General features: G+C 40.0%; 7 protein-coding genes and 1 long non-coding RNA gene across 10 annotated transcripts; 3 read left to right on the top strand and 5 right to left on the bottom strand.

Moving 5' to 3' along the window:
* Window positions 1–2,086: 2,086 nt before the first annotated feature.
* Window positions 2,087–19,965, bottom strand: LOC117476298 (AP2-associated protein kinase 1-like). 2 transcript variants are annotated; one of them, XM_034122706.1, is made up of 20 exons: window positions 18,946–19,965; window positions 17,504–17,622; window positions 15,834–15,942; window positions 15,536–15,678; window positions 14,981–15,102; window positions 14,549–14,630; window positions 13,992–14,124; window positions 13,757–13,860; window positions 13,409–13,491; window positions 13,090–13,250; window positions 12,653–12,774; window positions 11,847–12,179; window positions 11,093–11,253; window positions 10,798–10,994; window positions 10,623–10,709; window positions 10,359–10,454; window positions 9,826–9,933; window positions 9,413–9,583; window positions 7,834–7,947; window positions 2,087–2,880 (listed from the first exon to the last, which is right to left on the bottom strand). In XM_034122706.1, the coding sequence occupies exons 1-20, from the start codon at window positions 19,103–19,105 to the stop codon at window positions 2,198–2,200; spliced, it is 3,288 nt and encodes a 1,095-aa protein (XP_033978597.1). In that variant the 5' UTR covers window positions 19,106–19,965; the 3' UTR covers window positions 2,087–2,197. The 2 variants fall into 2 exon arrangements, with proteins under 2 accessions (XP_033978597.1, XP_033978598.1); XM_034122707.1 differs by lacking the exon at window positions 2,087–2,880 and adding an exon at window positions 7,382–7,496.
* A 1,829-nt stretch (window positions 19,966–21,794) lies between these two features.
* On the top strand, window positions 21,795–29,993 carry anxa4 (annexin A4). Its single transcript, XM_034123347.1, has 13 exons — window positions 21,795–21,931; window positions 23,133–23,182; window positions 24,054–24,141; window positions 24,789–24,883; window positions 25,702–25,815; window positions 26,789–26,879; window positions 27,382–27,461; window positions 27,738–27,794; window positions 27,869–27,962; window positions 28,211–28,306; window positions 29,143–29,201; window positions 29,355–29,477; window positions 29,763–29,993. The coding sequence occupies exons 2-13, from the start codon at window positions 23,174–23,176 to the stop codon at window positions 29,817–29,819; spliced, it is 963 nt and encodes a 320-aa protein (XP_033979238.1). The 5' UTR covers window positions 21,795–21,931; window positions 23,133–23,173; the 3' UTR covers window positions 29,820–29,993.
* Window positions 29,994–37,699: 7,706 nt separating this feature from the next.
* LOC117476640 (prolactin-releasing peptide receptor-like) lies at window positions 37,700–47,560 on the top strand. Its single transcript, XM_034123320.1, has 4 exons — window positions 37,700–37,708; window positions 39,829–39,866; window positions 43,872–44,303; window positions 46,481–47,560. The coding sequence occupies exons 1-4, from the start codon at window positions 37,700–37,702 to the stop codon at window positions 47,109–47,111; spliced, it is 1,110 nt and encodes a 369-aa protein (XP_033979211.1). The 3' UTR covers window positions 47,112–47,560.
* A 3,275-nt stretch (window positions 47,561–50,835) lies between these two features.
* On the bottom strand, window positions 50,836–57,140 carry brf2 (BRF2 RNA polymerase III transcription initiation factor subunit). Its single transcript, XM_034123599.1, has 4 exons — window positions 56,852–57,140; window positions 53,277–53,336; window positions 52,839–53,160; window positions 50,836–51,848 (listed from the first exon to the last, which is right to left on the bottom strand). Exons 1-4 carry the CDS (start codon window positions 56,997–56,999, stop codon window positions 51,017–51,019), a joined length of 1,362 nt encoding a protein of 453 aa, XP_033979490.1. The 5' UTR covers window positions 57,000–57,140; the 3' UTR covers window positions 50,836–51,016.
* Window positions 57,141–58,363: 1,223 nt separating this feature from the next.
* On the bottom strand, window positions 58,364–73,919 carry LOC117476598 (trichohyalin-like). The gene is given in 7 exon segments (XM_034123254.1): window positions 58,364–59,245; window positions 59,420–59,534; window positions 59,927–60,784; window positions 62,381–63,651; window positions 63,653–64,665; window positions 65,585–66,006; window positions 73,398–73,919. Coding segments are annotated over 7 exon segments (4,230 nt in total). The 5' UTR covers window positions 73,742–73,919; the 3' UTR covers window positions 58,364–59,038.
* Window positions 73,920–74,893: 974 nt separating this feature from the next.
* On the bottom strand, window positions 74,894–81,853 carry LOC117476652 (glycerol-3-phosphate acyltransferase 4-like). The gene is made up of 13 exons (XM_034123333.1): window positions 81,714–81,853; window positions 80,647–80,901; window positions 78,903–78,972; window positions 78,519–78,816; window positions 78,123–78,197; window positions 77,879–77,968; window positions 77,676–77,769; window positions 77,433–77,548; window positions 76,785–76,840; window positions 76,593–76,678; window positions 76,389–76,517; window positions 75,944–76,023; window positions 74,894–75,458 (listed from the first exon to the last, which is right to left on the bottom strand). Exons 2-13 carry the CDS (start codon window positions 80,812–80,814, stop codon window positions 75,281–75,283), a joined length of 1,440 nt encoding a protein of 479 aa, XP_033979224.1. The 5' UTR covers window positions 80,815–80,901; window positions 81,714–81,853; the 3' UTR covers window positions 74,894–75,280.
* A 1,952-nt stretch (window positions 81,854–83,805) lies between these two features.
* On the top strand, window positions 83,806–86,263 carry LOC117476327. The gene is made up of 2 exons (XR_004555267.1): window positions 83,806–85,082; window positions 85,219–86,263. It is a non-coding gene; the product is annotated as an uncharacterized LOC117476327 (long non-coding RNA).
* Window positions 86,264–86,322: 59 nt separating this feature from the next.
* On the bottom strand, window positions 86,323–100,381 carry cabp1b (calcium binding protein 1b). 2 transcript variants are annotated; one of them, XM_034122763.1, is made up of 8 exons: window positions 99,746–100,332; window positions 89,980–90,147; window positions 89,114–89,144; window positions 88,868–89,011; window positions 88,154–88,263; window positions 87,666–87,740; window positions 87,500–87,572; window positions 86,323–86,509 (listed from the first exon to the last, which is right to left on the bottom strand). In XM_034122763.1, exons 2-8 carry the CDS (start codon window positions 90,043–90,045, stop codon window positions 86,484–86,486), a joined length of 525 nt encoding a protein of 174 aa, XP_033978654.1. In that variant the 5' UTR covers window positions 90,046–90,147; window positions 99,746–100,332; the 3' UTR covers window positions 86,323–86,483. The 2 variants fall into 2 exon arrangements, with proteins under 2 accessions (XP_033978654.1, XP_033978653.1); XM_034122762.1 differs by lacking the exon at window positions 89,980–90,147 and having other exon boundaries at window positions 99,746–100,381.
* Window positions 100,382–108,405: the final 8,024 nt, after the last annotated feature.

The raw sequence follows: 108,405 nt of genomic DNA, 5'->3' as shown, positions 1-108,405 counted from the left end.
AACCCCACTTTGTATTTAATGTTTTTTCCATTTTACCTCAGCAGACTTATTCTTTTTAGGAAAGCTTCTTCATTTCACGTTATGCAGATATAAAGAAATGCTGAGGTAAAATGGAAAAAACATTAAATACAAATGTGTTAGTTATTTCACAAGCCATTTTTATGTCAAACCCTTTGGCCTCACATTCAAAGATAAGCCTGCAAGGAGCAAACACATCTTGCTTCATCGAAGACACAGAGGGAAAGGGATGTTTTCATCCTATTAAAGTAACCCTATCTCAAGTCTATCAACACAACAGAGATGAAACACAATCTTTGAAACTATGTGGGTTCTGACTGTTGTCTCCTTAAAAGAGGCTGACATTTGAACAGGTTTACCCTCTAAAATGAGTTGGCAAAAAGGCATGGGTAGAAACAGTACGATGCAATTATGTTAACAAACCTTTAATAAAGTACAGGTTTCATTTTCACTGACAACGTATGCAGTATTATATAGAAATACACAAACACCGTCAGCATGGCAAGGCACCATAGTTTACAAAAACTCGTCCATCTGTAACAAAGAATAAGGCAAACTTAGAAGCATTATTTAAAATATGATAAACTTACTAAAACGTCTGCTTGGTAGAGATGGAGTTTTGTTTTCTTCTTGAGAATCCCTTCTGACCTGTCACCTCATGCTGTAAGACATCAGTGAATATTGAACTACAGACAGGATATGTTTCATTTAAAAAGTCCAACATTATGAGGCTAAAATTCGGAGAAACTGGAGTAGTTTGTTGGAAAAGGCAGCATCAACCTGCAAACATTATTAAGCAGTAATGCAGGTAAATGGCGCTCAATATGATCAAAGTCTTCCAAGTGTAACATCATATGGTTTCCAGTAAAGCTCTCCAATGACCAGCCTTTTCAGATTTTCTGTAAATTGTCTTTCTTTTCTTACATTTTTAGGAGTATTTTAGTGCTGTAACTGCAAGAATATGTGTTGTCCCTTAACTGTGTGACAAAGGTCTCACATCATTACATTTCATGTCTATACTTCTTTGGTTTGCAGTAAAATATTTGGTATCTTCAGTTCTTCAGGCCTGCAACCATTTTGGAAACATAATCTGTAATTGAAATGTAAACAAAGCATTACCAACTAAAGTTTAGGAACATACAATCACTGCCAAACTGATTGACCTGTTTTTAACTCAAACTAAAACATCTACTATATCTCTAAGCTTTTGTTTATATTGAAATACAATTATATTAAATATTACAGCACACAGAAAAAGGTCAGAGTAAAACAGAACCAAATATTTGAATTAACGATAAACACACTATGTTTTTTTGAAATGATTTGAATAAACCATTATTAGCATGATCAAAACGACAGATTAGGTGAACCCTTTTTGATATCCTAAATTCAGTTTAAAATGATTCCCAGATCACTCCTTCAAGTTCTTCTTAAGAATTCCTCAGTCCAGCTTCTCAATTGTGCTAAAATGAAGCACTCATAATAAAGTAAAGTGAGGTAGACCATAAGTTTAAACAGCTACATAACCAGTGAACATATAATATACTAGTTTTAATACTGCAGTAATGGTAATAAATGTAAAACTACATTAGAAATGTGAGTGATACTGTGACTGAAGCTCCTTCTTTAAAGGTCCCCTATTATACTGTTTTTCATCAATATATTATAGGTCTCAGATATATACAAACATGTCTCTGAAGTGTTTTCCTCGAAATACCAAACAGATCATTGTAGCATCCCATAATCCCCTCTGTTTCAGCCCTGTTTCAAAAGTGCTGATTCTCTGTCTGTTACGTTTAGATGAAAATAAGGAGCCACTCCCCACGCCCCTCTGAGAGATATTTGGTTAAAAAGAAAACACTGGTGCTCTAGGAGGAGATTCAGGTGATAAGGTGGGGGGGGGGTTACCTTGGTTGGTGATTGGCTAATGGTTACACAAGCCAAAAAATCGTTATGACATCATAAAGTGGCCAAAATCTGATCAGCTCATTTTCAGACAGGTTCTTATATAAATGGATCAGGACAAAAAGTGAGCAAATCTTTTTTCCTGAAACGTTCAGAATCTCTTTCCACAGAGGGGACACATGTTTATGTATAAAAGACATGAACAAGTGGATTTTGCATAATAGGTGACCTTTAAGTTACAGAATTAAGCTGTGACTTGGCCTCAGAGATATGATCAAGGTTTCCCCTGAGAGCATCTGGGGTGGAAAGGTGCAGCGGTGAACGGGTCTTCCAGGGGTCTCCCCCCGATGGTCCAGGAATGCAGGGGCCCCACTGCCACGGAGCCCACCGCGGCCTGCTGCCCGATCCTGGAGACGACCCGGTGCACGGCCACCGGCTGCTGGAGCTGAGGGGTGGCCCAGACACGGGGACACTGGGGACCGGGAGGGGACGACTCTCGGACCGGGGGACACTGTTTGCTGGTTTCAATCTGCGGTTCAGATATGTGAGTGCTAGCTTGGGTGGTTTCCTGCCTCTTTCCAAACGGTGCCTGGAGGAAGATATCGGATGCGTCAGCAGGTTTGTGCGACTCGCAGAAGGAGGGGCTGCTGAAGGGCATCTTGCTCTCTTTTGCTGGCGTTTTGAAAGGAGCCAGCTGGAAGACATCAGAGGAGACCGGGCTGTTTGGAGGCTGCAACTGGGACACTGGGTTGACAGGAATAAAAGGCAGGCTGGTGGAAGTAGCTGGTATTGTGTGGGGTGTTGTGCTGCTGTCATCTGATGGCAACATGTGTTTATCATAGACGCATGCAGCATTGTTTGGCTGGATCTCCGGCCTATGATTCTCCTCAGAGAGCTGCACAGGAGCCTCAGTCTGAGCATCTCTCTGTGCATTACTGCTGAGCTCCCTCTGCAGGTCTGTGAGAGAGGAGATGGAGAAGGGTCAGATATGAAGACACATGCATCAAAGATCTGCTGACCTCTTACAGGTTATCTACAATTTAATATATACAGCTATATCTATGACATAAACATTAAGGAAAGGAGTGTTACCTGTATTCTGTTCATGTGTTTTACTGCCATATCTGTTCAATATGTTACACTTTCTTGTGCAAATGTTGGGTTATGTTAGCTGAAGACATTTTTCCACTCTGGTGGACAATACATTGGTATTCTAGTTTAATCTTTCCAAAGTGGATCAAAACCCAAAACCATACTTGTCAAAGATTGGGTTTGTATTCCAGTTCTTTAAATCATACATCTTGCATCTGGAAGCTTAAAAGAGTGATTGGAAAAATAGCCCCACCTATAAAGGATTTTAGTGTTCAATAGAGATTTCTATCAGCGGGCAGATATATATTTTTTACAGAAAAACATGATAAAATGTTGTGTCAGTGCTCCAGTGTTGAGCAAGATATGAATTGCACATTTTACAGTTCAAATGTAAACGTGTTAGTGTTCTCTATATTACATTACATGTCATTTTTTTATATATCTATATAGAAAACATCTGTAATATCTGTCATTAGTCTATAATTGTCGGCCAGGCTCCAGAAATAATCCTAATCCACTAAAATGCGGTATATCCCTGACTTGTGACTCCACTTAATGTAGTGGGAAATGGTAGCCTCTTTGAAGTTAAAGCAATAGTAAAAAAACTAAAGTGAAAAAACCCAAAATGTATTGACAAATATAATAGAGCATGAAGGTCTTACCTGAATAAGACTTAACCTGCTATCTGAGCAGAATACATTTGGATTAGTGCATTACACAGTGTGATGACTTCTAATATATTATTAAACACATTTACAAATAAATTACCAGATCATTTAAGCCGGACTCAATGAACTTCATGCAGATATCTATACACGAAAGTCTTTACCCCGTTTCAATAGCATTTTACTCCTTTGATGTTATTAGCCGAACAAATGATTTAGTCTCATGACAAACATTAGAGCCTACATTACCCATAATGCAACTTAACTGGGGACACTTCGATCATTATGAAAACAGTTAACACCTTTTTTTAAATAATAATAAAAATAATTAGTTCTTCGGTTGAGTAACTTCAACCAATATCCTGGACATTAAGAACATCTTGCAATCAATACTCAACACATTGACATTGACATTTGTATTTTATTTGCCATCCCTTTATAATTCTTTAATTATCTCACAAAAATAGAAGGAGCACACGATACCACAGCTCTGACGCAGGTTTGGGCCATCAAGACAAGAGTAGTCTCAAAACACTCAGAAGAATCAGATAATCAACAGGTTTCATTTTTTGGCAAAAACAGAGAAAATGAGGGGCTTCTGTTTCACATCAAGGAGTAACCTCACTACCTGCTGGGCTTTTAACACCAGAACACCGGCGGCTACAGGGAGAGAGCTCGGGGGTTGCATAGGTTCAAACAGTAACTGTGAGTTGTTCAGAGGAAGGGTCATTAAGAGAAAGATGGAAACAACAAGAGCCTTCAGTTCACATGCAGTACCAACAGGAAATACCTCAGAGACGTGCCTCTCCTTTAAGGTTCGCCAAATATAAAAGGATGTAATTCAATAGTTTACATCAGGAGCTCTACTCAAAATACTCTCAATCTTAGGTGGTAAATGAATACAATTGAAATTAGACAGGAATACAGATGTTTTCTCTGTTTATCATGATATTTATCATCAAAGAACATGTGAAGAAGTCACTGCTCCATGTTTTAAGTGCCATTCTCAGATTTGAGGTGATTTATTTGACACTGCTGCCTTACAAGGTAACTATTGTATTTCATTTAAAAGGTTTAGAAAGAGGTTTTAAGCTAAAAGCACGTCAAAACTGTTGTTCGTCGTCTTATTACTCTGTGCAATAAAGTTGCAGTAATGTTGAATCTAATCTAATAAAAAAAACATTAAGATCCATGCACTTTATCAGCATTTAACCAAACGTTTCTTTCAAAAAGAGACCTTTTAATACCAAATAACATCCAGATTGTTGATGAATCTAAATGACTGTGCCACCTGAAGACGAGACTATTTTAAGTAGATTTCTCCAGACCGATCGCTCTCCAGCGTAGTGTAATCATGCATGAGAAGATAACCTTGTTTGACCTTACAGAAACGTTTCTATTGCTGATTTCTTTTCAAACCCTGGACTTAATGCTGAGTAGTTGTACCTCCACTGTTGGCATATGAACCTTTTCACACTTCACAGAGCCCCTCACACATGAGCCTATCAGACAGATTCAGTAACATGGAGTGCAGACTTCCAGAGGAGATGTGAGGCCAAAACAAATCCAACTCTCAGTTGTAGCTCGGACTTCCTGAGAGAATTTAGGGGTGGGGGGGGGGGGGGGGGGGGGGGGGGGGGGGGCTGTGCTTTCAGAAGAGATTTTTAACGACAACGTGACTGTCGCCGTATTTGCAGAGAACATCAACACAAGTAGGCTACTGGAAAACACATCCAACAATTCTGACTCCACACACACACACACACACATACTTATCATAACACTGTATACCAACACACACATAACATTCAACAACACTGCCATGCTTTTTGATATGAACTCTGTGATCACTAAAGTCCGTAAAGCCAGTAGCGATGAAATGAAACAGAATTCGAAGAAGTTAAACTCCCACTTTCCGTACAACTGTCAACTGTTTTTGAATAAAAATATAATCCTTCATCAGTCCGTGTGAACACAGGCTCACTTTCTTTTCACAAAGGGGAGGAGGAGGAGTAAAACATGGGATTCAGACTCATTTCCAACAAAGTCTAGGAATATCATCTATACATTTTAATGTACCGACAATAATTGAATAAGATATAACCAAGAAAAACTTTCTCAACCCACAATTTCACAAAGAGGAATGAAATATTTATATAGAGTATTCTTCAATATTATTCAGTGATTATGGTGTCAGAATCATAGATATTTTATTATTATAGACTACTATTTATTTCTTACATTCATTCTCTAACACTCTATTCATATTAACATTTATTAACAGGAAAACAATGTCATTTTTCAGTCATATATCTATCACATATATATGTACATATATATATGGATGGATATGTGATATTTCACAAGTAAAGCAATATGTTTTCCACAAGTAAAGCTTTATGACAATGACTTAATATATACACGGGAAGATAACAGCCTGCAGGGGATGCAGATATCTATTTACATCAATTAGGAGTGAACACATGACAGGAATGTAGGGAGGATTGCACGATGCGGAATGAGTGCTCATGTTGATATTCAAACAAAAAGTGCAAGTGGGTGGAAATTACTTTTTTTAAAATGCCATTTTAGTGCAAAAAACACCTGAATGGCCTTAAATGTTTGCTCTATAGACAAAAGCTACTGTTTATTTTTTCTACTCATCTATTACTACTGATTAATCAAATTATTGTCATGATTTCATGCATTTTCTATAGATATGGCAAACTGCTATGAACAATGTTAAATGACCCTGGTTTGTCATTTAATTGCAAATCAACATATTGCTTGCTTAGAGTATACACTTTAAAAAAAAAGATCATAATAAAAGCCAACTGATTCTCATTTGAAAATGTATTAATATGTCATTTATTTATTTTGCTATTATATTGATAGTTTAGCTGATACTTTCTCCAGTCTGTCTGCAGTTTGTTTACAGATTGTTTTATGGCACTTTCACGGTAAAGTCTGATCAGGAAAACTGTTAAGGTCCTGTTATTCTCCTCATTACAATAACTCATAATATAGGACATCTGTTTATGGCTATTTCCAGATTGTAATTTTCAGTCTAATCTATATCTATATATATTAAATTGTTTGTCGATATTCCACGCAACAGCCCTGACAGAGGTAACATTAATGATACTGTGCAAATCAGGCTACATGACTAAGTTTCCCTTTAAAAAGAAATAAACTGACCTCTCTTAAACAAATGGTCACTTTCCTATGGGTTTAACTAGTACTCTAAAATGTGCAAATAAATCTGGGGAGGAGAATTGAAAAAGGCAAACAACGACAATATCACTTGTGCACGATAATAACTACAACCACTTATAACTGTGCCTATTGTACAATACAACAATGATCTCCTATTGTTTGCTATTAGACATAATGCAATATTGCTCAAACAAACTGGATAGCAGAAGTATATCCTGATTGACAGAAAGATGGTTAGTCTTTAGGAAGGATGGTGTTAGTGTTACTGGCCGAAAGAGAGAGTGTGAGTGAGGGGGTGAGAGATGGGGGGTGAAGAGGAGCCAGACAATGATTGAGAGGTATGAAGAAGCGCAGAAAGGCGAGAGACGTTTCTACTGTAGGGGGTGGGGGGGGGTGCAGGAAGCGAGCGATGACAACAGTGTTGATTGCCGTTATGCTATGCCAGTCTATAATCCGGTGTTACAGCGTCTACGGGGGGGGGGGGGGGGGGAGCCGCCTACAAGTCGATGAGCTGGTCCACCAGCTGCAGAGAGCGGGCCAAGCTGGGGGGCAGGCTGGATTCAGAGCCGCCACTGTTACTGCGCGAGTGGCCTCCTGAAACTGGCCGGAGAGAGGGGGGGGGGGGAGACGAATACAGGCAAACAGAAGAGGAGGGGAGGGGAGGGGGAGCAGAAGAGCGGGAGTCACAACAAGCACGGCAGTAAAGGAGAGGGGAGAGAGGTCGAGAGAGAAAGAGAGAGGGCAGAATTTACCCATTTACATCTAAAACACTCTGAGGACGTTAAATAGATCCTGTAATGATCCTGTTAGCACTACGTTTGACTATTATGTTAATTATTTAGCATATCAGCATGCAACTGAGGGAAGACCCAATAAACACTTTGTATTTATTCCTAAAAAGCAACTTGACCCACTGGTGGAGGAGGTAAAGACTAACCTTGGGAGTTCTTCCGGCCAGTGACGGGGATCGGATCAAACTCGTCCTCCTGGTCCTCCTGGTCCTCCGCTGGGGCCGGCTGCAGCTCGAAGTCTGAGATCAGGAGAGACGAGTCTGCAGAGGACGAAGAAAGGTGGGTTGTTGATGTATAAGTCTTAAAGGGGCCCTATTATGCTTTTTTGGGTTTTCCATTTTTTTTAATATAGTGTGTTATATAGGTTTTTGTGCTTGTAAATGGTCTGCAAAGGCTTGAATCCAAAAGTTCCCCCCAGAGGGAGTTACTCTCCCACACACTCCCACCCTGTCTGAACACCTTATAGGACTCTTGTTTATTACCGTAACAGTGACATAACTACATAACACCCGTGATTCTATTGGCTAGCGCTCCAACACATTGTACGTGATAGGCTAAGAGGCGGGACATCTCTAAAAAGTTGAACAATCTCTACAGAGCTGGTTAGCTAACCAATCAGAGCAGACTGGGCTCTGGTTTCAGACAGAGGGTGAAAAGAGGTGCTGAAGCACAGGCCGTATGAGAAAAATAAAGAGCTTTTTGAACATTAAAGCACAATTTCACAGTAGAGGCACAAAATACGAATATAACCTTAAAAATGAGCATCATATGTCCTCTTTAAGAGCCCAGAAGGTTTTAGATTGGGAGTGAAACGTTTAGAATAAGGATCATTGTGGCGGATTCAAAAGAACATTGTAGAATAGATGATTCATCCAAACGTAGTTCAGGCTTACAATAAAATAACTCAATACCTTAGTCAGCATGAGAAACACTTTCATAAAATCAGCAGTGAGTGCACGAACACATCGGAAGCTCTTCAGTAGTTCAAAGATAAAACAATAAGATGCATCAGTAATAATTGGCATCATGCCAGGCTGTGATACAGAAAGTCAGAAGCCTTCATTCACCAGTCAAGAGCCAACAACTACGACACAGCTATGAAGAGCTCAATGTTGGACATCGAAAAAACACATATATGAAATATGCTTTTGAATTGTTTTTACCTGGCTTTAATGTTGAAACTGTATGAAGTTATGACAGATTGGATTATACATCTTTTTAAATCTGTGATGAAAATGCTTTTGCTGCCCCTTAGTGGTTTAAAATGTAATGAACAGAATTGTTGTCGTCTACTGTAGCATACAATTTAGCTCAGTAAACAACATGTGCTGTGTTCATCTTTGGGAATAAAATAATAACCCTAAGAAACCGAAGCATTTCTGATATTTCTCCAAAAGAAAGCAATATAATGGGAATAAACCAAAGTAAGTATGTTAGCCAAAATGTTGCAGAATTTCGTCCATAAATGCTTATACAATTATTTGTACTGAGTAACTTGCTTGTTCACGCGCTTAGTTTTTATGTCCTTAAATGCATTTTAATGTTTTATTAATGTCCTATGTGAAATGTTCTGAAATGCCTTCTGTTTTACATTTTTAAAAGCCTTGTTTCTGAATGATGCTCTATAAATTCAACTGTCTTGCTTCTGTGGAGAAACAGTTCTTGAGAATCATCGGGGCTCTTTACCCGTGTGTATAAACAAGTCTTCAGATGTGTACAGCTTACCTGCTACAGGCGGTGCAAAGTCCCCAGACAACAGACTGAAATCATCCAGAGCAGAGGCAGCGGAGGAGGGAGCGGAGGAGAGGGAGGAGGTGGTGCTGCTCGCTGCCGGGGGGGCGGAGGAACCGGAGATCAGAGAGCAGCCCAGGAGAGAGTCGTCTGTGGTGAGAGGGTCTGGAGGGGGCCGGAGGACATGAAGGTGAAGGAAGAAGAGGGAAAAGGTTTAGATATGGTTCAAGTGTAAAGAGAACAAGGAGAGATGACTTACAGAGATCCTGAGATGCATGCACTGACCCTTGGACTTATGTTACTTTTACAAATGAAAAGCTTTTATATTTCCAGACCTTTTAAACTCTTAGAAACAAAATATATGCCTGCAACGGAGTGCACACACACACACACTCATGCACACACACCTTTTTCAGCCACTTCCACAGAGCCGCCGAAGGGATCAGACAATGACAAGAGGTCCTGAAGCAGGAGTGAAGATGGTTCTGGAGAATTGAGTCCTTCTATCAGCTTTTCTGGAGGCCAATGAATAATAAGAGACGATAAATGAGACATATTTGAGCAAAGTGCAATACAAATATCAGTTACAGCTACACATTTAAAAACCCATTTGAAATACTACCGGTATAGCAAACAAACAAACAACTGCTAAGAGTGTGTACTATACAGACGGATATTTAGTCTAGAGCCAGACTTGCTGCTGATCATGCACTTATAATTAAATATTTATTCAACGTTAATTCACTTTGCTAAGGACTATCAACAAATGCTTTTTCAGGTATTGAAGATTTTGGAAGTAACATATCAGGATTTTGTTTTCTGGCTTGTCATGAATGAATACTTATGTATATGGACAATATTTGTACACAATACCAACAAAGAAAAAGACTACAAAGGGGTGAGGTTGTGTGTGTACCATAAATCCACAGAGAGATGTTACCTGGTGTATCTGACAGATCGAGGATACTGAAAGGATCTGGGACAACCGGCTGATAGGCTCCTGAATCCACATCAACAAGGTTTGATGGTCTTTCAACTAGGAAACAGAAGAAGTGTTTTACAGCAAAGACTTTTAATCCATTACGAATCCTAACAGCATTATGGGAGGAAGCAGATTTCTTTGTTGGTGTCTTTCAATAAAAAGGGTCCAAACTTCTGGTTTTAAGTCATAAATAACTGAGGGCAACAATTGAATGTGACATACCATTATCTTGGGGTGTATCCACAGTTAAGTCCAGCAGGCCTGGTATCAACTCCTCTGTGGATGGAGGCTTAGTTTCTAAAAGTAAATCTGAAAAAAGGAAATTCCCAGTTATGAATCAACAACACATTTAAAAAAAAACACACACATGCACACACAGTAGCACTGATGATAGTACCTGTAGGCTTTTTGTCCTCAGTTTTGAAACCATCTGCAGAGAGGTTGGAAAATGTATCATCGTCAAATGGGTTCCATGCAGGTTGTGAGGCGGAGTCGGTGGTCTCAGCAGGGGGTCCAGATTTGTTCTGGTCCTGGCCCCCATCAACAACACCAAAGTCAACAAGCTGGGCGGTACTGGGTGGAGATGCAAGTGATCTACAGGTAAAGAAGGGTCATAAGATAAGATCATAAGTAAAGGAAAAAGGCTTGATTTGAGGTTTCTCTTCAGGTGTATTCCAGTAGGGTCAACGCACTGGTTGGGGGCAGCGTCTGCATTAGCTCCCTGCGGCTGCTGCGAGGAGTCGCTCACAGGAACTCCAGCGACGCCGCTCACTGTGACATCACTCGGTTTGGCGTCACTCGGTGTGCGTTGGTGGCCTCGCTCTTCAGTTGTCTTTGGAGAGGAAGGAGGAGTCTGATCACAAGAAGCAAAACACAGGAGATCAGGAAACAGTCTATAGAGGGTCTCACACGTAACTTAAAGTGTCACAGACAAATGGGTTTCAATGTTTGACAGAAATGTGTGGAAAATTATTGGAATCAAGTTTTTCAGTTTGTGTGTACAGACAGAGGGATGTAACGTTTCCCAGAATTCCTGAGGAATACAAAATAAAATATGTATACAAATATGTATACACATGTGTTATTCTCTGTCAAAGCGTCTTTGAGTGTTTAGAAAAGCGCTATATAAGTGTCATGTATTTTTATTATTACACATATATATATATATATATATATATATATATATATATATATATATATATTTGTAATCTTTTTTCTCAACTTTTTTTTTATTGTATTGAGACATATTAAAATATTAAGATTTTTGAAAGAGAAAAGAAAGAGAAAGAAGAAGAAATGGAAACAATTGATGGATATAAGAATAACCAGAACACTAGGCCATGCTGCTAAAACATTGCACACATAAAGTTAAACTTCTTTGATTCTGACTGCTCTTCGCTCTTCGATGTTCGACCATGTTGAAGCTGGATAGTGTGCAGAACTCACCGTCTCAGCTGTTTTCGGGCTGCTCTCAGAGGAGGCGGGCTGAGCCTGGGCAGCTGATGGCGGAGTTATCTGCTGCTGCTGAGAGACCAGCGGCTGACCTGGGGCCTGTTTGACGGGGGAAGCCTGAGCCGCTGGCTGCTGAGCCTGCTTACGCCGAGCGGGACGCTGAGGAGCGGCCGGGCTCGATGGAGCGGCCTGCTGGGAGGGAGTGCTGGCTGAGGGGGGGGGGGTGGTCTGCTGCTGAACTATGGGCTGTGCTTGGGGTTCAGCCTTGGTCACTGGAGACACCACTGCTGCTGCTGCTGCTGCTGTGATCTCTGCGGCTGGCTGCACCTGCATCACACACAGATACACTCTCACACACTGCAAACCATCTTAACTGAGATGGTGCCCAAGGTCCCACAGCAACTGTACATTTATATTTGTGTAGGGCTGACATTTATGATCATTTTTTCTATATATATAATTTTTATCAATTTATGATTGATGCCCATCACAATTTCCCAGAGAACAAGGCTACTTTTTGAGCTCATTTTACAGTCCAAACTCTAACTAGATAAATGACTTTAACAATTACCAACATTGTAGCACTTTATTTTGTATCAATCTACTTATGTATGAATTAACAGCACTTGTGTGAAGAAGATCATTGCTTAAGAATCCAAACACAAAAAGCCAGACATGCATTATACGTCGCTGGCGATGCTTGTTCCTGTTTGTTTTTTTCCACATTTGTCTACGGATAATTTTCCATAGTTATTAATAGACCCCTGTAAACTCCTCTGTCAGTGTAATTCAGTATGTACCTGCTTCTGTGGAGCTGCAGCCTGATTTGAATTGTTTTGCGGCTGGACGATTGGCAGGACTGAAGTCTGAGCCTTCTGTGACTGCAGAGCTGCAACCGGCTGAGAGAGGTTCAGACTGACTCCTGGGGGGTGTTGAAAAGAGCAGAGACTACAGATTACTCAACAGCATGGCAACATGTATCAATTTCAATAATTATAATATATAAAATTAGAGGAAAACGGTATGAACTCAAAGTGTGTGGAAAATCATTCCATAATCACTTTGGGCCTGTGGTCACTTTAACCTGCCTACTTGATCTGTTCCTGTTGAGGTTGCAGTATCAATGTGTGCACAAAGGATTCGAGAGATTTCTGTCTGTATGCACATCTTTATTCATCAAAAGTTCAGCTTCGTTTACCCATGACAGAGAGGAGAAAGGACAGAGTGCAGTACGTACCCACAGGCTGAGCTGCACCAGCAGGGAGATTAGCCCGCTTGCGAGGGGTGAGAGCAGCCGGCTGGATGGGGAGGATGCCAGCGGCGGACTGCGTATGGGCGGCTTTGGGCCTCTGGCGGGGGGTGATGGAGGTCTCAGTGGTGGGAATAGGATCCGTCAATCTGGCAACAAAAGGAGCATGTTGGCCTTCTTGTTAATCATGGCAAATAGTGTTAGTATAATTATTTAATGAGTATCAGAATACTGACTGAACCTATTTACTTCAACAAAATGTCCTGTTACTACAGCTTTAATGGTGGTACAGTGTGAGCATGCTTGCCTGGGTTTAGCCTGGTTCTTCTTTGCTGCTGCAGCCTCACTCGCTTTGATTGGCTCAGGAAGTTTACAGGGAATTGGAGAATTCTGGATAATGGAAAGAAAAACAAAAACATTTGAATTGTTTGTTGAATTTCCACAAGAGAACTGTAGTAGTGACAAAGGAAAATATACAATTAGACAATAAAAACCTCCCAATTCAGCAGTAACAATAAAGACTATTTCTACTGTTTGCAACGGATGAATTAGTGCAGATTTTCCTCCCTCACTGCGACAACAAAGTCAATTCCTGATGAGAGCAAGACAAGCATTTCCAAATATTTCAGCTGACGCGGTGCTGAGAGAGACTGACCTTCACATTCTGGACAGGGCAGGTCCGCTGAGCTAGTTTAAAAGCAAAGAAGGAGACCTGGTAGATGTCAGGTCTTTTCTCTTGGTCTGGCTCCAGCATGTACCCTGAAAAACAACCACGAGGAAGCAACTCAAAAAGCTTCACTTGATATTCCTATTTAAACAAAAAATGCATGCCTTTTTTAAACTGAATTAGTTGTTTTTGAAAACATTAAAAACACTTGAGAAGGACTAACGAATGAGGCAGTGCAGATCATAAGAGTAGCGGGAGTTGTCTGGAATGGTGAAACTGCCATCACAGATGGCCACCTGGCTTTCACCAAAGGGCAGAGTGAAGAAGCACACTTTGTACAGCAAACAGCCCAGAGCCTGGAGAAACAACCACATGCCCCGTCACACCACACAAAGACAGGAGGAGAGGAGAGGGAAATACTTAATAATACAATTAATACACAATAAGGTACAAAAGAAAACCTTTGTCTCTCTAAATACCAGCTGTTAACATTTAAAAAAAACTGTGATTTCAGTCAAACATGTTAACAACATGACTGAATCTAAAACATCTGCGCCCTGCTGTAACAAGCCTACAGGTTTAATATGTTATCGTTATGTCAAACTAAGGTTCTACTGTAAAAACTACAGCATGAATGATTGGTATTATTTTCTCGGAGTATAATAAAATCAATACTTTGATCCTGTTTTACATGAATGGAGGCTACGGTGTTTATTTTAAAAGATACTGTATGTGCGTGCGTTCTTATCATGGATATCACAATGGTGTGCCCTTACTCACCCAGACATCTGATTTTGTAGTGATAATCTGGTTATTGTAGAGGTTCACCATCTCAGGAGCACGATATGATAAAGTTGTGTACCTGAAGGAATACATTAACAACAAAACAAAATAAACTACCGGTTTAATGTGTCAGTGAAGAAGAATTACATAGTTCCATCTGCTCATAGATGCACTTTAATGCAAATAAAGTTAATTATTATATCCATTACTAATTACATTTACATCACACTAAGCTTGTTTTGCACAAATGTGAAAATATAAACTGTGCCATGCAGAACCCTGCAGTCCATAGTTGAAATTCAATTATGAATCTTTAACAAAACTGCTCATGATTGAAAAACTGCTGACCGTTTCTGTGAGGCTAGACCTAAAAGGAATGCTAATGAATGAAAGCTGCAGGGGCAAAACTAGATGAAAAGACGCACTAACTTTTTGATCTCTTCCTCCACGACGGCCACTCCTTCAGTCTGAGGGCTCTGGAACTTGTTGGTGGCGCTGCCAAAGTCACACAGCACATAGTGACCCTTGTCATGCAGGAGGATGTTCTCCACCTGACAATCAAATGAGGAAAAGGGATGGAAAACACTGTTAGGAGGCAGAGCCGTTATGCTCCAATACAGTCGGACACACAAACTACTCAACTTTTCAGGTTTTTTTATGTAATTCTAAAAGACACCACTGCAATAAAAAGTAGTCTTGCCATATGGATTAAATCCGCTGAGTGACAGTAACCTAAAATGACTGCGACAGACACGCTGCAGTTGACAGCGCTCAGCAGAAACGGAAAGGTTTTGGGAGCATTTTGACAAGTGACAATCTCCTCTCCCCTCCTGTTAGAGCTCTGCATAATTAAACACAGCTTCAACTCACATATATCAATCATATTGCTTCAAATACTCAGCATGGTGATCTTCAGTAGGTGTTGCCTTGGTTTTAACGCCGGGGCAACACACTGCGAAGAATAAAAATGGCAAAATGTATCACCTTAAGGTCTCTGTGGATGATGGGTGTCTTGCGCTGGTGCAGGCGAGAAACAGCATCACACGTGTCACAGAAGATCTGCAGCACCTCAGCCTCAGTGAAGCCGGTCTGCAGCCTCTGATTCATCAAATTCACCACCTGTCCCCCTGCGAAACAATATCACATTATACAGCGTCAAAAACACAATCACTGGTATATAATTGAACCTCAACTTGTGTTTTTTATTCTGTGTAATTACTGATAATGGACCCAAACTCAAATTCTTTCAGTATTCTTAAAGAATTCCCCCCTCAGCACTCACCCTTGCAGAAGTCCATAAGAATGAAAACCTCCCACACATCCCTTGATCCCATAGCAGTAATGCTGGAGTCCAGATAACCAACAATATTCTTGTGACCAACAAGGTCTTTCTGCAAGGACACAAATAGGCATTAAAGAGCATTAATAAACCGCGGTTCATAAAGGTTTTACCAAAAAGCACAACTACTGCTAACCTGCATCAAATGTGACTACTAGTGAATGAAAGCATTTCACAAGGGCTTGATTCATTCTTCAGAAAGGTTGCCACAAAAATGACTAAATGATACGCAATACAACAAAACGATGGACGAGGAAGGAATACTTCAATATTGTTTTTCTGCATAGAGGTAAATAAGAAGCCGTCACACATTTAGTTTAATCTGGCCAGTGTTTTACGATGCAGTGTGAGGCCATCACCTGCAGAGGGAGTTGCAATGGAGAGCAACATCAGGGACCTATTAGGTAATGAAAAAATGTCAAGTACTGCAGATGGGGTCTGTCTGTCAACGAGTGTGAGCATGCGTCTGTGTAAGTGAGAAAGCGAGTGAGGAGAATGAGAGGTAAAGAATGTCATGTGAAGAAGATAAATGACATCAGATATCACTTTAGAACATTTTTTTAGGGTCTTTTAGTTTGATTTAATAAGAAAAACTAGGACCTACAATAAGTTGCTAGGAAGAATTGCATGTAATACTGATGAATGTTTACACAATCAGCCATTTGTATGTAATCGGAGCATCCATTTCTTCCTTCCTTCCTGTGTGGTCCTTCAGATTTAAAAGAACACATTATGTGTTTGAACTAAATTAATGTAGAAGTACAGTCACAAAAAAATGCTTCGAAAATAGAAAATAACCGTTTTAAATTGCTTATAGATAATGTAAATGTTGTAGTAGGGTACCATGATATACGTTAGTCACTATAAATCCTGAATCTGCTGCTCTTGCTCTTTTACCAGGTCAAGAGGTCAGGCTATATGGGACTACTCTTCTTTTATTACCTGCGTGTTGTCCATGTTTTGTACATGAAATGTATAGAAGGGACAGCTTTATGTTATTTTATACAAGTAACCCGGCAGCATGCCTTAAAGACCCTGTGTAGGGTAACAACCAGAGCTTCAGGACCTTTGAACAATCTCACTGATGAAAGGTGTTCATGGAAATAACCCCTTTGACTCATTTCACAAAACATCTCAGGGGGAGAGCGGAACATGTAAGACAGCACTATGAAAACAAAAACAAATCCCACCAAGAACCAGATGAATCAATACAGAACGGACATATAAACAGCGCTGCAGGCTGTGTGTGTTCTGAACCCACTTGTTCTTTGGATTTCCTGACAGCAGAGCTTCAATGTTTGTCGACAAATTGATCAACGTCAAAATAATAGCCAACCATTTTGATAACCGATAAATAAATAGATAGTCAAAAATGGAGATTTCCTTTGACATTAAACTATATATCTTTGGGTATTGGACTCACAAAATAAGCAGTTCTCTTTTCTGCTTTTCTAGAGAAAAGGGAACCTGTACATGTAGATATCGTGTTTATTTCCAGGCACAATTTGGGTTTGACATTGTTTAGTTGTTGCTTTCACATGTGGTTTCGACCCTGATGGCAGATCACATGAGAACTGTGTGAGCACAAGCAGGGAAATATTGAATCAACTCACCATTATTTGTATCTCGCACTTGCACACCTGCAAATCATGCTCATTGTTGACATACATCCTCTTCAGGGCGCAGCGCACCCCTTGATTTGTTCGCACCAGGAACACAATTGCAAAGCCACCTGTAGGGATGAGAAAGAGAACATAAAGAAATGTCACAACCCCGAAATCTAGATGCACACTAAAACATTATTGCCAGGTTCAATACAAAATGTAAAAGAGATATGGGGAATTCCAGCATCACAGCATTGTCACAAGTTTTCTTTAGTGCATTTTGGAAATGTAGCTGAACATTTTACACCCAATTACTTCCACAACTGTTGTAATCTGGGTTTGGACATCAAAAAGGATAATCAGGACCAAATGGTGCAGCCTTATAGCGTTATATATTAGTCATAGCGTTGCTGCAGGGTTTACGTAGAGGCCTACATTGAGGCCTAACCATCTGGTATAGCTCAGACCACAAATTCACTTTGCCGAGTTCACTTGTGACAGAGTCATCAGTTTCAGGCAGATATTGCGGTTATACTGCATCCTCTCTTCGACCAAAGTGAAATAGTATTGTATGGGACGGTAGCTCTATCACACTTTGTCTCATGTTGCTGTCGGTATTGAAGGGCAAGTAACTGTAATTGACAAACTATTTCATTATTTTGTTTGTTTATGTTTTGAGTAAGGGGCAGGCTAAATAACATTTTTCTTCTCCCTGCTAGACACTTATAACCAGGTGTTTTCTTTGGTTGATTCTAGGGCTTTGCATACTGTAAAGGAGATGTAATTACCTCACCCTATGGTTAAGAAGATTATGTTCAATCAAAATGCATGAGAGTAAAGGAATGTCTTAGTTTGACAATAGCAGGTTCATCACTGCCATATTCTCTCATTTAATTGTTACTGTACTCATCTTAGCACATATGCTACTATTGGCTTACATGATGCTCAGATAAACTGTAAAATAGAAAAAGAAGAATACCAAATTCCCAGGTTTAAATGGTGAATAGTTGCTTTTTAATCAAGTACATGCCTCCACGTCACTATCAGTAAATGTGCTGCTGATGCCAAACAGTCATACCATCAGTATCTATTAAGAAATACAACAATTGCACTACACATTAACCCTTCATTTATTCATATAAAAGGGGATACAATAACTGCTCTTTCTGCACCAGATAGGTATGCACATTCTTGAATCACACTTCTGATTCATAAAACAGGAAACAGTTGTGTTAGTCAGTGTGAAGCTGAGAAAGGCAGAAGGCCTCTTTTTGCATTAATGCATCATGCCTGTGGGGATGGCATAAGGTTACATCCCGGCCTGCCCTGTGATTCAAGTATTTGGCTTGCGGGACACACATCATATTCTAAATTGAACCTCATGCATTTAAATATATAGGGATAGAGGTTACAATAAATGGCATCATTCGGCCTGTGCAACCCCTTCTCACCTTCAGCAATGATCTCCTCCACAGTGACTTGGTGCCGCCCGACAGTGAAGTTTCTGCCAATGAAATTTCCGCCTGCATGACTGGACCCCGAGCTGCCCCCCCCTCCAGAACCGGGCCCGGAGCTCACCAACTCCCGACGGGAATCAAAGAACTTCCTCATGTTGTCAGGCTGACAGGAGGTGTATCAATCACTCAGATGAAGGGCTTGTTTCCTGTGCACTGAATTATTGCACTGATATATAAATGCTGGTCAGAATGTGCACCTAAAATCGGACGAGTCTACTTTTAGTCTCAAACCATGCAGGGATGCCTTTGTCACTTGTGATTTTGACAGATTTGTTGGTTGCAGATCCCATTTGCTTGCCAAACACAAGCCAGTTGGTGATAGCTAGAGCGGTTGCGACTCGCTTGTTATGTAAGTGAATTACACCACCCAGGAGGCTAAAGCATCTCCGGAGAAAGTCTTTCTTTAGCTATCCATCCAGCTGTTCATGGTCGGCTGCTGATGATGATAACATTAGCTCCTTCTCCATCTCGTCCAGCCATTACAGAGCTAGCTAAGTGCTAGCTACTTAACGCGCTATGACATTTCGTGTAAGGTTATCCAGGTTATCCTCTGAAGATAATGTCTTATGTTGCGATGTATCCGACGTGTGACTTGTGTGTTAGCGATACCTGGAACAATCTTTCCATCCTCAGTCAAGTGAAGCCGCCTTTGGATGGCACATAGCTGCCCGTCGAGCTATTGAATTGCTCCCATTTAGATTAAAACTGTGATTTTGTTGTAAGCTAACGTGTTAGCGCCGCTGCAGCCTTTGACAAACACAAGCACGCGCGGGGTCGACAGACAACGTAATCCTCCGTCTGATGCGACTGCAGATCAAAAACACACAATTTGACATCTACCAAAACGTTAGGCAGAGGTTTCAACCCAGCAGCCTAATCTCTGCAACCACAGCAATCTTTGGCTGCCAGCGATATCGCAACATCCTAGCTGTTGCTGTTGACGCACGGACGGAATTCTGGGTATTGTAGTTCAGAGCGAAGCTGCAGCCTCCCCTCCCCCTAGCGAATGTGGTCATATGGGGCGTTCAAGTCCTATCGCTCAGCCCGGAAATACGACTAGTAAGGGAAACCTTTAACACGCTTTAACACTAGTTCAGTTCGGTTATCAGTAATAACAGTGGTGGAAAGCAACAAAGTACATTTTCTCAAGTATTGTACTTTTTTGAACATTTGTACTTTTACTTCTTTCGAGTTTTTCCATGTATTGCTTGTTTATACTTATGCCCCACTACATTGTACTTTTTACTCCACTACTTTATTTTAACACAAACAGTTACAAGTTACTTTTGTTTCACTTGTGTCTCTCTAAAAATGTGTATCAGAATAAAGCTTATTTTTATATTTTGTGAAGAGAAATACTAATGTAAAAGAAGATATTAAATTAAATACAAGTAATAAGGGTAAAAGCAGCATAATCAATGAAGAAAGCTGCCCCTGTGACTGATATCAATTATCTATTACATCAGTAGATTATTGCCACTTAAGCAATAAAGAAAAAGCAGGATTTTAACAATATGTATATGACTGCAGCTGATGATTGCTTTATCATGTACTGTCACTCTGACAACTCTTGCCCATGTTGAGACCGACTTCCCAACTCTGAAACATTTTAGCAAAACCAAATTACCACAATAAGGTCTGTGTATTTAAAAAAAAAAAAAGACTGATTAACTATATAGGTTCATTCAGCACAGGCTGTTTATAATAAGAAACATATTTATGAAACAATCCTCGGAGGGTTCATGGAAGGAAAACACAGCCATAAGTTAATTACCAAATTACAGTTTAATTGTAATCTTACTATATATACTTGCTGCTAATGCTAATGTTGAATTTGTATTGTATTTGTTTCCTTCTTTCTTTCTTTCTTTCTTTCTGTCTGTCTGTCTGTCTGTCTGTCTGTGAGGGATTTGATCTCACAACCTTCTGTGGAGCAGCTTCTCCTCCAGTTTAACTATCGTGAATCTATAACGAGATCTATTTTTTTTAACTTTTTTAACAGTTTATATTACAATACAAAGCTAACATTACAATAAATGGTTTTGATTGGTTATCTTTAAGTCTTTTTCAGACACCCTTACTAACATTATTTTTCTAGCTTTTAATTTGAGTCCATGCGACCTTACCCATCAAGGGGTTTTAATGGAATAAATGAATTATTATATATATTTTATGTTTCAAACTTTATTGAAGATGATGAGTTTAATCGCCAAAAATGGTCCAATGGAGAAGGACGCTGACCTTGGGTGGTGAGACGCGGGTTTGAACCCCACCTGAGGTATTCGACACAGTGTGTGTGTGATGAGTGAGTGTGTGTGGGGGGGCTTCAGAAACAATAAACGTGCTCAAAAACCAATAACCAACAATTTCAAATACTGCAATTAAAATCGTTGAATTTAAGTTTAATTTCAACTTGCGAATTTCAGAATTGACATCATCAAAAACATGAAGGAAGAGGAAGAAACCTAAAGTAGCCTACATCTACTGTAGCTTTGCAAGCTAGTTACTGTGGCTAAGCATTTGTAGTGTTTTTTTGTTATCACTTTAAATGAAAACTGTTAAGTTGCAAGTTTATTCTGCAGGTGAAGCCTACATGAGCTGGATATGTGACCTTTACCTCTATGATACATTTGCATTGCTTTTTTATATTTTGAATACGATCATCTTAATATTTAAATTAACCAAAGCAGTACATGTATCAAGGTAAAAAACTAAATTTCCTTTATATTTGTGCCGACATCCCGTGAATGCAGCAGTACCTTGTGTGACGTGAACTCTAAAGGCGGATCCTGTTTACAATTCATATCCAAGTGGGTGGGACATCAGAGAGCAGCTGTAAGTTATAAGGTTTAGTTTTCCGGTATACTGACACATTAACCTCTTGTCGAGAATCCCGCGAAGAAATTGGTCTTCAGCTCAGGTAAGGTGTCCTTCAGTTGGTCATGGTTCAGAGGGGTTTCATGAGCGGTAGTTCTGCGGTATGATTCGGCAGAAGAGCTCAGACAGTATCTGCAGGGTGTGCCCACTAACTTCATGCCAAGTTAACTGTTAAACTGCTCAGTGCTCCGCTTCCTGAATCACTTTAATGTAACTATTTGCATTTGAATAACTATGGTGTGGATTTTTAAGTATTTTGGGAATACATTTCATTTACAGTTATAACTTGTGATACATAATTATAGGGTATATGTTTTTTAGCCTTAGCTTTTAGTGTACAGAGGACTATCCTTTCCTATTATTGCTCAATTTCAAACGAACTTGCTGACGTTAGATATAATCACTTGCTTTGAAATAAGAAAAACGGTAAACCTGAATACTAAATGACTAATTTGAGATGCCCACTATTAAGAAATCAATTGTGTATATATCCCATATAGCCAATGTTAATAACCTTAAAGCCCTACAAATAAACAGTGTTCACATTTCAAACTTAACTTGATACACTATTTGTATACTGCTATGTAACTGGAGCTACAGTAATAACAGGGTTAGTGCTTGTGTTTGTTCAGATGAAGAATTCACAGTGTTAACGTTGTGCTTTGGAAACACGATTCACTTTGTGTTTATGTACGGTCTGTGATCCATACACATGGTCTGAAGTGTTTGTAGGAGTCACCTGCCTGTATTTACATCACAAACCACTCAGGTGTGCCTCTGCTACTCACAGACTTCTGGACACTTTGTTCAACAAGAACATGTTGACTAGAGTCTTATTTTTGTCTATAATAAGCAACTTAAACTTGTAATATGTTTGAGCTGAGGGTATTCTTATACCCAAAATGCACTTTGACAAATAAATGAAATATAGGGTAAGTTGATCCCTACCTGCAGGAAACGCCACTATCTGATCCCTCAGTGGAGTAATTACAGGTGTGTCTAAACAAACACCAGCTCAATGATACTACCCCTGAGACGTTGAACGGTTGTGGAACAAAAGAGAGCCAATGACCAAATTAGTTTGACAGGAACCCTCTGAGAGGATGCACTGCATACAATATTGATTGAGGTGAATGAGGGTCACCAGTTAACTGACCCCTAACCTGCAGTTCATTCGTTTTTTGTGTTATTAACAGGTCCTTGTGCAAGTGACAAATTATCATCATGTTTTTATTCTGTTGTAGCTTTCTGCACCTCCAGTTTGAAAATCCTCACTCTTCTTACAATGGCAGCGGTAAGTCCGACCCACAGCATCTGTTTCACATTTACATGTATTTGCATCACCAGTAGAGACTGTGCTTTGGAGATTGGATTGTTTTGTTCTGCTTGGTTGTACATATGGCTGGACAAGCCATACATATTAAAATTCCTTATCTTTTATGAAAATTCCTTGTAATGATATTGCAAGTTTGCGATTCACATTTGCTACTGCAACCGGCGATACAAGTTTTAGGTCTGCTGTCATGTTCATTTTATAGTAAACCTAGACACAAACCATGGTACAAATTATATCAATATTTAAATGTCAAGGTTGCATTCTTATTTTCTTTTATTCATAATACAACTTTGCAGTTTTCTTTTAATACATGGGCAAAAGTTAGTTGAAAGTCTCAAAAAAAGAGTTTGAAGCTCCTAAACTTTGTCCTGCTTTTTAAAATATAAAACGCATTTCTTTCTGACACATAAAAAAGGATACTACTTTGTACTTGCATAATACTATAGCATCATAGATGTTACTTTGCCTCAAAAGATCCTCTCCAGATGTTAATAATACATATAAATGATCTGCTTTGAATAATTATTAGTCTATTTTTCTCATAAGCACCTCTTTTCCTTCCTACATTTCAAAAGTGAAACTACTTTGCACAAGGTCTCTATAAAGTTAGCTGAAAAGTTCATTCTTAGAGAAATCACCACACTTTGAACTCTGTTTAAGCTGCAAAGTTAGGGCAAGAAAACGTTCTCTTTTCAGCAGAAACATGTGAAAACAGCCTTTAGTGTTCAACAGCACATCATTCTGCACTGGGAAGGTCAAACAGCATGTGAAGTAATAATAAGAAAAACACATTTTGAAGTTTTCACTGCTGATTTTATTAATTTATCAGATTGGAAACCGTGGAACAGTGACTGAGGCGGCTGGTTTCGACCCAGATGCAGATGTCCAGGCTCTCAGAGGAGCCATGAAGGGAACCGGTGAGTGATCCAGAAACCATCATCAGATGAAGACATCTTGAACCTGTCATTAAGCCTCCATGGGGAAAAATATGTATTTTATGCCTCTCTCCTCTCCAGGAAAGTCTGAAACCAAACTCAGTGTTGCTCAGTGTTGTCATGGCAGCTTTCTGTTTTTATAGCCCATTCATTCAACTGAGTAGTGCTGTGTACTTTGCCTCATCTCTACTCTCTGTTGTAAAGCTTCCTCTTCACTTCTGATATGGAGGGAAAATTAATCTGGACTTTGCTGATCATGCAGTAAGAAATAGTGAACTAATCTCATTATGGGTTGCAGTTCTGAAACTATGCATCACTCAAAGACAGTTGTGCAAACATTCAGGAGTACACAACTAACCTCATATCTTTCTCTGTCTGCACATTTGAAGCCAGGAATGTTGATGCTGTTAGAGTTCCGTTAGAATAATCATCTTCCCCTGACTCTTGTTGAGCTCTATTGCAAACAGATGGTTTGTTTGCCGATGCCAACAAACAGCTGAGTGTTAGGATCATCTCCAGGGATGAGAGCTTGTTCTTAAACTGAGCTCCAAGAAAAGTTGTTAATGATTGTACAAGTTGAGACATTTAAAATGAATATTAGTATAAGATTTGTGTTTTATTCATTTCAGGCACTGATGAAGCAGCTGTCATCCAGGTCCTAGCCCCCCGCACTATTGCCCAGAGGCAGCGCATCAAGGAGGCCTACAAACAATCAGTGGGGAAGGTGAGCGTTTTCACTGAGCTGTACTCAAAGGCAGCACATTAGGTTCAATTAGGTTAAATAAGGCTATTCATGAATAGGTTATTTACTCTAAAAAGTAGCCTTGATGGAGACTCTTGGCACTTGCAGTGGATTTCATCTCTTAGCCACCTATTCCATTGTGTACTCCCTCATTCTTTTTTCAGTTACTATGCTGATAATGTAAAGTTAACCATTAACTGTAAAGCAGAAATGATTACTCCTGTAAACAAAAACCAGGACAGAGAGGGCCTTGTATTCTGGAGGAAAGGAAAAAATTCCCTCCCATAAAAACCCACAGAGGTCCGCTTCCCCGCTAACTGTTTCTTTGTTTCATGATTATATGGATCAATATATCAAATAAAAGGGAAGACAACCTGGTGTTTATTGTATTGAACTAATGAGATAATAACCAGCCCACTATGCAGGGTCCGATAAAGGGTCCATAAAGTTATCTGCAAGTTCCTCAGAGGGAGCAAAGCATGTGAGAGGAATCCTCGCAGGCAGAAAGAGTGACTCATGGTGACGCCCACATGTGGTCACACAGGCTCATTGTGAGGAACAACTTCACAACACGGTGTCCAGAAACCACACCCTCTAGCGGAGACACACACAAGTAATGTGTCAGGGCCACGCTGGCAGCACAAAACTCCAACACAAAGCCAGAGTTACTCACTTTAATGTCGAATTTAATGAGCTTTTAATACAGATGGCCCTCTTGATGAAAGTTTTTATGTCCTGGGAACAACTGGGGGGGGGGGGGGGTATTTCTCCTGTTAATCCATCTGCTCCCCCCCCTGCAGGACCTGGCTGATGATCTGTCCTCAGAGCTGAGTGGGACTTTCAGGAGCGTGGTTCTGGGTCTGCTGATGCTGGCGCCCGTGTATGACGCATACGAGCTGGAGAATGCAATGAAGGTGAGAGTTTAGGAGAAATCCAGTGGTGGTCTGTAATTTGTAATGTCAAAACATCCCATAAAAAGACCAAAACCAAGACTGATTCATCGCGTACTGAGTATTGACTGTGTATTGACCAAAGCTTGATTTATATTACTCTTTTTCTGTCTTCGGGCTTCATCAGTCTGACACACCACTGCACTGTGACATGCTCCTTTATGAGGAGAGGCAAGGAGAGTTTTTAAAGCATAATTCAACAACAAATCAATTTAATGTGCTTTACAAAAAACATTGTAAGCATTCAAACTTAGTGCAAAAGAAACACACTATAAAACAATATTAAACTCGCTTCAAAAAGTGTAATTAAAGAGCCATAGGGAATAGAAATACACATACAAGAATGAACTTAACAATGAATTGATTTATGAAATGCAGAGACAAACAGACATGAGTTGCATCACAATGAACCACTGTGGTTTATTTGAAGTCGACCTCACATAAACTTTCCTGCTGCTATAAATATTTACTTCAAATGCAAGACATTTTTGAGCCTCATTTATTTCATTTCTTTCCCAATGACAGTTTGTATTGTTGACATTTCTTCAGTAAACATAGATCAAAATGAGCTTGGGTCTGAGAGCCACAATTAGAAAAAAAACAAGGCAATGCACATAACTAGAAATTCATAGCGTAGAAGTAAACTGTTCTAAAATGTAAACTTCTCAAAATAGACATAAAACAGCATTAAAAAGTAAAAAATATACAAGTTGAACGTAAAGATAAATCATCTATAAACTATCTGACAAATAAGTAGTAATGTATTGTTAATGTTGGTCTTTTTATGGGACTTGTCGTTGGTAATAACAAATAGAAGATACCCAAATGTATCAGTTTAACTGACTTCTCCTTTTGGTCATAAAAGTATCTCATGTCTACACCCTTCTCCTGTGTTCATATCTAGTGTTAACTCATGTCTCTATCTGTTCATCAACAGGGGGCTGGAACAGAAGAGGCCGCCCTCATCGATATTCTGGCTTCAAGGTCAAACGAGGAAATGAAAACCATCAATGCGTTCTACAAGAAGAGTAAGGGCCTGCCTATAGATTGTGTATGATATCTGATACTTTGTAACGTGACTTAGCTTCTGTCCTTTGTTTGGAGATGCAATGACGTCCGTTATTACAAAGCAGTGGAGAGCATCAATTATTCATGACAGCCGTTTCTGTTTCCACGTGGCGGTTTATCGTTTGCTTTTGTTTGTTATTTTGTGGATACGATGACAGCAGCGGGCAAATATTTTAAAGTTACTTTTAAATGTATTTTAATGTGTATAAATGAATTGTGATCGTGTGGTGCTTTGTGTTACATGGACATGTTTTGTTCTTCTTTTACCAGCACAGTTTGTGAATTTTGAGCGCACCAAAATGAACATAATTGAAGTTACATTGAGTTGGAAATACTAGCTTTTCCATAGCGCATTACTTTTATTTCGTATTTGTATTTATTATCTGTCAGTTTGTATTGAGTTTTCAGCACAGTGTCCAAAATGGGTGTTTGATTACATGCTTCTTATGTTGTTCATTGCAGAACATGATCAAAGCTTGGAGGACGCTGTGTGTGGGGACACATCAGGAATGTTCCAGAGGGTTTTGGTCTCTTTACTCACGGTGAGTAAAAAGTAGGCCAATGTTTAATGGCAAATGATTATAGATAAAATAAAAAAGATATGTGCCTATATAAACATTTGATTTGAGTCAAATTATTAAGACTAAGATTTTACTTCCTTGCAAAAGGACTTGTAAAATGTCAGTAGGAAGTTGAAGTTAAAAAAGTTCAACCACTCTTTCAATAAGAGGAAGCAATTGTCAGTTCCTCTATCTTCTCCTATGTTGTGCAATCGTACTCTGTTTTTCTCTTAAGCTGTTGTGTCTTCTGTTTTGCAGGCTGGTCGAGATGAGAGCGACAAAGTGGACGAGGCGCAGGCTGTCCTCGATGCCAAGGCAAGATCTCAGCTTCTTTAAACAAAGTATTATTTCATTATGACTCGGTGTCTTAATACCGTTTGTGATTGTAGGAAATCTATGAGGCTGGTGAGGCTCGATGGGGCACGGACGAGGTTAAATTCCTCACGGTGCTTTGTGTGAGGAACCGAAACCATCTGCTGCGAGGTATTCTTACAGCATATTCACAATCATCATGTTAACATCTGCACTTGTGATTATAAGTAATGTGTGTCCACTTCCTTTTATAACTCGTGACATAAATCATTCAATACTGTGGGGGTTTTACTGAACCTTTGTGACAGTTTCAAAAGCGAACACTCACTCTCTTAGTTGAGTCACTTTCATTTTCATTCATGTTATGCGTAATGTCAGTTTGATAATAATAAAATGTATTTGTTGTTTCCTTCCTTCAGTGTTCGAGGAGTACCAGAAGATTTCTGGGAGAGACATTGAGGACAGCATTAAGAGGGAGATGTCCGGCTGTCTGGAGGACGTCTTTCTGGCCATAGGTCTGTTTCTATCTCTGTGACAAGCTCCATCAAACAGACTATTCTATCTATCTTTTGCCAATTTATAAAGATGTAACGCCATTCAAATTTCAAATGAGCACAGAAAACTAGAGCCCGACACTCAAATTTGAGAGGCAGAAAAGAAAAGAAAAGATGCACCAAAATCAGATTAGGAAACTTTAGTCACAAGGGGTAAATATTTTCAGTTTAGCACACATTGCTGTTCAAGCTCCAAATGATAGGAATACATGTTCAATCTAAGGCAATTGCCTTAATTGTTAAAGGTCCCTTATTATACTCTTTTTCCACAATATATTATAGGTCTCAGATATATACAAAACATGTCTCTGAAGTGTTTGACTCGAAATACCAAATAGATCGTGCATTGTAGCATCCCATAATCCCCTCTGTTTCAGCCCTGTTTCAAAAGTGCTGATTCTCTGTCTGTAGTTTTAAATGAAAATGAACTGCCACTCCCAACGCCCCTCTGTGATGTGTTTGGTTTTAAAAAAACAAAACATAATGGTGCTCTAGGAGGAGATTCAGGTGAAAAGGTGGGGGGGGGGGGGGTACCTTGGTTGGTTATTTGCTAATGGTCGAACAACCCATAATAACACTGTGACATCACAAAGTGTAATAAAGATCTCTGTTTCCATTCCAACATTTGTATGCCAATTTGCTCTAAATGTCAAGTCAGAGCTTGATTTGTTTTTGCTCACTGATGTAAGACATCCTGTGCTCACTACATACCCTGAACACAACACAACGATACTTTCACTTTCTCATGTTGTGAGGGCATTGCACCTCATGCGCTGGGATTTGTTTTTGCTTTACAGTGAAATGCTTAAGGAACAAGCCGGCGTTCTTTGCAGAGCGATTATACAAATCAATGAAGGTAACTATTTCATGCTTGTGATGAAGCTACAATACCAAAATGTGAAGTCACTCCACATACATTACATTATTGCTTTGTGTTTGAATATGTTTCACTAGTTATCAGTACACACAATTACAATAGTTATGTAAAACCCAGCTTGTCTCTCCTCAGGGGATGGGCACCACAGATACTATCCTCATCAGAATAATGGTTGCGAGGGCGGAGATCGACATGTTGGACATTAAGGCGCAGTTCCTGAAGATGTATGGCAAGACCCTCCACTCCTTCATTAAGGTAAGGCACTAATAACTAGGGGCGGGAAACACTGTAGTCAGCAAAGGCTGTGCAATACATTAGCTTCAGTGTAATAATATTGCCTTCAATTTATTTTTGTACTCTGACGAGACTTAAATGTATCACCCCTTTCATTTCATTTGATCAGCTGAAGTGATATATTTAGTTATATCTTTTTTAAGTCTTTTAAATCTGAATTTGTATCCATTTTGCTTCATGTCACTGATCACAGTTATTCCCTAAACTAGACGTTTGAAGTCTCACAAGTCTTTTCTCACTGCGTAGGGAGACACATCTGGAGATTACCGCAAAATCCTGCTGGAGCTGTGCGGAAGCGAGTAAAGCAACATCAGCAAAGCATCCAGCTCGGTCTTTATTATGAGCTTTTATTACGTTGATGACTTCCTGTCTTTCACCCGCTCTTTTTCAAATTTGCATTTCACTGATTGACCGCAGTGCCTTGTTTTACTGTCTGTAATGTAATACCAATTAAACCAAAGACCAGCGACCTGTTAACACGTGTCTGTGTTTTCGTTATCGATCCCGTGTTAAGGATTAATTCATGGTATTAGTTAGAGAGCAAGAGATATATGCTTCTCACATCCTTAACCACTTAAAAGATTATTGTTATTGGCGTCTAGCTCCTGATCTTGTTGCGGCACAACATTTTCATCATGTGAAAGTCTGTGAAGTCCATTTGTTTAATTGGTAGCAATTACTCATTTGTTGAGTCAGCCCTTCGTCATTTGACTCAATTACATTAACGGGATGCTAGCTTGATTTGAGGAGGCAGTAAAATGGGCTCTAATCAAGTAAAGGAGAATGTCACATTGCTTATACAAACATACAGCCCCGTCTCAGAGCAATAAGCCGAGAAAGGATGTGAGGTGGTTTTACTCAAGGTGACCACTAGGTGGAACCAAAAGAACTCTCCTTGAAGTTTCTATGGAGAAGTACAGCATTATCTTTCAGCGCCCTTTATGTTGCAAAGTACAGCCCTCAAATGTCATGTTCTGCAAAACATGACTCATCTGAGGAACCTGACATGTGCTGTATTCAGACTTTACTACAGGAAGAGTTCAGCTAAACGCTCGTCCCTGCAGGCTCTCTGTGGCGCCATCTGAGAGAAGAAACATCAATTATTCTCATCAGAGTTGTTGTTCACCATTCCCTATGCTAGTCAGACAAAATGCCTGCTTCCATTCATGTCTTTCTCTAAAGGACCGCCACCCTCTGTGACCATCTGTGGAGTACTCCTGGCTACTCCAGAATGTTCTGAGACGATTAAGGAAAAAAACGTTGAAGTCAATCCTAGAATGTGTTCAAGGCATTTGTCCCGATATCATTGTGAGCAATTTGACATTATATTAGGAGAAAAGCATTATATCATTCCAATTAAGAGCTTTCAAAGAAATGTTTCTGCTTTATCGTGGACAAAATAAATCAATTTTACAAGCACCTTCATATATTTGAATTCATGGCATGAAGTCTATTCATTACCTCAAAGAGGATTTGATTTTTCATTGTGTACAATAAAATACAATTTATAAAGGTAAGCACTTAAGACCATTTAAATAAAGAGTTTCTCAACAGGACCGCCAAGGAAACCACTTTTACCTTCTCTATGGTTGGAGGCCATTATAAATCATTGATTGACTAGTGACACAAAGTGGGTACAGCAAGCAACGACAATTTATAACAAATGAGGTGTGTTCATAACCCCTACTATAAATGCTCCAAAATGTTACCATGGAAACCAATACAATAGATGCACCTTTCACCCTGTTGCAGCTTCTGTCTTATTTTGAGAAAGGAAGCCCTTAAGTACCGTCATGATTAATTTTCATACTTTTTGTGACACTTAAATACATCTTTAAGGCAAGGCAAGTTTACTTATAGCACCTTTGAACATGAGGCAATTAAAAAAAACTATTAAGTTCATTACGAAATAGTGCAGCAGAAACAAACTATAAAATGGAATTTAAAAACAGTCATTTAAAACAAATAAAATGAACCTAAAATAAGCTCATATAGAATAACACAGGTATAAAATACATGAATACAAGTTAGAGTGCAGTGTAAGATATTAATAGTTCAATTAAAAGCAGCGGCAAAAGAAAAGTCTTCAGCCTGGTTTTCAAAATAGTAAGAGTTGCAGCGACCTGCAGGTTTCTGGTAGTTTGTTCCAGATATATGGAGCATAATACCTGAATGCTGCTTCTCATGTAAAACCTACACAATGCGTACAACTTCTATCATAAAGAAGCAAAGCAAAATGGTGAACTGTGCCTTTCAGGTATGTATTGTGTTATTTCTAAGACTGTCATTTTCCTGTTCTCTTTGAAAAGGCAAAATGGCAGCGTTTTCTCTTTGCTGCCTTATATACTGTACACTTTTGTCCAGCCTTACTTTATCGCAGTGTAAGTAACATATTGGGTCTTTATTTTTTACACAGTAATTTTCTCTTTTACATATTGAACATGCAATACACCAGCATCCATGTAAATACGCTGCCGTGAACGTGATCACAAAGAGAAAACTCAGGATGTAAAATATGTATCAGGGTCTACTCACACATTGCCCTCGATCAAGGCTCTGTGCGGGGGGCCGACCGCATGGAAGACACTGGAAAGCAAATGTCAGATAGAGGCCAGGCTTTTGTTCTAATCACAGGGGATGGAAAGGAATAAGTGGAGGTGGGGAGAGTCACCTGTCGCCTGGGGGGGTTCCTCAGCAGCCTGCAGGTTGATGGGGGAAGAAGGTGGTGAGAGAGTTGATTGCGAGGCCTTTGGACACCACAGGACCAGGCAAAGGACATGAATAGAATTTTCATTTGTTCTGGAGAAAGAACAGTGACAAAATGTTGTAGATCATGCACCAAGGCTTGGTGAAAGACACGCAGAAACTCAAAGACATAAGAAAAAACAGGGGTAACGGTAGACAGCATCAGGTACATGATATGGTTGTGAAAAACAAACAGGGGATGATAAGCAGCATCAACACATGTACTGTATAGAACAAGTGAGAAGGATTTATTTTTCTCTGTGCAAGGTCAGTGAAAGTATCGTTGTGTTGTGTTCAGGTTATATAGTGAGCACAGGATGTCTTACGTCAGTGAGCAAAAACTAATCAAGCTCTGACTTGAGATTTGGAGCAACGTCACATACAAATGTTGGAATGTAAACAGAAATCTTTATTACACTTTCCCATCCTGTCCATCAGAACAACTTACATAAAAAGAACATAAAATCAGACCTGCGAGGAATACTGAGGAGACATATCCTTAGGACTTTAAAAAAAACTGAACTTTTCATAGAAAGAAAACCACAGTTAACAATTAATGATCATATTTATTCATGTGTCCCAGTTAGTTATGATAGCTCAACTGTGAAGACTACAAGCCTCACAACCAATCACACATCCTAAAGGTTATGCTTTTTGTTTAAAGGGCCCATGTCATGCTTTTCCGGTTATTAACCGTCCCCTTGTGTGTTACGTAGCTTGTTATGCATGTAAACGGTCTGCAGAGTCATAAACCCTCAAAGTACACCCTGTAGCGAGTAAAACTCTAACACAGAAAATACCTGTCTATGCTTCCCCAGAACGCCTCGTTGGAGATTTTTATTTTTCCATTGTTTTCTTCTTATAGTGTAGTAAGTACAGTGACGTATTGGGTATAGTGACGTAACGTCTCCGCGGACTTCCTCACACACACACACTCAATCTTTTCTCAGCTGCAGCTCCGCAGATTTCTCAGCCTGAACTCAGCCTGAACTCAGCCTGAGACGGCGAGACGCGGCAGGGCTCGTTCTGGGTTCGTTCTGAGCACACACGCAGACTCACAGCCAGGCTGCAGGTGTGTGTGTGGTCGGGCTGGGTTCAGGCTGGGTTTCGCTGTGTCTCGCTGTCTCACAGATCCCCCGCAGCAAGCCAGCTCACACTGTCTGCTCCAGCAGCGAGCCCCGCAACGTCCCGCCAACACGGCACCCAGACCCCACGCAGCATTCTCATCTGTTTGTCATTGCTGGTGTCATTTTCTGGTTGCTAACAAACGCCATTGTAACACATAATCACTGATGTTCCGCTGTAACGGTGATGGACTCATCAGAACAGAGTGGGCGAGCTGACCAATCAGAGCACAGTGGGCTCATAGGGAGGGGGGGGCAGGAGCTCCAACAAGCCGTTTAGGACAGAGAGTGAATACACATACTATACAGAGATGCTGTATGAGAAACCAATGTGATTTTGGAAAATTGCACAATTGCACCTCAACAATGGAATTATGATCAGTAGAAATGGCCATGACATGGGCCCTTTAACATCATACATACACAGATTTTTTAAACAATTTTGTTTAATTAGATTGAGTGCACGCAATCTTGGTAGAAATTGTGATTGTTAATTGTGTGTTGTGTTAATCTTATTGTCAGTGTCTTGCAGCTCACCATTCTCCTGGCAAAAGGCTGAGAGGATGAACAGCACCTGCTATGTAGATGTGCCTGGCTAATTGGACTGTGCCTTTCCCCTAAAACATTGAGGGGGGTTTAAAGAGGCTACTTTATCTAAGCCACCCATCTTTAGAGTCTCATCTCCCCTGCACTCAACAATGGACTGGCCAGCATTGGTATACATTCCTGCAGTGTGGAGAGGAAGCCAGTTGCTCTTGGGAAGAAGAGCACTGGCATCCAGTTTGGTGAAGTTTTTGTTAATTAATTAATGCTAGATTCTCAATTGTGTCTGTTTATATTAAATAATTCACCTTTTTGTCATCCTAATTGGTTTTTTGACCCATCCTAAAAACTAGTAATGGCGAGATGAAGCTTTGAAGCTTTCCAGCCAATTGGTTCGCAAAAGGGTTCATCTCATGAGGCTTCCTCATGGCCTTCCTCATGGGCTTCATCTGAACACATCTGGTCAAAGTGTGTAAAACAGGCAGATTTGACAATAGTGTGCTGTATATCATACCGAGTTCCCAATGAGTAAAGCCTTAGAATAACTCTAAACAACAAACATAAAATCATATTTTCATGTTAACAATATTGTATTTATTCCAGTTTAATGATTGTGATTGAAAAGCCTAAGGAGGCTGGTAAACATTGCAAAGAGGGATTTGTATTCCTTAATAATATTCGTAAACTTAACCATGTTGTAGCCTGAGAAAGGCTAAACCATATCAAAGAATACATTTATTAACTACTACATTATCACATTTAGCTGTAGCTTTTATAAACAAAAAAAAAGGCATATTGACCAGTCGTCGAACCAGGGACCCTGCGGTTAAAAATCAACTACTTTCCAGCTGAGGCACAGCACACACACTGAATCGAACTGAAAAAACTGGATACTATTTATTTCTGTATTTATTTATTCATGTTTTTATTCCTACATTTATTTATGCTTTTATTTATGTATATGACATGTTCCGACCTCTATATAAGTGAGGGTCTGAGCTCTCTTAATTCCATCGTGTCACCGGGCCCGGGTACAGGAAGGGTAATATTGTTCTTATTATACAACCATGGGTATTATGAGCGTTGTGGTTCAACCTATACAGTCTATGGTTCAACCATGGATGTGTTCAACCGATCTAAAGCACTTTCTGAAGCAGTCACGTGGTATTGAGGGGCAGCGAGGCTTGTCATCGGTGACGTCACTGGCCCAAAACGATACAAGCCTCGATACCAGCGCCGTATAGATGGATTTCTATTATAGGGCTCTGCTCGATGCAAGCTTCACAAAAAGCTTCGGGACACACGCTCCGAAGCCTCGGCGCAATACGTAACATCACTACTAAAAACTGTATATTTTTGGTCCTTCACAACAACAGAGAGATATCAGTAAGCTTAATGTGTGATATTATGAAATGCCTAAAGCATCTACCAGGTTCAAACTAAAGCTTTGGAATACGGAAACGGAACCTGATTAAAGTGGCTATAAAAAAAAATATGATTTGACTTTTTTCCTCCCTTAATTTGGGTGTTTCTTTGGGAGTTTTTGCTTGTCCGCTATGAGGGTACAAGGACAGAGGGTTTGTGATAATTTGTGTCCTTTGTGATATGGGCTACACAACTAATATATGATTGGTTGATATTAAAAATGAAGACACAATTTGATAAATTCTCCATTAGACCTTGGAGATGTTGGATCCTTATTACAGAATATGATACTCACGCACAACCACTGATCTGAAGTCTTTCCATACCTTTTACTTCATTGAAAATGCATGACAAAGGCTGGTGGATGACTCACAGACTGACAATACAAAAACATTTTCTCACATTTCTCCTCTGGTTTCTGGACGTGTAGACAGTTTCAGATTCTGATGCCTCCTTTCCTTTCAAGAAAACAGAGCCAATCCAATCCATGGAGCCCTGTGGATTTGTGTATGGAGAGAAGTGCACAGGTTCTGTAAGGAGATTCTACAGATCATTCCTTTTATTCCATTTTTGATGACAGGGTGGTATGAAGGAAGAAATGTTAGTCATGATGTCTCCAACCCTCTGAAGTAAAACCAAAGCTTGTGATGCAAACATGAAATGTGACATAACACGACATAACTTATTAAATGATTAAACAGTCTGCTTCTTTTTGATAAACAAGACAAAGAAGTGATCTGCTGTTGCCTCAGTTAAAATAGACAATAAAAAGTATGGTTATAAAATATAACGGCCTTTGGTAAAAATGGCATTGGGGGAAAAACAGCTTGCATTACAATATCACATGAAAATAAGCTTGATTAAATAACATTTCATAATGATGAGCTGAGCTCGAAACATTCATTCGATTTTTCCACAATTTGGTGGTAGTACCATCTATATTCATTTCAAGATCTATTTTGTTAAAAAAAATGTAAGAAACACATAAAAATGTAAGGATCCGAATTTAAGCAGCAGAAGCCGGGATTTTTTAAATGAAATGTTCTTGTAGGGGTCATGCTCCAGAAATGTCCCATAATACAACTATATAATGACGGTGATAATAGTTATAGCAATGCTTAACATGGATAAACAGAGAACTCACTTTATTTGAAATACAACTATGAGCTGACATTAACACTTTATATGTAAATCCGTTGAGTGCAAAACTAATATTTAGTAATTTGGGTAACAAGATAGCATTAATGTTAGGTTGCGTGGAAAGGGTAGGACCCAAATGCAGACTACAAAAAAGGTAAAAAGGTCTAGAAACAAAAAGGGAGCTTTATTTTAAAAAGCTGAACAAAAACATGGCATGAAACACATAGGTACTGTAGCACAAAAACTGACCGTGACCAACATGGAGGGAGACAGGAAAAACAATGAACCGACAAGGCACACAGAGGAAGACAAGACTAAATACAGAGAGGGGTAATCACAAGACAAGACACAGCTGGGGTAAGGGAGGCAGAAACACAAGGGCAACAGGTGAACACAATCAGACAATCAGACACACCAGGGAAACTAACGACAGGAAGGCAAACACAGGAAGAAGGATCAGACAAGACACAAGGAGGAAAACATTTAAAAATAAAAAGGTGGAAAATGAAAACAACCCAAAACCGTGACAATTAAGGCAAATTACAGCATATGTTTTTTTGAGTAAGTAGAACTGACCCTTTAAAAAAAAAATGTTTATGTCTGCCGACATCAGTGCTTCCACATCCTTCTCACACTGAGCTTGTGTACTGTAAATGAGAGTCTGATGCAGAGATCTTACAAAACCTGGAGGTGGCTAAATGAGTGTTAAACAACATAATACGTAATAAGGGGGGATGAGTCATGTGGAGGTGTGATCCTTCACTTCTGGCTGCAGGGAGATCCTCGTCTCAGGGATTTGTTCATGTCGAACAGAATATCACTTTCATCAGTAAGACTCCACCTGAGGGATCAAGGTTCCCTCAGTAAAGCACTTTAAAATGGGCTTTGGTTAGAACAGTCTTCTATAGTGTGGCAATGTGTGTTTATTAACAAAGTGGCATGATATGTAAAGGTGAGTTGCCTTTTCTCAAAATGAGGCTGTCAAGACTTCAGGTAATGCAATATTAACTCAGTAAGTCAAATGACAGTACCCTTTCTACTGTCAAGTCAGACATTTGCATGGGAATAAAATGTAAAGCAGGAAAGATAATGTGATAGAAGAGCAAAACTTAAATCTTTAACACACAGGTTAAGCACTTACTGTCTGACTACCAATTACTTGTGGTTTTGTTGAAAGGGTACATCATGTTTCATGTCCTTAATGTGATGGAGGATGTGAAGATAACATGCAGCCACACTCTCACCACTGTAGCCTATACTTTTCCTCTCCATAATGGGCTCTTCAGAGTAAGGAAATGTGCTGCTTTGTGTTGTTATGTTCCCTGAGTAAAGGTGCACACATCAGGAAACTGTTAGTTCACCAAAGGGAAGTGCACCTTGTTTTTCCATGAGACATTACTTAAAGGGGACCTATCATGCTATATTTGAACAATATATTATAGGGCCATACCTATATAAAGTATATAAATATAGATTTTTTTTCAAAATACCAAACAGATCATGCCTCATTTCGCTCCATTTGCTCTTTCCAGCCCTGTTTTTGCAGGGGGCTGATTCTGTGAGCTGCAGCTGACCACGCCCCCCTGCAGGAGAGGGGAGCGTGCTCTGATCAGCTGCTGGGCTGTCAGAAGAGGGGGAGAAAAAGAGATCTCCGTCCTCCGTGTTTTATTATATTGTTATATAGAGTCGTTATTCATTTGTTTTAAAGCTCAATAAATAACAAAGAAGACCTTTGACCGGCACTTTTCTAATTTTGTCCGGAAGATTTAAACTTTAACGGACATCTTGATCGGCGGAAAAAAATCGAACTGAAACTCTGCCGCACGGTCCCCTCGTTCCTTGGAAGAGGCGGAGAGGTGGGTGTTTGTCATCTGCTGGTGGACTAACCAGAGAGAATTACAGTGCTTGCCTCGACGGGGAGGGATTGCATTGAATTAAAGCAGCGGGAGCAAACGCTTGCCTCGGGGAGGGAGAAAAAAAGCCACAGCGGAGAATAAACAGAAGGGCAACCATGGCAACCATGCGCGGGAAGTCTTCTTCGCTGCTTTTGTGGCAGACTACAGCGCCACTTACAGGCCTGGCATATGTACTACAGCGTCTCCAGCGCTTTCGAGCGGCAATGGCCCAACCCCACATTCCCCTGATAGGTGGAGAGTTGGCCCAATAGCCGTAGCGCCACCGTCCTGACGTCAGTAAAGTGTTCAAATCTGGATCAGTTTTTATCAGATCCGTTGCAGCCCCGTTTTTAGAGATTTGGGTATGGAGGAAAAGAGAGAGGGTTGTGTTTTCTGACACTTGGTGAGTTCCCTGGAACACCGGGGACACATATTCATGTATAAAAGACGTACAAAAGTGCATTTTGCATGATAGGTCCCCTTTAAGAAAAAGTGTTTTTTATTTCTAGTGAATGGTAGAAGAAAGCCTTTTTTAATTAGACAAGCTCATATCATCACAGAGGCAAAATAACAAAGTGAAGAACTATATCAGATTTGCAGATTCAATAAGCCTTGAAACCTTTAATAAAGCATGCCTCATTTGAATCAGCCATAATATAGTTTGTATTTGTATTTTATTGTTTTGTTTTTAAGTGGACAAACATAAAATATAGAAATGATAAACAGTGCAGGAAGAGGCAAAAACAACACCTGGGTTATTCAGAAGCCTCCGCCTAAAACAGTGTTTACAATTTTGTAAAAAACACAAGATCACTATACAAATAATACCTCGAATTTAATAATAAAGGTACACTTTAGGAACAAAAATATACTAAAAACATCTACAATTATAATAAAATAACACATATTTAAAAGAAAAGAAGGTAAAATGTGAATATTATGTAAAGGATCTTTAAAACCGATTTCAAATTAATTCTTCTGGCATTTTAAAAACAATCCATAGATTGGTTTATGATAATAATGATAATAATAATATTATGTAATATTCCAGATTTGTATTCCCTTAAAACGGATGAAGTTTGAAGATCTATTGCCAACTAATTATTAAAACCTGGCTTTTTATTTTCCTCTCAACTACACACTAATAAGGTTCTGTGCTGTTTATAGACATACATATACTGTAAAGGCCATGATGAACACTCACAGAGGAATAACACCTGGCTCATGCTGCAGCGACTCATCCAAACACTTTTGTATTTTCACTCCACATCTAATTCACTCTCACCTCAGAAGTGCTCTGATATTGTACTGATTACACGTTCCAAATTAACTTAACACCAGTGGTTTATGTTATCAGTGTTTCTCATTAGTGAAAACACTTTGAGACACACTTGAATGACATTTCGATTTTAACATGACCATGGAGTATTGACAATGGAGTCTGGCAGTAGGTGGTCAATACCCATGACTCCTCCACAGTGGACACATTTGCATCAGCACATCTAAATGTTTGAGCATCTTTTAAAGGAAATACTCCCACTTCTGGTTTCTGTATTTTCTCATCTTAAGCCACAGGCGCTCTTTTCTAGATGAAAGCCTTACCCAGGCAGATAAGAAACACATTTCTTCCCACAATGCCTAAACCTCTGATCATTTCGGGACTGCTTATGGATTCCCTTAGGCTTCCAAAATTGATCCTCTTTTCCTCCACTACCTTTGTAGTGTCTCACTGATCGACAGGCTTGGCAATATAAGATGGCAGAACTGTCATTATAATGTATAGCATAATATATCATTCAAACATAAAATGTAATGTGTAGGAAATGTGGGGTTTCTCATCATAGGAACAGGAACTAGTTAGTGTTCTCATTTATTTCAGCCTGTATGTGCTTAGTGAGTTGTCTTGTTTTCAATAGGTCATCTTTCTAGTTTTTATTAATAAAACAGTATTCAGAATCAGAAACAGGTTTATTGCCAAGTAGGTTAACAAATACGTTGTCTTGGTGTACATGGTGCATAAATGAACAGTTAAAGAAGACACAAATTAAGAAAAAACAAAAAAAACAAAAAAATTAAAACAATTGAAACAATTTTACGTTAAGATATATATATTTTTTACATTAAATCTGGATATAAATAATTTTCTATATCTTAACGTATAATATTTTCAATTGTAATGAAGCAATTCTTCATTAGGCTATATTATGCGTGTAATGCCTCTGAAGCAGCCTTTTTTATCCGTGGCTACCTTCTCATGTTTTTTGGGCAAATTTCAAGCCAATGCTAACTGCTGCAAAACAGAATTGAAGAAGAAGAAGAAGAAGAAGAAGAAGAAGAAGAAGAACTGTTGCGCGACTTTCAATACTTATTCATCATCTGCAACGGCAAGTTACATTTCTTTACAGCAAAATAAATGAAATGCCTTACTCCGCCATTTGGAACAGGAGGAAATGTAAATGTGAATCACGGTGCACTTTAAAAGCTTTTATCCACGATTGTGGACAATAGTAACAGTAAAAGCACTCAGTTGCCTCATGTGGAGAGCATCTCAATGGAGATTTTTTTTAAATGCAGTGTTCTTCAAGTGCTTTCCACAAAGATTTTGTTATGAAAAAGGGTTAGATACGGAGAATTTGGTCAAGTTTTTATAGGGGAAGAAACATTTATTTGATTATTTCTGAAAATAAATGGAAAACTGCTTGTTCTGCACGTGACTCATTTACCTTCTTTTACTGAGCTATAACATTGTCAAGCTCACAATTACTTTTTGGATACAAATCATTTTCTGTCTATGACAAAACTTGTGACAAAGCACAACCAATTAGCTTCATCCATAATACATTTTCAATGCAAGTTCTGAAAAACAGCTCACGTTTACACTGTGGGGCAATACATCTGTGCATCTTTCAATCTACTTGCCTGACAACCAATTTAACAATTCAGGATCAAACGTCTTCATCAATTCCAACCGAGACATTTATCTTTGAGGAGCTCTCTGCAATCTCATTGGCTAACTGTCATTTTCATAGACATCTCTCTCCCCCCCCGCCCCCCCCACCCCTCTCTGTATTACAGCAGCAGCTCCAGCTCACTGACTGTGCAGTAGCGCACAAGGAAGGTCCGCTCTTCTCTAACTCAAACACACTCAACTCATCTGAGAAACACCAACACTGGTGAGTTATTGTGCAATTATTATTTATAATTCATCTGAGTTTATATTATTTTGCATTGTTTAATTTTAAACTTGTGCTTGAGTCCTTTCTTTAAGACAGAATAAAATAACTCAATATGTTAAACTAGAGAATCTATTCTTGGCATTTACAATAACAAACACCGTCCAGACTGCTTATGCACATCATTATTTCCTCTTTGTATGTTATTCAGGAAAATTGTCCAGGGTTCATTATGTAAAGGAATGAAGAATCTGCACACCCTAGATAATGCATATCTATTTCAAAATTCCCCCATGTACTGTATAGACTTCTATAATAAATCCGTACTACAGTATGTAAATCACCTGTGAAATAAATATAAGGGAGCAGCTTTGAATATGAAATATTTCATGAGGGAACAGACTCTGTAAGCATCTACTCCAAAGGGAGGAGCAAGGGGAAAATATGTTGTTTCTATAAGCTGCACTGTAACATCCAAGTTAATAACATGCTGTGATTTGATTGGAATACAACAACAAGGAATATATACGTATACCGCAGTTGAGACAGAGTTAGGCTCCTTTTGTTGCCTTGCTTAAGGCAAGGAAAATAACTCACAATCTACACTTAACACTTGGTCCAGACTTCAGTCTCCAAGCCAAATTCATTTGAAATGAAAATACTGATTTTGTTCATAAAGCTGAATATTTGAGCATTACATTTCTGTAATGATCATTTTAAATATATTAAATGTGTTCTGATTAATAACATTTGGTAGTCTATAAGATGAGAACAGCAAGTACGGCATCGTTTTAATAACTATGTATCACACACACACACACACACACACACACACACACACACACACACACACACACACACACACACACACACACACACACACACACACACAGACACAGACACAGACACAGACACAGACACATGCACACACATACACACACAAAGACGCACGCAGACACAAATCTCCCCTTCACTGTAAAAGTAGTGATAAGTCGCTGCGTATATTAATTAAATGTAGAAAAAAGGTCCAAGGTCTTCCTTTGTACCGCTTCACTGTACAAGTGAGTCACAGTTATGCAATGTAACAAGGGGGAATGTGAGAAAAATATGTGGAATAGACGTAAAAATAACAAAGAAAAAGATAGTGGGTCATACCACTGAATATCTCTTCAATATTTAAAAAAATGAATGGACTGCATTTATAAAGTGCTTTTTCAGTTTTTAAATATTCAGGTCAGCGTGACATTCACACCCATTTATACAGAGGTTACCAAGGTGACACCTGCTCAACACCATCGGGAGCAATTTGGGGTTAAACATCTTGCCCAAGTACAACCGCAGGGGCTGCTGGAGATCAAACTAAAGTTGTGAATGACATGCTTCATAAAACAATTTGTATTGTGATTTTATGTTCTGTTAATTTATAAATGTAATCTGATTCCCCAGGAAGCATTGCATGTGATGAAGTATAAAAGGCATCAGTGACTGTCTGTGCTCAATGTATTAGCATTAAGTTAAAAACAGTAAACATGTGGTATCTTAAAAAGTATTTGAGATTGTTTTGAATAGGCATTATAGTTTTGTTTTGTATATACTTTACTGCCTAAATGTTGTATTTATTCTTTATCTTAAAATAGAAGTATGAATAGAAGTATGAACAACACATAGGAGAGTGTCCTCATTCACAGACAAGACAAAGTACATTATCTTGTTGCTGAAAAAAGCAATTTTCAGTCCAATTCCAAACATTGCATCAGCAAGCCACGTTCAACATAACGCTTTGAAGTCATTTTGCATTGGAGACTTAATGTTTAAAAAGCTCCTGCCAGAGGGAATAGAATGTAACAAACTTACCTTAAAATTGAAGTTTTGCCCAAGTGAAGTCGTCACTCTTCTTCTCCTGCGTTGAGATAAAGTAGAATCAATCACTGTAAAGCATTTTGTGACATATCGCTAGTTTAATGCAATTATCCATGTAAGGTCATGTAAAACTGTTGAAAAACAGACATCTCTACATGCAGACACATCCTTGACATTTTCCATTTACAAATTACACAATCACGGAGGAAGCAAAATGATGTGTTGCTCATCTTACTGTAGCTATTCACTTACCTTTATAATTATATGCACTCTCCACATCTTACTTCGATTATTATTAAATAATACTCTTCCATTTTTGAAATGTCATGAAGTTGTTTACAGGTACATTTGCATGCATCCTTACATTTATTACTAATTTGACCTTTGGAAAAGTTCTCTGTGTTTTGTCCTAACAGCTGCAACATATTCTAATGTGTCAGGTACTGGCAGATTGAGCTTTGCTGCCATGGAGGGAAATCACAGTGCAGAACAGACAGGCCGACATGTTTACGAGGTCGCGGTGCAGAACAGCTCCACCAACCTCAGCTCCCAGTTTGCAGATGTGGCTCTGCTGCAGACGTTCAAGCCCCTCATCATCCCCTGCTACGTGCTCGTGGTGGTGGTGGGCGTCTTTGGGAATTATCTGCTCCTGTATGTCATCTGCCGAACCCGCAAGATGCACAATGTCACCAACTTCTTCATCGGGAACCTGGCCTTCTCTGACATGCTCATGTGTGTCACCTGCGTCCCCTTCACTCTGGCCTATGCCTTTAACCCCCACGGCTGGGTCTTCGGAGGCCCCATGTGCTACCTGGTGTTCCTCATCCAGCCGGTCACAGTCTACGTGTCAGTCTTCACGCTCACTGCTATTGCTGTGGACAGGTAAGCAGACGGGACATTTGGATTATTTCCCTTTCAATTATCTTCAAAAATGAGTGGTTTATGTAACATGATTGCATTGCCATAGTGGCTGAGAATGTCTTGAATGACAGATTTGAACCTAAAGCAGAGGTGGGAAGTAGTGAAAATAAATCCTACTTCGTTACTGTTCTTAAGACCATTTTTCTGGTATCAGTACTTTACTCCACGACTTTTTACTTTTACTTCTTCCATTTTTAACACAAATACCTGTACTTTCTACATCTTACATTTTCAAAACAGGTTCGTTAGTTTAGTTCTAATCTGTGTTTGGTGGCGTGATCATTATTATTTCAGTCATTGCGTGCCTATTGATTTGAACACGATCCGTGTATCCATCATTTCCTGGTCTTCTCTAAAGAAGAGGGACCAATGAAAACGTTGTCATGTTGCCGTTGTTCAGCATCCAAACATTCATTAGCTAACAATGACATTATTGTTCTATTAATATAAAGGGAGGTCAGGTACTCTTTAAAACAGCTGGTAGTTATGGGTACTTTTTACTTAAGTACATTTTGAAGCCCATACTTCTTTACTTTTACTTAAAGTAAATAAGAGTAGAGTAATTAAGTTTAGTCAGTACTCTTTTACCAGAGTATTGTATTTTTAAACACGAGTATCTGTACTTCTACTTGAGTAAAGGATGTGTGTACTTTTGCCATCTCTGACCTAAAGTCTCTCTCACAACCCCAACCCATCAGAGACTCTTCCTCCCTCACCGCATTCAAAAGATCCCTCAAAACCCACCTGTTCAACACTGCATTCAAACTCAGACCACCCCCCCACCCTCATCTATTCTGTTTTGTTTATCTATTTATGTATTTTTCTTCGTTCTTTCTGTTTTACTCTCGTCTTTGAGTTTTTAGAAAAGCGCTATATAAGTGTCATTTATTATTATTATTATTATTATTATTATTATTATTATTATTAAAGTGACCATCCTGATTAAAGGACAACAGACTAACACAACAAAATGATGAGACCCCCCTCCTCCATACTGTATCTTTGTTTCACATTTAAGTACCATTTTCTTCTCAGTGTGATTGGAGTGTAACTGACATCTAAGAAATTAGACTGTTCCAGGAAATGTAATCATTGAAAATTATCTTTTAATTTATACTAATTTGGAAATTAAGGATATATGGAGATGGATTGATGAAGTGACCCTCACTTTAAGAGTAACTATAAGTGTCACTACTTATGCTTAATGAATTAGAATGAATCATCATGATTCAGTGCATGCTTTGTTGATTGACGCAACAAAGACCCCTTATGGATTAATATAAATAAATTATTAGGTTTGTGTTAGCTCATGTAACGGATGCATGTATTAGATTCTTTGATTCATTCAAATCATAAATGAATCATTCAGAAATACATAGCCCCCTACTGTAAGGGAGACTCTCATTAATGTTTCATGATGTGTTTAACTAAGCTTTTTAAATCCATTTGTTAATTCATAAACAAATACCAAATGCTAAATAACTGTGCAGCAGTGTGTGTATGATGGCATCTGATCAAGAATATCCAATTATCCAGCTTTATATTTTGCACACAGGAGAACAAAATCAGGTATGTGCTGCCGACACATCCCATCGGCCTTAGATCTGTGATCACTGTCCTGAAAACTCAAACAGCCTGAGTAAAGCTTCCTGCAGTGTTGCATGTCAATTGTTGATTTCTCTTCCTTCAGTGACCAAGAGAGCATCGTAGATGGAGGCTTTTAAAGCAACAGTTGCAAAACTGTCTTGGCTTGTTACTGCTCCACTGCTTTCGAATTATAAACACCTCCGCTAAAACCTAAAAGACAATAAAGCCTTGAAACCTTGAAACTTAAAAATTAAAAATCTTTTGAATTTTGGTGACATTTAAAGCTCTGTTGTTAATAGTTGTGTTGCCTTTATGTAACACACAATGTGTTGCATACCTCCCAATAAAAGGTGCAATAATAAGGATTTTTATTAAGATTATTATTTAGATTTAATCAACTCAACTTAACATTTAGCAATTCATAAGCTAATTGGAATTTTAATTTGTATCAGAATTGTGCTGCAGGTCATTATAAATCATGCTTTAATTGTCCATTGGATCATAGCCATGCGTTTCCCTTATTATTAAAGCCTGCTCTTTCATTACTGCAGATATTATGCAACAGTTCATCCCCTGAAGAAGCGTACCTCTGTGGCGACCTGCGCCTGCGTCCTGACCGGCATCTGGCTGCTGTCCTGCGGCCTGGTGACCCCCGCCATCACACACACATACCATGTGGAGTTCAAAGAGGAAGGCTTCAACATCTGTGAGGAATTCTGGTTGGACAAAGAGAAAGAGAGACGTGTGTATGCATACAGCACCCTGCTGGTCACGTACGTCCTGCCGCTTTCTGCTGTCTTTGTGTCTTACCTCTGTATCACTGTCAAACTGAAGAAGTGTGTCGCTCCTGGCCACCGGACACCAAACCAGACGGGAGCTCAACAGGCTCGCAAGAGGAAGATCTTCCGCCTGGTTGCCCTCCTGGTGACGGCCTTTGCAGTGTGTTGGCTTCCCATTCATGTGTTCAATGTGCTGCGAGACATAGACATCCACCTCATTAACAAGCGCTACTTTTTACTCATCCAACTGCTGTGCCACCTGTGTGCCATGAGCTCCTCCTGCTGTAACCCCTTCCTGTACGCATGGCTACACGACCGCTTCCGCACCGAGCTACGGAAGATGTTCAAGTGCCATCGTCGCATTGGAGTGCCGGCTAATAACTGTGGAAGTGTGGTCTTGTAATTACCTGATCATTTGCTATTATATCAGTGTCGGTAGGTTTCTCATCTGGAGTGCAAGTGGAGTCTTTAGATCAAACTGAAATACGGCCACCAGTAAAATCCACAGAAACTTACAATACAATTCAGCCATTATTCATTCAAGGTGGTCTGTTGGCAGGGGGTGGCTCTGGAAGAAAGGTCAATCTGTTATGAAGAATAAAGGGGAATTTTGAAGGTTATCTCTCCATCACAGTTTGAGATATAAGAAAAACTGACGGGACCAACTGGTGCTCATCCTCTGTGGATCATGAACATATGTCGATGTTATCGCAAACCAGCAATACATCTTGTACAATGGGTTCATGAATGTGCCAAATAAAGTTCATGACCATGTGCCAATTCCATGAATCTAAAGAGCAGATGATGTAACTGTAGCATCATCTACTGCATTGCATTTCTTGAAAATTAGGCCAATCATTTGTTAGATAAAAGTTAAATTCCTCTCTTGCTGTTAAATGACAATTAATCAAATTGTCATCATTTAAAACTTGTAAGACATTTGTGTGGAATTGAAATAATTACCAACCGTTTGAATTATGGTTAAAATGTGTTTTGTGTAGTCAGAGTAAGCTTGATCTTTGACCACCACCTTAATACTTAGACTTTTTTGCCAAATTTGAAGGAAATTCCCTCGAAACGCTGAGATATAGCAGTAACGTAAATGGGAACGTAACAAAGGTCAACCCTGCAAACGTTATAAGTCTGGCCACGGCTGTCCTTAGCAGGGGGAATTTTTAAAAAGCCTGGCTCAATGAACGGTACAAACATTTTCCTACTCTGAAAAATCTATAAATATCAATACAAATTGTTAGAGAATCCTTGAGAATCTGAAACACTTAATGAAGTATGTTGTACATATGCTGCACATCAGACCTTTATATAAGGATGAGAACGTGCTTGTCATAAGAAGATTTCTTATGCACGAGATCTTAAGCCCTTCCTTTAAAATGGATGACGATACAAATCTGAAATGACATAGAAAAAAAAGACAGGAGTTATGCATGATGAACTCAAGTGTAGCTTTATTGGATATGAATAGAAAAAAAATAGCCTGCCTGGTCATATTGTGTTTGAATATGTTCGCTGCAGATGTGAATTTCCCACCAGCGCACAGAAGGAATCCTGGTGTGCCTTCCCGTGGAATAAATTACATTTATTAACCTGCACCCCTGGGCTTTAATTTTCTTTAAGCCTGTGGTTGATGAATATGTTCCCTAACATTATAATTGAGCTCATTATTTCAGAAAGCATTGTAGAACGGCTGGAAAACATCTCTGTTGCTTGTGTCCGTGTTACCTGCCTCCTTTCTATTGCTTCTTGAGATTGTATCTAATATGTGCAAGACTGATTTCCATTTCCACTATCTTCATTCCACTTCCATTATTTAGTTTATGTCACAGCTGTCATGTCACCTCTTCTGTATTCTCTCTTTTGATATCTGTCTCTTCCTGCAGACGGACGGGACAGATTTATCTTTGCAGCAGTGATAACTCAACAAAGTGCTACTGTCACTAAAATGATTAAACCTCATCTACAGCGGTGCGGATGTAAAACACATGTGCCTTTATGTTTGCTCTTCTCCCATCAACATTTGCTTTATGAAGTGATTTAAGTGCTGAGTGCACACTGTCGACCACATCATGGTGTAAATTGTGTAAATGATTTGTGACATGCAAAGAAAATCATCCTGTACTAACAATACACTGGAATAAAAATACAGATGTACAATGACCTCTCTGCTTCGATCAATGTGACCGCATGAGTACATTTCATTATATCGGACTTGTTCAGTGTGGTTTCAAGGCTGAATTTACTAATTAAATAACGGGGAGGACAGAAGTGTTTTATGCATATTCACTAGACAAGTTTAGGACATTGAAACAAAGTGAGAATTTATTGATTGTTTTAGCAGACGAGGTGCTTGCCAACAATGACGTTCATTTCCTGCAGATGAATATTGTTAATTTTATTGAGCCTGTGAAGAGTCAAATTCTGCACAATTCTGTTCCTGTTCATCAAATTAGAATATTTGATCATAAAATAAGGCCTGTAAAACACAAGGCGAGTATTTCCTGAATGTCAGCTGCATGTATTATTCCCTGCTCTATACCTACGGAGTCTGCATTTTAACATTGTAGAGGGTAGCACTGAATCAGTATCTAGTATCCTGGATCATATATTCAAAAATTCTCAGGGGCTGAAATTAATCTAGCATTTCATAGTTGCGCTTTTCTTTTGAAGGATTTGTCAATTTCATCACATACTCTTGAAATGAAAGGAGGTTATTACTCTGAAAAGATGGATTTCACCGCGCAATCATTCACAGGTATTATTCACACTGTCATGCTGGCATTTCTTGCGAATCCGTAATGGAGAAGAAGTATCTTTGATATGTTTTTATGCGTTATGAAATGACTCATTGCTAAGTAGATATTCAATCCACATAATAAGGCTTCATTGGAGGCTCAGTGTAATAGACCTTTTTACAAGTGGACCTCTTGATTTGTCAGGAATGGTACGCTTTACTAATAACATTAATGATGGCTCAAGTGTCCCAGTTAACCATGTCAGTGTGACATTGAGCCAACAAGCAATACACAGGACCCTGAAACTGAAGCAGATAAATCAAGATTCAGCGATCAGTAATTGCGCTTTTTATACGGTTAGATTCCTAAATATAAGGGAAAAAGTTACATTTAAAGAAAAGAAGGGATACTACAGACATCCCAGTTGAGAAATACTTTCATATCAGGCAATTTGATGAGGGTGGTGTGCAAAACAAAAAAAATTCAACTTATTCTTATATTTCCTTTAAGAAAAAGAGAAGCATTTCCCAGTTTGTCAAAGAGCTCTTAAAAGGTCCCATGTCATGCTTTTCCGGTTATTACCCGTCCCCTTGTGTTATGTAGCCTTTTCTGCATGTGAACGGTCTGCAAAGTCACAAACCCTCAAAGTACACCCTGTAGCGAATAAAACTCTAACACAGAAAATACCTGTCTATGCTGCCCCAGAACGCCTCGTTGGAGATTTTTCATTTTTTTCCTTCCTGAGTATAGTGACGTAACGATACCCAGGTCCAAATGGACCAATCCGCGGAGCTCCTCACACACACACACTCACTTATCTTTTCTCAGCCGCGGCTCCGCGGATCTCCGCACACAGCCAGGCCGTGAGTGTGTGTGTGTGTGCTCAGGCTGAGTTCCGCAGTGTCTCGCTGTCTCGCAGACCCAGACATCAGTAATACAGCTCACTGTCCGCTCCTCGAGCCTCAAAGGGCGGAGCAGCGAGCCCCGCAACGTCCCGCCAACACGGCACCCAGACCCCACGCAGCATTCTCATCTCTTTGTCATTACTGGTGTCATTTTCTGGTTGCTAACAAACGCATAAACACTGATGTTCCGCTGTAACGGTGGTTGACTAATCAGAACAGAGTGGGCGAGCTGACCAATCAGAGCACAGTGGGCTCATAGGGAGGGGGGGGGGGGCAGGAGCTCCAACAAGCCGTTTAGGACAGAGAGTGAATACACATACTATACAGAGATGCTGTATGAGAAACCAATGTGAGTTTGGAACATTGAACAATGTAAATCTATTCTTTTAGACCTCAACATTGGAATTATGATCAGTAGAAATGGCCATGACATGGGACCTTTAACACTGCTTTTTCCATTGATTGCACATAAACTGTCCGAAATCATATATTTTTTTAACCACTTCAACATAACTTTATTTGAAAGTGCACCATCAACAAAAGCAAAAACACAATCGGTTACTGTAGAAAACTACATAAAATTGGTTGTAGCATCCCTTATCATGAACTGAAACTAAAGGGAAAGGAAAATACCTGAATCCTTATTCGAAGTCTGGTTATGTTTTCTCACTCTCAGACAACAGCTTCTGCGTCAGAGCAAACTCCCGCGCTTCCCGAGGAGTGCGGATGTACGAGTCAATTTCACTGTCTGAGATTTCTTCATCCCCAGTCACATCTTTGCACTCGGGCCGCTCCACTCTCCTCCTCTTCGGATGCACCACACACGGGGGCGCAAACAGCACTCGCTTCCCCCAGTTTGGTGCTGGAGCCTGGCTCTCTCCTCCTCCAGTGTTCCCCTCAGGCTCTGTGTGTGGATTATCATCTCCATCTCTGGGTCTCTGGGCGCTTTCAGCATTCAGTTCACATTCTTCTGCAGTGGGAGCATTTGAATTCTGCTCTCCATGCTCGGATACTTGTGAGGAAGCAGCCTCCTCAGGTAGAGAGTCCTCACCACTGGCCTCACTTTCTGCCTGCAGAGTTTCCTCATGTGTTCTCAGAGCCCTCCTCAGCAGAGCGAACCTGTGATTTAAAATATCCTCCACCTGCCGCATAACATTATCTGGCGTCACCGCCTCCCTGACCCAAGGAATCTCCCTCCCCAGCTTGCAGAGCACCTCCTTCATCTCAGCGATCCTCTTCATAGCAGGCTTCAGCTTATTCACTTTGGCTATCTGACAGAACTTGTCCAGAGTGAGTTTCAGGCGGTGCTTGTTGGGTTTCAAGGACTGCCACGACAGATAGATTGAGGCCATCATGATGGGGGTGGGATGACGGCCAGTCACGATCCAGGTGTCTGCTGCCAGCTCCACCAGGGCCACGGCACGCTTCGTCAAGTCCCTCGAGTTCTCTGCCAGCTCTTCAGGAACGTGAAGTGAGCTGATTTTATACCTGGCAGAAAAAAGGTTTTCATTAACTATAGAACTGACCTTGAATGTTTTTTAGAAATACATGTGTACATGTGTAATAAATGTGTCTAAAGGAAAAAAGCTCAATTTATTTTAGGCCTGGGTGATACAGGCTCTACAATAGGCTTTAACATTAGAATAACTACCAGGCAGTCTTCTATTAAATGAGACTTGTGTGTGTAAAAGAGAACAACCGCTGATGCTTGGATGAGTCAGAATTAGCATTTTTATTTTATCCATTGCTATTGTGCACTACAGAGGGATTAAGACAGAACAAAATCTGACTAAAATGTTCAAGCCAAGTTACATCCAAATATCTACCATTTGTAAAACCAGCTGTAGAGAAGACACTAGTCCACAATATCTGCTCAACCAATCGCACAATATGTGAAATGTATTAGATTTGCAGCACCATCCCACACGTAACCTTTGCTGCTGGTCTTTAAAGCAGCCATTAGTTGTGAAAAGACTTTAACCTGCACTTTATTTTTAATAAGAGAGTTCATAATGTTGTGACGGAAGATGCTTTTAAAAAAAGACCTATTTCCAGTTTGCTTGACATCATTTCAGTGCTGCTTTCAATCTATAAAATAAATTATTTTAATTACAAATAATCAACCATCTAAAAACTACATCGATACATCCATAGCATATGCAGTTCAATAAAACCATGTTGCTTAAAATCACCAATGATATGTGTTAATTCTATATTTGTAGATTGCATGGTAGCCTTCACCCAATTGGATGATATGCCCTTACAAATCAACTACCTATCACATGGTAGGACAACTCCCAAGACAATAACACCTACCAAGCCCCTCCCATCAGATCTACATATATCTCATACAGGGCCTCTATGTACACCAGGATTAGAGAACATTTAATTTCAGAGAAAACAAATAAGGCCGATTTAACTATAATGTCTTGACTAGGTGCCCCTCAAACCCTTCTGATCACACTCTCCTTCACTTACTCCTGGCTGTGGGCCTCCATCACATCATTGATGATGAAGACCGGAGCCTTGATGTTGAGGATCTTGATCATCTCTTGGTAAACCGCTCCCACCACCACCGGGTCGGCGTCCAGCAGACAGCTGATGGTTCCCATGGTAATGGGCCAATTGAGCAGTCTGCAGCTCACAAGCACGCAGCATCCAGCAAGAACCTCTTTCTTCTGGAGGCTCACTCGGATGAAAGCTTCATGCTGATAGGCTTGGGTGTAATAGGTCTGCGAATGATTCTCGATCTCGTTGTTAACTCTGAGGATCCGACAAATGGCTTTAACACGCTGCAGACCTGTAGAGGCGTTACAAAGATATATACGTGCATGTGAGAGCAGCAGGAGCACCTGTACAGAGGAGCTATATCAATATCTCTAACAAGCAAATGCTCCGGTGGAGAGAAGGTCTCACCTTTGATCAGGTTCAAACACGGCTTTCTGGCCACCGCTGTGGTTCGGCTGTAGCTGATCTCTGTAATGGCAAATGCATATGAAGTTTGAAAAAGCGAAGATATAACAATGCCACATGCACAAATCACTAGTGCTGGTGTCAACTAACGCTAGTGGGTAGTCGACCAAAACATTAAATCGTCAACGTCTTTCATAGTTTTTTTTGACAAATATTTTTATTGGTATTTCGTTTTTTCAGCATAAGACATTGCACAAGTATATATCCCACAAAGAAAAATCAAAAACATAATACAAGAAAATACAAGAAAGAAAGGAAAAAAAAAGAAAAAAAAAGAAAGAAATATATACACATATATACGTAGGTGGACATGTGGTAAATATTGTAATTTAAACATTGCAAGTTACAAAGCCGGCAGACAAGTAGCCACATCACATCCAACCATTATAGAGGACATGGTCAATTAGGAGGTACATTTATTTCCAAAAACTCCAAGAATTCCCCCCATATTTGATGGAACGTTTCAGGCTTTCCCTTTATGGCAAATGTCAATTTTTCTAAGGCTAAACAATCAGAGAGATTTTTTAACCAGTGATTGATCGAGGGGTTTTCTGGGTTTTTCCAAAAGACAGCTATCGTGTGTTTAACTTGGAGAAGAGAAAAAACTACTAGTCTTTTCTTAGTGATATTAAGTCTGAGAGTTAGAGGGAAAACCCCAAGAATACAGAGTTTTGGGCATTCTGGTAATGTGGCGGAAATTATTTTTGACAATGTGCCCAGAACATCTTTCCAAAATGATTTAATATTTGGGCAGTCCCATAAGCAGTGGAACAATGTTCCCTTATCATTATCACACTTTACACATTGATCTGGAATATTTGCATCAAAATGGTGTAGTAGGGATGGAGTTATATAGGTACGCATAATCCATTTGTACTGTAGGAGTCTAAACCTTGTGTTAATAGTTTGAACCTGGGCTTTGTGGCATATCTGCCCCCATTCCTCAATTGTTACCTCTGCATTCAAATCAGTAGACCAAGCAAGTCTTTTCTTCTCTGAGGACTCTTCTGATTCAGTTTTGCAAAGGTCATAGATCAAAGACACCTGTCCATGACCAGAGGAGTGATGTACTATAATTGTTTCCAGCTTTGACAGAGGTGGACATAATAGTGAGTGATTTTGTGCCTTAGATATATAACTCCTTAGCTGCAGATACTTAAAGAAATGTGTTGAGGGAATATGATGTTTATTTCTTAGCATCTCAAAGGTCATCAGTTTGTTGTCATCATATAGATCACTGATCTTATTGATGCCTCTGTTGGCCCACATTTTAAACCCTGTGTCATATGTTCCTGGTATAAATCTTCTGTTACCCTATACAGGAGTAAAAGAGGATATCTGTGACTTTAAACCTAAGTGGCTTTGTACTTTGAACCAGACATCAACTGTGTTCCTGACAAAAGGGTTTTTTGTATTCTTTTTAAGCTGTTTTGGAGAGTCAGAGAACAAATACAAATTCAGTGGTAGTGGAGTTGTTGTATAACGTTCAATTTCAACCCATGGTATGGGGGTTCCGTCCAAGAACCAACACATTGCTGCTCTTATTTGGGCTGCCCAGTAATACCAGGACAGATTGGGTACCTGGAGTCCTCCTCTCTCATAAGGTAGATATAAAAGGGATAGCCGTAACCTTGGTCTCTGATTGTTCCAGATAAAATTTGTAAAGATTTTCTTCATTTTGGGAAAGAATGAGGATGGTGGGTGCAATGGCAGGGATTGAAATAGATACAAAAATGTAGGTAGGACATTCATCTTGATAATATTGATTCGTCCGATTAGGGATAGAGGGAGTGATGTCCACCTGTTAATAGAATCTGTCACAGAAGCTATTATGGGGTCATAGTTTGTTGGAACAAGGTCTTCTATTTCAGGTGTAATCTGTATTCCTAAATATTTAAAGCCTTCCAGGGAATTTTGGAAATCTGTTTGAAGAGGTGGATTAAGTCTTTCAGATTCTTTAAGTAGAAGAATGTTAGATTTCGAACTATTCACCTTATACCCTGAGAACGTACCAAAATCCTTTATCAGTTTATTGAGCGCTGGCAATGACACTGATACATTTTTTATAAATAAAACAATATCATCAGCGTAAAGGGCCAGGCGATTTTCAATGCCCCCAACTGTTATTCCTGTGATATGAGAATGAGTTCTAACCGCGATAGCCAGGGGCTCAATTGCCAGTACAAATAGTAATGGAGATAGAGGGCACCCCTGACGTGTACCTCTCGATAGTGCAAATGGTGCAGACACTATGCTATTGGTTAATACTTCTGCATTTGGGGTGCTATACAAAATTTGTATCCATCTACAAAAACCCTCCCCGAACCCAAATCTGGATAATATTTCGAATAGATACGGCCATTCCACCCAGTCAAAAGCCTTTTCAGCATCCAGGGACAGAATGGCCGTATCTGGAGCCCCCCTCTCTGTATGTAAAATATTGATCAGCCTCCTAATATTATGGAAGGCCTGTCTGCCCTTGACAAAGCCATTCTGATCCAGGCCCACCAGTGTAGGCAGGTGATTTTCAAGTCTTAAAGCCAGTGCTTTAGCGATCAATTTTGTATCTGAGTTAAGCAATGATATAGGCCTATAAGAGCCACATCTGGAGGGGTCTTTACCTGGTTTTAGGATAACTGTTATTAATGCACCCTGTAAGGTTGGGGGAAGACAACCCTCGTCTTTCATAGTTGATTCATTGTTGAAGTAAATGTTTATGCAAACATGTCAGATATTGCTTTTTCCAGCCTCTCAAATATATTTTCTACTGTTTTATATCAAATTAAATTAAATATTTGTGACTGACAAGATATGTATTGACATCACCTTTGACTTTAAAAGCTGGTGTGGTCACTTTACTATTTTCTGACGATTTTATAGACCAAAGTGTTCTGTCCTCCAAATCCAACAGGCAGCTAAACTTCTTCCCTGAATCACTGGACGAAGATAATCATTCCATTTATATAATGGTAAACTAGGAATTGGATAAAACTAAGACAAAAGGATACAATAACATGTTTCATCGTTTCATACATTCACATAATTAAAGTTAAAAGGGAGAAACAACAACTGATTACAAACATTAGAAATGCTACAGTTAGCTAATTGACAATGCTATAATACACGGGAATTTAAAAAGCACAAACTAGCTATCAGACAACAGGACACCAAAATCTAGACTAGAGAATAATCTGCATTTATCTGGCTTCTGCTAAATTACATTTTTCTAGAGGGCCCTTTATCAATGGTGCGTGTCTTACTCATGTAGTGTAGTTAAACAATGCTGCATTGATTGGAGTCAGGAGGTCAACCTAAAAACTAACGTCACAGCTGTTGTATGACTCTTTTTTTTGCAGGCATTTTGGAGTGTAATTGTGATCCATAAAAGTTTTGTATGTGAAGTGACAACATTGGATGCTCTCGAGTCCTACTGTGAGCAACACCTCAGAGAAACACAATGGACAAACGGTGTATCATATCACTAGGCTTAAGTGTGTGTGTGAGCTCTCCGTTGATACCTGTGTCTCCGGTCCATTCGTCGGTCAGCACCCCCTCGGACACCACGGAGCCGCAGTCCACGCACACCCGCTGGGCCTGGCAGTACAGGTCATCGTCCACGATGTTGGAGGAGCCGCAGCCCGGGCAGCGTGTTACCGAGGCGGACATCTTTCTGATGAACTGCCCCCGTGTGCGGTAAAGATGGAGACCTCTTTATCAGTCTGTACACCTGCTGCACAACAGTGGACTCGATTTACGAATGGAGGAAACTGTAATCAGCTGTTCAAGAAGCCGGGGCCGCTTAAAAATATGTCCGGGTTGATACACACGCTCGGATGTTCGATTGTTCCGCTTGGTCCTGACACAAAAGTCAAGGGGGTTTGTTTCTTTTTGACATTGGTGGGTTTTGGACTGGCAGAGGTGGGAGAAGTACTCAGATATTGTACTTTAGTAAAAGTAGAAGTACCAGAGTGTAGGAATACTATCTTACAAGTAAAAGTACTGCTTTCAAGGTTCAAGGCTTTTATTGTCATTTGTACATAGCTACAGTGTAGTTATGACAATGAACATCTTAGGTCACAGGCTCCTCCAACAGAGCAACACAATAAAACAGATAAAATAGTGCAAGTAAATAAAATCAAATATAGTAGAAATAGTGCAGAATAGTTTATATACAAGTAATTGGAATACTTTTACAGCAAACAGATGTAAAAGTAGAAAAGTATTAGCATCCAAATATACTTGTACCGTATTTAGCAAATTGGACCATTTTAGAATACTATAAATTATATGTTTATATGAGTCAAAGCTGGTAAAGGTGCAGCTAGTTTGAATGACTTTGTATATACTTTGTAGCCTATATATATTTTGTATGTATGCACCACGACACCTAGTCAAATTCCTCGTACGTGTGAACCTACCCGTTTCTGCTTCTGATTCTGTAGGGTAGCTTGTGAATGTCACTCATGGTACAAATAAAGTCTTATTTTAGTGTTTATATTTCACATTATTAATCCAAATCTTGAAAGTAACTAAAGGTACAAAATAAATGTAGTGGAGTAAAAAGTACACAATTTACCTGTGATTTATAGTGGAGTAGAAGTACAAAGTATAAAATGGAAATACTCAAGTAAATACAAGTAGCCTATCTCAAAATTTGACTTGAGTACTAAGTACTACTTGGTTAATTCCCACCTCTGGTTTTGGGCCACATATAAGGCGGGTTCTGGGGGTCCTAATGGTCCAATGTATGGTGGAAATGTCTTTATGTAAAGGAAAAAAATATGAAAATAATTGAGTATAATCCATATGCTAATAGTTATTCTGCATTGTTTATGAATGTGTGTTCACTAGCAGATTTTCAGCAAATGTGAATGTTATCAACTGCAGTGTATTTTATCCAGGAAAGTAACCTCTTTCAATGTGTTTATGCTATTTGATATTATTTATAAATTCTTTGCTTTAATAGCTCGTTTTTTTTTTTTAGCTATTATACAGAGATATGTTAACTTTATTAATTAGGAATAACAAAGTTTGTTTATCAGAAAAAGAAAACCATTTATTTCATTCGGCATAGGTTGATACCATAAATCAGTAAAGCAATTCAGTGTACATCATGTTAATAGTACAAGCAGGGTAAAGCGCCTTTTAGTGTTAGTAGAAACATATAAACATTGACACTGAGAAAAAAGAAACATTATCTACATAACTAGTGCATAGATCCGACAGTGAAATAAGGCTCTTCTTCATACCGGAGATACCTGAAAGCTGTTTTTAAACTTTATTTATTTATTTTTACAGTGAAATACAGTAATTACGTTTGACATAATTTGACATTCATCAAAGACTTTTATGCTCAACATGAAAACATTCATGACAGATATTCATTCATTCGTCAAACGCATACTGTAGCAAAGTGTCAAAAAGGTGACTAAATATTTAGAAAAATGTAAAAATATCTTTGAAAAGTTCTCAGATAAAACTGGAACAGCTTCTGCAAGATGTCCTTTACAAAATAGATTTAAATTGTCATCGTTATTCATTAGCCAGTATAGGGAACATGAAGTCGAAACTGCTCAAACCTTTATTATCCAGCTACTTTTCATAATATAATCCACAAGAACATCTAAATGTCTTTGGTGGTACGGCTAGATTACTGGGTCTGAACAGAGAAGGCTACAGTTGGAATAAAGTGTCAGATGTAAATCCTAGGCAGCTTTCTTCGCAGAGTTCAAGGACATGAGAATACTCGGCTTCTCCTCTATGATGCGCACCAGCAAGTTGTCGATGTACAGCTCCAGCTCTGATATCTTTTTGCCTCTATCTGAAAGCTTGTTCTCCTGTTTGAGCACCAGAGAGATGAGTTCCTCCTGAGTAAGCTGGGAATAGGGCCCTTTCAGACTGGGGGCATTGACCTGTGAGAGTGGATAAAACATACGTGTATATTAAAATCATACAGAAGACACAAAGCCCCTGAAAGTAGATGTAATGGATGCTGTCTGATGAAACAGCATATACTATACATTCTTTCATTCAGAGACTTTCCTTTGTTCATTCGAAGAACCATATACTTTTTGGATCCTACCAACCTTTGTTTTCTCCTGATCTTCACATGTGATTCTTGAGGATTTGGTATCTCTTTCCCCTTGAACGACTGAAACCGACTGCTGTTCCAGAGGATTAAGGGGTTTCACAGGTTGAAGCCTGCAATGACAACATAAAAAAGAAAGAAAGATGTAGGCACTGGCTGATGAAAGTGAAATGAAATAGAGTATGCGTGCAAGTATAAGTCAGTTATAAAGCTTCATCCATTTTTTATTTAGGAATCACTAAATAAACAGAATATGATAGTTTATATTAATGCTGACATCTCATTGATCCGCAGTAACCTTATCAGATACACCCGGCTAATGGAACAAGCAAATATGAATGAGTATGAATGATGAATCCTAGAAAACTCTGCATGAGAAATGTGCAGGGTGATGAATCTTTTTCTTATGAAAGACACAATATTCCGAGCTATCGGTGTGTGATGTATAATATATGAAGATAAGGATGAGTTGTATACATATTCTGTAGAGGAGCTGAACTCTCACCTGCGCAAAGGAACAGGAGCTCCGTCTTTCTTCCCGCCTGCCTCCTCCCCAGCACTCTGCACTGTGGCAGGCTGAGACTCTCGAAGGGGAGCCTCCTGGACGTGGATGCTTTTTTTAGCTTCTGATTTGGGGTCAGATGCATGGGTCACATTATCAGTCGCACCTGTAACATGTTCTCCTTCTTTGTTTTGGTTTATTAAAGTGCTCATTGTGGCAGCTTTCCTTGCAGAAGGTAGAGGAGCGCGGGCTTTTGAGGGTTTGATTTTTGTTTGAGATGCGTCATCTTTATCAGCAGCTTGTGATGCTACTGAAGGCCTTTGTCCCGATCCAGTTTCACTAGAGGGCGCTGCTTCATCTTCTGGTGCAATATCATCTTCGCCGTCTTCAAATGGATTCAAGCCATAAGCGATTGGGACTTGTTTTGCCACAGAGAGACATTTATGGGAAATGCTGCCATCGGAAGACAGGGTTATCTTGGGTTTAGATGATGGCTCTTCTTCCACAGAAAGAGGTTTAAGCGGCGCAGGACGTTTACTGTGTTTGGCTTCATTTGATGTTTCTTTGGTGGCACTACTTTGTGTCAAGCTCTGGGTGTTCTTTGTGTCTGTGGAAGGCCTACTAATAGGAGCAATCATTTGCACCGAGCGCTGAGGCAGAACACTGACGGTTTTGATGTCTTTGTCTGAACTCTTCTTGGTCATTTGTGGTAGTTGTTGTGCAGAGCCATCCTTCTGACTCTCGTCTTGATTCCTTCCTGGAGGCTGAGGAGCCAGCCGCCTCTCCCGCTGAGCACTAATAGGATCCTTTTCATCTGTAGAAATAGACTTGCTTCCCACCAATGGTGCAGCAGATTGAACCCTGGAAACAAGACACAGATAACTTTTGCAATTAAATGGGGTACCATTGGAGTGACTTTCTATGGTGAAAAGGAGATTAACATTATTATATCTATTACAAACTTGTGATGGAGAAATAAACAAAGAGGACACATTGTTCATATGAAAAAGCAGTGTTTAGTAGAAGCAATGCAATGTAGTAAGATGTGGTTGTTTATTAAAAAGGATAAAGAAATTCCAAATATCAAGCAAATCACATCCTGTAATCCCTTGATAAGTAATTCATTGTATTCAAGTAGTTTTCACTCCCTGTTCATGCGTCAGCTGCTTAAATGAGGTAAGACTGTTCAATGATTAATCTCTCAGGTTGAAACATAAACTACCTAACACACATGTATGCATCTGCACGCTCATACCAACGCTAACACACACACGCAAGCACAAAGCTATGCAATGTTCATGAGGGTGTTAGGTTGCGTTTAAAAGAGAAGTGAGGAGCTGTTGTTCTGACTGAATAAAAACAGAAGATGCAATAACACTTCTGCACATGTAAATGACTTCATATCATTTTCATCAGGCAATATTCAAACTTCCCTCTTCTGTTCCTTGTTTTGTTATCTATAACTAACACAGGTTAAAGCAGCCCCGTTATGCTCATACTTTCATAATTGTATGTTGTGCCCATACTTGCCAACCCTCCCAATTTTCGCGGGAGACTCACGATTTCATTGCCCTCTCCCGGTTTCCTCCCGGGGTCATATTTCTCCCGCATTTCTCCCGATTTCTGACAAAATCAGATTTACTCAGGACTGTTTCCACTCGGACTTTAATACAGCTACACCATTGTTTGGTTTCCATGGTAGCGTAGCGCGCGCAACTGAAAGTCTGAGAGGGTGAGGAAGATAGTCACAGCAAACAGAACAAGAATCGACAATTCTACCCTCTGCTCACTCCTTTTACAGGTCCAGCCCACACATATGGTGCTACAGGCCGCAAGGCAGTGCACTTACAACTACAATAAGCATGTTAATGTTAATCTAATACAGCTCCGGCGATCCACTAGCACCCCCCCCCCCCCCGCGGTGCTTTTGGAAATGCTCCCGATTTCTGAGGTCTCAAGGTTGGCAAGTATGGTTGTGCCTCTACTGTGACTGTGGATCTGTTTTTAGGCTAAAGATCTTAAAGAAGACATTTCCAGGTTCATATTGGTATGTAGTGTTTCTCCTGTGACATGTCTCCATGCTTTAATGCTCTGATTGGTTAGCTGGTTGGCTGTTGTGATTGGTCAATGGCTTAGGGATGTCCCGCCCCTTAGCCTATTACGTACAATGTGTTGGAGCGCTAGCCAATATAACCGTGAGTGTTTCTGATGTAAACAAAGGGCAATCGAGGTGTTTAAGGGGATGGAAAAGGATTTTGGAATGTTAGCCATTGCAGACCATTTACATGCACAACAAATACCTTTATAAAAACACTACAGGAAAGAACAAAACTGACCCAACCTCCATTTACCCTAAAACACCCACAACCTTCCCCGTTTCCCATAAGTGAATTTCGAATCAGGTTTGAACAATTGATGGAGTGTAAGAACATTTGAAATGCAGCGTGTGAATCTAACCTCTGCTGGATGGCGGACATCTTGTCTGTGTGCTGGATGGCGGACATCTTGTCTGTGTGCTGGATGGCGGACATCTTGTCTGTGTGCTGGATGGCGGATATCTTGTCTGTGTGCTGGATGGCGGACATCTTGTCTGCGTCTGCTCCAGCCGGTGAGTCTGGATCCTCATCAAACGGATTGGAAGAGACCTCTGCAGGGATCTCCACAGCCGCTTTGAGTTTGTTTTGAGATGCATCCTTCTTTTGTTTTTCTGCTTTCCGTGTTGCCTTCTCTTCCTCTAGCTTCCTGGCCTGCTCTTCTCCTCTCTCATCCTCTGCTTTCTCCTCCCTCCTAATCCTCTCCTCCTCCTCTCTTTTAACTTTCTCCTCTTCCTCAATCCGTTGAGTCTCTCGTCTCATTTTCTCCTCCAACAGTCTTTCTTCCTTCTTAGCTCTCTCTACTCGTCTCCTCTCTTCCTCTTTCCTAAACCTTTCTTCTTCCTCAATCCTCCTCATTTCTTCTTCTTCTAGTTTCCTCTTTTCCTCGACCAACTGCTTGCGCTCTTCTTCTTTCCTCATCTCTTCTTCTTTCCTCCTCATCTTTTCTTCTTCCATTCTTATCCTTTCCTCCCGTTTCATTTTCTCTTCTGCCTCAATCTTTCTTCTTTCTTCCTCTTGTCTCAGTGTTTCCTCTTCCCTCCTAGTCTGTTCCTCCTCTTCTGTCTTCATCCTTTCCTCTTTCTCCCTTTGCCTCCTTTCTTGTTCCTCCTCTTGTTGTCTTCTCACCATCTCCTCTGTCTCTCTTTGTATCCTCTCCTCCTCCTTCTCCTCCCTCCTAACCCTCTCCTCCTCTCTCACCATCTCCTCTGTCTCTCTTTGTATCCTCTCTTCCTCAGCCTCCTTCTCCTCCCTCCTAACCCTCTCCTCCTCTCTCACCATCTCCTCTGTCTCTCTTTGTCTCCTCTCAGCCTCCTTCTCCTCCCTCCTAACCCTCTCCTCCTCTCTCACCATCTCCTCTGTCTCTCTTTGTATCCTCTCTTCCTCAGCCTCCTTCTCCCTCCTAACCCTCTCCTCCTCTCTCACCATCTCCTCTGTAAAGCTTCCTTCTTCCTCCACTCTTCTCTTCTCTGCTAATGTACACTGTTCTTCTCTCCTTGCGCTCTCCTCTAGTCTCCTCCTCTCTTCCTGAGTCCTTTCCTCCTCCATCCTTATTCTGTCCTCTTCCTCCCTTTGCCTCTCTTCCTGTTCCTCACGTCTCCTCTTTTTCTCATGCTCTTCATCTTCACTTCTCACCCCCCCCCTCTTCCTCTCGTTCCCTCCTCTCTTCCTCAGCCCTCTCCTGCTCCCTCCTTTTCTCTTCTTCCTTTCTGAATCCCTCCTCTTCAATCTGTCTTTCTTCTTCCAGTCTCCTCTTTTCCTCTGCTAACTCATCCTCTTGTCTCCTCGCTCTCTCCTCTTCTTCTCCTCGTCTCCTCTCCTCCTCAACCCTTTTCTCCTCCTCCTTTCTAACTCTCTCTTCTTCAATCCTCTCTTCTTCCTCTTGTCTCCTCTTTACCTCCACTAATATTTCCCTCTCTTCTTCCTCTTGTCTCCTCTTTACCTCCGCTACTCTTTCCCTCTCTTCTTCCTCTCGTCTCCTCTCTACCTCCACTAATCTTTCCCTCTCTTCTTCCTCTTGTCTCCTCTTTACCTCCACTAATCTTTCCCTCTCTTCTTCCTCTTGTCTCCTCTCTACCTCCACTAATCTTTCCCTCTCTTCTTCCTCTTGTCGCCTCCTCTCTTCCTGGGCTCTTTCTTCCTCCTCCCTCCTAATCCTATCCTCTTCTTCCTTTCTAACTCTCTCTTCTTCCCTCCTTTCTTCTTCCTCTAGTCTCTTCTCCTCTGCCAACCTCTCAAGCTCTTCTTCCTGCTTCCTAACCCTCTCCTCCTCCTCTTGTTTCCTACTCCTCTCTTTCTCCATCTTAATCCTTTCTTCTTCTCTTTGTTCCTCCACATCCTCTTCCATGTTTTCTACTTCCTCCTCCTCCTCCTCCTCCTCTGTCCACGGTGAATACTGCCTCACGGCTCTCAGTGAATCCACAGATGGAGGAGAGTTTTCGGGGACATCCTCCATGGAGCCGTGTCCCGAGCTGGTCAGACTGAAGTTTGATCCGATGCGAGAGGACCGGGGGGGCGGCTCTTCACGGTAAACATGGCTGCCATTGATGCAGAGGTTACTCTGTTCTGCAGCACCTTGTTTCTGATGACCGGAGTCTTTGCCGTCTGAGCTGCCTGAGCGCTTGTTCATGAACTTGAACTTCTTTTTACCTGGAAGGAGGTGAGAAGTTAACAGAGAAAATAAATTAACACTAGAACCGCCAAGAGAGTCATTTTAATCCCCCTGCGTTTTCAAATACATGTAACCCTGTTCAAATAAAACCCACGACAGAATTTATTAAGTTTCGACACATGGAGAAAATAAAGTGTACTTTGGGTGGCTTTTTTAACGTACATGGAAAGTTTGAAACGCTTCCCTAACCGATTTATCATTTTTTATTTATTTCTTTAGACTGAATTACTATAGTCAACCATCACTAACATTTATCTCGACCTTGTTATGCGATTTTGTTGTTGATTTGTTTTAGTTTTTTCTGCTGTGATTTCAACCATTTGTTTGTCTTTCATTTTAAATGTTTTTGGACTATTAATATTGTCTTTTTCTGTAGTGGGGGGGGGGGGGCGGGGTCGGGGGGAATAAAGTTCATGACATTCATGACTTTTCCTAAAAATATATTTATCATCTATACTGTAGGTACATTTTGGGGGATGTGGGATGAAAAGAAAATATACTGTAAGATTTATTTTTAGAACCACCAAAGGTTATACAATTTGAATAATGTAGTTAATCTACAATAACTAGTTAGTTTAAATGTATTTAGTATGTTGTTATTTGTTTGTAGAAGCGCACCATTTATTGATTTATTGTAAAATATATCTGTTATTATATAAACTGAAGCAATTTCTAAATTAACCACATTAACTGAGTTTAAATAATTGTTTTGTTGTGTTATATGAAATGATGAAAATTAACAAACTAAATGTTAAAAAAATTACATCGCTGATCACTGACGCTGTTGCAATAAGGGGTCAAAATGACCCTGCTTGGCAGTTAAGGGTACTGAATATTGGCGGTTCTATTGGTATACAAAGGTGATGGAGTAAATAAAGAAAAACTGTTGCTCCTCACCTTCAGAGGAATCCACGTTCAGCCCAGACGACTGGCTGCCGCTCAGCGAGGAGTTCTTGACGGGCAGAATAGACATGGACTGAGACATGTTCTTCTGCAGGTTGGACTTGGTAGAAAACAAAGACTTAATCTTGTGTTTCTTCTTTTTATCGTCCTTTCCCGCAGTCACCTCACCGTTCCCCTCCTCCTCGCTGTCGGTCAGGACTTGACTGAAGGACGGCAGCATGTTAGACGCAGCGTCAGATTCCTTTTTCTTGCCGCGTACTTTGTCCTTGAACTTGCCCAGACGAGATTTGGATTTGCCGGCAGCGGAGATGTCGAACATGCTGGCCGTCATGTTGTTCCTCATGAACTGGATGTCCACCAGAACCTCTCCTCTGTCTTTATCCGCCTTGCCAGTTTTGTCCAGCAACTTGAACCATCTGTGTAAGAGAAGACAGTTTTTTTACCACAAAATGTCAAATGTTTTAGATTGGGCGACCTAATTTAAAAAGTGAAAGAAAACTATTCTATGTTTTATTCTGGATGTTCTTATCTTCGTCTTTGAGATTAAAAACATTCTAATACTTGGGAAAAACTGTTTTATGCTACCTGGTGCAGAGGAGATAAGCCCAGTATTCACTCTACATCACATAATTACATATTAAGCGACTAACAATAAGTGCAATAAAGCATAAAGATCCAAACTAAAACTGCTGACATATTTCTTCAAACAAGAAAATATCACTGTAAGTGCTTGTGCATACTGTAAGTAACACTCTTTAGTGCTTTTTTGTTGTTGTTGTGATTATTCGGCATGGTACAGTACAAGCGAAACAGGTGGCGCTTCAGTTTGCGACGACAGATATGTAGATTCTCCGCTGTCCTGATATCAGTGGGAAGCTCATTCCACCATTTGGGAGCCAGGATAGCGTAGAGGTGTACCTGGTTCCACTTCGTAGTGAGAGAGTAGCAAGCCGATTGGCAGATGCAGAGCGAAGTGCACGTGCTGGAGTATGGTTTGACCATGTCTTAGATGTAGGATTGACCAGATCCCTTTACAGCATGGTAGGCCAGTACAAGTGTCTGAAAGCACATTCTGGCAGCCACTGGCAGCCGGTGAGGGGAGCGAAGGGGAGGTGTATTGTGGGAGAACTTGGGGAGGTTGCTGCATTTTGAATTAGCTGTAGAGGTCGGATGGCATTTGCAAGTAGACCAGCCAGGAGGGAGTTATAGTAGTCATTTTAGATTTATTTTCTACTTACTACAAAAGTATGAAAGCTTAGTGTCATTTAGCTGAACAAATAACCTAGACTCTTTAAAACGTTCAAAATCTAAATACTGCCCATTGTGCATTAACATTCACTTTACAAACGTAATGCTTCAAAAACAAACTGCAGTAACAAGATGCCACGGAGGAAACATGTTTTGTTGGAGCATTTTTTCCACACAGGCTGTTATTCACCATAATGTAATCTACTGAATGGATATATTTTTCGTCCTTGCAGCTTCTTTGTGGAAACTTTGATCAATCCAGTAGCAAACTGAGAGTGACTCAGCAGTGACTCTAATGTTTTCGCAACGTCTGTGAGGGAAACTGACCAAATAATAATAATGTTCCGCCTCTGGCATCCATTTGTGGGGGGAGGTAATGAATGCTTTTATTGTGTTTACTATTTTTGCACCAATAGGCAACCTTTATAAACTTTTTCCGCCAAAGTCTCACAGAAGCAAATCATAATAAGTATTACTTTAGGATCAGACTGATAATAATGGGTAGATTTATTACTTAGCAGGCTCTCCAATTGTTACACTCTATGCCTTGAAGATATGCGTAATAATCACCTTCTGCATTTTCCGCACTTTTTCAGACATCTAACCCTGCAGACAATCAGTAGACCAGTCGGCTCCTTCTAAGAGGGAGTTTTTATCAAACAAGCTTAATCTCCACTCCTCAAAAAGCTAAAACTATTCAGGGTTCCTCTGGAAAACTCTACTACACACCTCATAACCACCCTTTGCAATGCCCAACACATTTCGATGTAGCTTGACAATAAAATACCATTCAAGGAACCCAACAGAAACATACATTTGAAGCTCAAAATAGCAACTCAAAATGTAATTATTGTAATAACATGAAGAAAAAAACAAAACAAAACTGAGTAAACTTCCACTGAGACCAGGTTGAGTCAACTTCTGCATCTGTGTCACGGTCCAAAGGGGTCTCAGAAAAAGCAGAATACTTTAAAAGAACAACGGAAAGGAGCAGTCAGCATAAAAAGTGCCAATCAGGCAGAAATCTGAGGTCAGCTCACCGCTGAACAAACAACTCCAACTGAAATCTGGATTCCTGGGGAAATGAGGAAATGAGGAAGGGGGCCGTGGGTGCAATCGGGGTGTGTGTGTGTGTGTGTGTGTGTGTAGCATTCTTTTGTGAGGCTTCATAACTGTCCTTCCTTGCTATGTCAAGCAAAAAAGAAGTTACTTGAATCAGAAAAAGCATTACACAACATTGTGTTCGTCTTAATTTTGAATTTCTTTATATGTGGCATAAACTGTAACCCCCCCCCCCCACATTACATAACATCCCTCTCCGTGTCTTCCTCTCGCTGGCACACTCCTCCTCCTCCTCCATTGCTTCAGTGTTGCACAAACATAAGGAGTGAAATGTGTTTTCCTGGAAGTTGTTAAATGGGTGAGACTGCTGTCACAGCACCTCTGCCTCCTACTGTTGATGAGTAATAGAGCTTGACATTATACATATTGCACTATAGAAACCCTCCATGGTTTGGCTGATGTGCATCCTTCAAACAAACACTGCTAGATAAATATTGCATGTTTTTATCATTCAAATGTGGACAGGGTTTGTTGTTATCTCATACACGTTAATATATTTATGTGGTAGAAGGTTATGAAAAATAATATTTCATCCAATGCCTCTGAGGCATCAAAACATCCTTTTGAATAGGTTAGTTGTCAAAGATGAACAGTTATACAATAAACCCAATATGGCCTCAAAACAAACATTATAAAAGGATTTATGATGCTTCACAGCAATGTGTACTATGGAAGTGCTGGACAGTCAATGTTATTTTTGATAGAGCTTCAGACAAATGAAGATAAATAAATGAGGACTTTAAAACTGCATTAAATCACAAGATAATTTGAAAAAACAACAAGAAACCAACAAACAATGCTGACTGGTGTGGCTGAAACACTGAGTAGAATTGGGTGATTATTCTCACTGGATTATTGATTACAAACAAAGTTAGTGACCTGCAAAAAATATTGATTATAGCCTAAAGGACTTTGCTCAAAAGTTGAGTTTCAAAGCTTTTTCTTGACCCTGGTATCTGATCTGAAGCTATTTAAAATTGCCATTAATTAAACTAAGCTGATATTTCACCCACATTTTAGCTTCACCTCAGGTAACACCTTAATCCATATCAAGAGCTCATACATTTTTTATTTTAACATCTACAAATCCATGCCAAATGTAAAAACTCCAGCTCTTTCAAACTCACACTTGACTCTTCAAAGTGTCATAGAGCTGAGTATGGTAAAGTTTTTAATGAGCAACCCCTTTTACATGAGTCATGTAATCCATTGTTAATTAAAATATTGATTATAGTGCATTCTCGTCATTTCACCCCACAAACGAGCCTCTCGTATCGATAATTCTGGATAACCGGTAATTAGAAAACAAACAACTGTGTGCGATGTAATAGTATAACACATAGTATTTGTACAAGCATGCAAAACTGTATCATAGAAAAGGGATGAACCTTTTGAAAAATATGAGAAAAATATAAAAAAGTTTGTTTGCATAAGTTTTCCTTTTTTATAAAAAAATATAATAAAATGATCATGGTGGGATTTTTTCCATGAGAATCCAACACAAAGATTTTTTCCTAAACCTTTATAGAATTGGATTTGTAGGCGTTGCAATCTTTGCTGCACCACAATACTTAATGTAATACTGAATTGCATTTTGACAAACTATTTAGATATCAGTACAAATCTAAGTTATTATTGTGCCTATATAGCACAATATCAATGTATTGTACAAGTAGAGGGCAAACTTATAAGTATAGACATAGTATATGATTTATGCAAGTAACGATATATAGCAAAGCACAATGTATAGTATAAGCATATATCAATTGTGTATCATACTTTCAATGAACTACGACAGCCTGTAGCATACTAAACTATTCTAACACAACAGTAAGAAGTCCTACAGTTACTATACTATAACGTGAAGTGTCTTTACAACCCTGACCTTTGAACAACTACTGCTTTAGCCGGCACATGCCACACACACAAATACATCCCTTTAGGAAATAATGAAGAGAAGAAGTAGCTAGTTCAGTTTAAACGGAAGGGAAGTTGCAAAAGTGTTGGGGCGTTAACTGGCTGGGGTAGTAAGTGTGAGCAGGGGAAGGAATAAAACTGTGAAAGTGTCTTCACTTAACAGTGCCTGGAGGATGAAGAAGATAACGCCTTTAAACTCAGAGATCTGTCCGTGAACCCTGTGAAGAGAAGAAAGTGTTCTTCTCTGCTGTACAGACACAAACACAAGAGGATAACGCATGACTAAACATTTTGTAAAATGTATTCTACTTTCTGCACACACACATCCTTCCTTGTGAAGCTGCTGATAAGACAATGTGTGGCTCAGGCCTTATCACTGGGCACAGCTGTGTGAGTGGGAAGAGAGCTGAGTATGTAAAACAACTCGGGAGTGATAATGTTCAAGGACCAAAACTGTCCAGGGCTTATTGTTGGCAGTTGACGTTCATTACTGCTCATGTTTTGTACAGCATACAGGTGCCCGAGTGAAGTCAGTGAACCAAAATGAAGGACTGTGAAAAGAAACTGGCGAATAAATTCCTTTTCTCACCAAAATCCATCTGCACGCATCCAAGAGAAATCCAGGAAAGATGGACTGTTAAGCGGCTTCAAGCGGCAAAATGCTGTAAACACTCTGAGACGTGCATACTACAGATTCTTACACCAATTCTTCAATAAGGAGTCTCAATTTACTGTGTTTTTAACAACTTGGGTCCTTTTTTTTCTCACTTTCCATGCTTCACAGCACATTTGCTCTCAGGCCTGACAGCAGATTGTTGTATTGGAGGCAAAACTATACACTTAGTTAATTCGGCTAGAAGATCATTTTAGATGTCAGAATAAGAAAGGCACAGGTACAAACAAAAACACTTTAAACAAAAAAACAATACATACTTCTACTACTCCCTAAAGTTATTTCAAGACATTTGCTCATTTCCTTCTTGACTGTCTAAATGTTTCCGAAGACTTTTGAGTCACATCTGTAGTGCCTTCTAACACAGTGAACATAACACAATAACATAACACAAGGGTTAAGAAAGCAACGCATGAAACTTGGTGGAAAAACAGCTTTGGCTAAATTCCGCACACACCATGTACCTTAAACAGTGGAGCTGTTGTGCAGGCAGCTTATGTTTGTCAGTCTGAGGTCAGCAGTACAGACACAGAGGTGTTGCTCAGAAAAACTGACCTCGCTAGAATGTGTCTGTTGCCATCACTGTTTGCTTTTCATAGATAAAAACAGTCAGGAATGCGAGGTTGAAGCTGGATTTAAACCTCTGAGTCAAGGTGCACTCACACAGCTCACAGAAGGCTACTGAAAGATCAACAGAAAACATGTTGAGCATTTACACAACACCAGCTAAAACATGATTTCCTCAGAAAACTATATTTGATTATTTGACTGACACGGTGCCAAATAGAGCAGATGTGATGCACACACTACAAAACCATGCATGATTAAGCATGCATCGTACAGCCAGGTGAGGTTCAGTTTAGCATGCTGAGGAGTTGGACACAAGCCAGGCCCGAAAGCAGAACGATATGCAAAGGCCTTGTGTGACCAAAAGCATTTTTAAATCACAGCTCACTACATGCTCTCAGGTCTGATTTAACTATGGACTTTTCGGTTAGAATAAAATCTTCAAGTGGTTTTACTGCTCTGTTTTATAAAAGGTTTATGAAAAAGGTTGTTTGTCATAATGATTGGACAGGAAATCGATATTGTTTTATGCTGTACAAAACATGAGCAGTAATGAACGTCAACTGCCACATTACAATTCATCCAATGACCCAATACATCAGACAGAGCTGACAGACCTCAACAACAAACAACCCTGGAGACTGTGTGTAGGATTTTATATAATACTGGTCACACGGCAGGGGACTAAAATTCTCAGAAACAGCTTAGGACAACAAAACATTTCCCACTCGTATTGAACTAAAGACATGACTGAAAACATTTCTAATTTCAGCAAGGATACCTTGAATTGAAACGTTAAATGTTTTCTTTGAGAGCCTGAAGAGCATCTTTTTTTACATCGTCATGCTTTGAAGAGCATGCAGGTAACCATTAGTGAGTCCTTACAATATCAGCAGCGAGGCCTGTAAACACTGGGTGGCTAATGGCTTCATGTTCCTCGCTCCGTGTGAATGCAGCGTTATGAACATGTGAAAGCTTGATGTTTTTAACTTAGCAATTACAAAAACGTGCTTCATTGGGCAAAGTGGGGTGAAGTCTGGGTCTTCTTTTAAAGTTCAGTCAATGAAAGAGTGAATCCTCTGACTTGAATCTTTCGTCTGAGTAAGTAATGCTGATTGGCATCCATGAAGGCACTGCCGAGTACCGAGGTAACAAATCCCGCTGCACCGGAGCGAGTAAGGAACATTCATGAACCAAAGGCACCAAAGTGGGCCTGTGTAGTGATGCGTGTGTGTGTGTGCGTGTGTGTGTGCGCGTGTGCGTGTGCGTCCTCAGTGGAAATACATACAAATATCTCAGAGGGAACTCACTTCCAAAGCGTCTTAATACATGCACAACTTAAGTCAAATATATTCATATGGCAACCCTAATCTAGTTTTCACAGATGCTGAATAATTAATTTGTTAGATTATAGAAACCTTGGTTTGTAATTATTAAAGGATTTAATAAGGATTATGGATTTTTGTCCTGCAAGAACACAAAGCTGATGTATGACTGACAGAACCGACAACCAGGGGGTGTCCCCATGTGGGCAGCTTAAAATCAAAGTCTTCATTTAACCCCCCATGATTTCCCACATTTACATGCAGCAAAAAAAAGTAACATCTGCCCAAAAAAAGTCTTGTATTTATATGTAGTGGATTGTGAAACCCGATACAAAAACCTTTTTTCAAAGGCTTTTTAATTAATGTTTGAAAAAAACTTCTACATTATGATTTATTTTGAAAACTTTTGGGCACACTATGGCAGAAGTTTTGTCACTCCACAACAAAACACCCAACTGTCATGTGTGTAAGTGCTAGGTATGTTTGAATAAATGTGGATGTATCAGGTGTCTGTTATTGTGTATGTGTAGTGTACAGTATACTGCATTTATGAAAGGATTTGCAAACTGTGGAAACATTTCTTGAAAAGGACAACAAAAAACTATTTCCAACCACCAGGTTATTCCGCCTGGGGACAGGTCAATGATACCTCCTTAAAATGAGTTAATGATATTTGTTCACAGAAAATGTTTCTGCAACTGGTCCCAGTTTCTTTAATTTAGATTATTTCTGGTTTTCTAAACTTTCAAATAAGGGCATTTTTGGTCTGTCTGACATCTTGGGAGGGGAACTTTGACAATTATCCTACATGAATCACAAAATAACAACTAAAAAGTAAAACAATAGTTGGTTTCAGAACCAGGTTTTGTCAATCCAGGCATCAACTCATGTATATTTCCATATTATACACCTATTAAATAATGACCCTGTAACTCCCTGCAGTGTGTGCACTCACTCGGTCTTGCTGCGGGTCTTGTCCACGCTGAGCTCCAGCAGGTTGATGACCGCCTGTCCCAGCAGTTTGTCCGGCCCCACCAAGGCCCGGTGCAGGACGTGGACATGCAGCGTGCTGCGCTCCGGTCCTCCTCGGCCGGGCGGCGGAAGGTCGAAGGCCGCCTCCTCCTTCCACACCGGGGCCACGCTCTTCTCCACCACCGAGGTCTGGAACTTCTCCTTGCCCACTTGCATGATAGCGTACGCATCGTTGGTGCCGTTTTTCCCCTTTATCCGGAGGCCTCTGGATTGGAGTACCGTTACCTGGACGCTTGTGGGACACCACTGCAGATCCGCCAGAGACATGCTGAGAACTGGACCGCACAGAATTTAACTCCAAGACGCAGTGAAGTCTCTCATGGGTTCACTGTGAGACTGCACTGAAGCGACTGGAGGAAAAGTTTTTTGCCGTGAGCTCCGGTGATTTTGAGGAAACAGCTGATAGGGCGTGGTTACACCGAGAGGGGTCCTTGGTGGAGACGAGACACTCCTCCAGATTAGCAGATTACATGAAAATCTGCGTGGCACATTCACTCCACAACAATGATTTACAACAGGCCACACATGATGCCTGTTGACAGCTGACAGAGAGCATCAGCTGTATTCAAATGACTGGTTGATACGGGTGACAGTGTTTAATCTGCATAAAATTGGAGTCATTGGATTGGATGGATTATTCTGGTCATCAAATGTAAACACATTCTAGTGTATTCTTTAATAATTTACTGTCAGTTACATTGTTTTCTCCTGCTTTAACAACTTTATTATCCACTGTAAGTCTAAAAACATGAGATTTGTGATCCAATGTTGGAGATAGGCCAGGATACCTGACAAGCCTGACAGCTGATAGGTTGTATTCAGTTTCACAAGCAGCTCCAGTTTGAATCTTAATCAGGCTGCAGTGCCAGTGTCTGCATGGATTTCAGATTCAGGACTGAATGCCTTGATACATGTGGAATGTGTTTGTTATTCCTTCTGTTTTAGTGGATGAATAGACTGGCTTTTTAAGAGTTATTCCCCTGCATTTAACTCACCCTCATTCCCATGAGTTTGATTAGATGTTTTGGGGGATCTATGTATTCAAGACAGCTGTATCTTTATTTTTCATGCCACAATATGTGATATGGTTTATGTCTAACAACACTGACTCCTGCTGTTGTAAAGAGAGCAAATTAACACATTGCATCAATCTAAATCTTGAATCCTTCATAGACTATTCTAACAACCACAGACAAACACATTTGATATGTAAATGAGCATGGTTTACATGGTGTGTCAGGCCTGAACATGTTTGGTCTCACTTTCACCTCTCCCTTGTTTTTAAGATTAAGGGCAAAGACACTTATAGAGCCTTGAGCCAATTAGCAAGGTGACTCACGAATGTTGGCACGGCCCCTGTCTGCCTGTGATGTAATGACTGTAGTACTAGAAACTCAACATTTTTAGACTTTCTTTTAGATGAGAATGTGTTTTAATCAGATATACAACAAGCTCACATTGCAGTACAATGAAGGTCACTATAGGACTTTGGTCTATGATCAATCCATTTTAAAGCAAAGACAAACTGACCTTTAAGCTTTTGCATGTCTTTCAAAGTTTGAGCTTTCTGTACTGTACTGTAAGTGTAACTATTCTCCTAGCTTTAATCATACAAACAACGTAAATACATATACATTTTACACATAAATATGAAAAATTAAAAATATTTTCCTTCAGGCTGGTAAAAGTAACAGTCACAGTACTGACATATATTAATAGATATTTCTACTTCTTATAATTCACATCCACCATCATGTTATAAGATGTAAGACTCTTTATTTATAATGGCCTATATTCTCTGTGTCCTCATTGTTCTTTTGTTGGATCTTGATTTCTTTCATCCTCTTCTGGATTTTCATCCTCTAAATGTTTGTCGTCACCTAGGTCCCCCTCGTCCTGCTCACCTAGAAGAACTTTACTGTAAAGGTTCTGCTGCTCTTCTTTAAAAGCATCTTTCACTTTTGCTCGTTTCAGCCCTCCATCCCTGAAAAGACACAGTTAAGAAAGAAAAAGGAGAATCACACACAGACTCAACTCAGTTAATTAATACTCAAACGTTTCTGTTAAAGCCAAAAACTAAATACAATCCGTTTTGGTAATCAGCAACTGTGTTTAATACAATTGGAAACCTCTCTTTCCAAAAACTACTACACTTTTTTCCTGATCTACATCATGACTTCAGGTGCGTTTTCCAGCCACCTGTTTTTGCGTATTTTCAATTTTCAATAAAAAAATATTCCCAATTTTTTGTTAGGCTTGGCTAATTTTAGAAACTGTTTGAAGAGATAGAATCAAAATGCGACAAAGCATTAGCTTAACATACTGCTCATCTCAATTAACTAAGTGAAAAAAGAATGGACATAAATGCAACGGTCATGAATGCTAACATGCAAAAAACTGCATTTCTTTTGGTATTTTTGTATTTATTATTTTCACTACATTTGGATGGAAACTTAGCTATTGACTCACCAAATGAGATCCACTAATCCTCCTTGTGCAGCTATGGCAGCTTTCACTCTGTTTGCAAACTGCACCGCATCCTCCCCTTCCTGCACAGGAAAATACAAATCGACAGGCTAAAGAAAGGAGGGTAAAGTATTCCAGTCAATGGAATAAACAATAGATCATCGGAAAGATCTATCACTGAAGTTTAATCGTTCAAAGTCTTCATTGTCATCTGCACAATATCTAAAGCCTAGCTGTTGGCCCAGGCTCCTCCAACAATGCAATATAATTACAAAGAGACAAGCAACCTAAAATAAAGAAAGACAATGGTGCAAAGGGCTTTATGGTGCATTCAGGAATTAGCAGGCAAAAGTAAACTGTACAGATAAAGTCAAGTGAGAGTGCAAAATGAAATACAGTACATTTTTGATAAAGTCCTGTATATTGTTATTGTGACAAAGAGCTTCACCTCTCTGTTCATGGGCGGCAGGTACCAAACGCTGCAGACAACGGCCCAGCTGCTCATCATCCTCAGCAGATAATACACCATGCCAAACTTACTGCTGTTCCAGAAAGCATCCCCAAACCGAGGATCATACTGCAAGACCAAAATAAAGTTATATAGGATGGCAAAATGTGTAGAAAGGAGGTAAAAGACCAAAAAAGTTCCTACCTTTATAGCAACTGGATAGACCGTGCAGGCAATTTCAAAGCTGCCCTTTTTGAACATCATCACTGATGTGTTGTTGATGCAAGTACCTGCAGCAGACATAGCGATAGCGTGAAGACTTTATTGACACAAAACAACACAATGCTATGGGCTTTACACGTATGTATACATATATATATATATAAATCATCATACCCTCTGGGAAGATCAGGATAGGTTGTTTCGTTTTGTCGGCAACATGATCACTTAGCCTAAAATGGCAAAGCAGAAGATATCAATATGTTTTTAAAGACTCTCGCCATTAACCTCTAGGCTTCCAGTTAAATGAAATTCAATATTAACCACTGCTTTTATAGCAACCCAAATCAGTATAAATGTATACCCCATGATCCATTTCAAGTTAAAATATCACTTGAGTTGGAAATGTCATTATATATATTATATATATAATGACATATATATATATATATATGTGGTTATATTCTTAAATGCCTCAACTCAATTGGTATCAACAAGAAGCATGTGAACAAATTGTATTATGTAAGAGCAACGCACTGTACCTCAGCCACATCATAGACTCTATGCATTACATTAATGCACACAATATTTACAATTATTTTGTTTGTCATTACTGCACATATTTTATTCTAATTCTATTTCTACGATTTCAATCATATTCAATGTAATGTATTTCTTCAAATAGTATTCTATCTGTGTTTTTAATTTTTGTTTTACTTTTATGTATGCACCACAACACAAGTCAAATTCCTCGTATGTGTTAACCTACCTGGTAATGAACCTGTTTCTGATTGTGATTCTAACACTGAGAAGATGCACTGTTACCTCTTGGCCACTAGATGTCGGTCTTTGACTTCTGAGCGTTCAAACCAGATGTGAGGAGAGGACTTCACCATGGCTCGTTGGATCATTCCCATCAGCCCTCCATGCACCTGGCCGACCTGAGAGACCAGTTCAGCACAAGTTCATCTAAAAAACAACAGCTCTACTTATCTCTAATTGGTCATAATCATTTACTCTGAAAACACACACATTCCCTCACTCACAGAAACACACACACTTTTCTACCATAGAGTAGCAGCCGTCATTAGCCAAGATGATGACATCAATGGGTGTTGTGTGATTGGACACACAGATCCCTCCATTCTTCGGTTTGTTCTCTCTGAAATATGATATAAAAACCTGTGAATATTACAGTTCGGATGATCATAATGTTCTAATTCCATCTCTGTCTGAACTGGTTTTGTTTCATAATATCGAACATACTGTACCTGTTATGATAAGTGATGATTGCTGTGAGAGCTCTCACACAGATGCGGTGACACATCAGATGAATCTTCTCACTCAGGGAGAACCTTAACCTAAACACATGCAGCATAACAACAATTACTCCAGTCCCCTTAGGGTGCACTCTTCAAGGTTATAACTTGGTTCTAATATATGTATCATGTAGCTTTAGTTTCTATCCTTGTTAAAGGGACTTTGAATTGTTACTGAGAATTGAGGGAAACTTACTCTCTATTTGGTAAAAAGCCCAGCAAAGTAGTCAGAACTACAAGGAGACCGATGCCAGTGACTGCCAGAGTAACCCTGCAGAAGAAAGCAGATCAGATTGTTATGTTAAACTTCACTGCAGTCAAATAAAGTATATATCATCTTTACCTAGTTAAATAAAGGATATATATATATATATATATATATATATATATATATATATAGGGTGATGAGATCAGAAATATGGCAACATACATTTACAGATAATTCGAAAACCTCAATAGAAGCCTCACATCTAAAAAGCAAAAGATATTGGGTACAATCTTACACATATTTTTCTTAAGACTGAACTAGTTTTTGCACGATGAGGATGTACTTTATTACTCCCTCGACCCCATCACCTGGCTGTGATCTGACCTGAGAGGCAGCAGCACTCCGTAGCGGACGAGCACTCCGAGGCCCCAGATGACCGTGAGTCTCAGACTGATATGACGGAAGTTGTAGTTGCTGCGAGTCAACAAGTTCCAGCTATCCAGTTCCTGGGAAGAAAAGCGCTTCGTCACCTCGTCGTCCAGGATGCTCTCCACACCTCTCCGGCAGAAGAAGAAGATGTCGGCCATCTCAAACTGAGGCTCTGAGCGCGGACAGCTGGCAGAACTACGGAGCTCCTGGAGATCCTGCTGCAAGGACGTTGGTGGTTTTTTGGCTCTGATTCCTACAATGAGAACAAAAAGAAGACATGCATTTGACGAAATAGTCAAAGTGATACGAGTGAGAAATATTCAAATATAACTTGTTTACCATTACTACATGGTTTATAGAGTTGCTGGTTCTTCTCTTTTGCTCCCATCTCCATTCGTGAGGTTGCCCACTAATAAGAAAAACATATTTTTTATAACTGAAAATAACATTGTTACATTTTTTAAGATGACAGATTCAGAGAATATATTTTTCGGAGAAGCTTGCAGATGACTAAACAATACAGAGAAATTTCAGAAACATGATTGTGTTCCAGAATCCCGCTTCGTCTGACATGGAAAATAGGTCACAATTTTGGCCTCTGTGACACATAAACCTGGGGAGAGGACATTCAAAGAATCATCTATGATGTGTTCTTGGAAAAAAATGTGTTAAAGCCCATAAAAAACAAACGATACACAATTATTACATACAAACACTCCTACACAATCAACTATTTACAGAGCTGCTGCATGAAGCAAAGATAATTATAAATGCTTAGAAGCCCTGTAAAAAAACATAACTGATATGGTGGTGTAGATAGGTCCAAAAGAAACAGAAAGCCAGCTTGCCATACTATTACCCATGTATACCACTTCACTAAAGGAGTTACCCAGAGCTAAAATAAAATAGTAAAACAAACTAAACAGCAATGTTGGTAAAATGGCAACTAGCTGCCTTCAACAGTTCTAATACAACCTTTGGGAAATTAGTAAAACAGTTAGCAGTCTCGTTGCAACCTCAGTTATTTCCCTAATTCTTGTGTAAAAGGGGAGTTCTTACAACTCCCTCAGGACTTGAGAGGAGAAATGCCTTTTGTTCTCCGCAGCACATCACAAAAATCTTCCAGCAGTAGATACTAATCATCCCAGAGGTCTAAGCTCCCTGCAGTCTCCACAGCACCCTCAGATAGTGGTCCCATGGCTAAAAGTGTGCGATGTGTCCTCAAATCCCTAGGAAGAGGAGGCAGCATCATGGCCTCTACCTCTAATAGCCCCCCTGAGCTGGAGACCCAACAGATCCCATTCAGCAGGGGATGGATTTATTATTTGGGGAAATCAATGAGATTTACACTGTAGCAGTTCAGTGGCAGGATATTTGTTCCGACATGTTGTTAACTTAACACCATAAGTAAGGCAATTTGTGTTTGGTACTGTAGATGATTTCTTTGTTGTAACAATGCTTTTTGGCAATACATCTTATACCGTTGGAAAGCCTGTTTTCTTGCCTTTCCAATGGTACCACATTTGTGAGGAACAAGCATTTGTGGGATGAGCAGCAGAGCTAAGTATGAGGGTTGCGCCCATGAAAGATTCTCTGCCAATGCCAAACAGCAGCCACTCTCTGGTCTCATACGGCTGCCAGGAGCCTGCCCTTCACCTTCAGGCCCACTTGCACTGGAACCTCAACATGTGGAGGAACATTTTGTTCAGCGATGAGTCCAGAATCTGCCTACATCAGTTGGATTGTAGGGTCACAGTGTGGAGAAGACGCAGAGAACGCTTTGCTGATTGCTGCACCGATAGAGTAGGAGTGGAGAGGATGGGATGGCCTGCCTGCCTGTTCCTCACAAATGTGTTACTTTTAACAGGTAAGGTAAGAAAACAGGCTTTCCAACAGTATAAGATTTATTACCAAAAAGCATTGTTACAACATAGAAATCATCTACCAAACACAAATTGCCTTACTGTTTGTGTTAAATGTATAATAAATAAACAAACCCCTGGTCCAAAACCATATCAATACAAATGACTTTGATTATGTATCGTTCTAAAAACATGGTGCATTACACAGAGACCAAACTCACCTCAAAGATCTTGAGAAGGGTCCTCATGTAGAGTCTGCGGATACCAAAAGATATTCCAAGGACGGCCGGCACCATTATGAAGACAATTAGAAGAGTCAACCAGACGGTGATGAAGATGCAGAGACACCTGCACAGCAGGTTCTCAACAGGAATTGTGAACCAAGCCATGCTGCTCACAGACTCCTGGTTAGTTTAAAGAGACGCCGTCCGAAGCCCACGGTGGAACGAACATTAGGAGAAACTCATTGTCTGCGTCTGACAAAGACAGATCAAATGATCAAGATTAGTCATAAAAAAGGACAATGTTTAGAATCCCTTTCAGGTGACTTGTGCTAAATTGTGATTGACTTATATTTTGAACAATATCATTTTTTGCTGTTGACCAATAATGGGTATGATATTAGACACATGTGGCACCCTCATATATTATTAGATGCCAGACACAATACTTTTTTAATCCAGCATCAGGGTCTACAGTTTTCGCCCTCCTTTTCTTTGTATTTATCTTGTTTATTTGAGGTCCTTTGTCGGAGAGTGTATGGTTATGTTGAATTTAAAAAAATAGATAAAAAGGTTTAAAGAAAACTAAATTAATATTGTCACTAGCTATGAATTGAATGATAAAAAATAAATGTAAGAATACATTTGAAAGTACATTACCAGTTAAACCTCAGAGCAGAGGGATGCAATTAACACTGAAAGGTTGAATAATAAAAGCTAGTTACTCTAAATAAATAACCTACTTTGATACAGTTAAACTATATATCATTAACGTTATGGTACAACAAGCAGGGCTATCTAGCTACAATAATGTCACACATTATCACCTGCATTACCGTATGTATTACCAACATAATAAGAATTAACAGCAAACAGCTACTGCTTTCTATGCATATGGTTTCACCACTAGTGTAGCCTACTAGCTAATGTTAAGTTACTCTGTCGCAGTATGCAATATTTATCAGCAAGTTTCCATGAGTTAGTTTCGCAACATGCTAGCATACAAGAAGGTAGCTGCTAGGTTAATAAAGCTTACTGTGACCAACGGCTAATACTGTGTAAGCTACCTGGTAACGGCTTTTACCGTCCCCCGGTTCTAACGGTAGTGTTGTGGCGGCGGAGGAGTGGGGTGACAGTCGGTCAGCAGGTACAGCAGGTGTTTCTCCATCAGGACAGTCCCGGCTGTAAAACCGTTACATGTATCTGTGTGCAGCTGCTGGCTTTATTTACAGGTTTACCATAGCAACATGACAAAAGATGACCAATGAGAGCCGCCGTCACTGTGGGCAGGAAGTGCACAGTAATCTGATTACAGAGCTTCCATGAAACGAATATAACCTGTTTATTGTCAATGTAATACGCTCACACTGGAAATAAATACCAAGAAGAAAACACATTATAATAATACATTACATTACATTTTAGTGACGCTTTTATCCAAAGCAATACATTATTATCATCACATCGACTAGTATCCATTATTAATAATGTTTAAAAAATGATAATGCGCTTGGCATTTATGATAAGAGCTACTTATTATATAACGTTTACCTAAAGAGACTAATCTATGAAGAAAAATAACCTTAAACAACAAAATTGCCTGCAAGCAGTTATAGTTGTATCCTTTGAAAATGTATTTGGATTTAATGAGAAGGTGAAGATGGTCTACTACTGTGTCCTGTTACTGTTAACTTAAAGGGGACCTATCATGCAAAATGCACTTTTGTACGTCTTTTATACATGAATATGTGTCCCCGGTGTTCCAGGGAACTCACCAAGTGTCAGAAAACACAACCCTCTCTCTTTTCCTACATACTCAAATCTCTAAAAAAGGGGCTGCAACGGATCTGATAAAAACTGATCCAGATTTGAACACTGTCCTGACGTCAGGAAAGTGGCACTACGGCTATTGGGCCAACTCTCCACCTATCAGGGGAATGTGGGGTTGGGCCACGGCCGGCCATTGCCGCTCGAAAGCGCTGGAGACGCTGTAGTACATATGCCAGGCCTGTAAGTGGCGCTGTAGTCTGCCACAAAAGCAGTGAAGAAGACTTCCCGCGCATGGTTGCTATGGTTACCCTTCTGTTTATTCTCCGCTGTGGCTTTTTTTTCTCCCTCCCCGAGGCAAGCGTTTGCTCCCGCTGCTGTAATTCAATGCAATCCCTCCCCGTCGAGGCAAGCACTGTAATTCTCTCCGGTTAGTCCACCAGCAGATGACAAACACCCACCTCTCCGCCTCTTCCAAGGAACGAGGGGACCGTGCGGCAGAGTTTCAGTTAGGTTTTCTTTCGCCGGTCAAGATGTCCGTTAAAGTTTAAATCTTCCGGACAAAATTAGAAAAGTGCCGGTCAAAGGTCTTCTTTGTTATTTATTGAGCTTTAAAACAAATGAATAACGACTCTATAGGCCTATAATAATATAATAAAACACGGAGGACGGAGAATTATTTTTCTCCCCCTCTTCTGACTTGATCAGAGCACGGCTCCCCTCTCCTGCAGGGGGGCGTGGTCAGCTGCAGCTCACAGAATCAGCCCTGTGCAAAAACAGTGCTGGAGAACAGCAAATAGAGTGAAATGAGGCATGGCTAAAATGCATGATCTGTTTGGTATTTTGAAAACAGAAACGTATAAATATACCTTATATAGGTATGGCCCTACAATATATCATTTAAATATAGCATGATAGGTGTCCTTTAACACAATGAGTCATTATAGAAAGGACTCTGTGTTTAGATCATTAAGAACACTTGTCAGATTGCTGTTTAATACATTTTTGTAAATGTCAGAGATGTTTTGCATCTTTTCTAGAAATTATTAATTTTGATAAACCATGAAAGTTTGATTAAGCTTTTTCATTTTGGCTTTTGCAACATCCAATCTCTTAAAAGGAATGTGTCTAATGTTGCTGATTTCAAGCCATATGCATACTGTGTTGGAATTAAACCCACATGGTCCCACACTTTATTCATTTAACTTGTCCAATATTGATTGTCCATAGAAACGAATGGATACCTGTCATACAATCAACACTGAGAATTGTCTGTGGTTCAAACCTTACCTTAGAAATGTTCACCAGAAAGATAGACACAAAATATAATGTGTCTGTCTGGACAGATACGTGTCCTCACAATAATTTGTATTTAAGACAGAAAAGTTCCAATAAAAATCTTTATTTAATCTGCTACAAATGTCAGTTGTTTCTTGCATGCATAGTTTCACACATTTAAGACAAGTAAAAACACAAAGTAAGATTTCCCTTTGGAAGAATGTCTCAACATTATAACATGCATAAGCCCCCCCATGTCCATTTATGAACAGTCAACCGAGAATTTAGCTGCCCCATCAACTTGGAAGGGCATTTCAAGTAGCCATTTTAAAACATATAATCCAATGGATTGTACTTCTAAAACACAATGTACACACTTAATACACTGAATAAGACTCATGTTTTTCTTGTAAACTTTCTTTGGCTTTTTCCATAAAGAAGCAAATGCGGCTTCTTCACAAGTATACATAATCATGGCAGAAGGGTAAAAAAAGAAAGATATTAGAGTTTATGATAGGGGCAGTTTAGTGGATGAGGTTGATTGTTCAATTCATCTTGAGGTATTAAAGTTAAATCACTTCAGGATTGTTTAGACTCACGAAACCCCAATAAAACAGGCAAAGTTCATGAAGCTCTCTGAAAAAATTAAAGCATAAACAGAATTTCTCTTTCATTTACAGTTTAGTTTTAACGCTCTGTGGTATCTGTCAAACTTCGTGAATTCCTGCAAGCAAAATTCTGAATAAATAATACATGTAATAAAAAAGGCATATCGCAGTAGTCAAGATTAGAAACTCACTGTAACTCAAGAGAATTTCCTTCGAGATTTTTTTGCAGTTGATGCACACTGAACATGACATTTATCACAGTAAGATAGGCATAATGTTATTAAAATCAGCAGAACTGCATAAGTGCTACATTGTACATAATTACAAAACAAATATTGGCTTTCCTTAACCAGGGTATGACCATAGTCTTAGGGGACATTACACTGACAGTAGGTTGGAAAGAGACAACATTATGCACAAAACACAAACACAAACACACATCTTTGATAGAATCACATCAAATATTTTCATATTGCCATTTTATGTTTGTGCTTTAGATGTCCTCTGCTTTAGCAAAAAGTGTGCTGTGTTAGTTCAGATGTTTGCTGGCTTACAGCTGTAGTTAAAAATGTGTTTTTTAAAATGCTACATTTATTAACAGTGTTATAAACTCCCCTGCCTTTCTTGGTCTGGTGGGAGGCGGGGCTTAGCTTCCACCTACCAGACCACACCTGATCCCATTTAAGGCCTGTAATCAGCCCTGCTCAGTCTCTCCCGTGTCTGTAGCATCAAGCTGATCCCCGTGTGCTCTCTTCACAAGCTGAATATCGATGCATTATTTGAGTAAGTTGTGTTTACGTTCATTGGTGATTAGGTTTATTGATAGCTTGTTTAGGCTTATCTGGCGAAAGCAATATTTGAATTGTTTGTTACAGAGTATTGTAGCTCTTCCTGATTTCCAATTGTGTTTATATCCTAGCCTTGAAATCATCATCACCTTCATCATCATCACCACCATCATCATCATCACCACCATCAGCTACATCAACTGTCAACTGCATGTGAAGCAAATAAATGGTTAAACTGCTCTCATCGTGGGTCCTCATACTTTGACTGGTATGCCAATGCAGAGGCACTTCAGGCAACCCTCCCTAAAATGACAGCCTAGTTTTTACATGGTCCTTTGAGCCGGAGTGCTTAGGCATTGGATATGGACCCGAGAGAGAAGCAGGATGAAGAGGGACTTTGGCGGGGAGTACGGAACAGATATGCACCCTCATATCTGCAGCACTATGGAGCTTCTTACCCTCCCCCATCCACCCAAGAACATAACATTAAAGAAATCCGCAATATGGTCATGCAGCTTCTTGCTAGGCAGGACGCTTTACAGAGGCAACAAAGCTCATATATAACTTGTCCCTCAAGCTGTAGTGGTGAATATGACACAGATTGTGAAGATAATGTTCTACCCCAAACCCAGATATGTACACACAGTGCATATCAACTGATGCTCCAAGTGCCCCCCATGTCCAGTCGGCCCCCCGCTGGACTGATGCTCCAAGTGCCCCTCCAGTCCAGTCAGCCCCTCGCTCGACTGGAGCGTCGGGCACCTGGTATTGGGGGAGACCCACAAGGGGACGTGGGGGATACTCTTGGGGCACCTGTAACTGGGGAGGACCCACAAGGGGATGTAGGGTGGACGCTTGAGGCACCTGGTACTGGGGGAGACCAACAAGGGGATGTGGGGGAGGAGCTTGAGGCACCAGGAACTGGGGAGGACCCACATGGGGTTGTGGGGTAGGAGCTTGAGGTGCCAGGAACTGGGGAGGACCCACATGGGGATGTGGGAGAGGAGCAGTTAATCTCTTTTTTAACAATAATGTCTGAGTGACACAGAATTGACAACAAACAGTGTTTGAGCATCCCGCCCAAACATCCAGTTGTACCATTGAGTCAACATCAGCATTAAAGATGTTGGTATTTTTAAGGAAAATGTGTTTTTTAAATAAACTTTGTAAAAGTTACAAATGCAGCTGTTGGTTTTGATTATTTTCTAAGAAATGAACAGTGTTGCTTCTGGCTGTGGTAAACAGCCTGTGTGCTTCAGCATGGCAGTTTCAGGGCGGGGTTGATATGTTTTCGTTTCCATTGAAAGCTCAGTAGTTCAAGATCCGTTGGTGCTCTGTGCTGGTCTCTTTCCTCGTGCTCCCACACCAGAGTTCATGTCGATTCTCTGTCAGGACCTCATCGAGACATCATCCGCACAAACTCTGGGAATTAAAGGAAAGAGCTGATTTTTTTTTTACCAAGCGTTTGTTAATTCACCTCAATAGAATATTTGATGCTGCACAACTACTCCTTTATACATATATGATACAATTATTGTTAATGTAAAGAGACTGTCATTTTAGTGCCAAATCTCCATTATCACTTAACTTTAGTTGATCTCAACTCACAGTATCAAAACATTGTATTGTTTTCAGTAAAAACAGACACAATAACCATTTGTTTTCTAAAATTATTGATTGGTAACAAACACTCTCATCATAGATCCAAACAGAACTTCTCACTTTGTATATGACTTGGTTGCTTCCTGCCATGCATCCAATCCCATAAATCCCATTCAAAAGAAACATTTTGACCATGATCTACTGTGCATGTAGGACTTTCAAAGATCAGTCTCTTTTTTGTGGAGAGGAGTGGACTCACTGTCACAGCTAAGGAACAATGGTTCTGCTGCTTAGAACCTCAGACATAGCACCAATCATCAAATACGTTTACAGTAAACGTACACCACCTATATGCATACATAAGGAATACAATCAAATTTTGCTTGGACATTATTTATGATGGGTTGTATAGAATTCAGGAAAAAATATGAAATGATGTCGATGTAAGTATCGTTTTACAACTGAGAGTAGCAGTGGTTTCTAATACTTTCATCCCTGATGTGTTTGCATATTTTCCTCTGTGGGTAATCTGTGAGGTGACATAATCCCTTGGTGCGGAGCTAATCTGACAGACAGACCGACTGTAGTGCCTTCATCCCCTCACCTCACGATCAGCGTGGTGTCCAGATATCAGATCACATGCTAGGGTTTTACTTTGAAGTGTCTCTGAGTGTGAGTTAAAGCGAGAGAGACTAATTGACAAAGTTATGATGTAAGCATGTTTGATTTCCAGGCTCTGCACGCTGTGAAATTTGTATACTGTGTATAAATAGCAAGGCATGGTGTGATGCACTGCATAGGATTCTTTACCTTCAAAGTCCACATGCCCATCTCCGTTGAGGTCGATGTCTCGTAGGATGTCCTCCAGGTCTCTGTGTCCGACCTGAAAGAGTCAGGTTGAGGGGAAGGTGTGAATAAACGGACAGGATCAGACGGACACCATGATTGATAAACAAAGAGGATAGATACTCTCTACCTGTTGGCCCAAAAGTTTTTTCATTGCTTCTCTGAGTTCTGCTGTGCTGATCTGTCCGTCACCATTAGTGTCGAACTGAGAGAGAAAAAAAAAAATGAAACACAGTTATTACATTAAAATCATAAAATACTATATTGTGAAAATCTATGTTTTTTTGTTCTCCATTTTATTGTCTGTGTGTTTATTACTGCATATTTCTAGGCTTATATTAAATGTTTTTTTCGAATGCAAAGGCTCTTTAATTATTTTGAAATACTAGGCCTACTGTATAAAATTAAATGCATTATGCTATTTCCCCTTTTCTTATGATCTAATCCTTAGCTTTTATCAACCACTATCAGCATATCTGAATTACCAAACCACCGGTAGAACATCCTTAGATTATTGCTACAGTATATGACATGATGTTTGGTAAGCTCTATATACGTGTTGTTGTTCTTACACTCAGTTTGCTTTTCTGTACATTTTTTCCCAATGTCTTTCCTCACCTCCTTGAATGCATCTCTCAGCTCCTTCACCCCAATCATGTCTGCGGTTTCAGCCAGAAGTTTGGGCCCCATGAGTTCAACAAAGTCCTCAAAGTCAACATGTCCCCCCACTGTTGGACAGGTTAAAAAGAATAAGATGGGTTAACCTTTAATGTAATCTAAGAGACACGAGATGTATTGCTTTATTTGTACTTTACCTAATAATTAGTCATAGCATGCACAACTGATTCTAAATCTTTTTCAGATGAAAACATGTATAAACAGTCACATTAATGCACATATGTGACCCGCTCTATCGAAATCAGTCGGAAGTCGCAACGGCTCATTTCAAAGTAAACGTGGATTTGTGTAAAAAACTAGTTTTTTGGGGTTCGGGTGTTTTATTTGATTTTAAATAAACAAAGTCTTGGCTTTCAGAATATGAAACTATTATATAAAAAAATCACACGATAAATACATTTTTGAAGCTTGTAAAGGGAAGATGACAGGCACCTCTCACTCACACTCTGCTCTTCCGGCTGAAATTATGAATGTAAGGGCGTATAGTATAGACATATTTTGCTTAATATTTGGAGTACAAAAACAATCATGATATCATTAGAAAGCTAGGAATCTCCTCTTTCCAACAGTGTAAACAACTCAAAATGTGTCTTCGGGTCAATGCGACTGATTTCGATAGAGCAGTTCACATATACAAGGCACAATTTTACTCACAATTCATGTTGATCTGCTGGCTCAGTTCAATAAGCTCCATCTCTGTTGGCATGTAACCCATAGTTCTCATGCAGTTCCCCAAGTCTTTACAGCCAATAAACCCATCTTTGTCTTTGTCAAACTCCTTAAAAGCCTCACGCAACTCTGAGAGCGAGAGACATCAAGAGATAATATGTGAAGATTATTTAAGAATATTGTAAAAATTAGAGTTATATCTATTCATTCTTTATTTTTTACTGAATTTACCATCCATTTCTTCGGGCCTCAACTCTCGGTCCTGTGAAAGATCAGTGAAAGGTCAGGATTCAAACACTGCTGGTATCTTTTAAATCATGCCAAAATGTAGCATTCCACAAACAATATGATACAATAACAGCAGGCATGTGCCGCAGAGTGCCAAGAGTCTGCATGTTTCCTTCCAGTCAGAGGGGAAGAGCTTTTCAGTGAGATCACCTGCTGCAGAAAACAAGCACTCCTGGCACTCTGTTACACCCTGTGGAAAAATAACACATTAGGGTTTTGGGAAAGTAAAAATATCAGAAACATGATGAAATGCAGAGGCATTGGAGGGACGCAAAGCTCACAACAGATGCTCCATTTCCCCGTCCATTAAATCAACATGACTCAATCTCAACCCCTGCATCCGTTATCTGAGAGTTTGTCTCCAGAAGAGTCATTAAAACAGCGGTCGTCTACCCTGAGGATTCACTGTTTTCTTAAAAGAACAAGACTTTGTCCAAACAAATTAGATTGGTTAGATAATCATGTTAGGAACATATCCGCCATTACCATAGCCCAGATTTAACAATTCTCCATCTTGCTACAAATGTCCACCATTGTTTGAGTAATGCTTCCTCATGCATAACTATACACACAGACACACACCCTTGCCTTCTGCTCCCTTGTCTTCTTGATCTCAAAAGGACTAAATCATATTTCACCTTCTAAAATAATAGCCTGTCATTTCAACCACGGTTTCCGTACATGCTGTTAGTGTTGATGTCACAGTGAGAGGTGATTACGACACACTTTCATCACATGTTTTTGTTATTACTGTCATGTGTTCTTATCTCTTGCCATGCATGCACATGATATTGTCTGGACTTACGTACAGCCTGCCGGCTCTCAGCGAAGCCCTTGCGTAGAAAGATGCACGCAGGCCCCAGTACGGTGTGCATGCTGGCTCCGTTCTGGGCCAGGGCCAATAGCGGCTCAAGATAGGCCCCCCCAGATCCCCCCTCCTCACAGGACTGCACTGCCTTGTAGTTCTTCTTTTGGTCCTGGGGCAGCATTTGGGACGGGGGGCCAGACATGGGAGCAGGAGCAAAGACAGGGGTAGAGACCGTGACTCAGATTATGGAAGCATGGAGTCAACAAGAAGGTGGGATGGTGGGGGGGGGGAGGGTGACGGGCATATGTCTGCCAGTCACAGAGAAGTGTGGAGTCAGGTCAGTCATGACCGAGGAAAGCACCGCAGTGAGAGGGGAGAGGGGGTCATTTGTCATGACATGAGCAACTGATGCCATCCATGAATCTGTGCTGCAGGTCACAAGGCTGCACAACAGAACACACCACCGAGCCTCTGTCGCAGGAGTTATAAAACATCTCAATCCCCTAGTGGCAGACTAACAGAATAATTTAACAAAACAGAAACCCTAACCCTCATCCCCCCCCAATGCCAATGGTGGAGTTTATTGCATAGCAAAAATAAAATGCCTATGTCCCACTGTCAGCCTCACCCAACTGCCCTTTTATTTTCAGCTTCCCATTTTCTCGCCTTAAAATAATTATTCCGATTTATTACAAAGGGCTAAAGTGTTTACTTTTGACTATCCTGTCAACAAAGATTATAGTTCAAAACTGCACCATCAAGAACAAAGTCCTAAAGGGTGATTCAAATACATTTTCCAGATTAACGTACTAGTATAATTATAAATAAAAAAACAGCTACATTTGTATGATTGTTCTGTCTTTCTTGTGGCAATGTCGCTTTACTGCGCAATCACACAGACTATAATATAGTACCAACCGCAATGCTTCAAAATTAAGAAATTGTATTCAGTAATCCTCTAACATGACACAGTCTAAATGTATGGGTAGTTTTATTGATGGTGCAGAGCTTAAAAGGTATCAGGGATTTTCAATATTTGATTTAAATCATTAAGAACCATGCTGGTAAGTTACTTCAATTTCAGTTTTTTGTGCCCACATTACACAACAATTGTTTTGGCCAGAAGTTGAGGCTAAAGTTCAGCCAGCCATTTCATTATAATCACCCATTAGCCAACTAACCAGGGGGCAAAAGTTGTTTCCCCAGCTGTCATCCCGACTACAGAGAGAGCTACAGGTTTATTAAAACGGGCAATCGCTATTCATGAGTGCACAGAAAAGCTTCATCTAAATAAAGCCAAACAAGGTCCAAACTGACTGTTATCTAAATGAGAGCGAGCAGCTGCCTGATCTTCGGCTGAATACAAGAGTATTAGAAATTGTTTTAATGCTCTGTGACTATTTACTTCAGTAGCATCCTTTCTTGGCAAACATTTTTGATAATCTCGGACAAGTCTTCAATTATTGCCATGTCAAATCCAACTCATGGAGAGAAATCCAGCTAAAGTGAGTGGAGGTGACTAACTGTCAGAGGGAATTACCAAGGGACCATTTTTCTGCCGCTTTAAACCTCACAGACATAGCACCCGTCTTCAAATGCTTTTACAGTAAAGGTTCAACACCTATATGCATATATAAGGAAAACATCATTATGCATGCATACATGTATACTGTACATTATTCTCTACAGATGACCTTCACACTCTTAATGCCAGTTCATGCATTGCTTCAGTCCCCACCACCACAATAACGGATGCCCACTGGGCAATCTGACCAAGTGATGCATGGAGCAGGGCTGTCTGTGGGCATATCGTGCCAGAAGAATACTATGAAGCCACGCGCTTGCACTTATATAACCAAAGGAAGAAGGGGAAAAAAGCAAGAACTTCTCAAGCACTCCAACCAATTCTGCACAGATGGCATCAACAGTTGCATGTCATATTGTGCTTCCTCAAGGATGTGCAGCTGTGGAAATGAAGGAACATCTATTTGTGGGATTGTCTGTCTGCTACACTGAGTTTATTAAAGCATACAGTACGCTGATACGATGAGGACAGCAGATGTAAGAGATTGTTCAAAACCAAGGTTATCTTCTTGATCTTCTTGAGTGTTTTTCCTTTGTTGGTCCTCAACTGCGCACTTGTATTGAAGTCCAACAGCTAAAGGATCTGATGTAGTTTAGGAGCACACCTGTGTTGTAGCATAATATCCTGCAGGTGCAGCTCAACAGAGTAGAAGCTGGCTGGTAAGGTAGCATCACTGCGGGATTTGACTGATGTTTGGTGACATGATCCAAATTCACCGACTTTTTTGCATCAGCACCAAAGCACTCTGAACAAAAGGCTAAAATGTTTTTTTTAAGGGATTGTAAAAATGCACTAATGAGCACGAGGGGATCTTAAAAGAGAGCATTTGATAAGAGGTCATATTACAGCTGCCCTACTCAATGCATAAAGTACAGTACATACATAATTAGTTTTCAACCCTCAATAAAGACAATCATTTCCTGACTAAATCTACAGGTTCATCTTAAAACAACTCTTCCAATATTGCCTCACATGCTAACTCAAGGTGACACAAAAGAAGGGAAACAGTTTTAGACAGCTTGTTAGTGAAGATCCAGTCAGAGCAGGTCCAGTCAGATCGCCTTCAGTCAGGTTGGGGGACACACCATGAGACAAACATGCACCAACACTCAGGGGATTCAAGAAGACCACCGCAGAGCTTACCTTCTTTCTAAGCGACTTTACAGAGTTGCCCATTGCAAAGAAAAAAAAAAGTCCTCCTTGTCTTAAGTTTTCTCTCTAACCGTGACTGTGTTACTGTATGTACGTGTAGGCATGTGTGTTTGCATATGCCCCCGGGCATGCATGGGAACAGGAGAGATTAGAAAGGGAAAGAAGGTTCTGAGGGTCATTGACTAACATAAGAGGACATCTGGGGAAAGGCAGGGAGAGGAGCAGATATATCATAGGGAGGGAGAGGAGGGAGAGGACGGAGAGGACGGAGGAGTTTACGGGGAGGACCTAGAGGCGAAGACGCCGGGAGGTACGAAGGGAGGGACACTAAGACAAAGAAGGAAATATGTAAACAAGGACAGAGGACAAAAGGACAGATCCAAACAACACAAAGAAAAGAGAGGAAGCATGCATGTGTTCAGAGCGAGATGCAAGCGCCAAGAGTAGAAAAGCAAGATTGCTCATTCATTCCATCCTCTCTGCTACAGCGTGTTGCCTCCCTCTCCCTCTCTCCCTCCCTCTCTCCCTCCCTCTCTCCCCCTCTCTCTCTCTCTCTCTCTCTCTCTCTCTCTCTCTCTCTCTCTCTCTCTCTCTCTCTCTCTTTCTCTCTCTGTCCATCTGTCTGTCTCTTGCTCTTTCCCCCCCCCACTCCTCTCTCCCCTACTCCACAGTTTAAAACCATCTATGTGAATCTGACAGAAGAAGCTCGTTCGGACAAGCATATTACCTTCCCCTGAGCGAGACGCTGGAGACACTAATCCAAACATGCACACACACACACACACACGCACACACACACACACACACACACACACACACACACACACACACACACACACACACACACACACGCAAAATCACACTCCATTAAACACACATGGATGTGGGGCTGTTGAGCTAAAAATACAACACACGCTCTCTCTTCACCCCCTACTCTCCCATATTTTTTACCACTCTTCCCCCAGCATTCATCCCCCCCCCTCACACACACACACACACACACACACACACACACACACACACCACACACACACACACACACACACACACACACACACACACACACACAACACACACACGCACACGCACACGTAGAAGCATCACAATGTCATGTTAAGCTTGAAGGGCATGGATTCAGATCAAAGCCAAAATGTGCAATAAATGACACATTGATTGTGAACCACTAACGATGCAACAATCTGTGCCAATGCAAACACACGCAGGCAGATACATGCTCTTTATCACCGTCTCTCTCACACACACACACACGCACACACACACCTATTGTGAAGAACTATGACTGAGAAGGAGAGTGTCGCTAAAGATCAAACGGCTCCAAATACATCACTAAACAGATGCAATTTAGGGGGGTTATGTGTAATTTAAGGATACTTTTACTGTGCATTTTCATTTTATGTGACTTTTTACTACATTTCAGAAAGCAATATTCTACTTTTTGCTTTACATCCCTTTTTACAGTTTACCTCCACACATCTGATGCATTTCTTATAAGAGTATAACAATCTTTTGAAAAAGACGGTTGCATTTTACAACCGGATTCTCGGTGGAGTGCAAACCCCTCAAATCGAAGCATATTCTAAGAAACAGTGAAAAGGTAGCGCATCGCTTTGATGAAGGCTCCGTGCTAAGCATATTTCTGTTGTGATCTGAACCACAAAAGAAATGAAATGCAAGTATTTCGTCCTGCTTGACTTGGAAAACTGGGATCTGCTACCTTTACACTTATTATGAATCTGGTATTAAAAAAGTGTTGATTTGTCAGCAGTTTAACCAGCTGAGCCTTTAAGCTGTATCCATGTTAATGCAAAAGCAACACAAATATCATACAAAATGTAAAGGGTAATACAAAAAAAACTTGTAAATCAAGCAACTGCATAATAATTACATTCCACCCATAAATAATGATGAACTGACCTTTACTTACATCTTGTAGTATTGTATTTACATAAATTCCCTTCAGACTATATTTTCTCTGCCATGAATACAAATGTGCCATTCTCAGTGTTTGTGCACTGGAGGCTTCACATTATTCCCTGCACTTGTGTAAGTCGCATATTTATAACTTATATAAAACAAGACAGATTTAAATACTCAGAGAATGAAATTAACATAAAAGGAAACAGTCGCTGGAAACACACAGAAGTAACAAAACATAAACAAAATCACACAAAGGTGAAAAAAGTGTATTTCTGAAATTCATTTAGAGCAGGCAGGGTTTGCGTCCCTGATCCCCTTCAGGCAGGTTGCTCATTTTAAACATGGTTTGCCTCCAAACAAGCTGTGACGTAACACAATCTGGCTGTTTGTCTTAAGTTTAGCAGAGAAACACTTTATCCTTAGACAAAGCTGAAGAGAGCCTTCTAGTGTCAAACTGCACATAAATCATTCTGCAGTTCGAATGTCAAACATCCAAGAGGAGTAACACCTTTTTAAACAGAGGGGGACTTTTGAGGATGTGAGTGCTTCTTCCAGCACTATCTAAAAATACAAAAAGAAACGTGTATTATTAAACCCTCATTTAAGGCTTTTACCAGCAGCATTCACTCCTGAGCTAACTTTAACGCCATAGCAACACCAATAGATATCCTTATTTCCCTCCACTGATGACCTTGTCCATTCTCTGCCATTTAAATAAACACATTCACGCCGACGTCGCTTCCGATCTCGCTCCTATTCAATATCTGCACGGCTCCTCTGTGTTGCTCTGTGGATGATTCACCCACCCCTCACCGGAGGCTCATTGTGAACTTCAGAACACATCAGACGTCAGACACAGGGGCCGTCAGCTCTCATAATGTCAGACCACTATAGTGAGCACGGGCATGAGATCTATATCTCCCCCTGTATCCTTCTCCTCACCCCTTTCTCACTCACACACACTTTACTTTACATTACACAATCCTCACTGACATCTCAGGACAGAATTCCAATGAATAGCTGAGGATGTTTTCCTTGAACCACACACAGATTCTACATTTAAACTAATGTATGGACGGGAAGCTCATTCCAAGAGAAAAACTCATAATTACTTTTGCTTTATTATGAAGATTTTGAGGTCAAATATAATCCTGTTTCATCCACTGCCATGAGTGTGTGAAATGAGCGGAGAGATGTACAGTAGGAGGGGGAAGGACGAGAAAGGATAAAATGACAAGCTGTGAAGCGTTCATCATCAATCTGACATTTGTTCTTTTGTTATTGTCCGGAAAACGTTCCTTTCTTTTCAATTGCAAAGTGGTAACCTTGGCACGGTCAAACGTTGTCTGAAAGCAACCGGGTTCACTTTATTGTGTGTGTGTGTGTGTGTGTGTGTGTGTGTGTGTGTGTGTGTGTGTGTGTGTGTGTGTGTGTGTGTGTGTGTGTGTGTGTGTGTGTGTGTGTGTGTTTCTCAGAGGCCATCTAGGCGATGAAAGAAAATACAAAGCACCCATGCGTCATCTGCTTGTGCTTGGGTTAAGACGTCACAGTTTTATCCTACCGTTGATTCATTTAGCTGAAATATTGAGCGTTCATGCTAGATTATTCTGGAAATTCAAAGCTATTTCAGATAGTTCAAAACTGTTTAATTGGTCTGGTTAAACGTCTAATGCGTCATCAGCTGAAAAATATTGACATTGCCTCATTTGAGTCAATTAAACCCCTGTTGTTTCTCCTCTGACTCATTTATCCCCTGTCCTCTGTCTCTCACTGATTTCCCCTTTCAGCCTCAGGTCTACATGAATATTTAGCATCACCACGCACACGCATGTGCTTCAAACTGCATCCCGTGCCGTTGAGTAGGTTTTTACATTTCACTGCCTAATCCTCATCTCAAAAAAGGGATTTAACCAAAGAGAGAATGTTCTGCCTCCTCCTTTGCCAGCGCAGATATAAAAATATCCAACTGTGTCTAAAAATAGCCTCGTATACTCTAGACATACTGCAGGCATATGCTGTGATGAATATGATGATTTCCTTCCCTCTCATTTCCACCCAGCTCTTTCTCCTTATTCCTCTCATTTTGTATTTTTGTTGTTTTGCATGCCTCCTCTTTTTTCACTTCTCAAACATCATCAAGGTCAGTGTGACCCCGGAGGAGAAGAGGAGGAGATGTTTTATAAAAGGCAAAAAGAGGAAGAACGGGAATAAAAGACAGGAAATGTCATTGGGCGAGACGACTAAAAGGGAAACCAGGAGATGAAGTGAAGGGCCAATTTGTTTTTGAAGGTCTTTGCTCACATTGTCTTCTGACCCGTCTAGTGGGAGCAGGGAAGTTAGGAGTGTTTGCCTTACATAACAATCATCAGGTCTGCCAGCACTTCTATTTATTCTTTGTCCTCCTTCTGATTTACTCGCTTCCTTCCCTTTCTTCCCCTGCCCTCTCACTCATCCTGTCTCACTGATGTGACACACAGTGGACCATTAATCCCTCTTTCACTCACACACACTCACACACTCTCTGTATTCAGACCTCTTAGAGCGAGCAGTGCTTGCACCCTCTGCTGGATACAACACAATCTTTCATCTATATTTCATTTGAAAAGAAAATTATCTCCTCACTAATAGACCTAGATAACAAACCTCTTGCAATAGCTGGTCTGAACCACATTTACAAATTCCTAATGAGTTTTTTTTTTTTGTATCTATGCAAGGTCACTGAAGGGCACACAAGCTGAGGGATGTGGTGATTGTGAGGAAATCTTAAAATAGAAATGGATATTCTACAGGGACAAAAAAAAGTGCTTATGCTCTGCCCTTAGTCAAGGTGTGTTATATAACCTGGAACGCTTGAATGTGCAGAAAGAATATGGTTTTGTATTTGCTTTAAATATATGCATTTTGTAAAATAAGAGTGTGTTATCTAATGAAACCTTGCATCACAACCTATCTGTAACAGTGTTGCTGCAAAAGGCATTCAAGCAGCTAACCACATCTCACGTTTGTCCTTATTCCAACCCCTACACTATAGCCTCTCTGGTAATCATGATTCACCTTGTGAATATCAAAGTGCGCAGTATAAATTGGTAGCTTGGAAAAACATGCGCACCCGAAGGTAACTTGATCTTTTATTCAACCGTTCCTTAAATGTCAGGTGGCATGCTTGCCAAAGGATTTGAATATTTTTACCAAGGCAAACATAAAAAAGCCACTCTGCCCTCCTCCAGTCTCTCGTATTCAGGTCTTGACGGGCTATTTTTAGCGCCTTCCACTGGGAGCGAATGAGTTCTGTTGGGGTTGTATGCAGATCTTGATGTTACGCAAGAAGAACATTTGAAATAAACAATTGTAGTGTGTAATATTTCACCATTCTTTCTACGTAGTGCTGCCAGATCTATTCAAGGAGCCTTAAGGGCATGTATTATGATTGTGGGGTCACTCAAAGAAAACAGCTTGGTGTAAGATGCTGAGTAGGTGTAAAAATAACTGTCTCTTCCATCATTTTCTTTCTTTGACCATTTTTTGTTCTCTCTTTCACACAAACAATTATGCACGACTGAGTGCACAGTCAACTCACAAATCCATCTCGACAGCTGATATGACTTATCTTCACATTACAGAAAACCTAACTCCTACCCTTTGAATGATTCAGCCCCAAGATATGCATTCATCATCGCTGAGCAGCTAAACTTTTTGATGTTTTTAATGTGAGGTACAACTGAGTAATCCTCTAGGTAGATTCCCATCTCTAAAAATCTTTCATAGCTACATTTACCAATTAAACTATTCAAAAATATAAGGGATGGCTTACTGTTGCTTGAAATTGAGTGGAAAATAATGGAGATAATAAAACATTAGGTGCCATTTCCACCCAAATCAGCAGCTCTAGAGATTTTATATAGTACGTCACTGCATGGATTTTGCCTCACTGGAACCCCTAAGACTGATTGAAGCTCTGGCCTGGATTGAGAGGAGTTATTTCTGGAACACATTAGCGTTCGGGGAGGTAATTGTCTCCTCTCCAGCTTTTTTGATCCTCAACGCAGAGAGAAGGATTTCAATGAAACAAGAAAAGAGAAGGGGGGAGAATAGACAACCCTGCTGTACTGTATAAGTGCATGATGTGTCGGAGTCACAGGAGAAGAAGTGAGGAGGAGACGGGTGTATTAGTGGACAGGTGATGCGGGGAAGAAGAGAGGCACAGTTTATCTGCTGCTGACCCTCACTCACCAACGTTAGTTAAAATGTCTTAAGTGAAGATTATATTTCAGTGTTTACATTTTACTTACCTGTCATTATTGTGTCTTTTTGTGCATGACAAGCTCTCATCACTGAAAAGTGTTCCACACTGAGGGAAAGTTGATCCCCCTGCTGTTATCAGGTGACAGGCACAATGAAAGCGGCTGTATTCAAATTGGGACGCATGAGAGACTGCAGCCCCCCCAGCTGTGAAACTGATGGATACCAGATACATACAGGAGTAATATTGACTGGATGCATGCATCAATTTTTTATTTGCTCAACTGGGGTGACTGGAGGTTCGGTCACACATGGCTCCCAGCTTCACCTCACATGTGACCCTCCACCTGCCGTCAGCCCTGAGTTTCTTATAAACATCAACAAACAGATATTTGCCAATAATAAAGTACATCAAAATGTCCCTTTGCCTAAAAAACACCTTGCCTTTGTTATACTGGGATCTGTGTGAAGATATTGGACTGTATTAGTCCCTATCCTATCATTTTGATAAGGATTTATACACATTATATTAGCTATTTTATTTTATCATCCCGCACCTATTGCTCAAATAAATCCGTGCTTATCTAGGCTTATCACAAACTTTCTATGTGTTATCCCTCCCCCCAAAAAGGGACTAGATAAATGAAAAAGTTCTTATTTTTAAACAAAAGTTATCCAAATTAAGCTTTAGTGTCTCCTTAATTGTAAGTCAGTTCCCATCAAATGCTGCTGTTTCCAAATGTGGCTCCTCATTATGTAACACAATGAGCTTTCAGTAATAAATTAACTTGACTTCCATTTCAACAAACAAACGTATTCTTATGCACATGTTTCAGAAAGTTTCTCCTCTTACCTGCCCAAAGACTGACTTCACTATGGGATGGAGGACGGAGTCAGACGCGGTTATGCTGACTCTCTTGGATGTGCGGCTGGACTTCGCAGGTGCTCTGGTCGCAGGTGGGTCGGAGCTGAGGCTGGAGGAAGACCCGGTGATCACCCTCTCTCTGGGCTCGAAGAAGAAATCCGCATCGTCCTGTCCTTTTGGGTAAGACGGAACCGGAGAGGTCCTCCTGTCCTGCGGGGAGCCGTGCTGGAGCTGCGCTGCGGGAGGCGGCTCACCTCGGGAGGAGTCGTGAGGATGATGCCTGGTCCTGGTGGACTTGCTGCGCTCTTTCTGGAGCCGGCTCGCCCTGTGCCTCGCTTCCTCCTGAGCGTACCCTTCATCCTGGAGGCTCGCCTGTCGGTGAGAGTGGCTCTTCTGCCCCCGGTGGTCTCCTCCACTTCGAGACACCTCTGCGTGTCTCGGTTGGCAGAGAGGTCTCCGCGCACTCTCGCAGTCCTCGGTCCAGGCTCCATCCTCTCCCCCGGTGGGGTGGTGCTGGACGCGGTGCTGGCTCCGGTGATCCTGCGGACCCGATTTACGGTTGTGCCCCCCCGAGGATTTCAGCAGGGAAGTAGTGGACTCGCTTTTGGGGAAAGAAGAACTCATCGTGCGCTTCCTCTCGCTGAGTGAAGCTTCTGCAGGCTGGGGGGCGCGTGAAAGAAAAAGAAGGCAGTCCTTCGCCACGTGCAGGTGTTCAGCATCAGTCAGTTGGACTTGGCTCTAATCTACAAACCCGAGCATCACTGCAGTCCACAGGAGGGAGAGGAAGTGCATGTGAAACAGTGACGCTCCGCAGGGCTCAGACCATTTTGGATGACACGCGCCAAGTTCATATAGGACTCACGTCACTGCAAACTATTTCCCTCACTACTAGCCTTTTGGATTTATCTAAGGTTGACTGCATTGATTTACTGTAGAAGCCCCTTGTCAGCGTTTCTGTTCATTAAAGTGTTCACAAAAACACAATAACTAACCACCATCAATGGACCAATGAGACAAACAGACTTCACTATACATTAAACTACTGTGGACTGTGGAACTAAAAGACAAACAAAGGGTTAAAAAGGTTTTAGAAAAAAGATGACTTGTAGGTTAACAAGGAATTTGTCTTGGTGTGTTTGGTCCATATATAACAATAAATATATGAAAATAACAGTGATAAAAAAAACTATAGGGAAAACTTTTTTCTTTTTTTGTAAAGGGGTGGTAGGACATCAGCATTTTGGTACTAAATGATTTGAAAGTTATCATAACAATAATTACAACAAATTCATAAAACTCACTCTTTCAAGCAGATTCTCCCCAAATATCACACTATAAGTTGTACAGGTCTAATTGTCAGGGGTCCTAATTAAGGGAACTTTTTTGACTTCATTGGTAAAAGAAAAAGTACACCTTCCCTCTTTCTCTTTTATTTTTGAATGTCATATACATGACAACAGCATTCTTAAGTCGACTTCCCTATATTTTCATTGACTTTAAAAAAAAAAAAATTCATTTATATATACATTTAATACAATAAGCTTTCCAAATGTCATCTATTTGACAGACAACATGGTTGGACACAGAAATAATACCAAAGTAAACATGTTGGAATATTTTACCGTGGCTTACTCAAAATAGAAAGTTCAAAAGAAAACAAACACTGAAAATAAAAGCGTGACCATCTTTGAACCTCATCCCATCTGCACACCTACGGTCATAATTCTCACAGCAGATGTCCGGGGATGCAGGCAGAGTGTGTAATGATGTCAAAACATGGAGCCAATTAGTGACTCAAGCTCTCACGAACTGTGTTTCACAGTGCAGAGCTGAGAAATGAACAGATTTTTGCCCTCCTCTCTGGGGAATTTTTGTTCTCTGACATCTGTGTCTCCTCTGCTCCAGGGAGAGGCAAAGTATCTTCACTCCATCGCTCCCATCCTCCCCCCTCTTCATCATCGGCCTGCTTAAACCACTCTACCTTTTTTCATCCTTCGTGCATCTCATAAAGTGCTGCTGAGCCATTGTCTCTTTCAGGTGTCACACTATCCCTTACACTTTAACCAGCCTCTTATTTATTATGATAACCAGTAATATTCTGTGTTTTTATCTCAACGTTTGGAAACCTTTTTTTTTAGAACTGGTAATTACTATAACATGTGAATATTTTCAAGAAACTTTTTAAAATCTCAAGCACTTTCCCTTTATGCTCACCTCCCATCCTCCCGCTCTCCCCTTCTGTAGACATTGGGCTGCAGCAGGGGACACAGTACAAGCCTGGGGGTGCAATCTGGCCCATTTAAGAGAAAAAAAAGAGAGAATAAAAAACAAATTAGCATCTTTAAAAAACAGCAACATAGAAATCACAACATCGTTTTACTCTTTTTGGGCTGATGTCACATTCTATTTTTGCATGTATTCCCCAATCCAACCCAACACCATCTCACAGTGGGGTCGGATGACCAAACCATCTTTTATGGCAAGTGCTGCACATCTGACAGCTGCTGCTCTGTGTTTCCAAACAGCGCAGTCTTGGGAATACTATTTCAGTTCACAGTTCTCTGAAAGAAAACTAAAAGAGGATTTTAGTGTAGTATTAGTACAACTGTAATATTTTTAAAAAATGGTTAAAATAATGGTGACATTTAAATGTTCAATATACATTTGGTCAGTGGGTATACCGGCTGCCAGTGTGTGTGGTGGTAGCGCTGGACCACATAGCACTGGCTGTTTCTTTTTCAGTGTTCATGTAAAGAATGAATTGACTAAAACAATCTCAGTTTAGGGGGTCCCCTAACTCACGTATTATTCAACTCAATCATCTCTTCATAAGAAGGTAAGAAGATGACTTTGACCTGAGATTGTCAAGGTGAACAAAAAATGTTTTGCGCATACCAAAATATTGAATTCTAACAAAAAGAAACACCAACCTCTTTGATAAAAGTATAAGCACATACGATATGTGAGTGTACATAATGAGTAAGTTGATTATTGATTATCAATTTAAAAAGAGAGTATGGTGTGAAAAACATATATCAAATGGTAATGTGTTCATTTCTGTAGCACATTCTATGTCAAAGAAGAAAGTACAAAGCTGACGTGAAAACAATTAATGTTTCGCTGACTAACCGTGTCCCTGATCCCACCTTGCAGCCTTATTAACCTCGTCCCCTGCGGAGTTATAGGATTAAATCAGCAGGGCGAATAATTAACAACATAGCAGCTCTGTGCCTACAAGGTGAAGAAAGAGCTCCATCAACTGAATCATCAAAACATTTTGCAAACTCATCTAATCACCCTTTCTGTTGGATGTAATGTTCAAAATGTTTTAAGAAAATGTAAATGTTCAGATAGCAGCCTTTTGGTCATCAATAGACTGACATGATGAAGAACTGAATGATCCATTAAACCACATCACAATGCATTTATTAATCAAATGTTTATTCATTCATCATAACTCTCTAGTTTTACATTAAAAAATGAATTAGTTGTTATTTAGTTTCTAGACCATCATGTGGTAGATGCTTAAACAAAGGCGACCACTTTTTCTTGGAGTCTTATGGAAATATTTCTAAACATTTGAAATGATCACGTGTTGAGCATAGTTTACATAAAACTTCTTATATAATGGGCCCACTTAAATCGTTGTTGTAACCCAACTAAATATAGTTTACACAGTGGCCTGAGAAACAGAACACATTTATATATACAGTAAATATCAAAGATTCAAGAATCTTAACTCTAATCAAGCACAGATGATGTTGTCAGGCTTGTAAGAAAAGTAACAAACAACCTTCTGATGTACATATTAAAACAATCAAAGTGTCCCTCATCACTGTGCAACATTTTCAATCCAATCCAACTTTATTTATATAGCACATTTAAAAACAACAGAGTTGACCAAAGTGTATAAAAAGCAGCATAATTACATTTAGACAAAACCGATAGGACAAAAAAATGAGTTTTAATGAGTGGGTATAGGGACATTATGATGTGTTCATGTCCTTATTTCCAATCAGCCACAGCTGTATGAGGGAGGCATTAATGCCTTTGAGCTTAAACTGCTTAATTTCCACCCACTCCAATAATGGTTTCATCACAGTAAATGTAGGGCTGTAAAAACTGTTACCAGACCCAGCAGGAGGGTCTCACTTTAAATGTGGTGGATAAAGAGAGAGGAGAATAAAGAGTACTGCAACTTACTAATTAATTTAAAGGTGTTATTCATGAAGAACAAAGACACCAAATGCAGCTGCAATTCAAAGCACAATGTTTACATCTGTGGTAAGTTCATGGACATATTGAGCACAATGATGTTCACAAAATATATGAACAAGAAAGAGCTATGTGCAAAATATATACCAATCAATGTATCTAACTTTATATACTAATGGATTAAAATCAGAAATTTGCACGAAAATGTAATCAATATTTTAATATCATTTTTGTTTTATGGTTTTAGTTTTAAGCATTAGCTATACATGTAGCGTAACAACACAAAGTTACATAGATGACATGCACTGAAGATGTATGTTTTGGAATGATGCATTATTTATGAAATCAGTATTCCAAAGGATCTTGAATGTACTCGTCAATCTTTATCCAGCGGCCCTCATTTTCCTCTCAGGAGTGACTATTTACGCCTCACAGAAAGAAAAGGGTCCCTCCATCCAAATTACACATAACAAAGAAGAGTGGCTGTTGTGGTTCATGAATAATTCTCCTGGAGAGCAAAAAGGTTAAAAGCTGCAAAAACAATGAAACATTTCTGCAACAGTGCTGTAGGCATTCATAACCTTTTATATTGAAAATAATAGGTCAGTTGGCTGAGACCCGAACACAACAAAAACTCACACTAACATGTATTTTGTGGCTATATTTTCTATTTAAACAGGTCTTACAAAAAGGTCAATAGTCACTCATCAATATCCACAAATGCTATGTGTCAATTATACACAGATGTAACGGTGTTTTTTACCCAAAGAGAAAGACATGCATATGGTTTTGTTTAAATGCTTTAACTTCTGTATGTGTCAAATGTTGGTAAAGAGTTTCTATGGAAGCCCAAGATTGAATTATGACCCTTAACCAGTCTTACAAAATAAAGGAAAATGGTATAAAAATGAGCTTAAGAGTACATGTGGGTCAAAAGGGTCATCAGGAGGTGGGCGTCATCCTGATACCATACCTGGTGCTTGTTGAGTTGGGATTACAGCAACTATTCATAAAGTCCCATCATGCATGGTCCATGAACCATCCACCATCTCTACCAGCACCCACAAACTAAACAAAATCAAAAAGAGGTCTATAATGTCAAGACCATTTTATGCTAAACACTGAAAGTCAAACAAACAAGGAGAAATAATAACCCTCAGCTACCTTATTTTTGGCAAGGAAAAAAACAAATACTCATATTATCTACCACAACTTGTAAGGCTGCCAACATGTCTGGCTAACTAGCATGCCTAATGAGCAACACACAGTTTTCGTTTAGCTTTCAATGAGTGAATTGCCAAATACACTTCAGCATGTCTTGAAATGTAACACCCATATTAAAGACTTGTTTTAAACCCTTTCAAAAATAAATACTATGTCCCAACACACTCACTGGCCCTGATTTTCCAGTTCCCTATGTGCAGGCTCGGTACAAGTTTCCCATTTGAAAGATATACCTGTTCTGCAATGTCCCCATGTCTGCCTGAGACTGATAGTCTGTCTCCCTTGGGTTTTACTTCCTCCACTATACTGCTATATCCCTAGACCCTGAAAGTATAAACTCCAGTCTTAATCTCCTTTGTTAAACTAATAACAAAGGAGTGTGGTGAAATCCCTTTCACCACACTCCTTTCTAACTGAATGAGGTAGGAATTAAACGTACCAAAGAAGATACCAGACATATAAACTGGTGAGGATTTCTCATTGGTGATCACAGTAGCCCAGTGGCGGTTCTACGGGGTGGCACGGGGTGGCAGCTGCCACCTCAGAAAAATGCCTTGCCACCCTAGTTGCCCCCCAGTTGGCAGCTTTGTTTTGAAAGAAAAGTTGTGGCTCATCGGACATTTATGAGAGAAAATCTCTAATGTCCGAGTGCAAGTGAATGCAGCACAAGACGCAAGCCTTGTAACCCCTCCCCCGGCCCTGGCGCGAAATATGATTGGCAGCGATTTCATTTCGGGACGGCGCAAAACGAGAAGAATTCGGACCCAAGTAGATGCAAGGAATGAGGTATTTGCGGTCTACAATGACAGAGAAGAGACTGTCAAGTTTGGCTGTACTCAGCATTGAATCAAAACGCACCATAGCTTTAGATCTTAATACGTTTGTGAGGCGATTTGCTGAACAAGATGGTAATCGCCACATTCAGCTGTTATAGGCATGCCAACTTGATGCTCTGCTCACGGATGACTCGATGAGCATAAAAAACTGTTAAGATGATGACCTTACGTGTGTATAACATTTTTCTTCTTTGTGGGGGTTTGCCCCCAAAAAACAGTTTCAAGTCCTGAGAAAGTCAAATAAGACGGTGTGTAAAACTTCACTGCCCAGCCAAAAAAAAGTAACCACTTTGATTTAACTAGGCCAGTAGGTAATGTGGGAGAAACTTCTGTGTAGCAATGCAGTGGGAGTCACCGACTCAGGAAGGAGACACGGGGAGAGCTGGAGCTTTGATGTCAAACACTGATGGTTTATTTAGGAGCTTCGGCCGGAGAATTCACAAAACAATCTGGAGTCAGAGGTTCTGACTTCACGGTAGAGTTGCCACGTCAATTCTGAAGAGCCTCTCTCTTGCTATACCTTTTAACTGGTTCACAGAGAGTAATCAACATATTTGAGGAGATAGACTAAACAGCTGGGAACACTGAATTACTTGCGTCTGACACTTATGGCCTCGAAGATTTCACACCTTGGAGTCCACAAACACAGAGAAGGAAGTGTTCCAGCGTAATCACAACAATAAACCATTTGTGACCGAGAGTTGCCCGGTCATAAACTGGTAACAACAACATATGGCTGAAGCAGCCCCTTTGCTTAAAGTGGACCTATCATGCTATATTTAAATGATATATTGTAGGGCCATACCTATATAAGGTATATTTATACGTTTCTGTTTTCAAAATACCAAACAGATCATGATTTTAAGCCATGCCTCATTTCGCTCTATTTGTTGTTCTCCAGCACTGTTTTTGCAGTGGTCTGATTCTGTGAGCTGCAGCTGACCACGCCCCCCTGCAGGAGAGGGGAGCGCGCTCTGAACAGCTGCTGGGCTGTCAGAAGAGGGGGAGAAAAATAGATCTCCGTCTTCCGTGTTTTATTATAGCCTATTATTATATTCATATCGTATATATATTCATATATATATATATATATATATATATATCGTTATTCATTTGTTTTAAAGCTCAATAAATAACAAAGAAGACCTTTGACCGACACTTTTCAAATTTTGTCCGGAAGATTTAAACTTTAACGGACATCTTGACCGGCGAAAGAAACTGAAACTGAAACTCTGCCGCACAGTCCCCTCGTTCCTTGGAAGAGGTGGAGAGGTGGGTGTTTGTCATCTGCTGGTGGACTAACCGGAGAGAATTACAGTGCTTGCCTCGACGGGGAGGGATTGCATTGAATTAAAGCAGCGGGAGCAAACGCTTGCCTCGGGGAGGGAGAAAAAAAGCCACAGTGGAGAATAAACAGAAGGGTAACCATGGTAACTATGGGCGGGAAGTCTTCTTCGCTGCTTTTGTGGCAGACTACAGCGCCACTTACAGGCCTGGCATATGTACTACAGCGTCTCCAGCGCTTTCGAGCGGGAATGGCCGGCCGTGGCCCAACCCCACATTCCCCTGATAGGTGGAGAGTTGGCCCAATAGCCGTAGCGCCACTTTACTGACGTCAGTGAAGTGTTCAAATCTGGATCAGTTTTTACCAGATCCGTTGCAGCCCCTTTTTTAGAGATTTGGGTATGGAGGAAAATAGAGAGGGTTGTGTTTTCTGACACTTGGTGAGTTCCCTGGAACACCGGGGACACATATTCATGTATAAAAGACGTACAAAAGTGCATTTTGCATGATAGGTCCCCTTTAAGGGAGATAACAGACGTCAGGGTTGGTCATAAACGTCAAAGGGCAAGAGGTTAGATATCTAGGAGAATTATTCCCTAACAGGTAAGGGTATTCCACTGGTTAATAACTGCAGCGATGTATATGTTTTAGCTGAATGCATGTTTTTTAACCCTAACTGATGCAGTTAGTCACTTCTTTAATGTTTGTTCTTTCTGATGTAAAGTCAAGGTTGTAACTGTTTGCAATGAAGTTGTGGGGCGCTGAACTGTTCTTTTGATTCTTTTGATATATGATAGTAATTACTTGTCTTTCAAATTTGAAGGAGGGTGAGCAAGCATCTTGAGGAATATTCATCATTAACCCCTCCAAAAAATATAGTTTATTTAATAATAACAGTGAATATGTGAATCATAACAGTGATTGACAGCTGATAGGAATAATATGATTGTTAATAGTATCATATTAATTCAGACAAACATCGATGAGACAGTTAATTAATGTACTTATTGCAGCAGTCTGCATAGATGTGGTACCCCTGCTGGTCTAAGAGTGAAACAAACTCATTCAGTTATTGTTCAGTTAAAATTC

This window comes from Trematomus bernacchii, unplaced genomic scaffold, assembly GCF_902827165.1.
Source record: "Trematomus bernacchii unplaced genomic scaffold, fTreBer1.1, whole genome shotgun sequence".
Lineage (NCBI taxonomy): Eukaryota > Metazoa > Chordata > Actinopteri > Perciformes > Nototheniidae > Trematomus > Trematomus bernacchii.
Note: the sequence above shows the minus strand (reverse complement) of the source record. Positions and strands in the feature narration are given on the sequence as shown.

What these genes read in the sequence shown, in the direction of transcription:
- LOC117476298 (XM_034122706.1), bottom strand. Translation starts at nt 19,105, where the DNA reads ATGAGGAAGTTCTTTGATTCCCGTCGGGAGTTGGTGAGCTCCGGGCCC. An exon ending in TCTTATGGACTTCTGCAAGG is followed by an intron (nt 15,679 to 15,833) that starts GTGAGTGCTGAG and finishes ATTGTTTCGCAG; the next exon opens with GGGGACAGGTGGTGAATTTG. An exon ending in GCAGACGCTGCCCCCAACCA is followed by an intron (nt 10,995 to 11,092) that starts GTGCGTTGACCC and finishes CTTTACCTGTAG; the next exon opens with ATCACTTGCATCTCCACCCA.
- anxa4 (XM_034123347.1), top strand. An exon ending in ACAAACAATCAGTGGGGAAG is followed by an intron (nt 24,884 to 25,701) that starts GTGAGCGTTTTC and finishes CCCCCCCTGCAG; the next exon opens with GACCTGGCTGATGATCTGTC. An exon ending in CCCTCCACTCCTTCATTAAG is followed by an intron (nt 29,478 to 29,762) that starts GTAAGGCACTAA and finishes CTCACTGCGTAG; the next exon opens with GGAGACACATCTGGAGATTA.
- LOC117476640 (XM_034123320.1), top strand. An exon ending in ATACCCATGACTCCTCCACA is followed by an intron (nt 39,867 to 43,871) that starts GTGGACACATTT and finishes AGGTACTGGCAG; the next exon opens with ATTGAGCTTTGCTGCCATGG. An exon ending in ACTGCTATTGCTGTGGACAG is followed by an intron (nt 44,304 to 46,480) that starts GTAAGCAGACGG and finishes TCATTACTGCAG; the next exon opens with ATATTATGCAACAGTTCATC.
- brf2 (XM_034123599.1), bottom strand. Translation starts at nt 56,999, where the DNA reads ATGTCCGCCTCGGTAACACGCTGCCCGGGCTGCGGCTCCTCCAACATC. An exon ending in CGAATGGACCGGAGACACAG is followed by an intron (nt 53,337 to 56,851) that starts GTATCAACGGAG and finishes TTGCCATTACAG; the next exon opens with AGATCAGCTACAGCCGAACC. An exon ending in GTGTTTGAACCTGATCAAAG is followed by an intron (nt 53,161 to 53,276) that starts GTGAGACCTTCT and finishes ACGCCTCTACAG; the next exon opens with GTCTGCAGCGTGTTAAAGCC.
- LOC117476652 (XM_034123333.1), bottom strand. Translation starts at nt 80,814, where the DNA reads ATGGCTTGGTTCACAATTCCTGTTGAGAACCTGCTGTGCAGGTGTCTC. An exon ending in GGAGTGCTGCTGCCTCTCAG is followed by an intron (nt 78,198 to 78,518) that starts GTCAGATCACAG and finishes TTTCTTCTGCAG; the next exon opens with GGTTACTCTGGCAGTCACTG. An exon ending in TCTATCCAGTTGCTATAAAG is followed by an intron (nt 76,518 to 76,592) that starts GTAGGAACTTTT and finishes TTGGTCTTGCAG; the next exon opens with TATGATCCTCGGTTTGGGGA.
- cabp1b (XM_034122762.1), bottom strand. Translation starts at nt 100,381, where the DNA reads ATGAGTTCTTCTTTCCCCAAAAGCGAGTCCACTACTTCCCTGCTGAAA. An exon ending in TGAGAGATGCATTCAAGGAG is followed by an intron (nt 87,741 to 88,153) that starts GTGAGGAAAGAC and finishes TTTCTCTCTCAG; the next exon opens with TTCGACACTAATGGTGACGG. An exon ending in AAAAACTTTTGGGCCAACAG is followed by an intron (nt 87,573 to 87,665) that starts GTAGAGAGTATC and finishes TGACTCTTTCAG; the next exon opens with GTCGGACACAGAGACCTGGA.